This window comes from Apteryx mantelli, chromosome 1 (genome assembly GCF_036417845.1).
Source record: "Apteryx mantelli isolate bAptMan1 chromosome 1, bAptMan1.hap1, whole genome shotgun sequence".
Classification (NCBI taxonomy): Eukaryota; Metazoa; Chordata; class Aves; order Apterygiformes; family Apterygidae; genus Apteryx; species Apteryx mantelli.
In genome coordinates, this window is record NC_089978.1 from 172,875,736 (window position 1) to 173,019,914 (window position 144,179).

General features: G+C 37.3%; 3 protein-coding genes across 4 annotated transcripts; all 3 read left to right on the forward strand.

The window, feature by feature from the left end:
• Positions 1-29,450: 29,450 nt before the first annotated feature.
• On the forward strand, positions 29,451-70,198 carry DCN (decorin). The gene is made up of 8 exons (XM_013947576.2): positions 29,451-29,629; positions 33,672-33,904; positions 51,112-51,224; positions 61,102-61,315; positions 61,532-61,645; positions 62,887-62,980; positions 67,423-67,561; positions 68,679-70,198. The coding sequence occupies exons 2-8, from the start codon at positions 33,700-33,702 to the stop codon at positions 68,871-68,873; spliced, it is 1,074 nt and encodes a 357-aa protein (XP_013803030.1). The 5' UTR covers positions 29,451-29,629; positions 33,672-33,699; the 3' UTR covers positions 68,874-70,198.
• A 19,303-nt stretch (positions 70,199-89,501) lies between these two features.
• LUM (lumican) lies at positions 89,502-101,175 on the forward strand. Its single transcript, XM_013947442.2, has 3 exons — positions 89,502-89,771; positions 92,856-93,752; positions 100,120-101,175. The coding sequence occupies exons 2-3, from the start codon at positions 92,876-92,878 to the stop codon at positions 100,272-100,274; spliced, it is 1,032 nt and encodes a 343-aa protein (XP_013802896.1). The 5' UTR covers positions 89,502-89,771; positions 92,856-92,875; the 3' UTR covers positions 100,275-101,175.
• A 13,846-nt stretch (positions 101,176-115,021) lies between these two features.
• KERA (keratocan) lies at positions 115,022-125,139 on the forward strand. Of its 2 annotated transcripts, none has more exons than XM_013947265.2 (3): positions 115,022-115,056; positions 116,590-117,482; positions 123,111-125,139. In XM_013947265.2, exons 2-3 carry the CDS (start codon positions 116,597-116,599, stop codon positions 123,281-123,283), a joined length of 1,059 nt encoding a protein of 352 aa, XP_013802719.1. In that variant the 5' UTR covers positions 115,022-115,056; positions 116,590-116,596; the 3' UTR covers positions 123,284-125,139. The 2 variants fall into 2 exon arrangements, with proteins under 2 accessions (XP_013802719.1, XP_013802720.1); XM_013947266.2 differs by lacking the exon at positions 115,022-115,056 and adding an exon at positions 115,244-115,279.
• The last annotated feature ends 19,040 nt before the right edge of the window (positions 125,140-144,179 follow it).

Here is a 144,179-nt window from a genome sequence, read left to right on the forward strand (position 1 = left end):
TGACTGATTGGATTCCAGGATTACTGGGTATAGAACATGCAGAAACTGGCTTATTTTGCAGCAAGAAAGATAGATTTATATCAGACATTACCTGAGCATCGGTGCAGTTGCTTAGGGAAACCGTGGAATTCCTTTCATCATCCAACATCTATTCTTTCAAATGCACAGATATCTGTATGTCACGATCTAGATATGGAGCAAGGAGCTGGGCTGAATACCTGACCTCTTGGGGCTCCTTCCAGCCACACTTCTGTGATGTCTCTGCCCTAAGAAAAGGAGTAACTGTCTTTATTTAACATTCCGTTTTCTTTGTAGAGCTTACGGGGACAGTTTTTCTGGGTGCTGTAGAAAGCTGTCTGCCTTGATAACCCGGCAGAGGAGGGAAAGGTAGTGGGAGAGGAGGAAGCGAGAGAGAGAGGGGGAATCATTTATAAACCTGCCCCCCAGACAAATGTGGCTCACAAAATTGGGTTACCAGGACCATCCCTGAAACCTGCCAATGTTGAAAGATGGGTGTCTCTAAAACTGTCATTCTACCCATCCTGGCACCTTTCAGGCACGAAGACCTGATATTAATATGAGATTTGAGAGCAGAAGGAGTGAAGGGTTTGGAGATCATGATATCTGAAGCAAGCTAAGGTAAGGTAAGGAGCTAAGATGGTCATCAGAGGCACAGTAGCAGCAGCCCAGTTTTTCATGGTATGTGAAGGTGTTTTGGGTTAGCACTTTCCTTCTGACGTGCCACCCTCTGCTCCAGGCAGGCTCTGTTTTGATCATTTGACCATTTCTTCATGTTCTGAGATTCTGCAAGGCCTCTGAGGAAAAGCCGCAGGTATTTTCTTTTCTTAAAGGCTCTAGATCTAGTCAGGGTAGAAGTCCTCAAGATCCCCCTGTGGTGGACAGTGCTGTGGCTGTGCTGTCATGATAATGAGTTACAGGCTGGTATGGGTGATATGCACTGGCTAAAGACAAAGTGACTCAACCCAAACATTTTTGTGGTGCAGAAGTCCTGGTATAAGTTTCTGGAAACTCCTTTTTCCCCATGCTGATGGTGGCTCTGCATTTCCCAATCTTGCACAGAAATGGAAATTCCAAAATCCTCATGGAAAAGTTTTGCTTGTGGTCTATGACCAAGCCATAGACATAAAGTACTGGAAATATTGTGAGAGCATTTTACCCATCAGCTTGGCAAAGAGTAGCAATATTTATTTATTTATTTATTGCCAAGACTGGCTCAAGCATTTAAGTGGTAAGCACCAGGACTTCCCAGACATTTATTTATAGTATTTCTTCTATTTCATAAACAAGAAAGTTTATAATCATGCTTGCCAGTATATCCTTCTGCAGTGTGTGCTGGTTCTCTTGAGAGATGACTAAATAAATCATCTCCCAAAATTTATGAGCTAGTTTTGTTTCCTACTCTGTTGTAAATGAAAAGATTTAAATATTTTTTTGTAGGAGAGGCCCTGTCCTTTGGGGGATTTTTCTCGTCAGTGAAAATTGTTCATACTGTATTTAGTATGTGATTTCTTAGTTTGCATTGTTCCTGCATTCAGGAGGATTGAATCTGGACCTCATTGTTACACTGTTGTCCCAAACTACTTTTGGCTTACTTCAGACTTGTGAAACTTCTCTAGTTGTAAAAAAGGACCCAGTGCTTCAGATTTAGGGAGGAGTAAGAGATTTCTTAGTTTCTTTACTTTGCCAAGAGTGTCTAGGATTACTGATGCGCCCCCAAAATAAAAGTAATTTATATAAAATACTCTCCTGTGTTGAATTTAGGCCCAGCATATCTTATAGCTCAGCTTTGCATTCACTGTATTGCCAGGTAGGGAGGAAGAGTGGTAGCATAAGAAGAATGAAAAAGTTTGAGCCCATGTTTGTTTTTCAAAATGATGGCTTTGAAACTTAAGTCTGCAATTCCATTTCTTTGCTCTTGTGTGGTATCAGCCACCTTACGATCATATTCTTAAGAAAGGGCAATGATACTTTTTCCTTTAAAATTTAACAAGAAATTCAAATGTTATCAGTAGCACACCACAATGAAACACGTAGTTTCTACAAGACATTTATGGATGTGTTTGCTTTTTGGGTGGTCTTTCCAAATTAATTTTGACATATATTATGAATAAACATCAGTCTTTCATTTAAGGCTTGGACATCTAACCATCTGCAATACTCATAGGCACTATAGTTGCTAGTTAGATGCTCACATATAAAATTGTGACACATTTTAAACTTTCAAAATTGGCAGTGTTGGATTTCCTCTCACCCTTAATATCTATTGATTCATGAGTTCATCTATTAATTTCTTGTTTGCCTCTGTTTAGAAGTAGGTTTGGGTCTAAGCAGCTATGCATTTATTATTAAGGCCTCTCAATTAGCCTGGATTCTTGGCTCCACCCAGCTTTTATCACTGCCTCCTGTATTTATACAGTTACTATCTGTGTTCCCAAGGCATTGAATATACCAGGCACTCCAGTTAATGTTCTCTTCTCTGCCAATATCTGCAACAGGAAGGAAAGAAGGACTTGTCGGTAGTGAAATAGGTTTGACAACAGTTCTCAAATGTGTGAGGGATAAGAATAGTAACATGAACCTTTGAAGGAGAGTGGATTGACACCTGGAATATGCTACTTGTTTCCTTTCATGCCCTGCTCAGCTGCCAACAGACCTGGACCCTTTAGGATTATTATGAGACTCAACTTCTCATGTTATCATAAAAGAAATGGCCTCATAAAAGGTAGGCAACTTTCTGCCAGGTATTCAGTTGTCTCAGAGCTCAATCATTTCTGGTAGGACTTCCTTCTGGAATGACATTAGTGACTCTTTTCACTTTTAAACCCATGGTTACCATGGTTTAACTCTGAAGCTATCCTTGAAAGCAGAATGGTTCTGGAGTCTTCATCGTTGGAGATATTTGAAACCCAGCTGGACATAGTCATGAGCAGCCTGCTGTAGCTGACCCTGCTTTGAGCAGGGGGCTTGAACTAAACAATCTCCTGAGGTCCCTGCCAGCCTCAACCATTCTGTGATTCTGTGAAAACGTGGTCAATGATTTTCTTCCCCTCCTGACAAAGCTTTCTGTTCTTTCTTCTTCCTAGAATTTGGGGTGCTCAGTGGAACTTCTCTGGTGGTTATCCTCTAAATTTAACTTGACCTTTACTAGTCTATTTATTTCCCCATTCTAGCTGTGTAACAAATGTTATGCACAAATTTAGACATCACTGTTTTATTATTTTACTGCTTTCTCTAAAAACTTTTTTTATTCCATGAAGTCTGAGCAGTTAACCAATATTTTGGGGCTTTACATAGTTTTGGGGTGTTTTTTTTTTCCCCCCACAATAAGGTGAACATGATTTCACAAGACAGAATTTTTGTTAACACAATCTAGTTTATTTACAACATGTGAATACCAAGAACCATTTGCTTGGAAAAGAAGAGGTAGAAGGAGACTATTTCCATGCTAACAATTTCTGAGTGTTTGGTTTCTCTCTTTTAGCACCTTCTCAAGGCCACACTTGTTTCTCTTACTGCTTCCAGTCTCTAATTGCATTTTGCTTCTGACAAGGGAGCCAGTTTCAACCAAAGAATGCCCCATTCTGTACTCTCATCAGTTTACAGAGTCAACTCCACCCATGTTACTCAGCCTCTGCTGAGACATTGCCCACATGTGGAGCTCTGGCTTGGAGGGTGCCAGCTGTCTTATTCTCAATAGGTGCTTAACAGCTTCTTCCACCTGGCCAGAATGAGGAACAATTCTCATATTTATGGCTTACAAACATATTCGCTGGCAGCTCCCCTGACATCTTTGTGATTACTGTAAAAAAGACATAGATTAGGCTGACAGGTGTAAAGCTGACATAAATTTAGCTCCAAGAGAGATGTTCATAGTGCTTTACTTTCAAATGGAAAAAGCTAAACATTTTCAATTCATGCACAGCTGATGAATGAATATCACCTCTGACCCCCAAAAGCAAACACCACCACCACCAAGTCATGTAAAAAAAACACACAAAAAACATCTATGGCCTGATTTTTGTTTAGGCAATTTCATTGTGTGAATTAGAAGATTGCACACACATTTCACAGATGAAAGGAAAAAAAAAAGTGATAATTAAATATCGTAGTTTGGACATCAGGGTTCTTGAAGTCATGCTGAGTACCACCAGTTAGAAATTCTCTTGGACTGATATTCCCATCTTGCATCTGTGTGGAAACAGCTGTCATTATAGTTATTGTATTGTTACTATGGATCATGAAAGGAAGAAACAAACTCTGAAGAAAGATCGAGTCTCTCGCTGTTTGGAAAACTGCAGAGCTTTCCTTTTCTCCCAAATGTAATTAAACCAGCAAAACACCATTAGTTTGAAAAAGATCCCATTTTTTGGAAGTAAAATCTTGCATTTCACGTAACACCACACTGACACCTCACCATGAGGTCTAAAATGCCAGAAAAGAGCTCTGTTGACCTTTCCAAGCAGAAAGGAAACACACTTCCAGCTGACACATATACCCCCTTCCCACCACATGTAATTTGTGTTCTCCTCTCTGTTAAGAACATTCAAACAAACCTATTCTATTCATGGGAGACATTTATGCAGGCCCTGAACCACCAAGATCTTTACATTTAAAATTAGCCTGAACTATTTCCCGGAGTAGATGAGGCACAGTATTCTTCTTTCCCACATAAATCACCACATATGCTAAATATCACGGGAGGTTCCTTCCTTTCTTCAAGCTGACTTTCCCTGCCTCCCCACATCAGTTTGGCTATACCAGCTCTTCTAAAGAACTCCACATGTTGATGAATAAACTGCTATTTCCCACTTGTAATAAGATTACTCAGTCCTTGGGAACAGATTTATTAGCTACGGTTATTTCATGTCTAATCACAGCCTTGCTTTCCATAAAGAAAATGAACAGGGATGGATTGCATTTGAGAGCTTGGGGTACTAAATATTTGGATTAGAATTAGGTAGACTTTATTACTTGGAAGGAAAGCAAAAGGAAACGATAAAAAGACAGAGGGGGTGGGCTTTTTTGTAAACGTAGACTAATAAATATGAAGTCTTTCAATGGACTTTCTGCATGTCTCAGAGCTTTTACACAGGCCGAATACACCTTCACCATACTAGTCCAGCAAAGATGTCATCTGTTATGAATAAATGATGGGTGGAAACAGCAAAATGCAATGTAGGGAATAAACTACAACACCGGAATAAACAGGCCTGATAATAACTGTGTGGTGAGAGAGAAACTTTGTGTGAGGTAGAAACCACATTTATATCAGATGGCATGGGCAGCTGTTCTGGAGGAGAAGGGGTATGATGGGGTCCAGCTTTAACTGCTACTATCCCAAGCATCAACCATGCAGGAGATTATTTTGGGAAAAATAAAATCCAGGTGCTGCTTCTCATTCACCTTCCAGGGTGAAGCTTAGAGGGAGGATCCAGTCAGAGGCTCCAGCTGTAGGGGCAATTCCAGATGTAGGCAGACCAGGGAGAGTCCTTTGAGCATTTGGAAAACTTCCCACCTAGGGCAGGTTTGGACCTTTCATTACCATGCATTGACTCTTGCTCCAATCTCTTCTTCCTGGGCTTCCTTCCTGATACTCCCTTCACCTCAATCTAATCCCCAGCTGTCTCTCCTACTGCCTTCTCCCCTTTCCCTGTTTCATCAGCCCCTGTTCCTTTTAATGTTCCAACTCTCCTTACTTTTCCCTCTACTTGATATTCCCACCAAGGTACCCCCCGTCTCCCTGATCATAACATTGGCATGAGGTCTGCTGCCATTCCCACTGTTCATGTTTGCTGCATGTTAAACCCATCCTTGAGTCCATCTTGCCTAGAAATTTTTTGCAGCAAGCTGCAGCAATAATTCTTCCAGGGCTGTCTCCTAATTTGGTGCTGAGACATAGTCATTCTCCTTATGATTGCTAACACATAAGTAACAAAATCAATCTTTTTCCCAGTCCCAGAATTCTGTTGGGTGTCTTATTGTATGGCCAGTGCAATTAAGGGAGATGACATAATAGGAAGGGTAATTTTCCAATCATATTTCTCAATGTAGAAGTTTCACTGTTTCCCTTCTCTTAGTACAATTTCTTGTTGCAGTTTTGGGAAATTAGTCCTAGAAGATACCATCTAGTTCAGAAACTCCTACTGGACTGGAAGAAGTGGTATATTTGAATATAATCAAATGATCTGTACATATATTTTAACAGTGGAAACCTTGTTTTGGTGATGACTTCACTCCTGCAGGACAGGCTAGCAATCTTCTTTGTTTTCAAGGGAGGGATAGGCTAACCAAAAGATCCAGGCAACGCTTTTGGGATTTATAGGGCTCACTAGCCGAAACCTCTCTCACAGAATGCTTCTGTTGCCAAATTACATGTGGAAAGCAGTATAGTGCTGCACTGGTAACATCATAGGCTACTATTATAGTGCCTGGTATATTTGATACTATCACGTCAGTTCAATACAGTAGTATATTTAAGATTAGAACTAGAACTGAACTGGCAAAATGGACAGTTTTGGGCATTCTACCAGACCCCAACAAATAACATATTTTTATTGTCCAAATTAAGGCCAAGCCTCAACTCAGCAAAGCTGAAGAATGCTTGGAAGACAGGTGTTTTTATGCATCTTGGAAATGAGAGCTCAATCCTGCTCTATTGTGGGTGCCTGCAGTCATTCCTATCCATGGTTCAAACTGTGGTTTTCCACAGGCATTTTCCATGGACTTTTGGCACTTTATCTATCCAGAGCCATGCAAAGATGCAGAATATGGTATAAGTATTTCATTTCTGGAACGAGTATGAGATGTTTATTTATAGTTCAGTGCTCCTGCAATATAGATTCTGCAATACAGTACCTGTAAGTACCATGTGTTGCATACTTTTGTATGGGCACTTGACTTCGTAAAAGTTTCTAAGAATACAGCATGTGCAGTGAAGGCATCAAAATTGTGTCTGATTGTGGCAAGGCTTTAATTAACCTGCAGTTGTTAGCAACCAGGACACTAAATAACAATTATTCAAAGGTGTTTGATGTGAAAACAAAATTAGCCAAGTTCAACCAAAAGCACTACTGCCCTGCAGCAAGAGAACTGGAGGTGGTATGCATTTTGGTTTCACTCAGGGTTCCTTTCCACCTTTTTCTGCTCCATTAAAGCTTTGTTCACCAAAATCTCTGACAACCTTCTCTTAGTGAACCTCTGCTCAATCATGTCACGTTTGTTATTACTGCTTTCTTAATCCCCTTCTTTTATTGCTTCTCCTCACTTGCATAGTGTTTTCACTTCTCTTTAGCTGATGGCCCAGTTGGTATTCTTCAGAAGTATTTCCTTGTTTGCATTGGTTTGGTCTGTCAGTGACTCTTGTATGGCTCTGTCCTTTTATTCTTATCCTTAGTATTACTCAGCAATATGAAATTATCATATATTACTCCTCAGTAATATTATTATATTGATTATTTGTATTGTGGTAGTACTTGGGAGCCTTGATCACAGGTTATGACACATTAATGTAGTCCCTGTGCAAATTCACCACCGAAGGATGATTCCTACTCCAAAGAATTTAAAAGTGTAAGAGAAGAGACAACACAGGAAAGTAAGTCACAGATTTGAGAGGGAAGATGGAGAGAAGGAAGGAAGAAAGGAGGGAGGGAAAGAGGGAAGGAAGAAAGGAAAGCACCAGAGCTGTACTGCCCCAATTCTTTATCTGCATCTGCAGCTCTGGCCTACACCTCTTTTAATCAGTTTCATTAATCACTATTCCTTTATATTAAAGGGTTGCTATCATCTTAAATGATGAAACCTGAGTTCCTTAATTTTCCCACATATGTCCTTTTTAGAGTCTGCTAGGGCTCACATCAGCTCCTGAAAATCCTCAAATGCGATGATCATCCCTAACATATTACTCTCTTCCAAAAGCCAGACTGTGACCAATTTATCCATGTATAGTGTTTGTGGCCAAATCCTTCTTCCAGCATGCTTAAACCTAAGATAATGTAATCGATATAATCAAATTTTCCTTGTAGAAACACATTTACTTTTAGGGTGTGAACGGTTCCTAACACTTAAAACTAATGAGGCAACTACCGAAAATTATCCTGCAGCTATGGCAGAGAAAGTTGATTTTTGTACACGTGGACATGGCAGATGGGAATTCCAGAGATTCATGAAAACAAAATTCCAGGTTTGAATGACAGCCAGTTTGTGAATTAATGCAAAGAACATGGGCTAAATCTAGTGGCATGTATGCTTTTTTGATTAAACTGGAATATCAGAAGCATTCTTATTTTTCTTTAGGAAAATAGGGTTAAGTTTCTTCCTATTCATTTTTAATCAACAGTGACAGGATGTAGAGAGCATTAAAGAGATTTGTTCAGTGCCAAAAATCTTCATAGGGTGCTGAGGGTCTACACTTTGAGAAGTTTCAACAGAAATGGATAGCATTAAGGGCAAAGTTTACTGAGGGAACACGAGTATGGATTCATGAGATGCTGGCCACAGCTGCAAAACCAGCATGGGAAGTTCCCACTCCTCTTGTACAACCACTGGTCTTTAACTCCTGGTGACACGGTTTACTATCTCCTCAGCTGTAGAGTTACAACTGGTCGTAGTGTTAAACTGTCAAATGGCTCACTGAAATTATCATAAACAACTTTTCATAAAAGAGAAAGTGCTTTTATTCCTCATCCTGACTGCACCAGTAGTCTTTGGAGTGCAGAGGAGTGAATGCAGGATACATCCACATTTTTCAGCTGGTTTTCCTGCCATGGCCAATGCCTTACCTGACTATAGATATATATTAAGAGAGAGAGAGAGAGATGGTACACTATATTAACAAAGGAACTAAAGATGCTAGTAAATGCAAGAAGACTGAATATTGTTGAGCAAACCAACACCCTGCTCCTTCAAACAATTTAGCAAAGGTGGAATTTCTAGCTGACAGGAAGGAAAATTGTACTTGGTGGTATAATAAGATCTAAATTAATTAAAACACAAGGAGTAAATCAGTAATGAATGTCTGATTTTCTGCCTGCTTATAAATCTTTTCCTTTTTCCCTCCTCCATTTTTCCCAGTTCCTGCACACTCCCCAGCATCATTGTTTGGAAACATTTTAATGGGATTTTGAACACAGAATAGAGATCTCTGACACTGAAATGTAACATTCTTCATGTGACAAATGTTTTTGAAGCACATCTCTCGTAGTCATTTTGACAATCCTATGTGTGACAGAGGGCAGTATGTATGATTCCTGCTATGAACCTGGAGAAATGAGGCAAGAGAGGTAAATGGGACTGTATTTTCAAAGGGGTTACTAATTTTGGATGCTTTTGCTTAATTTGTTACTCTTTCTCGCTTAACAATGTAGAGCATCTTCAAGTCCTGTGAAGGCAGCTGGTAGTTATAAATGCTTAGCACCTTGGAAATTCTTGTCTTTAAGTATCTAACAACTACCCGCATTCAGTAAAGTACTTGAATATGAGGGCCCGAGGCTTAGCATGGTGCACTGGAGTACTTTCGTCCACTTTAGAGGACACACTTCACCGCTAAGAGCTCACAACACTTCTTCATGTCTTTCAAGAGTGGTGTGCTGCTGTCTCATCACCCCTGGACCTGCCAGTGGCAGCCTCCTCCTCTGCTTCAGGTCACAGCAACAAGCTCCTGCCTGGGTTGGCCTGGGGGGGGCAAAATCTGTTTTTGTGTCAGAGATCTACTCCCTTCTGCCACCTGCATCCCTTCTTCCTTGGGCCAAGTACTTCCATATTTTCCAAATTTATGCCTGAGAAAAATAAACTTTGCTAGTTAGAGACCAAGCAAATAGGAATTCCTCAGTTTCTGCTTTTTTTCCCCAAGGTTTTTTCCTTATTCTCTTGTGGTACTTTAGCCTTACCATTATTTCTCAATGTTTCTCCATCAGAAACCTCCTTTCATTCGAGAACTTGCAGTCCAGTAACAGAATATAAACAAACAGTAATAGAGAGGGAGTTCCTAAAAACAGTAACAGACACCTCCCTCTGTCTTCAGTATAAAAAAGCCTGCAAACCCAGCTGTCTTTGATGTTAGTACAGCATCTGAACCACAGTACTATTTAACTTTTTAAGAGTCAAAATGCTGTATAAGCAGCAAGGACACTGTCATCGGGCAATACAGGCGTTACAAAAAGCTTGTGCCACTGCTGCTCTCTTTCATGGACTTTCTGCCTTCACAATCTATGGACTGGCTTGAGATCTGACTATGAATATGCAGGAATCAGCTGAAATTTTCATTTGAAACAATCTTTGTGTCCAAAGATATCATGTTACTCCTTGGAAAGTGTTTTCCCATATGCTCTTCAAATTACAGCTGCTCAGACAATCCTCCTAGATCTAAGTCGTTCAAAACAATGAATATTGTACTCATGCTATTGAGGCACAAAATGTCTTCATACTTCATCAGGAAATATTTTAAACCAATAAACAGGCAGGCAGAACATTCACAATTAGGGTTGCCAATTTGTCCTCAGTTCACATATTTTTTAAACAAAATAATATGTTGTTTTTCTGAAAAGAAAAAAAAAAAAAAACATGTGAAGCCTGAGATCAGCTGCAAAGGAAACTGAAGATTGCTGTCCTGGAAGAGAGTAGGGGGGTTTATAGAGCTGTTGTCACTGCTGCTGGCATTTCCCTCCTCTTGCAGTCTCAGAAAATGCCCTCAGCCTTGTTAGGAAAGAAGCACTTTTGCTGTCAGAAAGATGTTTAATAAATTTGTTTCCACAGGAATGCAACTTTGGTCTCTGTTTAAGCAGCAAATTCAGTCTGTCAGGTTTGGGGAGTAGTGCTATTATCTTGGCTTCTTTTTTGGTAGAGAAGAAATTGAATCTCTGGCCATTACACTCACTTGGAGCAAAACATGAACCCAAGAATGGTTTCACTACATTAACTACTCTTAATGCTCCTCAGTTGCATAACGTAAGTATAAAATGTTGGCTTTAAAGAGACAATATTCATTTGAAATCTGTTCAGCCTTCAAGAAGTCAAAGTAAGTGTCAGTTCCCTAACAATTTTTGTAGCTTTTCAATTTTTAATTCTTTGTTTCTCGTTTACTATATTTGCAAAATAGAATTATTCCATTTCCCATAGCAGTATAGATCAAAGAAAAGCTGCTTGCATATGCACTGGAAAAGGTGAAATTACAACATTTTGAGTTTAGTGATACAGAGCTCTGACTCACTAATCAGTATCAAAGGTGTTTGGCATAAATTATGAAATAGATCACTTCCCATGGCACCAATCCTAAAAGTGACAAAATGGGGCAGACCACTACATCCATTGAGGGCCCGAGCTACACTGCTGGTATCTGCATGTGCACAACAACGACTCTTCATTTGAAAAGAGGACAATGGCACATCTCTATACATCTGTCTTTAATTTAAATTTCATGTTTCTTCTTGTTGTACAAATGGAGCTATAAGTTCCTGACTACAGTTATATTTATACTCTTTCTCACAAGAATTGTGTTATTTGCTAAATATTTAAGCAACTGTCATAGTACTAGTCATATTTTATGACCCTCAATACTAAAAAGGAGTAAAACTGTCTTTCAGTTACCTTCTGTTAATAGTTCTCAATTTTTAGCTTTACTCTTAGATTGTCAGCTATCTGTTCCCTATATAGTTTTAAAGGAGCATAAAGAAATTCTAACGTAATATATGTCTGTCTAGTAAACCCAAGCACTTCCCTTTTGTGACTGTTTGCAAATGATGCTCATATGGGTTCAGTAGGATTAATAGCAAAACATTTCCAAAGGAAGTTTTCAGAGACAGCAGTGCTATGTTATAGAGGCGTTAGCCCAAACATCTTACTATCCTGTAAGGTTTATCAACAAAACTTTTCTAGGCACATAATGTATTTTATGAAATCCATTTGAATGCTTTGTAGCCCTCCATTTGGCTTTCCTTATTGTTCAGATTTTTATTCATTGGATGGCCTATGGAAATAGACTATCACTCTAAAGTAGTTGTAAAAATAGTTGGCACCTAATAAACATGAATAAAGAAACTTCATAACTGCCTTGAAAATGGGAATTAGTCTCTAATCATTCAGGTGCACCTTGCACAGGTGAATAGACTTCAGAGAACGTGGGACTGCAACCCAGGCCTGGGATTGTGCCCTCTTTTGCAAGTGGCCACGACAGGAGTTGAGCCCCACGGGCTCCTTCTCCATCCTCTCTCCATCCTCCTTCTGCAGCCACAGTGGTCTCCCAGGCAGACCCCAGCCAGCCTGCCTCAAGGATATGTATGTGCTCCTCTTGTGTCCTGCCAAGCAGGTAGTAAAGTTGCTAGAAGAGCCCAGGCGTATGGTGTCAGCATTGCTTTTGGGAGCAGCCACCAGCTGAGCCTAGGGCTGGGCTTTTACATTCTCTGCTTGTCTAGCCAGGAAATCCAGTTTTTAGGAGACGTCAGGCTGCCCCTCAAAAAACTCAGTGTTTCCCTTTTGGAAACATTGCCACTTCGACTTTCACCATTTCTCAAAGACTTTGGAATAAACTGGGGAAAAAAAAATTGTGACTGGCCAAATTTTATCAAAATTAAAATGATGTGGTCACAGTAGTTGGAAGAACAATGTTTAATTTCTCAGGTAAAATAAAGGGAAACAATCCATTGAATGGTGTACTCAGCTTTTAGGAAATCATCAGTAAGCACCAGAAATATACCCTGAATATCAAATTTGAACAGGTTTGCATTGTTACTCAAACTCTAAGTCATATGTGAAATAGTCCAGACTAACTAACCAACAGCACAAACACAGAATAGGGAGCAAATGTCTAGGTAGCAATTTTGCAGAAAAGAATGTCAGCCATGTCATGCTATAGCAGAAAAAGAAAAAAATATATACTCTAGGATATATATACAGGAGTACTGCCTGTGAGATATATGAAAAAATTCTTATAATCTACAGATGTAGTCATCATTGGAACAGCATCAGCTGGAGCCCGGTTTTGGGCCCCGCGTTTTAATAAATGTGGACAAATAGAAAAAAGGTCAGAAGACAACACTGAGGAGGATCAGAGAACAAGAAATCATGGTCTGCGAGGGAACACTGGCAGAACCAGGGGCTAGAAAAGAAAGAACTGCACAGGTAAAGGTGTACAAACTATTGAGATTGCAAAATGAACCATCTCATCTCCTTTACTGTGGTGGCTAGAACAAGAGGTGAACGGCTTAACGGCAGCAAGAAAGTTCCAGGGTAGATAGTAGGAAAAATTGCTTTCCTGCGTGAGGAAAGGTCACCTCAGGACTACAGGAAGAGTGGCAGAACCTCCATCACGGACCATCTGTAGGAGCTGGCTGGGCAAATGTGTCGGGAGCAACACAAGGACAACTCACCCTGCCTGGAGCTTTTGGGCCAAAATGACTTCTTTTGCAATCTCTCCCAACTGTATATTTCTGTGCCTCTGTGGTGGTTAGTCTTAATCCAGGAATCATTGTACGGAAGTCATGGATGATTACTAAGGATATTTTTTTTTAATTTAAGAAATAACTTCAAAGCATAAGGTATAAAGAAAAATTTCCTATAATTGGAAGTCTGGGGATATGTTTTGCTGCCTGGAACGGAAAGGTTTTCTGAGTTTGCTACAGGTGCCATAACTTCTTGGCCTCTTCTCTGTTAGCTATTGAGCTTAAGAAAAAGATTTCAAGAGTTTGGTCCTGGGGGATTGTTTATTGAGAAAAAGAAGTATTCAGAATTAGAGTTCAGCAATATATCTGACAATTTTTTTATGTTTTAGATATTTCTTCTACTGGAGAAGAAAATCATTTCCTGTTAACAATTTCAATTCCATATTGCATCCATACTTCCTGAATGTATCTACAAGGTGTATCAAGAAATATGAATGTACATGTCGTGACCAGTAGGTTAGCTAATATTTATGATTTGTGTGTTGACTAATATTTATGGCTATCTTATAGAGTATAATTTTAACCCAGAATAATGGAAGCAATAATTTATCTATAGGACCTGGGAGATTGCTTGTCTTCATGAATCATATCTAAAATCCCAAACAGCTGTAAGAAAATTTGGTAAATGTAAGGTTGTTTCTAAGAAAAGAGCCAGCACTTGTCCGTGGAAATCTATTTATGAAAACACATGAGTGAGCTGGAAATTTCACACACCTGCTGTAAGTAAAAAGTTTAAACTGGAAGGAGGTCTGAGTTATCTCTACATTCATATACATATGAGGACGAAATATTTTCAAGCATTTGAGCAAGTTGTAAATCATGTTCCTTTTGATTTCTGTGTTTATTTTCAATGAATATATGTACATGTGAAAGCTCTTTCAAATGAATATTTGAATGTTTCCTCCAATAATTTCTCAGCTTTTTGCTCAGAGGAAATTACAACAAATATCAGTACATTTTTAAATCACTGTTTCTGAACAATTCAAAGACAGAAATTTTCCATTTTTGAAAGACAAATTGTTTGCTAAGAATAAGTCACTCAAGTTCAGTGATTTCTGTAGTTTTATAGTCACTGTTTTTATCAATATCACTGTACTTTCTTGAGTGCTGCTAATTCCAAACTAATGACATATTTCAGAAAGATTGTTTGGATGGAACATAAAAATCAGTCTTCTAAATGTTGCTTAAATACATGTCACTTTAATATTAATATTTGTATTACAGCACCTAGAGACCTGAACTGATGAAGAAGTCATATTTTCTGTTAGTAGACAAATACCTTGTAATAGAAACTGCAAGTCAAAGAGTCAAAGCTTTTACAATCTCAAATGTCCTATTGTTTCAACGTTTCAGATAACAGAAATATGTTTTCTGGCATATAAACCTATCCTTCTTGATATTTAGAAATACTCTAAGTACATTGGAAACTTATAAATGGTATTATTAGCAAAGAGGAATGTTGCCAAGAAACTGGTGTGTTCTATTTGGTGCTGAACATTAGTTCACCAGCAGTGCCTGATACTCTTCCTACTCTGATATCCTGCATGTCTATAGCAATAAAATAAAACTTGGCAGTAACAAATGCAAAGCAATATATTACATGATATTTCTCAAATATCCCTACATGAAGAATGTCAGGCCTATCCTATGCCAAGGAAAGATAAAGTATTAAATACAGGAATGAAATTAGAGAACTGTCTGGTTACTCTTCCTGTAATGTTTTATTCATACGTCATTTCACAGTAGCTTAAATTTTCTAACTCATGTCCCGACTTACATACTTGTATCCAGATATGTGGTCTCATTTCAGAAGCGCTGAATTCCCACATCTCCCACTGAGCAAACACAATTGAGCTGATATACAAAATTGACCTATTTACTTATGGTCAAATTCAACATCCACTGAAGTTAAAGAAAAAAAATCCCCCGTGTGAAGTAAGATGAAGGACTTTGCTTGATCCTTTAGCTTTAGGCACCCACTAAAATAAAATTTTGTCCAAAGAACCTTTAAAATGTTCAAAACGAATTTTGCAAAAAGTTTGGTTTTGAAGGAAAATGTTTATTTCTGAACGTTGACACTTATTCTGGAAAATATGTTTCTAAGTCTCTTCTACCTTAATAGTAGTTGATAAAGGACAGTGGCAAAAATATATATATTACAATATTTCTTATTCAGAATAGAACACAGAATTTTCCTTCCAAATTATCTGGGAGAAACATTTGTTATTTTGCAATGTTTTATCATGAGGCAAAAGAGGAATAGCTGGAAGATAATTAAAATGCCTTTTAATAAATGCACTATGATTGTACATTATTCTTATTCAAACTACTTTCATATCTCAGCCTATTAATTCAGGCAGTTTTCTCACGGCCCCCTTATATAATCTATTTATACTGTGACTGTCTGGATTGTGAATGATATTTATTTTACTTTCACATCATACTGGGAAGCGTTCATTGCCTTCTTTTAAACAAGCACTTAGACCTTGCTACTTTTTGTGAAAAAAAAAGGAGTTTTCTCTTAAATTATATGCAAAGCTGGCTGAATTTCTAGGAAAAAACCCTCACTTATTGAATAACCTGCCCCATAGAGCAGCACTAATTATTAAGTAAATCAATTTGTTAAATAATGCAATAAAATTTGAGCAACAAACCTTATTAAAAAAACAGAATCAAAACAAAATCTAGTACACAGATTTCCTCACTAATTAGTTACCTCTGGCAACTAATTTATAAGTACCCTTATGCCTTGTGCTTCCCTCTGGACGCATCCTAGGTAAACTAACCAAGCTTTCTGACTTCCTTGTGAAAAATCTTTACTCTTCTGCCCTTATCCTACTCCATATAATCTTAGAACTACACCAGGGCAGCCCAACTGCAATATGCAGCTTAAGCCCAGTCCTGCAGTGGCAGCTTAGCAGCCTGCTTTCTTGTGCCAGAACAAAATGCTTTCAGTGGCCTTTGTGCAATATATAAGCTTAAAAGGAGTTTAGCTGAGAATTATGTCATTCCAGTGTTCAATCCACCTATAACCTGGAAATAAAAGAGCCCACTTTTTTAAATTAAGAAGCTTTGAACATACAATTCGCCTTGCAACAATATAGGTTCCTTTCTCTAGAAGAGACTGAAGAAATTTCTCAGCATGAGAGAAAAACAAAAAAGAAATATAGCCCTGTGGGAGTGTTCAAGTGTACATATTTCTTAAGTCGGGTTGGTGAATAATAGGAAAAGATGCCAGAAAAATATATGTGCTAGGAGAAGAAATCTTTAAGAGATTCAGTCTGGCAAGCAATAGGTATAGCTTGAATTTTAATCTTTCTCCATCTAGCACTCCCATGCCCTCTTTTTCTTTCTTACTTTCTTTATTTTTCCCCTTTAATTTATTTAATGGTTCTAATTATTCACATTCAATCATATGTGAGTGGCATATTTTTTCACAGAAGATGCTCACTCACAGCTATCATCCATTATTTATAGTATTATGTACTAGAGCATAAACTTGTTAGGTATCCAAGGAATACACATTTTTGCGTACTAGAATGTCTTCCATTTAGTAGCCTTTAATACAGAAAACAATGAATTTAGCTACTTTGCCTTTTCCATATCCACCCTCCAAGAGTGGCTTTCAAAAGAAAATATCTGGACTGCAAATACTCTCTTCGGTGCCAGAAAAAAAGCCTAGTGTGTCTGTACAACTCTACAGTCCTGTTGAACTGCAATTTTAAAGTCATCTGGCTATTCTTTTGTGCCCACAAATCATATCACTGTGCATCCTGGTGTTAATATGTTCCCTCAGTAACTGGTTCACATGAAATGGGTGGCTATAAAATTTGCATCCACATTTTTATTGTACCAATAAAGAGGAAAGCCCAGGCTCAACTGCATTGAAAATTTACTCCATAATTTCTTACTTCAGAGGCACTGTGAAAAGAGGAATTTGGATCAAATAAGACAAGCCACAGGATTTCTCTGAAATAATATGCACTTCAAATTATCAAATATTTACAAATGATCTCTGCAAGGGTGCAAAAAAAACCCAAGGAAATTTAGATGACTGTTGTAAACCCAGTTACATTAGATTGAGCATAGGCTCATATTAAATTTTAATCACCAATATTTACACCAGAGAAACAAAAGAAATCCCAGTCTGCAATTCCTCAAGGGATACAGTATTTTTACTGAGTACAGCACTGCTCCCTTTTGCAGAAAATCAGAAAGATATGTTATTCCAGACATTTGAGATATATATTCATTTTCATTCATTCTCTGTTAAATGTAGAACAGTGTCCAGAAATAAACATCTGGGTTATACACATAGTTTTGCTGCTGACCTCTTTCTCTGCCCCCAAAGCGCAATGGAGTTTGGCTTCCATCTGTTCAGCACTGCTTTTGCTGGGTCCTATTTGCACAAACTGACGTGCCCACACTCTCACTACACAAAATAGATTAAAAAAAACTGAAATAAAATGTTACTATCCCTGGTTTTCAGAGTTTTCAGGGCTTTGGCACTGATATTCTCTGTCAAATCTGAAGAGGGTATTTAGACATTAGCCTTTCTGAAGTTGAACTTAAATCTGATGATTAAGGCAATCCTGAAGTCTACAGGAAAGTCAGAAATTCAACTCAGTCACTTTTTACAGTCTCTTAACCAAAAGATCATCTGTCCACTCTCCCTTCTTACTTCGGAAAGTGTAGTTACCTTTGCTTGTTTTCAGAAAGGCTTTTTGGAAAAGTTTCTTTTTGATTTGTGAACTATTTTGTTGGAGAATTATTCACTGGGCCTAGATCTTGTTTCAATGATGTAAGTCAGCTAGTTAAAGACTGTGAGAAAAGGCCAGGGGTCAAAAATAATCCACATCACAACTCTTTAAAATATGGTTATAATACCATCAAGATGTATAGATCCTCAGTAGATCTCAAGAATACTTTTCATAGAAAGTCAGTATCATCAAAAAGGGGAAACCAGGGAACAGGATATGATTAAGTCACCTGAGATAACTTGTAATTTTTATGTGGCAGCTAGTTTGGTGCCTTTATATTGGATACTCAAATGGAGGTTTGCTGTTTTTCATATATTTTGAAGATATGTGAGAGAACATAACACACTGAGAAAAGTTCATTCAAAAAAGGGCTCATCTTTTATCTCCAAAATCAGATTTTTCCCTTTGATTTTATTGGGCTAAAAAAAGAAGAAATTTAATCATTTTGGGGGAAAAGATAATTAGACCAAGACTGAATCCTCTGAAAATCCCTTAATGTCAATAAATACCTCTACATAATTAAAAGCATGTTATTGAAGTATAAGACTTTATAACATAACAGACGAGGCAGAGAAGATACTTTTTCCACTGTTCTGCCCTCCAGTGAAACTCACTTTAAGTTCTGGGTATCCCATTTTAAGATTAACTCAAGAGAATCTAGGGGAGAATAGATGAATCATAAGATTAGAAAAAAAAGCATAACATGAGAAATGGTTTAGAGAACCTGTATTTCTTTAAAGAGAAGCCTGAGGAAGGATGCAATGACAGTATCAATATGCAAAAGATTGATATGAAGAAGGCAGTGATCAACTGTCCCACTAGAAGTAGAAGAAAAATAATTGGCTTAATTTGAATCAAAGACTGGGAAAGCTTTAATAACCCCAAGGAGAGTTAAGTAACAGGACCCAGTGACAGGAAGCGGGGCACTGCTGGAGTGCCCTGGCTCGGAGAAGAGCAACAGCCACAGGGAGAGAGCAAACATCTCCCAGAGATGCTTTGCTGGACCCTGGATCCCACAGCAGGAAGGAGGACTAGATGATCTCTTATGGTCCCTCTCCCTCATTGCTATTATTCATGCGACTTGCATGCTGCACTTCGTCACGAGCCTGCAGTGGCATACCAATGTTGTTAAAATGGGTGCTGGAGCTTTACTTCATAGGCTATAAAGTGCCATTGGGTCATCAACTCAAAAGCAAATTAGTGTCAAAACAGTGTTTGTCACACTTGTGTCTACAGCTTTTGCAGACTACCAACTCATGACACTGGTGTGTCAAATTAATTGCTAGCTTTCCTTAGATAACAACCTTTTTTTTCTGGAAATTAATGAACACTGAAGGAGATCACTCCATTATGCTTGGCAGCCCCATAAACTCTATGTCATATTTATTGTAATATGTAGCTAGTTTATGAGTAATGTATATTTAAACAAAGGAGTTGTGGGACACGAGCTTACAGTCACTCTTACTGAAAAATCTTATTGAGTTAAATAGGAATAAAATAAATATGGCTTTAAAGAAATGATCCCAAACCCAAAAGAATAAGATAATTAATGAGATTCTTTCAGCAGATTTTTGTATAAATAGAACTCTATAGCAGTAAAATAACTTTTCATTTATTTTCCATTTGATTTTGTTGGCTGTTTTAGAAATAGTATACAAAAAAAATTTCTTCCATTAGAAAAAATTACATGTGTCTATAAAGCCATTGCTCATAGGCAATGTATCCAGTTAAATCCTATGTTAGGCACACCATTCTCCAAAAGCAAAGAGACTAAAAGAATCAAGAAATTTATGCAGAGTTTTCTGTGCCTTATGTAATCATGGGTTGATTGATCTTGGACTACCTCTTGGATTTTGGAAAAACTAATATAGAAATACAAAAATTTGGTAAGTAGTAGATCTGCACCAAAATCAAGCTTTTACTCTTAAGGTAAAAGGCCTGGGAGGTCTGGGCAAAGGGCACTCTGTAGGTCAGCAGTAGGTAGAGCTCTTGCATATGTCACGTCAGCCACTTGTGTTCACAAGCTTTACACAAACAGAGTGAAACTGGAAAAAGAAGGGGTAAAGTATCCAAGATGTCTAGAAATGTCATATTTAATTAAGTCACATTCCACACTAATTTGCTGTATAATTGCCGACTGCCCTGACTCAAAAGTTTATAGTCATAGGAATCATAAGGTTAACACAATATTTCATAGAGTCCTACTTAGCAGCCACCACATGGCTTATCTCTCCTCAGTATCAGATAGTGATTCCTACTTCTTTTAAAATACAAAAGGGCAAATCCCTTTGTGTACATCACTTTTTAACTGGGTAAGATAAAAATATATACTTACATATTTGTTTCAGTGAAAGACAAAATTCACAGCTTTTTTCAGAAGAGGCCAAGCAATTCTCAGATTGGTGTAGAAAATAAATTCAAGCTACAATAAATATTGTACAAACTTTCATTATAAAGCAGTAATTTGACACTGTTTTTCCTTGATGAAAGATATGTAAGATTATTTTTAAAAGGCTCAGACATGAAATACAAGAATGTGAATTTTCATCTTTTACAGACCCTGATCTTTAATTATAAACAGAAGGTCATATTGTGGTTTCACTTTTTTTAAATAAAATATCCTTAGATATAATCTCATAAGAGAAGCCATAAAAAAATAATATTCTCAGACAGACTGAACCTTCCTTCAAGGTTTAAAAGAATATTTTTAACAAGTACAAAAACATTTTGCTGTCTCCAGCATATTTGGCAATAACATTTCATACATTTTGTAGCCCTTTAGTGCCACTAATTTTGTTCTCTTTTAATCCAAAACATACCATAAGAAATTTTCCATTTTCTATAAAAAATGGAATTATATGAAGAAGCTGCTTGCTTTGGAAAATACCATCAACCTCACAAAACCTGACTCAATGAGCAGAAAATCTGAGAGGACTGAAAGGTCACAGAGAGACTTAGAGGGGGGAATTTCAATAGATGGTGGGAGCTCCATAACTCTGCACAAAATTTCACATAAAATGACTGGCACATAAAGTTTGTGAAGATGAGTCTTCAGAAAAGAAGTAGGAATGGCCCTAAGTAAAGTAGTGGCAAGGGATGAAACAGATATCCTACCAAAGTTACACTTTTCACAGTTGGGTACTTGAGCTCATCAGACTGACCTGGCCATTGAATCTCTCACCCTGGTAGTGCACTCCCCTAAGTGTCCTGGTGATGGAGTGGAGAACTAACCACAGTAAGCAGGATGGCCAGTCACCCTCTTAGGGGCAACACCACCTCCATGCGTGCAGAGGTGGCCCAGAGCCTGGCAATATCTGTGGGACTTTCTGCAGGGACGTCAGTGACAAAAGGCATGGAGCACGGCGCCCATTCAGTTTCCACTTAGGCATGTTCGTGAGTTTAAGGGTATAAAGCAGTCCCAGTTGACTTCAGGCCTTTAATGTTTAACACTTCAAGACCATGGAAGAAAATAAATATTTATTAAAGTAATCTTAATCCTAATGGAGAATTTACCCCCTGCATGTCTGTGGTGATCCAGTATCCAGAGGTTTATTCTGTTGGAGCTGAGAGAATGCAGTATCTTTGGGACCTGGAATGAGAGGTGAGTTAGCAAAATAGACCCTTTGTAAACCATATAGATTTTTATCCTGGAGGTGCATCTGATAAATAGATTATGAATATTAGGTAGACACTTCAGACTAAATTGTCCTTTAGGATAAAATAAAACCTAAACCATAGCCATACTTGAATACATGAAAAAATAATAAAGTCACAAACATGGTGCTTTTGTGAGATTTGAAAGATTCTACAGAACCTCTAAATTATTAGAATCTTCTTGGACATACTTTTAAGGACTGTTTCTTTTTCCCCTGTTCTCCTATCATTTTAAAAATAATTGTTTGTTTTTGTGACTCTATTCCATCTCCTCTTTTGCCAAATGTTTCTCATTTTAAATTGACATAAAAATGGCTGTAACTGTTTTGCAGGCTGTGAGCTGGTTACATACTGTGTTAACTACTTCTTGGAGAGCTGAATTTCCTAATTGTGACTAAAAGAAAGATACTTCCTCTTAAAGAGCTGACGCAAACAATTTGGAGAAGAGACAGACTTCAGGAACACAGTGGAAGAACTTCAACAATATGACAAATGACTGCTCCAAACTCTCCAAGTCTCAAGATCCAACTTGAAGTGGTTTTGGTTTTATAAATGAGGAACAGTTCTTGAATAGATTTTTGCTTGCAAGCATATATGTGGCTTCTTCAGATGCAAGCTTTCCATCTCATAAAAAATAGAAAAAAAACCTAAAAAGCTGATAAATTCATTTTAAAACATCCTATTTCATTTTTACATGTAAGGGAAAATAACTCCATACTTAAATTTAGTTGGTAAATTCAAAAAAGTTCAGTACACTGAGACCATCAAAAGTGATTAGGCATTAAGTGTCTGTTTTCTGGCGTATTCATTTTCCAGTGCCTTATGGAATACCTGATTTTCAAAAACTGTGCTTTGAAGTCTCTTAAAAAATCAGATATATTAGAGAGATTGTGGCTAAGTGTTTGTCACTTTTCCGAATGTTGACTTGGATCTCTAAGGAATGCTTGTTCCTGTTATAGTATGATAGATTAAGATGAGTCAAGAGATTCAGTGGCCAGATTTTGAAATGAAATGAAATCCCCAAATGCTGCAATTTCAATACAATGATGTGATTTATAGCCATGAGGGTGTGTCCCAACATGTTCATAAATCTATCACATATGCAGATCTACAAAAAATAACCAGCCACATAAATACAAATAAAGCATATTTATAGTCAAAGTAAAGTTTTATTTTTCTTCAATTGATATAGAATGTATGTGTGTGCCATCCTCTAAATTAAAATGTAGCTGATCTTGGCAGAGTAGGTTGCTCCAGGAATACAGTATGGAAAAAAGGAGTAACTGAAAAACATGCTGTAAAGAAGGAAATAAAGAATAATGTAGAAAAAAGTAGTCTTCTACTTTTATGATTACTAGTAGGAGAAATCTTCCACTGTAATTCAATAACACAAGGAAGTGCAATCACATTAAAAGTTCTTATAGGTAGAATTAAACTCTATTTTGTTTAGAAAAATCCTTTCTTCATTAGCTCAGTGTGGTCTTTGTTCAGGTTAACTATAGAAAATTGCTGTTGAGGAACATCAGTGCAATTACTAGGTCAGGGCAATCATTTGAAGGGCTTATTTATATGAGTAAAAGTAGAAGCTACTTAAAATAGAAAAACAGTCCAAAAAAAGTGTCTGGTCTGTTCATTCCTGTGTTCAAAGCATCAGTTAATGGCAAGGCGAAGTGAATGTCTCTCTGAATGCTTAATGAAATGCAAGGGACCTTTTGAAGCCTGGTACCTGGACTATATCTTTGTAATTCTCTGAGTTTACCTGGAAGTATTTTATGTTTGGTGACCCTAATTCCAAGTGATCTTGGAAAGAAATATGATTCTACATTGATAGAAAAAGATTTAAAAAGTCTTCACATTTCTTTTTCAATTCTGAGACATGCTAGTGTGAAAATGCATTTAAAGCCCTCCTACACTTTCCTGTTTTACCAGCTTTTATTTCACCTTTCTTGAAGAGACTTGTGTTCTAGTTTTCCATGTCTTAAAACAAGGTACAATTAGAATAACTTGTATGATGTTGTCATGATCACCTCTCTCCCCCGAATGCTAGATAACATTGGTGCTATCAGGATTCTGCTTCCACATCGTCTTTTTCTTTAGCATGTCTTTAAATTGTCTCAAATACAGCTAGGTACTTGAAAGGTTCAAGAGCTATTAAGAGATAATCGTTTTCATTTGAACCCTACAGGACACACACTGTTTGAGCAGAATTGGAGCTCGTGTACTCATCAGTATCCATTTAAAGATTCTCAACAGTTCTGCACTAAAGTGAGGTCAAACAATCCAAACAAAAGCAGTAAGTTTTATGATGCCATTGCTTATATCTTTAAAGTCACTGTATCATACGTTTCTTAGCAGAGCTGAAGTTAGAAATTTTTTATTTCCTCAGCAGATTGCCAACATACAAAAATGAGCATTTTAACATAGACACACAGACACAAATCCTATCATAAATGTCCTCTTTTTGGTCTTGCACTCTTTATTCAGGACTTTCCTCAGTAATGCAGTCATTTTTTCCCTCTGAAAAAGTTAGCTCTCCGTGATGACTAAATCGGAAATGAAGGATACGACCTGGCCATTCACATGTTTTTCATAATCTGGGAATAGGTTCCTAAACGGCACATGGCTGTACAGGATGTGTCTCATTTTGCATGTGGGTTCATAACCCCTGACTAACAGGACTTGCAAGGCATATAGTTCCAACAACTTCATGAACTACTGTGATCCTTTTCTAGGGCATTGTGTAATCCAGCTGGGATGGTGAGAGTTGTCCAGAGAATGATCTAAGGGCCATCAAAATGAGAGCTAAGGTTTGGATTTTTCATCTGAACATTGAAAATGGTTGGAGTCCAACACAAGATACTGGAAAATAAAAAGAAAGGTCAAAATTTCATGAAAACAGCTGCTTACTTGAAATTTCATCTCCTCTTACCTTAATCTTCTCTATTCTCCGGTCATCCCTCCTTTTTTTCTTTTTTTCTCTTGGCCCCCACTGCCAGAGTGGCTCTCTTTTCTGGGAGGGTGTTCTCAAGATTGTGTCTTCCATAGGGAGTTGTAGTCTTGGGTTCCCACAAGTCCTTCGGTGAGGGGAATCTGGCAGCATGTTATTTCTTTCATATGCAGAAATTTTCCTAAGGGCAGGAGACTGCTCAAAGTCACACAGTTTTTAGGCAGGAACAATGTGTAATGCCAACTGAAACACAGCAAACGGAGTACCTGAGTACCGATACAAAGGCATATCAGTGCATATAGAAGTAAATGCTTTGGCATATGTTTTCTTCACCATTTTTAGTCAAGATGAGGTTCTGGGGTCTTTGGTTCCACAATTACTGCTATTTATCTCTCACTCTGTACTTCTAGGATGGCTGTTAACTGAGAGGACTCCTAAGAGGTCTAGCTTTACCTATTCACTGTATTTTTGAGGCAGACAGATAATAGTGATCTCAATATGTGCTTCTGTAGTCTACACTGTGAAAGCGTGAGGAGTAGTTAGGACAGACTTCCTCCTCAGAGATGGAAGTTAAATTCAGAGCATTTGAAATCATAGTGAGTAGTAAGATTACATCGACATGTGGTTATCTCCTTCAGCTGCTTGATGCAACTGAACAAAACAATTTAATTCAGGAGAGAGTGCTAAGGGTGGTGGAAATGAATGCCAGCACTGAGTACAGCAACAGACTGCCCCTTCCAAAGAAAAGAGCCCCAGGTGAAGGACGTCATCACATGAGGGATACTTCAACTGGGGGCCTGAGGACAGGTTGAATTTGTTTCCTACAGTGACCTGCACATCCCACAGACTCTCTGCAGAAGATGGCAGGGAGATGATGCTGTGAGGGGTGACCTACAAAGTACATTGCCTTGTGGCATGGGGAAAAGAGGGAAGGGAAGACAGACAATAATGAGATAGACTATTCCCCCAAAGAGAGAGCTCTCTCACCTAATTTGAGAGAAGTTTGGTTCTGTTTTGTTTAAATTGTTATAGAAGAGATGCTTCCACACTTGCAGAAAAATAATGCTTTTGACAGCACACATCAAAAATCTGATATATTGGTCCTTTTGATCTGTAGAAATGTCAAGAAGTTCAGGACTATCATTTTTAAGGTCACAGAGCACTGAAGGAAACTTTGATACTGAAAATATCCTGTAACTAGATTTCTGTCTCTTTAGCTACCTTGTCAGGCTGTGCCTGGGTCAATATTTACCTGGGTCAATATTTACCAAGCTTGGATCAACATTTACCCACATTTCTAGCATAGGAATTCCATTGCTATGGTAAAGAACAGTTTCCTACAGGTGCCTGGAAGAAATCATTACACATAGTGAGGAAAGAGCAGGAGAGACAACCAGTGATATATTAGAGAGCATGGCGAATGTTGTTGTCCTTGGGAGCTTGTAAAGCCCAGGCATCAGATATAGTGACAGTGGCAGTGGAAAGGACCCCTGAGAGGCAGCTAAACATGGGATCTTCTTTCATTCCATCCTGCTGGAGAGGGGCACTTACCTAGCTGGTTAATGAGGACTTTGAGGCAGAACTGCCTGCCCCTCTTCCTTACCACAAACACTACAAAAACACTCTACGGGCTTTGCTTGTCAAAGTTGGGATCTGTGAGAACGCAGCCCAAGAAAACAGACATTTTCAGGAGAGGAGACTTTGAGCGAGAAAGAACCAAATTTCTGGGCCACGGTGTCCTTGCAGGAGAGATCTTTTCCTCCTGCCTTGGCATTATTCCAGTAACTTTCCAGATTGCAATGAATGCTGTACTTCTTTCCCAGGCACCCCAAAACCAGTGTTTTGTTCCACCCCCTTGAGAGTGGGTTATCTATCTGTTCCCAGTTTTTCTGAGGAACCTTGCATTCTGCGCCTGCGGCACCAGGGGCCTGCTGGCTGCGCCTCTTCCCCGACCCCCAACCCCACGTGCTAGAAGCCGTTCCCCCGAGCACATCCTGTTCCTCACTAGGCAGCTGCTTTTCTCCTTCCTGCAAAAACTGCCCCTGGACCTGGGCACAGCAGCCAACATGAGAGGAGCATGCAGGCTTCCTTTCTTCTCTCCTGCCACTGCCCTTTGGAAGGTCCACAAAATAAGCTATTAGCAAATGAAGCAGATGCTATCCACCAAAATATAATAAAAATACCGTCGTATAAATAACATTAACACGCAGTTGTCTGTAACTTTTGGGGAATCAGTAATTGGAGCAGCATGTAGTCCTACAGGTTTGTTAAGATGGACTAATGAAATCTTACAGAAATCAATTATTCTAATCATGATGTTTTTGTATTGACTAAGCTGTAGTTAAAGTAGATCAGATTGGGAAGGACATCAATCATCATCATTGACATTAAAATAACATAATGACTTTTCTTTTTTTGTAAAAGTGCTTATCTTCTAAGTTACATAGGAATGGGGGTGAGGGATTACTTGTACTGGAAAGGATCACACATTCCCATTTGAGCATACAAATGACCCAAAGAACAGTGTGCACACACACTTAGTAGGGTACTACACCACTATTCAATCTCCCAAGTCACCTTTCTGTTCCTTAGTCCTCCACATATTGCACTTTGCATTTCAGGAGAGGTTGGACATCTAATACATACCCATTCATCTCTGGGTTTTGACAGAGAGAGGAGGCCAGCATTAGTGTTTTCTTAAAGGGAGTAACATCTTTCCCCCTCTGACCTTCTTGGGATGGCTATTTTTAAGGAAAAAGGAAGAAAAGTCTCCTTCTGCCTGTACCAGTTCCTCTTCAGGAAGGCCTGCAGCCTCCCAATTCATCATCCACCTGTTTCCACCCTGATATTTATTTTCTGCAGTTATTTTGAGTCTCCATAATGGCAAAGACAGAAAAGAAGGAGATATAGCTGTCCATTCCCTCCCTTGTCTCCAAATAAAGAGATGATTAGGCTATGAAATTATAACACCTCTCGACCCCTTAATAGATATCGGAACAAATGCATTAGGATTTTACTGGGAAAGGATATGAATAGATTTTGTGAAGCAAACTGACAACAAGTTTACCCTGACCTGTTCCTCATCAAAATCTTGCTTTGAAATGTTTTTTAAACAGCAGATGCAGCTGGTGACCAAGGTTCAAATAACTGACATTACTAAGATGCAGCCAAGATTTCAGCAAGCCTCATGGCGACAGTTCTGGACAAAGATAAGGCTTTGTTGTAAGCATGAAAGCTTGGAAGACAACTAATCATATGTAGAAAAATGTCAAAACAAAAATCATTAGAAGTCTTGAATCTAGTGGAGAGGAAGAGGAAAGAAGTTAGCTCAAAGACTAGGGAGGAATAAATGATCCTTACTTTTACAGTGAAATACAAAGAAGCTGTAGTATAAAATCTCTGATTACATCTTTGTGCTACACTGACCAGAACTAGCAGTCAATTATTCCACCATGTTTGCTTCCACCAAAGAAAAGAAGCTATAATGGCTCTTCTTAAAATCAAATGAAGAGAATAGCTAAAATTTCAATAGTTTATTGTGTTTCTAAAAATTCAGACTTCTTTTCAACAACCTTTCACATTTTACAGGCTTTAATTTCAGATTTGCACCTGGTCCTAGCCTAGGGGCAGAAATAAAAGGGTACAAGTCAAAACACAGAGACACAAGCCTCCAGCATTTAGACAGGACATCTAACAGCACAGGGAAGCTACATATGTTCACACTGTGTTTGGGTTACTAAATAAATAGTAATTATTGTATTTGGTCTCTTTTGAGCTTGCTGGACTTTTAAAATTGTGCAGGAATAGAGAAACTGCATTTTAGCTTTATTGATATTTGCATCAAAACAGAGATTACTAAAATAAAATATAAATATAAACAATGAGCCAGATAAGTTATTCCATGTATGCTTTATAAAAGCCCCACTGTATCTAGAAAAAAATGAGTTAAAGCTAATTTCCCCTCTGTGTTGCTGCCCTGGTGAGAATGCAGTAAAAAAAGAAAAGTTTATATAAAACAGTCCTAACCACAAATGTTAGAGTCATTCTACTAATGAAAACATGATTTATATATATATCGAAAACATGCCGTAGTTTGAAGAAATACATAAAAAGTTTATTATTATACAGGATAAGAGTAGTATATTATAGGTTATACTACTTGGCTTAGACAATGATTATAGTATAAGCAAAGGCAGGTTGATATCTGTACAAATAGTTTTACCTAAATCCACCCCTTTTTTCTGATGTTAATCTCCGCTTTGACTAACTCTAAGATTAATTTTATATCATGTTCTTGAATTACAAATATTATAAACAAGAGAAACAGCAAAACATTTTTTTTTCTTGGTAATGAATCAGAAAAAAACCATAGTTAAGACCAAAAAAACTTTACTAAGTATATGTTTTGAGGACATAAATAAAATAAGTAAGATGAATTACATCTGAGCATCTGTCATATAGTGTACAAGTAGTTTGGGATCCTAAACAGATGAAAAAGAAATAAAGCAAATGAAAAAAAAAAAAGAGGAAAAGAAAGCAAAAGAGCTGATAAAGTTTCTGGCTACAATACAGGAGACATATCATTACCATATGATCTAATGTGGGTGTCAGCCTGGATTGTATTCATTGAGAGAAACCTTATTTTTTAACTGTGCTATGGAATAGAAGCAGGAGGGTTTTCCACCAAGTGACAGTCACTGAGCTGAACTTACCCCCTCCTCCTTTCCACACCTGCAAAGCCTTTTGCCTGGGTTGAATATTTAGTTTAATTACATCTCAGCTTTGAGAGCTCCTGTTGCAAATCCCTGGATTAAAAGGTATGGTTTTCAGTAATTCTCCTGAACTATGCTGCAGACTAATAAAACTTCAGGCAAGTCTACGGCAAGAACTAGTTGAATTTTAAGAGAAGCAAGAAAAATCCTACTAAATGTTTAGCAATGTTAAATGTTGTTATCCAGCATTTTTGCTTCTTGAGAACATGAGAATGCTTTCTCAAGGGCTGTGCACGTTTCCTACTGTTTGTTTGACTGTTCTGTCTTTTGTTTTGATTTGTATAAGCACTGCTATAGTCCTTTCTTTCTCCTTACTGTAAACTTTTGCAGCAGTATATTCTCTGTTTGCAATCCAGTGTTTAGAGTGTGTGATGTAGTGAATGTAAAAAATGTTTGAGTTCTTACATTTCTGGTCATAAAGTACACTCTGTGAAATGTTTCATTCAGACTTTTTTATATATATTCCAAATGTTTATGAGTATAATTACAATTTCAGAGAGAAAAATGTGCAGTCGATAGTTAAGCAGACTGAATGTATGCCTTTGTAATGTTAGAAAGTGATATGTTACAGTATACAAACAAGCAACTTGCATTTAAAGAAGGTGCCTGTGAATTAAATAGTAGAAAAGGAAATTTCTGGAGCTGAAACTTCTGTCAATAGAGTTTTAATCTCTTTAAAATCCTAGATCCTATGTTTCCGCAGCTAAACTTTATTACACAAAATGGGTAAAACATAATGTAGGGGTTTTTTGGAAACTGTACATATCGTTCAACTTGCCTTTTGTGGCATTATGAGAGATTTCTGACAGTGGATGAACCAATATTTAAAACTTAATATTAAGGCAAACTGACAAGAAGACCACCAATATAGTGGTGACGTGAACTGATGAAGCATATTTCCAGTGCTATTTTGAACTGAAATGTGGCCAAGTCTATCGTATAGTTTCCTCTGTTTGTGGAAAAGTCTTCCTCATTGTAAACACATAATTAAAGCAAATTTAAACAGTTATGTCCTGCAGACATAAATATTGTGTCACAGACATTTAAGAATTCAGATAATTTTTTCCCTCCCTATTTTTTTCTAAGCAAAATGCAAACATTTCTTACTAGTACAGTTCTGTACAAATTTTTAATCTCTGTTTACATTCATTTAGCAATACAAACAATAGGAAGAGATGTGTGTGCATGAAGTAGGAATATGTGTATTAATAAAGATAAGCACACACATATCTATTCCTATTCCTTGACTGATACGTAGTTTTTATCTGTTATATTCTCCACTATGTCCTCAGATTAGATCCTTGGTATCCTTTGTTGTCCTGTAGTTCTCTTTCATATACAACTTTTACTGAATTTATTATAGTTTTGGCAAAGCAATGGACGAAGTAAAAGGCCTACTGCAGTGTTTAACTGATAAGTGAAGTCATTAGTATTAATATGAACAAGAAGTGAAGTGTGAAGACACTTCCAAAGTGCCTTTGAATAGTTTTTCTGGGTAGTAATTTAACTCCAGGAAAGGATCCTGAATGTACACTCTCAGAGTGGATGGTGCTTCAGCAGTGACATTAACAGGAATACAAGCAGGTTTCAAAAAATATAACAATATGTAAAAAAGAGCTGGAGCAGCTCTTTAAAGAGTACTGCCTGCCACTACCAAGCCAGCTTTGGTGTGCGGCGTTCCCAGTGTTTATTGATGCTAATGGGCACTCTGAAATATGGTTTGTTCTCCGTTAGTATTTTATTGATCTTTTCCACAAAGCAGCTATTACAATGAATGGTGACAATTTAGCAAGTTTGTCTTCCTGTTTCAAAGTACTAATAAACTGCATTTTTATTTTACAACTGTGCACACAAAGTAATGATTATGCTAAGCTCTTGGATTAGATTAAACAGGAATAAGAACTCAGCACCGTGTACTAACCGCTTTGCTGTACCATCCTCGCTTTTCCGCATGTACGCCAGACGTGCAGCAGGGGTGTTGCTGGGGAAGGACGCAATCCTGATGCTGGCTGGGGGCCGGGGGCAGGAAGCAGTGCAGGAGGATGGTCCACACAGTGACACTCTGCTCTCTCCCCACTACATGACACGAGCTCTGCCAACAGTAGGGAACACGCTAAAACACTGTGACCCTCTTGTTGCCATCGGGGTCTGCAAAGCCCCTCGGTGCATGTCGTGGGTAATATGGCAGCACGTTCCCACAGCAGAAAATGCCTTCAGGTTTAACTGAGAAACAGGCTATGTTTCTCACAGAGGCAACTAAAATAATGTCTGACTGCATGTAAACTCACTTTGAAGTCACTAGGACATCTAAAGATGTTAAATACCTGTCTTCCTACTAGGTGAAAGACAGAAATGTTAGCTATGATTTTAAAACACTAGCATATTTTAGACGGTAACCTTATCATCCACTCAAGAGTGAGGCTCAAATGCTTAGCAGGGTTGCATTATTGGCATCTGTTTGTACAAATTTATAAAGGAAATTGAACTCAGGCACAATATAGACTGCAAGTTGTATTTATTTAGCTTTTTTATACTAACCAGTCCCTTTATAATACCTGGATGTGGTATTCTAGAAAGAGAGGCCCCAGTATATCATGCTCACTGAATACCAGTTGTCTAAGGCATCTAGTCCCACCTAGTAGGTTCCTTCTGTCAGTGGAGGGAGGGAGATGCTCATCCTCCTCTTCCTCTCCCCCAGGATGTTTTATCTCTCCATTAGTCAATATGGAGCTGAGAAATGTTATACCACAACCCTAACCTTTAGGTAACTTCTGCTAGGTAAGATAAACCCCAGCTTTAGTACCCTGATGGTGCATTTCAGAAGTGAATTTCAGTGACCCAGTTATTGACCTGAAGAAGCAAGTGAACATTTTTGCTTTCTTTACAAAGAGCAATACCTGTATTTAAGACTATGCTATCCATTTTAAGAAGAGGCTCCTAACCAAAGGACAAGTCTGTCTTTCTGTCAATAGGTGACTTGAAGGCAGGTTTTTTGGAGGGTGGTGGTAGTACTATTTTTTAGTCCCATGAAGTGCTGTAAAAGAAAAGCTTCCTCATATAATGCAAATAGTAAAAGAAAATAATTTTCAGAAAATTAGCTGATCTATATAGCCTTGATACAAAACCTGAAAACAGCTGTTGTGTAGTTTCTCTGCAGCACACAACAACATAGGTAGTACAATGTACAATGTATTGAAATGCATTTAGGCCTCAGTCCTGAAAACACATATTTAAACAGTTTTCCATGTTAATATTAGTGGCAATACACACTTATGTAAAGTTGCCTCTGAGCACAAAAGCTTGCAGGATGAGGCCCTGAAGTACCAATATAAAATACTCTGACAATACTACAAGCATGAGTTCAAATGCTTATGCAGTACAAAGCAGAGGATTTTCAGGGTACATTGTTATAAAATCAGATACCCTAGCCAAAAATCTGGAAAGAAAGCCAAGAACATCCCATATAACACAACATTGTATTCAATTTTATTGTGTTATTTAAACTGAGGAAGAAGTATAGCTCATTTAAACAGAGCTTCCTCTCTCTCTCCACCCCATCACCAGATCTTACTCTATTTCCCAATCAGTTTTACTAGGCTATAATTTAAAACACACAGCAAGCTGGAACTTTTAAAAAAGATTTCTCAAGACATGAAATAATGCGTTACAGTGAATTCAGGAACCTCAGGTTCATCCCCAGGGAACAAACTCATTGCTATGAAACAAATGCTAATGAAATCAAATAGACTGTTACGTTGGCAGAAAACATACAAATGGAAAATGTGGCTTATTGTGTTGACTGTTTTGCATAACAAAGTCGACAGTGCTGCCTGTTCCTAATAAATATTAGTCTAAATATGCAAACAGATGTGTTTACAATTGCCTTTTAACTGCTCTGTAAAAAAAGCTTATTGACAAGCAGTTACCAGACTCCTATCACATAACTGCCCTATTTTCAAAATTCAGTTTTCATTTACTGAAAGGAACAGTTATGCAATTGGTGGATATGCTGGACCTCCTTCAGCAGGAACTGTGCAGCTATGGAAAACTGCTACTTTTGGTTTAAATCTCCTGCTTTGATTCCTAGGTCCTGCTTGGCGTCAATGAACTAAGCCATGAGGCTGGCTCTCCTCTTCGTCCTACTGCTGCCAGCATGCTTGGCCAAGCCGTTCCACCAAAAGGGCTTGTTTGACTTTATGCTGGAGGATGAAGGGTCTGCCGATATGCCTCCAACAGAGGATCCTATCCTAACTGGATTTGGACCAGTATGCCCCTTCCGCTGCCAGTGTCACCTTCGTGTGGTGCAGTGCTCTGACCTAGGTAAGCCGCGAAAGTACCTTCATAGTATATATATTTACTTTCTAGCTAAGGGTTTGCAGCTAGGATGGCTGGGCTGCTAAGCACTGCCACGCTGTAACTAGGTTCTTGTCAAAGAAATATGTTAAGGTTACAGTTAGCTAGAATGAACTATATGAGTAGGCCATAAAGCCCTGACAAGCTGGACATTTGTTGTGACCACAAAATGTTAGATCTTTCATGTATATTTTATATAGATATATTTTATTCATTCTTTGAAAGACCACAGATTTCTCTTGCAGGGAAGATCACTTTTCAAGGCTGTTCCCCGAAATGCATATTAAATAAATTCAATGAGGTTAGATGTAGGGTTGGAAACATTTTAAAAAGTTCTAAATTGTATGGTCCAGATTCCAACACCCTCAATCATACTGACTAGTACCTCAACATAGAAATTGTCCTATTTCCATAGGATTACATGAGCATGGAATAACCAACCCTGAATCAAATACGCTGGGACTAGTTCTTTGGAGGAAACAGTCTGGAAACACTCCAAAGCAATGAAAACATTTTTGGAACTCTTTATAAAACATCTTTCTTAGACAGTGTTCAAGCTTAAACCATGAGAATCCTTCTCCCAAACTCCCCTTCCTCAGTCATGTATGATGGCTTGTCTATACAGTCAGACCGAGAATGTGAAGCCATGCCCACATTATTGTGTTCTGACTTTCTCATGCAGGAATCTCAAGTAATGAAGCTGACTTCAGTGAGACTGCTCTTGGTTTAAGCCAGTATTATTCAGTCTTCGTAAGTCTAGTGTAGTGCAGAAAATCAGTTAAAGATGGTTTTTACTCACAAGAAAATTAGTCAGTTTATTCACTGGACAGACAAAGAACTGCTCTTACAATTTTATACAGTATATTTTTTAAAAAAGTCTTCTCTCAGCTGTTTCAATATAGTGCTGGGTGTTTCTGTGTTCCTATGTTATAGCATTTCCTTTGGTAATTACTGTAAATCATGACTCAAGTCTGCCTATTAGGATTTAGGTCTCATTGCAGTGGGTATTGTATAATTACAGAAAGGAGGGGGAAAAGATATTTACATCCTTAGAAACTTCTGTGAACTTATTAAAGTAAGCCATATAATTACACAACAGATTTTGGCAAAAACCCAGTGAACAATGCAAGCCAAGTTGCACAAATGAGCATGGACTAACCTACCCATGAATTCATAAAGCTTTCACAATACTAGCCCAGTTCAAAGATAATTTCTTTTTTACCGTTTAGATACCAGATAGTAGCAATTACAGGCTGGCTGGGAAGTTGCCACATATGCCATGAAGACCTTAGGCTTTTATTTTTGTAACACTGGCTAACCTTCATGGAATTTAAATTATTTTGGGAATCTGTCCCCAGCCTGCTTCAATTCTGCAGAATGTAAGAAGTTTTCACTCAGTAAAAAAGTAGAGATATTCACACAAGGGCCCTTTGTTGCTATACTTGCTCCCATATTCATTGGGTTCTCCTTCACACACGTATGGTTTCCAAAGAATTGTTGAATCCACTACATACAATTGCTCCTGGGTTAATAAATTTCCATACTGTCAAGGAGACTCTGAAATAAAGTGATTAAAACCTCCATTCTGTGTTTCCCAGATAATTTCAAGAGGGGTGATAAGAAAGAAATACATTTTCAGCTTGGTTTAAGCCCACACAGTGCAGATATGGGAATGAGAAGACTGTGCTTTTGAAGTGGCTGGTCTGATAACATCCAGCCTCTGGGCACCAAGGAAGAGAGATCTTCCTGGGGTTAAAATATATAGACCTGAAAAATCAGTAATATTTCCCTGGCAGAGCTCAAGGAAGTAATAATTATTAATATTTCTCCAATCTTAGCATTAGTTTAATCCATCCTTGTCACATATGCCTATTACAGCCCCTTATGGGTTGTTACCCAAATGCGAGGATCATCAGGACCCAGAGCAGACGGTCACCCCCAGAGAGCAGAAGCAGGATAGCTGTGTGCGCCAGGGCAGATATCTGCGTGCTCACAGGGGAATCTGCCCTCAGCTCTCCGTTTCTCTGGCCTCTAATTCATTCTCTGTGACTCAGACTCTTTCAGTATCAAATTAACCCTCTGACTTGAGGAAAGCTGGAAGTCGGATCTAAGAGCTCCAAATTGTGTTTCAAACTGTGGAGGTCCCGCCAGGACAACGCAGCATGTTCTTTGGCTGTCAGATGAAGGGGCGCTCAAGGCGCAGAGATCAGAAATGCAATATGCACACAGAAGCCATGAAACCCCACAATGAGAATTCCACCTCCATGCAAACCATCACTTTTGGCTTGTGTTTCCCTTAAACTCTAGGCATTTTCTACCCAACCAAATTAGCTACCTCCCTCCCCCCAGATTATCAGATTTAATCATCTAGTCCCATGGGCACTCACTGAAGAAACACTTGCAAGCAATAACAGAACCCTCCCAGGGTTATATTAGGAACATACTGCATTAAATCCCTGCCACAAAGAAGGCTGAAATCTGGATCCTCTCTTCCACACCGTATCTGTCATGGAAGGAGGGCCCTCTGCAGCCACGCACCCTAGCGTACCATGGGCAGGTCAGAGCATGCTGGCTGTGGGGAGCATAGACCATGGGAGGCATGGGGCAGCCACAACCTCCGTTCACCCAGGAGACCCTGAGCTGGCAGAGCTTCAGAAAGCTGCTAAACCAAGTTTGCCATTGACAGGTCTCTGGGATAATACAAGGCTTCTCTCACCACCTGAACTTTTGGAACTTGGCTGAGGTGACCCCTAACACTGGTTACTTAGGGTGAGCTCTCCCCTTTACTGCATGCTTCATTTTGTGCCCAAAGAGGCATTTACTATTTGTTAACTATTGCTGCATAAGGAATGAGCCCACTATTGGACTCAGAGTTATATGAACAGGGCAACAGGAGAACTAGCAAATCCAGGGTCCAGAGATCATCTTTGCCCTTTTTATTGTTACCCTTCTTTTGTCCAGCTGCCACATCCCATAAACACTGAATGGAAATATTTTTTTTTAAGTCCAAATTCAATAAAAACAGTGAAAAGTGCCTGGTGGTCCAGTTACGCTCATGTCAGCTGAATTTCTGCATTCCTGTATTTTTAAGCTTCAGTCACATCTTCCTAAGCACATGCCTTTGAATTAATTTATTTTGCCTCCAAGCCAAAAGCTGAATTAGCAGGAAGGAAAAGGCTGTCCTCTCACACTCTGAAGAAGAATTCTCTTAGAGTTGTGGTTACTGACAGATCAAGAGCAGGATCCAATCTATCTACCTCATATAAGATTTATTACCTTTGTGCAACAGGCCCAAGGATCTCATCAAAGAAGGCCACTGTAATATAGAAGTGCTGCATTTTCTGAATCTGCCTCCTGTTGCCAAACGGGAGCCATTGGTTCATTTTTTAATCACGTCTTGGTATGTGGCATTACTATGGTATAGTCAGCCTTCCCTTAGAGATCACAAACATCTTCCTAATTAACATGCACTACAGATATAGGGGGTAGCCAATATAGCTGATCAGAGGCAGCTCTTCATGTATCAAAATGTATCAAAACAATAAATACAGAGAAGACATCCAGTCAGCTGGCCAGCCAAAGGTGCCTCATAAAAGAACGAGGAAGGATTAATTGTTCCACTTGAAGTCCTAGCCTCCCAAAGGGAGTTGCAAGAAGAGGTTCCTCCCAGAGGTCTCTGGTAGGCAGGAGGACATGTGTGCGATTATATAGCCTTTCAACAGATGCAGAATACTCCATAAGTGTATTCAGAGGTGTTGGCTAGCACTTTATATCACCTCACTTTTCTCCAATGAGTCTGTCAGCCCCCTACGAAGCAAGCAGACTTTGTATTCTGCAGAATGCAAGAAAAAGCCTGTGCTTAGAGACTGCACAGGACATGACGGGGGTCCCTCCAGCCCTCTTGTCATCAACACCATGGGGATTTTTTGGTCTCCAAAAGGTGCACAAGAGATGCATGTCAGTAATTAAAGTTCAAGCCATATTACAGCTCAAGCTGGAATTTTACTCACAGCTCAGAAATGCAGAGTTTCTCCAGCTGTAAAATAAAGAAGGGTGTATTAAAGCTCAGCATGGGTGCTGGAGTGTGTGTTTGAAAAGCACTTTGAGATCGGTGAGTGAAAAGCTCACAAATGTGTAAAGCATTATTCCAGGGATCCAGTAACACGAGACATTTTATCTGAAAACATATGGTGTCTAAACTGTATTAACTGAAGGCCCTTCAACACTTGAACCACGGTAATGTGACAACAGCTAATTTATTTCTTCATGAAACACAATTTATCTCCTTGCATAAAATCTTCCAGAAACATCTGAAAAATCATTTTCTGATCATGAATCTGTTTGGGAACCTCATCTTTCTATATAAAGGAAATTAAGTTCCTTTGGGACATAACTTGATTTGAACTTCCCTTGTCAACAAAAAATCTTTTTAAAGAAAAATAATATGTACCTCATTGGTGATTGATGCCAGTCATTTATGAGTTCAAGAAAACAGATGGGATTACTTACTATTGTGTACTTAGCTTTAAAATCTGTGTCACTGGTTGAATGTTTACCTTTCTTTCAAAAACATAATGTTTCAAGCTAAAAGTATTGCTCAAAATATGATGGGTTTCTAAACAGGTAATAAGAGAAAACATGAATACTTATATGACCAGACATTATCAAATACAATCTTAAAATTAAAAAGGTTTTGTTAATTTACATTCTACTTGCTGAGCTTGCAGGATAAGTTATTGCATGTTTTATGCATTTTTCCTTTTAACAATGAGGACTAGAGATTTATTATTATTTTGTTTAATAAAAGCTGAGAATGTCATGCAATCTGCTGACTTCAGGAATTGGGACATTTAATTAAATATTATCAATAAAACTGGAACCATAAAATCTGGGAAAGTATGTTGCCACTTAGACTGAGATAAGGCTTTGCATCTAATATCATGGCCTTCACATTGAGACTAAGTGCCTTCCTGGACAATATTCTCTAACCAAACATAACTTATGCTTTGGTCAAACACAAGTCATTGGCCTTACTACATGATAACTGCGTGAACTGTAATACTCTGATATCTTGGAGATTAGACTGGAATATCTATGTGAGTCTATGACTGTCTTTAAGAGAGCTGCCAGACAGGTCCATCCATGTTGGATGGCCTGTTTCTGTCCAAGCATTTCTGTGTGCTTTATGAGAAGTAGGAGGTGAATTATGAGGAATTTGTATTGGAAATAGAATGGATCTCAGGTAACATTATCTGTCTAAAAGTCATCTCAGCTCCTTCCACAGTCATGGGGAGGGTTAGGCAACCACCTCCTGGGTCAGTTCACCCTGCTGAAAGTGGGTGTCAGTGACAGATAGGATAAACCACGCTGTGGGGAATTCCACTGACTAGACAGGTCTCAATGACCACTTGAGACCACACAACTAACTTTTAGATGAATGAAGTTAGGTGAGATAAAGTTATAGCATGAAAAAGGCAACTCAAATGATTAGCATTATTTTACAGTAAATTTACCATAGATTGTTGAAATTTTAGTATGTATTCTGCTTAGATACAATTTTTGGAATGTCCTGGAAGTTAAACAAAGCATGAATTAAAGCCATACACTTAGTACATCCCAAAGAATTAAGTCAAGAACTCATCAAATCATAAAAAAAACTCTTGATAAGTTGTCCAAAAAAAAAATACTGGCCTGGAAGTAGACTGTTTTATATTTACACACTATCATTAACCTTCTCCGGTGTAACAGTAAAAGACAGGCCTTGTTGCATTGCCATCAGTTTTACAACCTGAATTGCTGATGTTCCAGTTCCAACTGACAGACATGAGTCTGGGCAAATATTAGTCCAATATAAATACTTTATTAGCTGCTTATGCTAAGGTAAGGTTACCACCTCTGTGTGTTTCCTGCTTTTTTTAGATTTGTTTGTTTGTTTCAGACTAAGAAATGGCATTTAAGAAAGTCTAGTGACAGAATGGAAATCCTGACTGCTAAGTGGCACAAGAAGTGACTGTTTTCTGGTTCATATGATAACAAGGGTTCATTTCTAAAATTTCCCACTGCATAAATAAATGACTAATAGATAGCTAATAAAAGGTGAGTCAACTGTTATAGGTCATTATAGTACATAACAGGTGATTAAAGTGTTTAAAATAAATTAAATAATTACTACTGACATCTTCTACTAACATTACAACCATTTATAATATGTGTATTATGCTCTTAACATCTTTTTAGAGTGTAATACTTAGTAACACCTATACACTATTTAGAAATTATTTATGTTTTCTCAACATGAAGTCTGTGGTGCTCATCTGCTAATGACTCCAGGTCAAGTCTTAGGAAGAGCTAAGGAGCCCAAAGGCTCCTTCCCAGGTTCACTGAGAATCCACTGCAAACTGGGATGAGAGCTAAGAATTTAAGTCTTGCTTGAAGCCATTGACGATTGCGGCAAGGAACTGCCAATGACAGCCTCCAGTCACTCGAGAATATTCTGCTCATACAGACCCCAGTTACTGTGGTATTTAGAAAATATCCTAGTTTTAAGCAGGTCTTCAAAACACCTCTCTCTAACCCAGGTTAGAGAGTGTCATTCTGACCTATCTTGCCTCTTCCTTTCAACTTTGGACTCACTGGTCTGTTTTTCACTTTATCCTGGATCCATTGTGTGATTAAAAGGAAGCAGGCAGAAAGAGGATAATCAGGTTACAGGGAAAAAAGGAGTATTTTTCTCAATATATTTTTGTCCTTTGTTTTTAAAGTTCCAGTTTAAGAATATATTCTTTACAATGCATTGTACTTTTTTTTTTTGAAAGTTATTTCTTCTGCTTTACATGCCTTGCCTCACAAACGGTATTATCAAATGCTAGAACTCTAGGTCTTGTATTTAAGGGTTCATTCTTTCAGAGCATTACTGTCCTTCACACTATGAAAGCAGAATAGATGGAGTAGACCTTACTCATTGGCTTCTCAGTGAGGAAAGAGATGGAAACGCTGAACTTGAACTCAAAGGGACATTAACACAAAGGACCATGCCTGCACCTTCTTTTTTTGAGTTGCAGTTTTTAACCCATGGGATTGACTGCTTCTAACAAGTCTGTATAAATTAAGATTATTGTCAGCAGGGTTACATTTGCTACACAGGCAACTCTACTGCAATCTTCATAGGGAGTATTTAAGAATGAAAAAGGAGAAAAACAACATTTAAGGACTCAGTGTGCATTCTGTGTACATGCTCTTAGGTAAAAGCATATCCATACCAACCTTGTGTTTGTTACCTGGGATTTATCTGGACTGCTTTGAGTTGCTAGAGAGGATGCTTTCAGTTTTCATTTCAATCTGAAAAATAATGGAATAAACATGAAATATTCTAAAAACAATAAAAACCAGAAACCTCTTCTGCCAACCTAACTACATGACAAATTTTGGGATTTCATTACAAAAACAACAATTGTATAGAGTACTAATGGAAATGCCACAGCATTTAAGACATGTGCAAGTATGACTGGGGTTACAGCCTGCTCTGTATCAGTCAGGATAGAAATGAACTAGGTCACCCCAGAAAGAGCTTTTGCTGCAGCACCTGTCCTAAAATGTGAAAGCCCAGCATGATCTCAATTTGTATGTCAAAGTGCCTGATCCTTTTCATTATGGACATAGCCACAAACATTTAAGGTAATCACTATGTCCAGAAGCTCGTTTTCCTGCAGGTGTTTTTTTTCCTCTACTGCTCCAGCACAGGCCCCAGAAACTAGACAGTCTCTCAATGAATTCAGATTTTAGTGTGACATGGAAAAACAGTGTTGGTATTGGTGTCATTACTGCTCTCTGAAAGAACAGATTCTTTGCTGAATATCTCTGCCCAAGAGGTGTAGGAGCAAAGATATAAGTGAGAGAGCCAAACAGGATGGAAAAAAAAAAGATGTTACCATTCAACTGGGATGCCATTTCTTTTCAGAAGTTCAATTATGCTTTCAGCTTTCATTTCTACAGCTTCAAAACAGGAGGATCATACCTACTTTTCACCCCTGGGAAGAAAGGATAGGAAAAGAAGGGTGATATTACTGTTTGTAGAGTCCAGAAAAACAACCAACAGCAGCGAGGTAGATAAGAGAATAACAGTGAAAGAGGAAAAAGCCAAAGAAGGAAGACCAGGGATACAGATATGATAGGAACACTTCAGAGAAATGAAAGAATGAGGTGAACATGAAAGGGAAAATCTTGTTTTTTCAAGGGAAACAGTAACACAATTTTTTTTTTTAAAAAAAAAGAAGATGGATAGAAAGGAAATAGGAAGAAAGAATTTAAGATGAGAAGTGTTAGAAAATCTTACTGTTTTCAGGGTTAGCTAAAAATAATTTTATTTGAGGATAATATTTATTTTCTCTTCTTTATTCTCTCACCCTATGGAAGACAGCTTACATCCTATGGACTTGAGGAGATGGCTGTTACAGTGATAGGTGACCTGCAGAAGGTCTATCACTAAATGGCTAACTAAAAGTAAATAAGTAACAAAGCCATAATATCTAGGATACCCAAGGTAATGTATAGCATCATACTAGCTGATGCTAGTAAAAAGGAAACTAGCAGCTCCACAGACCCCCTGATTCACTTAGGAAATTCTCTCTCAGCCTGTATTTAAATTTTATTAACTATATCCAGACACAGTTACAGTGGCTCTCTTCTGTTGTGCTCTGTTCTGCTTGCATGAATGCAGGCTGAGAGCAATCCTAAAACATCCTGTATGAAAAATGGTCATGATATGTTTAAAAACACCCCAAATAACCAGGAACATACCTCTGTGCCCCCCCCCACACCCCCCGATCATAAAATGACCATGGTATCAGGATCAGAAGGAATAAGTTTATTGGAAAGTAGAGAAGATCCCTTCAAACTACTCTTTATGGCTATTCTGCTATGCTAGTGCTAATTCTCCTAAATCTCAAAGTAAAGATTTCAAATGATATCCTTAGATTGGTATCCATTACCTGCTGCTTAAAAGCTAAGCAGACATCAGATTGTATTACCCCAAAGGATCATTCAAAATTTAATATGTTAGAAATGCTCACTTTCCCCTAGATGTTGAAATGCTCTCTTCTGACTACTGTAAATACTTGTAAGAAATAAATATTTCACTTTAATGCATGCATAGTCATAGATATGACATCTGTATTGCATTAACAGTGATTAAAGCCATAATGCACAGTGCTGGCAAATTGCATGAGTCACCCAGGACTGTTGCTCTTCTCTGACGGGATGCTTTATATGCCAGTAACAATGACAGTGGGAATATGTTGGCAATTTTAGCAGTTTTATCAGAAATCTCACAATATTTGAATTTTTACTTACTGCCTTAATCCCTGGAGACCATAACGCTTTCAGAATATTTTTCTCTCCTAAAATACCTTTGTGCTTCTTGATAAGGCACAAATCTTCCAGACCTTTGAAATTACGACTCAGTTAGAAGCAAGACAGAAATAGACATTGTTTGATTTTTAATTTAAAGAACATACCATTACTCTTTTGTATTAGCTTTTGGAGCTGTGAGGTTCAACTTATCCGTACCAGCAATGTGACTAATGCTGAAAAATAATTTGTAACATATGTAGTTTGCAATATCTGTTATACTTTGAAATATGTGTTCACTACACAGAGTGGGTGGAAATGGAAGAGAGCACTTAGAGCAAAGCATTCATTTTAAAACCTTAAAAAACTGTTAGAGCTATCATAATGGAGAATTGTGTGTTTGGGTATGATGTGTGGTTTTCTTTCTATTTTTCTGTTTCTTACTCTATTCAGGGAAGCAATGTTGTGAATGTTTGAACAAACACAATGTAGTAACACGTCAGTAGGTCTAACTTTGTAAGAGGCCATTTCAGCAGGGGTTGCAGTACATTTTCTCCTTCTTTCCTATGGCAAGGGTCAGAGATGTATAAAAAATAATAAATTGTGAAAAAACTCCCTCCAAAATGGATCTTAATGGACCACGAGTCTTATACATTGAAAAAAAGTCTGAAAAATGGTTGAGAGTCACCTTTAAGAAGATTTATGCTAAGGCTCTCATGAATTCCTATGGATGCTTCAGCTTTTTATCTCTCTCAGAAAAATCACCTGAGACAAATAATTCTCAAGTTTCTCAGTCTTTTTTTTTTTTTTTTAAGTTCATTAATACCAGTGATTTCATAGCAAGCAAGGACAAAGTAGAGAACAGACTTTTACTTTGAAAATGGGGGAGAGAAGGAGGCTGTGGATAGTTCTCAGTAAAGAAGGACAGTTGTTTCTTATTTTATGGGTGGTAGGATGCAAATAATGAAATTAGCACTATGTGCAAATTCCACACAACAGAGAAAAATTTCCAGTAAATACTGAAGTACATAGCCCGAGAAGGCTTCAGTGGACTCTTCCAAGTCAAAGCATACAAAGCTTTGTTACAGATCCCTGCTGTCCTTCCAAGAAAGCAGTCCTTGCATCGTGTTATTTTCCATGACTCAGTCTCATGACCCCATCATCTTGCTGTTCACTTTCCTGGTCCCAGATCCCCCTTATGGCATGACTACGGGCATTTGCCCCGCAGAGGGCTGCAGCCTGGCTCGCTGGACGAGGCTCCCCATACCTCACCACCACTGCCGGGTCCCAGCTCGGCGTTGAGCGGGGGGCGAGCACACCGCTGCGTGCACAGGAAATGCCAGCAGCTGCCGGAAAGGCCGCCTCCGTCAGGAGAGCAGTCGCTGCGGAGCGCAGTTGGGAATTGCGCGTAGCTCAGCCCAAATTCCTCAGCCGGCAGCAGCTGTTTGTGGAAACTGAAGGAGACTTGAGAAGAGCCCCATTTTACGGCCCCTGTGATAATAATCGTGAGTGTTGCCATGTAATGATACACATGTCTGAGCTACAGTGTTCAGGTCTCTTTCTGCTTTTTGGCCCCTTCTCTCAAGCTAGAGGAGGGAAGGTTTATTACCCTGAATACCCATCCCCGCTTGTTGTAAAATGGATAGGTGGAGAAAAACAAGCAAACAAACCACAAGCTCTGCTGTACTGTTAAAGTTGTTTATAACTGGCACTATTCATATATTTGTTACTTTGACTACGGGGCCTCAGTGTTGCAAGAACATGGTTCCCAGGGAAGTGTCCTCATCTCTGGGCTGCAGGCTCAGACTCCCATTTGCTTAGTTTCTCTCACTGGCCCCATAAATCTGGCATTCCTTTTCTGCACAGTCGTATGGCTTCAGCAGAGAAATGGCCCCATGCCAAGCTGCAGACTAACTTGAGGCTCTCACTTCTGAGAAACGGGAACCAGGAACTGAAGCCCCTGCATACTGAGGAGGGCTCAAAAGCCACACTTCTCACTTTGTGGGTCAAACTAGTCCATAACTGCTTGATTACAGCTTCTGTAGCTGAATAGGCGTTCCCTGAGTTGCAAAAGTAATGAATCCTGGCTTGTATACCAAAACCCCTAATCTTCCTTAGTCCTCACAATATTCCCAAATCCTTGCTACATCTCCTACGCCTGTTTGGCTGGGTAAATGGCAGCATGTGCTATTTGGGCTGGTGCAGCACTACACAGGAACTGGCTGGTTGCTGACTGCTGTTTTCTCATGCAAAGGATAAGGGCTGAATTATACGAGCCTTTGCCTCAAAGTGCCATTACTTTGGCTCTTTTCTGCCTAATTTCTGATCTCATAAAACCCACAGACCCATCAGGCTTCTGTCCTCTCCAGGTGGAAAGGCAATCACAGATAAACAGCCAGACAAAGTAATTGCATAAGTCTAATTCACTTAAGAAACCAGGAGATGAACCTATGTCCCACATAGGATCCCACAAAGGCAAGCTTGATTTCTGCAGGCCTACCTTCTTTTCCGTCCTCCCACAGAGGAGGGATTCCTGGGCCTGTTAGCCTTCCCACAGAGAAAATGTTCGAGATGAATTGAGACCGCAAATGGCACCATGCCCTTCACAGTGCCTCCAAAAGTGAGTGTGGATCCTAGTCGTCTGCGTGAAAGAAATCCACTGATAATACAGCTCTGCTGGACATCTCTCTTATACATTTGACTATCTTTGTTATTCCCAAAATTGGTGGTGTAATGAATAGTGTAAAAATAAGTTAGGAAAACTTGTCATGGATAGTATAAGTACAATTGATCCTAACAAGAGGGAGAATTTCAAGGTTACCTACACACTTTTTTCCTCTTGTAGTTCTGTGGTATTATCTGCTCTTTATGTATTCTCATATGCATGCGTATTTGCGCACATACATGTATGCTGGTGGGAACAGCTGAGTGCTACAGGCTGGTAATGCAGAACTTAAGACAATTCCTACTTGTAGAAAACTACACAGAATAATACTGATCCAACCTGTGCTGCAGGAATTAATGACAGTTTAGTTTATAGTAGGAAGTTATGATTTTTCCTGAAGACATGTCATAGTATAAATGGTAATAGCCTTTATGGCTATGGAAGTGCAGACTTGTTAAGTCCCTTATATTTCCAGAATCTTTAGGTTCTTAATTTCAATATAAGCAAGCTTTTTGGAAGGATGGGGCCATACCATTTTTGCTTATTATGTGAATAATTAAATTAAAAATATATATATTTACCAACTTAAATAATAACTGATCTAGTCTTATTCAATCAAAATAAATAAAACCATATGTATTTTTAATGTAACATACAGTCAGAAAGACAGAAGAATCTAAATCTTTAGTCAGTTATAAGTTAGTCTTCGGAACCAGAGACTTGAAACATTTCCAGGTAACTGAATACCAAACTGTATAACACTGGTAATTCGCATGAAAAATTAAACTGCTATGAGAGATTGTCATATGGCTTTTTAGGAAGCAAGCTTTAATACATAAACAGTGGGAATACTTGTGAAAACTGTTCTTAAAACTATTAAACAGTGACTTAATTGGTATTTTCCCACACTAGTTTTCCTTTCAGCTGTTATTACATAAATTTAGCTGGAAGGCATTTGCAGGTGGACATACAGTATGTACACGTGGCTTCAGAAGTATGTGGTCATCACCTGAGTTTCTATGAAACAGGTAGTAAGGACAGCCCACAGTTCCCCTCTAAAAACCTCAGTATCCAAGCTAGAGGAGTCAAAAAAATCCTCATGGCTACTGGTAATTCTAGTTCTGGAGTCAACAGCCATTTCAGTTTCTAGTGGGATTATGATTTGCTAGACTAGGTTTAAATTCGTTTATGCTGTCAAGATAGTACAAAATCCCCCATTCATCTACAGTGCCTGTGTACTACCCTACACTGATGGCAAAGATTCAAAGGTTTGCCCTCCAGGCAGGGAAATTCAAGCACAGGGCCGGGTTTGCACCACGCCACTGCTCCTGCATGCGGTCTAGATGCAACTGGCTCTCAAGACTGGGACCTGCAATCTCAAGCACAGCTCCTGGAGGCAATTGAGATGTGACAAGTGGTGAAACACTTGGATACAGTCCACACCTCAAACACAATTTACTTCTGAATTATTTAGCTGTTGATTTTAAAAGGCAGTGTCCAGATCCGCCCATTTGAAAACTTTTCCTCCAATGGAGAGGCCCTAGTTGACTTAGCTTTCAACTGGTGGATGTATGGCACTTATTAAACTGCTTAATGAAAATTGCACTCGCTCTTCAGCACCAGAGATTCATCTTTTCCTCTAAGCTATGCATGGTGGTTTGTTTTCCACATATTCAAAACTCATACAAGTCAAGAAAAAAAGTCAAATATCATTTCTATAGCCTTTTTTTAACAGGAAGATGTAATTATACATCCTTCTGTTTTTTGAGCTTTATTAAGCTTTTATAAATCATTTTTCACAAATGGATATCTGTTTATTATGTCTATGTCTTATATCTTTAGAATATGAAACACTTAGGAAAGTTAAATTTAGTTGCTCTGAGAAATTCTCAGTTCTACCTCATTTTCAGATAAAGCTTGAGCTTTTAGAAACTGACACGTGAAGCTTGAAATATACAATTTGAATTTGATTTGAAGTTCAGTGTCTATCAAATTATCCCTTCAGTGGCAATCCAAGTATTCTTACAAAGTGTGTTCCAAGGGCATCCAATAATATTACAGATGTATAGCTTTAATGTACCTCATTTTTGCCATAAGCGCTTAAATTACAGATACCAGTATATTTAGTATAAAATGTACTGCCAACCAGAACATAATAATATTACTTTGAATGCAAATAATTAAATCAATTTTTGTATTATATGTGAAAAATGCTATAAAAGTTGTTTGAAAACCACCTATAACAAAATTATGATTTTAAACACATAGGGCTTTTGAGAAAAGATGTATTGTTGATATCATTGCTGTCTGCTGAGAACAGACACTGTCCAAAAACAACCAACATGGAAATTATATGGTATCACATTTTTTTATATTTCGTGCTCTAATGCTCTGACCCTATACTTTTGAAAGTAATGAGAGTTTTCCCACTGCATTCAGTAAAAATGAAATCCCCATCTAAATGTGGAGTAGTTATTTTAGTAATATTAAGAACTTTAATCTGTGTATTCATGCACAGAATATCAGTAAGAAAAATAAGATTAGATGTAAACTTTGACTCTTGTCATTTTATATATAGTATATGCTGTTACTAACTCATCCCAGACAGGATGATTCTGTTTAAAACTTCTGGATATTGATGTGATTAAAAATCAGTCAAGTTCATCTACATTGTACTTAGTTTTGATAAATATCAGATCCATATATTTTAAAACTTGTTTTACTAACATTAGAGAACTTGCAGGTGGGAAAACAAATTTGAAAGAGTGTCTTCGATGCTTTAAAATTTGGCAACCAAATTTTGGTAATGCTAGCACAGCAAAATCTGTTTTATAGAGAGTAATAGTATCAGTTAGCAACCAAGATTAAAAGAAACAAATGCTTTCCAAGATTTTAGGCCTCTTGCACTCTCATTTAGATAACTAAAAAAGCAGTCTGTTAGGTGGGGTGAGCTTGTGTTCCCGGAGACACCCACGCCAACACACTAACCCAACCATATCAACAGATCGGCAGGATTTGCTAAGCATCCAACAACAGTGGTGGAAACCAGTGGGATATGCCAGATGCTCAAGACTTTGGAAGATTCAGACCAGGTTCCTAAATACAGATTGGACGCCTCATCTACATGCAGATAAATCCTGGCCAAATCTATAATGAATTCTCAGTGAGTTACTAATTGTAGCAAAAACTTCCTGCGCACGGCTCTGTGGCCTTGCCAGGATTTATGGCAGAATTTTGTAATAGTAACTGTAGAATAGTGTCCTTTATGCAAGTTAGAAGGAAAAGTTGGCTGCCAAAAATCATTAAGACTTTGAGGTCTATTGTTTTCAGATTTTGGGGGGATGAAATAAGACAGCTGTAATGATCACCATTTAAAAATTCAGTATTGACTCATGGCATCATGCAGTGGTATAGCCACAGTTATTTTTAAAGCCTGTATGGGGAAAGAACATAGGTAGCATTGTATGATACCTCTAGTTTTTGTAGTCTTGACCCTTCTCCTCCATGAGGTTTTAGCTCACATCTGATGAACACTGAATGAGGAATGCATCAGTCCCGAATTAGGATGCAAGCGGCTGCTCTGTGCCTCCTTCATTCAGAGTTTCGGGGAAGCAGTTAGAGAGCAGGAGGCCTCAGATTCACTCTGTCTGAATGACATCGCCTTGATGGATACATGAGTTTCCCAGCTTTTTCATTCCAGTATAGTCCCAAATTAATCAATGTTTGACATGTAGTACTTGAATTGTAAGCAATTAGTAAACCAAAATGTCTTGATCCGTCAATGACTATTACAAAATTGAATTCAATATGGTACCAAACAGATACTTCCTTTAATGATTTGGCATAATTCACCCAAATAAGAATCAACCTTTTTTTATTTGCAGATATGCATGTATATATATTCTAAAAATGATTAAAAAATACTTTTTTTTGCTTAATGTTGGATTTTTTTTTTCAGAGAAACCCACATTCCAGACTGCACTTAGATCTGTGATGAATCATAAACATATTTTAGTGTGTTTCCAGTGTTGACCTTTAATTTAAATTTTACAGATTTAAAAAGAAAAAAAATCATTTGAGAACAATATCATGCAGTCTGTCATCGTATTGGGGATACACTGAGAAACCAACCTTTCAGAGAGATCTTTCTGAAGAAAGCTCAAGTATATCTTCAGAAATATTTGTTAAAAGCTTTCTTGGTAGAAAGGCTATTATATTGAGATAGCTCCTCTTCTATTAGATGAATATATATCGACTTTAGTAGTATCTGTTAATTATTCCTACCAGCCATTCATCTAGTGTTTCACATTTCGTTTAAAAAAAAAAAAAAAGACTAGTTAGGAAAGAAGTGGGTCATTTTAATTTTGTGGTAAATCACAATGACTAAAAAGGATTTGCTCTATTCCAAGTCAAAGTATGAAAGGAAAGCTGGGGAAAGCGAGTGTTATTTAACACTAAATAATTTAATTTCCATGACTTCATCGGACTTACATATCAGCTATTCAGAAAATAGTCCCAAAGAGAGTGTTTAATTTAAACTGTCTGATGTTCTTTTGGCAGTTGCAGTGAAACCAAGAGATTTGTTCTCCAGAAAACTTGGACATTGTTTCAGTTGAAAGAAAAGTGGGGGGGTTGGTTTTTTTTAAGGTGGACTTTACTTCAAGTTATTCTGTTACTGTCAAACAAATAGTATCTTTTCTGGAAATGATTATAATTAAGCATCATCCTTCTTTTAAAAAGAGCCTAGTATCTTTTAAAGAGTAGGAAGTGCTTTCTGTTCACAAAAGCTAATACCCAGTGAAATGAATAAATACCATACCTCTTTCTGAAAGCAATTTTTATCCACACAGTTGAGTGGGATTAAATGCATTAGAAATAATTTTGCCAAACCGGATCCTTTGCTTCAAGCTATAACTTAGATATATTCCCAGAAAAGGGCATAATGGAAATGTGAATAAATTAATTTTGTTTTGACATAGCAAAATAAAACTCCCTTTGACTGTGTAGAGACGGAAATACTTTCAGATAAGTCTTTATAAGCTTCTTAGGAAATGAGTTCTAGAAATGGTGGTTTACTGAAAAGTAGAATGCTACTAAGAGAAGTACTGATCCCTATTCAAAGTTTCTTTCAAAGCCAATTGTTTGTTCTTTTCACTGTCCCTAGGTCTGGATAAAGTGCCAAAGGACCTTCCCCCTGACACAACTCTGCTGGACTTACAGAACAACAAAATCACTGAAATTAAGGAAGGGGATTTCAAGAACTTGAAGAATCTTCATGTAAGTGTAAAAGTGAACTGGCATTTGTTACAAAATTGGGGGGGAAAAGTGGTTTTGGCCTCATACACATTATTTTTGAGGAACACTGATAAAATACTCTGTGATCATCCTCCACCAGCCCAGCCTATTTACTTCCTTTTCTATTCCTCTCCTGCAAACACTCTTTTCCTTTTCTTGAATCGCAGAAGTTTCTCATCTGTTTTCATCCCCTTGCGCCAGTGGTTCCAACCTGTCTCCTGATCTCCATTGCAACTTCTTTCACCTATTTGCCTACCTATGTTCTCACTTTCTTTGGCACAGTGACTTGGCAATTTCTGTCTAAAAAGCAAACATTTTTCAACCCTGCCGCGTCACTCACTTACTATTATATCCCTCCCCCTTTCACCTCCCAGCTTATTGAGCACTGTATTTACCATATTTGTCAGCAGTTCTTCTTTACTAATTTTATCTTAAGCATCTTTTCAAACAGTCTGTCTGTCCTTGGCATTACAATGAAACTATTTTTGCCAACAACTGCCTCCTAGCAAAACTCCATCCTCATCCTCCTTTACCTGCTAGTGTCTTCCAACACTACTGTCTGTTTTCCTCTTTGCTGAGTATTTTCCTTCCCTGGTTTCTATGACTGTTTTGTTTTGTTTTGTTTTGTTTTTTTCTCCTGGTTCTTCCCTTATTTTCCAAGTTTCCATCAAAGAACTGCCTTCCTCTGCTTCCAAATTTTTGTTTCTCTGTCTGAGGTCCTCCTCCGTTATTTTTATACTTTTAATCAACATCTTAAAATTCATACCTCATAGACTTGCCTCCAGATCAAAAAAAAAGGGTATTACTTCTCTGCCTTTGAAAGTAATACCCCAGCTATGATGTATTTCAGAATGCTGCCATAAATATTATTTTTCTAGCCTTTCACCAACTCAATTTATTCTGCGTATTATTCCATCCAATCCTTTTTGATTATAACAAATATGAACTACTTGCCCTCACTTTCCTGGCATTTCACAGCTTCTTTCAATTCTATTATTTCCAGTCAATACCAAGAAGCCAGCTCCCACTCTTGATCTGTACATGATGCCAATGCCATCACCCAAACAAGCACATTTTCAAAGAGCAATCTGCATGGTACCTCCCATGCTGTCACTCGTACTTGGAAGAAATATCCCATAAACATTTGTCTCTTTAATATCTTTCAAATTCCTCCTTAAATCTCTGTCTTAATACAACACCAAGAAAAAAAGTTTAAAACCATTTCTAGGGTTCACAATGCCAGTATATCTATAGTGGAGGGAGCTGCATGAGCAAATCATGATGGGGTTCATGTCATCTTATTTTAGCTGAAGTAGGTGTCTACACCAGAACTAGTTACATAGATAACATTTACAATCAACAATTTGTACTAGAATGAGGTGATTTATGTCCCAGAGTTGTTTTTTCAATTCCTCTGCTTAGCTACTAAACCCAGATTCAACACCCTAATTCCTGCCCACCTTTTTTTGCTTTCTTCCACCTTTGAGAGAAATCCTGTGTTTTCAGTAAAGATCACATTCTGGGTGCGAAAAAGAGCAAGTCCTCGTCAGTGAAGTCAGCCTTTAGCAGTCCTTCATGACACCTCATGAAATGAGTCAGAGCATGGTACTACAGATGGAAAGCACTGGCCCCAGTGACCTCTGCCTACTTGGCATGCCATGCAGGTCTCTGCTATACCTCAGCCTGTGCCTTAAGCAGCTGTGAACTATGTCATCTCATGGAGGTTAATTCCATGGATTTTTTTATTTCTCCTGTTACAGAGGACATAATTTAATAGTACCTTAAACAGGTAACTTTTCAGGGAAAATATTATTTCTTCCTTTTAATCCCCAAAGTACTCAGTACACATTTAAGGACCAGTGGAAATCATACAGAAGAGTGACAGCTGTAACATAAGTATTAACAAATGACCTTTAAAACAATGCAGTTTTCCTGGATTTACTCAAGAGAGAGGAAGAAGCTTGTTATCTCCTTCCCAAAATAATAATTTACTCATACAGTGCACTTTATGTAACTATGCACCACCTTTACTCCCAGCAGGCATCATTCTTCTCCTTGTGTAATATCTGGGAATGATTCCCATTCCCCTTTCCAATGAAATATTATTCAGAGTTACAGTGAAAAGGGAATATTGCTTCTAGATGAGTATATCTCAAAAGCTTTATTGCTGATGGAGCACTATTGTCACTTCTGTTATAAAAATTTTCTATATATATGTTTATATATATCTATTTTTATATGTATATGTATGTGTGTGTATACACATATACGTACATATACACGCGTACATACATATACACACACACATACATACATACATATATATTTAAAACAGATACATCTTTTAATCATATTCCCTGATAAATATGGCTTGGATTAGCTTGGCAGAGTGATGTTCAAAAGTGTCTAGGCTTCTTAGACTTTACTAAAACAGAAGGATCTACAAAAATTATATCTATTATTGTTCCAAAGTCTAAGATCTTTAACACATGCAGTCCACTTCTTGTGTGAAGTGACCACTAAATACTGAAGTGAACATTTCCCTTAATCCCAGTTTCCACAGGTTTTGAAAAAAATGGAGATTAAATTCAGTTTATTCCTTCTGAGTCTAATCCTCACTGCTATAAGCATCATCTGCCACAGGTGTACTAGTTTTAGAGGAGACTTTCACAAACAAGTTGGGCTGAACTTAAAGTTCAACTTCTGCTGAAACCTAGGTAAAGTAAGGAGAAAAAAAAAGGCCTACCTATACCTTTGTCTATGGCTTTTCTTTCTGTACGAATATAACTGCTTAAGCTCCAAGTGTGCAATATTCGGAAATAGAAGAGAAAGAGGAATTAATATCTACAAAGATACTCTGTGTAAAGCAGAACATTTTCTTGAGGAGAAAAAAGACCAATTAAAATTTGCAGCTGTGGAAATATGACGAACAATTAGGAAAAAAAATGCAACTAAGAGAATATGTATTTGCAAACAACAGATGCCTGAAAAAGGAAGACACCAGAAAACTGTATATTCCAGAGCCAATGGTTCTGGTGCACTTGATATTTTAATAGTTTTCAATTAATCAAGGAAAAAGTAGCTAACCTATGAAAGTTTTACTGTAAAAGCTCAGTGAGACTTCACAGCATTTAAAAATGAAACATCAGTTATATCTTTTATCAGAGGACTCAGAAGAATAGGGAAAAAATTGGGGAGAGTCTTTTTTTAGGACTGAAGGCTGAGTTTTGCAGTTTCAGAAAATTGTCTGATGTTATGTAAAAGACATGGTCATGATTTAGATCTGTGTCAAAACAGTTAAAAAGATGCAGCTAGAAAAGACAGAAAAAAATCCTTTATAAAACTGTCAGAATTTTCTAGGCAAACTGAAACTTCTGGAGAGAGTACAGTACTTTGACCCCGTGGACATTATAAAGAATCCAAAATACTACATGAGTATGCCCTCATGCAGAGTGAAGTGGGAGTCTACAAAAACAACACATGGAGTTGCATGCTCTGTGGCAAAGCCAAAACAAACCAGCATAATGCCTGGCACTTGGAAAAAGAGGTAAAAGAAACTACTGTGTATTAGATCACTGTAAGAACAGCACAAACAACAGAATAGTAACAGCACCCTTTTCCAACAGGAATTTTTCAATGGCACAGTGTTAGTACTGCAAAAGAAGATGAATGCATTATTGGCCTAAAATCAAATGGAACATTGCTTAATTTAAGCTGGCAGAGGTATGCAAAGCCATGGTTCTGCATACATCAGTGCAAAAAACAGTTATATTTATGCTGAAAGAAAAGACTTGCACAAAAGAGATAAAATTTAAACTTGGGACTTAAAGTTATGATCATATTCCTACTAAGGGAATGTATGTATGACTAAATGTATGAGTAAATAAGTGAAAACACAAGTTGTAGTAATATCAGGGGGAAAAACAATGTATTTGGTTAAAAATATTTCATGCCCTCACTTTTTTAGCAAAAGAAGGCTCCCTGTGGAAGGACAAGAGCCCACAATAACTGAGGAGAAGTCTAAGAACAGCTTCCAGGGAGACAGAAAAACTCCTAACAGATTAAAAAAATATGAGTGAAAGTACACAGTCTTCTGATGACTCATTACAGCTTCAGTTCCCTTTTCCCAGGCAGAATCAACACAGAAGTTGAATAAACATGCTGCTCTGCAAATCGCAGAATGAAGGCTCAGTAGCTACTGGCCTGCTGTAAAAAAACAAAGACAAATCTTTGTCCTGTTTCTGCCCCTGAACCCTATTCCCATTTTCATCAATAGCAGATAGTCTTAACAGGTGAGAGATACTTTTTTTTTTCCTAGTTGGTGCATCTGTAGGTTTCTGACAGATGTTCTGAGCAAAAATGGGGTTAATCTTTTTGACATGCAGCACTCTGTTAGAGAGACACCATTGCCTCAGACTCTCCTTTGCATTGTGCTTAACAACTGAGATTTTCCACTGAAGCAAGTAATATGTAACATGGGACATGCATGCAAAACGTTTTTAATGTGTAGAGGGTACAAGATCTTTTAGTGTGAGGAAAACAGTAGAATAAAACATTAAGAGGCCCCCAAAATTTTGGCGTCAGAATACTAAACTAAAGATGAAGAAAAAAGGAAATTTTATAGAATGCAACAATAAAATAAAGTACACAAGTAAATTATGATAAAATAGATGACAAAAATGCTTGCCTCACTAGACAGCAACAGGGTTGAAAGGTTCTTTGGAATGCCAGAGCATTAGGATTATTTTTTATTAGATTAAGAAAATGTAGAAGACTGGGGATTCTCACAAGACCCAGCTGTTCCCTGGTCATCTGTGCAACTCATGTTACACAATATTATCAGTGAGAGCTCAAACTTTGTAAAAACTAGATCCACAGCAGGCTCTTTGGCTTAGAGAGATTATCCAAGAAGGCACTGAGGATGTGATCAAACCGCTTTCCATAGTCTCCTTTCCTCCATACTGACAAGCTGTTGTTTCAATGCTTTTCCATCTCCATCCACACAGTTTTGTCATTTTTCCCTTTTCTTTTTGTGCCATCCCTTTTTCCTCATCCTAGCTATGTCCGTGTCATTAAACCCCACCAAAGAATTTAAGGAGCAAACAAAAAAGAACCACATTACCACCATGTTTTTCATGGCCTTTTCTACCTTTTTCCTTTTCCTCCTTTAACTCTATAGATCATGAGCCCTTTAGGACACATAACATCTGGAATTCTGTTCAGAGACCTCCTTTTACTCAGGAGCTCTTGGTTCCTTCAGGTTTGCCAATGTTTATCATTTTCTAAATGAATTTTTAAATGAGTGCTTAGTTTGTAAAGCCCTATCTCCTTCTATAATACAATTAGACAAGAAAGTCAAGTTCTAATTTGTGTTTTTTGTTTTTTTTTTTCCTGCAAGTGTGTATCCAGTCCTAACAGTTTTGCAGAAAAACTTGACTGTAAGTCTGGAATATAAGTGTGATTTAATGACTAACACCATAAGGCAAACAAAAAGAACAAAATTTATTCTTTTTATTTTTATTTGGATGTCTGAGTCTTGAGCTTACAATTCTTAAGGCATTATGGTTCCTAACAGCACTATGATAAAATGACAGGTAATAATGTAATAAATAACCTAGGAAATTAAAGAAATTTCACCAGGTCAGTAGACTGACTTTTCAGTGTAAACCCCAAAGGTCGCACGCATCATTAGAGATTTGACGTCAGGTAAGAATACCATCTCCTGCTGGCAAATCAGATGTATTATGGCAGAGAACAATTTGCTGATCATTTTACAGTTCACCTCTAACTTTGACAAGACTGTCTCTTCAAACTGTTCTCCTAAACTAAGAAGGGCAGGCTTAAGGATAGCAACTCCACAGCACAATCTCCTGAGGTTCTTACACAATCATACTACTTCAGAAGACTGGGCTTTATTCCCCCCAGTCATGGCAAAAATCATAAGCTTTGGTACCCTCGAGAAAAACAGCCCTACACTGGTTCCTACCTGATTGCCACACACTCCCTGTGCAATTTGTCCATGTATATTTTGACAAGAGCATGCCAACAAGTGTTCCAAAATCTTCCTGAATTGTGAATCCTCCTTTTTGTTTCCGGGAGTAAATATTTGAGGCAGAAACCAGGCCAGAGGGAGGTAAATGGCCAAACTCCCACTGACTTCAACTGAGCCAGCATCTATTCCTGTCATATGGTGATTTTTGTTTTTCTTACTACACTAATATCAGAGGTGTTTCAGAAAGAGCTAAGCCAGCCTTGGAGCAAAGCTTGGCCTTTTTTTTCCTCTCTGAGCACCACTTAAACTACTGGTTATGACAGGATGGTCTGTAGGTATTACCACAGTGAACTATATAATAATAAACATAACAGGGTCAATGTTTACAGAGGAAACCTCGTGACACATATGAAGTCACGGGGACAAGGGAAAAGTCTTTATCCCAGGAAAATGAGGATGGAAGCTACTTTTTCTCTTATCCATGGAAAATTGCTATGAACCCTCTGGTCCTGATTAAATGGTGTCTTTGATATCAGATTTATTTGATCCTCTTTATTTTCTCCTTCTTTCTTGCCTTTTTTCCTGCCTCTCAGCACCCATACCAAGTCATCCTGAAAGCTGTGTATTGGTATACTCAGCATTTTTTACTGAGATTTGGTGACGTACTTCAACCTTTTTTTCTTGTTTTTGTAAATTTATTTTAAAAGAAGTATTCTTTTTCCACTCCAAAATTGAATGGAAACATGGAAGAAGGTGGATTTTTGAAAGAAGCATCGATTCCTGTGGCTCCATTCAAGTATTGCCCTAAGCTGTCACATTTCTTTCATCTGCCAAATAGCTCTGTACTAGCAGCACTGTAAGTGCCAGCTGTGGCCCAGGACTCAAGCACTTTCAGCACTTTAATGTTAACCCTAAATTTTCCCTCCTAGAATTTCTTGCTCTGCACAGAGTTTGTATACACAGTTATCCTCTAACAAGATGAATATAATGCCCTACAATGCCATTTGTGCTTTATTCAGGCTACTTAGTTCATGTGGCATGTTTTTGCCTAACATCCCTTTCTCAATAGCACTGCCTGCAGATGTTTTCCCTAGGTTTTTCTCCTCTAGTTCCTGTTTTCACTGACCTCTAAATTCCCCTGAGTTTTTTGGGTTTTTTTCTATTTTATTTTGATTTTAACTTTTGTTACAAGCAAACCATAAGGGGCACATTCAGAGGAAAGGAAACAAGAGAACTCCAAGGCTAGTAATTTCTTTCTCTAAGTCTTGCATATAATGGAGTTATTGTGAAGTGGAAAAGGAACACGTGGGTATGGCTTGCCAGGTGCTATGCTGCTATGTTATCCTCATCATTTGCTGTTGCTCTGGGAGACAGTAAAATTTCTCTGGCATATTAGGTGTTCTTTTTTTTCTTTACAGCTACACAACAGGGTGAAAAATAATGCAGGCTTAAAACAGCAAGAGCAGGGACTTACACAGCAGGTGTTTAAGTGGGAAATGATGTCTGGGTACAAAACCCATTGAAAACTACAGGCTTGTAATACATTCCCACCTTACACCACCATACATACATTGCCACCCCGAAATCATTATTTTTAAACATATCTTTGGTAGATACCATCATTTGTAAGTGAGAACACTTTTCTGAATGCTTGAATAAAGCAGCATTTTTATGTACTTCCCCGAGAAAACACAGACATAGTCAAGAGAAAACATAGCAAAGCAGAACAGATTAATCCTAGATAATTTCTGGTTCTGGTCAGGACCAGCAGTTCTGCTCTGAAGGAGTCTTAGCAATTCTGTTAACATCAACTAGTCACAGAATATTTACATTATAAATTCCAAAGAAATGTTGACTTAGGTATCTAAGAAAAAAAATCCATGATAAAATCATCAAAAAATAATGCAATTAGCAGTAATACATGCAGTTATTCTATTTATGAAAAAAACAATGAAAGACACTAATTTGCATGATTTAAGCTGTATCCTTCATCATAACTGTCCCAGTATTGTGCAGGTAGCTATATTATACTAAGGCTGGAAGATAGATCTACTTCCAAATTCATTCTTAGGAAACCACAACTGATGTGTCCTCGTGGCACATCTTATAATTCCGATTCAAATAAAAGAGAACTATAGCCCTAGCTTCCACTGGCAAATATACTTATTTTGGGAGAGGCTTATTGTGGGTGAAATATTCTGCTGAACTGTGAGTGACCTTTTCTACCTCCTTTCACAAATGTGGTGTTGCTAGCTAGCATGCAAAATTAAAACCAGATATGTACAGCTTTATGTATACTCTTGTGAAATGACCTACAGCCAAAATGCTGTTTGCTTCGCTCAGGATGAGCTGCAAAAGGAGTCCATTGGGGGAAAAAAAAAACATCAAATACAATTTTAAACTATCTTCTCACTTCTCTTTCAATTTTTATGACAGAGAGGTGCTGTCACAGACACTGACAAACTTCTCGACACTTTCTTAATGCTTCACTGATTCCTGAAAGTGTTAAATGCTCTTTTTTTCCTCCAGGAAACAGAAAAAAGTTTAATTACAAAAATATTAAGACTATATTAAAATACACTGAATGTTAACTGTATTATATGTAATATCAAAACTTGTGGTATAGCAGCAACTGCTTTCTTGTGTTTCTGTAAGCAATATGAAGAAGTTAGTGACCAAAGCTATTTATTAGTATTTATTAATATCTCTAGTAATAAAAATAAATAAGTAATGCTATCTATATCTGTACAGCCCCTTCTATCTCATTCATTGCACAAACATGTAACGCTGTAAATCTGATAGATAAGTAGATAGAAAGCAGCTGGAATGAAAAGACTCATTGTCATACTTGCCATATATGAAATCTCTTCCATTAGACACATGTCTATTTTGACATTAATGGGACTTTCTTCTCTCTTTTTATGTCATAGTTTGTTAAACGATAAGAGAGTTCGCAGTACTGCAAAATTTCCAAATCAGAGTACTATTAGAGGCATATGCAGACCACCTATTTCAGGTATCTAAGTGAGCTGTCATGGAAGCCTCTCTTCGCTGCCTGTTTAGAGGGTTACCTTGAATCTAGATATCATAATAGTTGACAGAACTAAATTAGGCTCCTACATATTAAGGACAATGAATATGGTCCATGATCCCTAACTTCAGGACTTGCAGTATGAGGCTTCAATTTTCAAATTGCTACTACAGTAAGAAACCCTTACTAAGTTACTTTAAGAAAAAAATAGGTTATATCTCTGCAAAAGCAAATATCAATAAGAAGACAGAAATCTAACAAGTGCAATCTGTAAGACTAACAGGATAGTGGTGATTATATATATATATATATTTATTAAGATAGGCGGTACCTTCACTGTATTCAGTCACAGAATTTTCTGCTTAGGAAAAACTAAATAGTATGTTTGTATGATGGTAGGTAAGGTATAAAAGTATCCTCAGAATAAAAAAAGCAATTACTTCTCTTCTTCTCCCCCTCAAAAACAAACATGCAAATAAAAGTGATAATGTTGTTAATTTTATGTGAATGACTTGTTTTTCACAGCTTTCAAGTGAAAGGATTGTACTTCGTCTTGGATACAGATTATGATTCTCATGGGTGTTAACAGAAGCTGCATGTATCTCAGCAACGAGATACCACCTGTAGTTGTTTTGCAGGTCTTGTTTATCTTTCACTGTTTCAAAAGCCCTCAATATGTTTATTTTAGTACTGTGTTGCGTTTTCTTCAGCTTACTTGGTTGACCATCAAAAAGATTTTATACGCTAGATAGATACACTATTTTTTTTTTAATGCTTCATTCTTAAAATAATTCCCCTAGTGGTCATCTGAGATCTTCTTCTTTATTACTCCACAGGCATTGATCCTTGTTAACAACAAAATCAGCAAAATAAGCCCAGCAGCTTTTGTTCCTCTGAAGAAACTGGAAAGACTTTATCTGTCCAAGAACAACCTGAAGGAACTTCCAGAAAACATGCCAAAGTCTCTTCAGGAGATACGTGCTCATGAGAACGAGATCTCCAAACTGAGGAAAACTGTCTTTAGTGGACTGAATCAAGTTATTGTTCTAGGTACGCGCATGAGAAATTATAAGTAAATCAACCCAGTGTACTGCAGAGTTTTCCAGATGTTGTTCTTAGTTCACATAGAGTGATTTTATGTGAAAAACCAAGAATTGCTCCAGTAAGTTATACCTCCAAATTAACTTTGACCTGGTAGGCACCTGAAGTCTAACAGATATAGATGCATATGCTGCAGCCCAGCTCACAAACATGTTTTGTTGGCAGAACTAGGCACCAATCCACTCAAGAGTTCAGGCATTGAAAATGGAGCTTTTCAGGGGATGAAGAGGCTCTCCTATATCCGTATTGCAGATACCAACATTACTAGCATCCCAAAAGGTAAGAACTTCAATGAATATTTGAGAGATTTGTGCAGGTAAAATATAGTCACTTCTAGTCAGCTGGAGTAACTTGAAAATAAAGAAGTAATTGAAGCCTTTTGCATCAGTCCCTAAAGTATTCATAATTTGACTTCTAGTAAAAGAGAGTGGTGGGTTTTTTTTCTGTTGGCTTTTACTGGTTTGGCAAATTTTATTTTTTCAGTATTAGAAGCTCCACAAGAGGTGCATTTTCAAAGGTAAACCTTTTAATGTCATTTTGCTTTTTTTGTCTCACAGCTGAAATATAAAGTCAAAGAATCTTTTTGCCCTCCAGCCCTACTTCACTAACCTGAACAACATTATACAGATATAAACACATGTAGTGGGTTTGAGCCAAAAGACCATTCCTGCACAAAACAAAAACATTTGTTTTTTTAAAAGTACTTCATTTTAAATTACTACAAAATAAAAACATCTTCAATATAACCTATTCAAAAGGAAAGAAATACAAAATGTTTCTGACCTAGAGGAAATTATAGTCAATTTATTCATACTTTAGCCAACAGATTGTTTTGAAATAGCACTACCTTTTTGAAAGCTAATATTAGCTGTTATTTCTTTCTTCCCACATTTCCTGTTTTGGCTGTTCTTTTGGGGGACCTCAGACAATGAAAATATTTTGTTCCATTTTTTTTCCTGATAAATTTTCAGACTAGTGAGTGCTCTACCTAAGATATGGTTAAAATTATTTTCCCTTATCTTTATAATCTCATCTGCTGCTAGTGTTATTTTTTGTATATTTATATAGGACTGAAATGTTTGTAGATTTACGCATGTGGATAACCTGGATAAAATGAAGACTCTTTCTCTTATGCTATTGTATATGTCCCATTTATATAATCATGAAGACTAAAATTAATATCTGTGAAGAATTTCATTTAGCTATTTTTTAAGAATTGTGTTGTATGATGACCTTAGAAACTAGGTTGTTTTTCAACAAATAAACAAATAAACAAGTAACAAATAAATTGTCACTTGAAAAATTGTTGTTTTCAGGTTTCCCTAATTGTGAAAGTTCTTTGTTTAAATGAAATAATTTTCAACATACAAATTAAAGAATTTCTATCTCTTTATTGATGATATTTCAGTCTTTAGTAATTCATGGCATTGAGTCTCAGTATAACACAAGTCAAGACCACTAAAAAAAACCCAAAAAATCCAGTTTTACCAAAAGTAATTTGATGATATTCTCTATTTCAGGGCTTCCTCCATCCCTTACTGAACTTCACCTTGATGGCAACAAAATCAACAAAATTGATGCTGACAGTCTGTCTGGACTCACCAACTTGGCTAAGTAAGGATTTGTTTCCTCTGATCACATACAAATATTAGTTGAAACCATAACTACTACACATACAATTAGAAAATATTCTAGGATTCACGATCATGATTATCTTTAAAGTAATACAAGTTAGCAGGAAAAGTTTCTGAGGACTTGCATGCTGACTTAGCAAAATGAAGTACATCTTATCTAACCACACTTTACAACTATGTTCAATTACGAATGATGTATGTCAACAACAAAGATGTCTTTGTTTTTTAAGAATATTTTATAAAGAAATTATAATTTGATCAAATATGTCGTATTTTTTCATTGTATTTCCATGGATTGTTTATGGAGTTTTTATGTGACATTGCATTGCTTATGGGGGAAAAAACACTAAGGGACCAGAACTGCTCTTAACAGTATTTCCTCTGTTTCTCAGAAAAGGCAAGTGTTCAATGAGTCCAATAATATGACAAAAAAGAATCATACAATATATGTGAAAAGGTGTGATTGCACCTCAAGGGTAATTGTAACTTGGTAATCTGTAAATATTGTGTTGAATAATTTTTTCTAACTGTAGGAAAATGTAAGAATTACTGAAAAGCAGCCATAGACATACAGTATTATTCATGAATTAGTTCATGTTAAATAGCATGCTAAAACAATAATATGGGACTGTAATAAATGGCATTTTAATACTATGATACTTTACAATATTTCTATGAAAATGGAATCTTCATTGATCTGAAAGATTGTCCTATTCAGATTCCTGGATCTTCATCTTAATCATTCTGATTGTCATGATGAAGGCAGAGAAGAGATATCAGTGAAAGATTATCAGCCAACAGGAGTTAAATTTACTGCTGTTTATAGTAGGTTGGACAAAAATTTAGCGCAATGAAGTATATTTATTCATTCAGTATAACATATGTATAATTTATACAAATCTGCATATTTTGAATGTAGCAGTTCCAAGTGATAAGCGTTAGAAAAGCTTTCTAGAGCTTGCAAAGTAAAGCATTTCAATACATGCCTGATGTTCAGATTTGATCGCAGATTCATCCTTGCTCAAAAAAAAAAAGGGTTTGCTCCTGGATTTTCATGAAAAAAGAAAAATCCTGTAATTGCAGATGAGGGACTATGAAGCAGTAATTGTTAACAATAGCAGCTTAGTATAAAATGTAACATTCTCCACAGACATGATAAAGAAACCTTCCAAAACTAAAACAAGATTGTAATTACTTAGATAGAGAATATCATTTCCTGGACTGTGGGTAGGTCAGTTGTCCTGGGGATAATCGAATTTTGCTGCTGTTTCACATTAATCCTTGGAAAACAATACAGACACCACCACATGGACAACATTGTTGGAATTCCTTCTTAAAACATAAAGTTGCATGTACCAAGTGCTGATGGGTTATTAAAAATATTTAAATGTGGGCTGCTCCTGTTGTGACTATATTAAACTGAGGAGCAAGATAGTGTTGATTGTGGTGTGATTGTGTGGAGCTGCTCAGAGAGGGCACCAACTTTTAAATAACCCATGCTCAATCAGGCAACCTAAATACAGTTGGAAATCCTCTTCTGAAAAGCTGAAAAATAAGGCAGAGTGCAGATTTGTTGAAAAAAGAGTGTGTTAGAAGTGACAGAACAGATAGATGAATAAAGGAAGGAGCAACGGGAGTCACTCTCCAGAACAGCATGTGGGATGAATTTACGGGTCAGTATGCTTTACCTTACTGCTTCACCAGTCCACAGAAACAAACTATCCAAAAAATAGTTTTTATTTATTCGTCTAAGACTTCAGGAACACCGGCATGGGATCAGAGCACTCTCCTCCTGGGTTGTGCCAGCACTGCCCAGCAGTGTAGTGGCTGCCCTAAAGCACAGTTAGCCTTTGGGGAACAGGTTAGTTTATTGACTGTCTGTGCTAGGATGTTTTGAACTGTAAACTGCTCCATACAAGAACTCAGTGTAGATCTGCAGTTTATTTATTCACTTTCGGATTCTTGACTTTTAGTAGACCAGCAATATTTGTCCCTTTTTTGGTTGTTTGTTTTCCTCATAAAATTACCTCTAAGCCCTTCAAAAGTCTTCGCGTAGTGCTGCAGTGGAAAAAAAAAAATCTCTTGAATGTAGACTGAACAAAGTCTCTACTGGTTTAATGCAGGAAGGAGGTCCCCAGGAGGATATACATATTACACAGCTGATGTTAATGAAGTCTAGAGTCTACCAAAGTTTATTAAAGTTTACTTAAAAGATCTAGCTACATACAGCGGAAGTTGCATCAAGTTCTGTATAATGATGATGTTCAGCTGCATGAAGTTTGTTAAAGTGCATATGATGAAATGCATATATATATAAAATATATACACTTTTTTATATATGCATAATAAATATATATATAATATGCAAGTGTCATTTTCCAGCTTCCTCCTTTTTTAATCCCATGAGGAAAAGAAAGAAGATGGAGACCATATTCTTTCCTAGCACTCTTAATCAACCTGTATTTTAAACACTAATATTTTCTTGTTTCATTTATAAACATAGCTGCGAGTAACTGAGAGTTCATTTGGGTTCTCTTGTAACACATTTAGATGAAATGCAATTATACATAATTTCACTGCTTGTGAGAGATCCATTTTTATTCGTACTCTTCCAGTTTTTACTCTTTCCCTAAAAGACTTTTTCCTTGCAAGAACTATTCCAGAGTTGGATCTTGTCCATCCTTATGATGAGCAAGGAGGTTACTTTTGTCTCAACAGACCAATATCAAAGCCAAACCTGTGTTTCTCATGCTCTGCTCTTCTCCTTAGGTGTGACACATCTGCTAATAGACCTGAATATCTAGTGAAATTATATTCTCATGTATGTCCACCAAGAATTTATACAATTGTCTGCCAAAATGTTTTTTCTTGATCCTTCTAAAAACACTCCGTATGAGTACACAAGTCCTTTGTAGGAGTTCTATATGTCTCCAGACCAAATTGCACATGTAGGATCAAATCCCCCAAGCTTTACTAAATCTTGATGGACTGTACTCAAAAGGATTTTGTTCTAATAACTTTTAAATGGGAGTCATGAAAATTATTCCATGACCAAATTTTTAGTAAGGATATGAGATAATGCGAACTGCATTTCTGAGTGAAGTAAATCCCTACTGATGTCAGTGGGAGATCTCATTAAGCTCTCATATGTCCTTTACTAGTTTAATAACATTTCAATGTTTAAATAAGTATGATTATGACTTTGTGTTATATAATACTAGTCATCAAGGATATTTCTTTGACTATTTATTTTTTAAAGGCAATATATAAAATGTGCTTCCATTCTTGGATGAAATTATTTCTGGAAACATCTATGCCATAAAGACCAAATAGGAGTTTTTAGCTCTGTGATTTTATACTAGGTCCAGATTATGGCTTCTGAAACCGGCACAAACCACAAAGAATTACAGGTGGTAGATTATTGTGAATCAGACTTTCTCGAAAAGGATTAATCCATAGCAAATTATGTTATCATCAAGATTCTGATTACTTTTATCAAATTCTTTATTAGATTCAGTAATTAATAAATCTCAGAGCATTTTTTTTCCTGGAAATTAAAAATGATTGCTTAAAGAAAAAAGATAAAGCAAGCTATATGAAGTAGGTTTAGCCTTTATAGAAATAGTTTCTCAAAGGACAACACTTCTGCTGACAGCTCCTGCAGTATAACTACTGAATTCCTCACTGCAGCACAGAATATTGTAACTTATGTTATGAGTTAGTCTTGAGAAGATTCAATAGCTTGGTGACTGCAGATTTGAATAGTATTAGCACAGAAATACACAGGTAGGACCAGGTTTTACAAGTTGGACATAAATTATTCCAATAAGCCCAGAATGTGCATGTATAAATCAGGAAGAATGATTTTCTGGTTAAAGCTCTGGAAACCAGGATAAATGTGTGCACATCCCATTCCTGTGTGCTGCTGAGCAGATCGTCATGTATGACTCAGTTCCAGCTTCCAGTCTGTAAAACGGCTATGTCAATATCTTAGGAAGTTGTGGGGAAGATTTAAAATTAACTGTTCTGGTGAGCCTGGGTCAAGTAGTTTAACAAAGAAAGTTACAGCCAGTATTCCTCCTGTCATGCAAGAAACGTATTCAGCTTTTAAAGAAAGACTGGTACCTACTGCGGTACACAGTGCATCTTACAGTGACATTAGTCACTGAAATATAAAAGTATGAAGTGAAGTGCCATGAACACAAATTGAATCATGTCATGGTAATTATGATAGTTCACATCAGATGTCAAATTTATTTAAATATACTTATCTAAACTAGTTCTCCATAGTAGCTCTGAATTTCATGAATAATTCTGCAAATTAGCCTAATCTATAGTACAGCAGTAGTGTTTAGAAGCAATTATGCTATGAAAGATGATTATCTGGTTTAACATCATTTTTGGTTTTTTGGCTTTTTTCAGACTGGGTCTTAGTTTCAACAGTATTTCTTCAGTTGAAAATGGCTCTCTTAACAATGTACCTCATCTGAGAGAGCTTCATTTGAATAACAATGAACTTCCCAGAGTACCTGGTGGGCTGGGTGAGCACAAATATATCCAGGTAAGGTTTGTCAAACTGCCTCATAGGGCAATGTTTGAAAGATTCTGAATGATATTTCTATGGCTATTTGATTTTGAACAAAATACACAGTATTTGTGCAAAAGGCAACCTGATGCAAGTTTTATAAACCACCGAATATGCATTGAAAAGTTGAAAAGAACAGGAGGACTCCTATTCTATGCTGATTTATGTGGGGGGGGGGCATAGAGGTATATAGATTTGTAGGTGTGCATTTGTATCTCTGTGTTGTCTGTGGGCATACAACAAATGTGAAATTATTTGTGCATTTTTCTTCCTTCTTTGCTCAGGAAACCTTCTTTCTACGAACATTTCTTCACTTGCAATTGTTTTAGCTCTACTTAGTGGCATTTTTCAAACTTTCCCAAGAACTTTCCCCTTGGTATCCCACAAAATTATGCGTTCTGCGGGGCAAAGAGAGGCAATATGTGTTTCACACCAGCAATGTTTTTAAAGTCTATGTGACTGAATAGCTGGAAATATGGTCCTCTTGGAATCAATTATAATCTGACCTCACTGGAAGTAAGATTTTATTGGAAAGAAAGCTCCCAAAGAATGAAGACTCCCAAATATAAATCACCACTTGCATGTAGCTTGGGAAAGTTCATCAGAACTGGTGACCTTGGAGCAAAGTAATATCCATCAGCTCATTTAAATCATCATTAGTGATTGTTTTGGCTCTGAGTCCTATACAGTTGCACTCATGAGAATGAAATTAGAGTTTGAGAGAAACCAATTAGCACCAAGTAGATCCTTTATATATTGCACATGCTTCTGAATCACAGCACTATATTAATATTTTCACATCTATGACTCTTGTTTCAATTACAGTATGATCAAATAGTATGATCAATAATATTACTGAATTCCCTTGCACAATTTCTACTTTTCTCTATAAATTTTTCTCTATACATTATTTCAAATTGGGTATAATCTTCATAGTTCACAAAATAAGCAGAATAAAGCATATGTTTGAGAAAACTGACATGTTACTCTACATGGTATTGTACAATACTTACCAACTATTTGATGTCAAATGATTTATGTTCTTTACACTGTTTAGCACTATTACTCACTTACATGCTTCTATACGTTCCAGGTAGTCTATCTTCATAATAACAAAATTGCTTCGATTGGTATCAACGACTTTTGCCCTCTTGGCTACAACACCAAAAAGGCTACCTACTCTGGTGTGAGTCTTTTTAGCAACCCTGTGCAATACTGGGAAATCCAGCCCTCTGCTTTCCGATGCATCCATGAACGCTCTGCGGTACAGATTGGAAATTACAAATAGATTTCTAAAGATGGGGTTCGGTTGTATTTCAGCTAAAGTACCTGTTGTAATAGGCCTGTTTAAAAATTGTTTCTAGAATTAAAGCCAAATACCAGAAACTTCACTATAAAGTGGAGATGATCCACTAATGTTAAAGAAATGAATCATTACAGATGTACAAGATCAAGCATACCACCAAAAAGAATTGCCAACTATGCTTTAATCTGATTTATTTCAGCCTTCTTTTCCAGCATGCTTTCTGTGGTATTTATCAGTTTGCTGAATGCTACAGGTTCTCAGATTCCACTATATATGAGATTCAGGGTAAATATTTGTCGAGCTATGATATATATATAAAAAAAAAAAAGATAGCAGTTGAGGGTATTTTTATAGCCACATAAGAAAAATGGTAGAGGAAAAAAGATGACTCTCAACCTATTCTTTATTCTTGGGGAGAGTTAGCCCCTTTAAACTTACTTCAAGCCCTGGAAGTTTAAAAATATCCACTATAACAGTAAGCTAATTCTGAATGTATCTATTTAGCAGAGGCCAATAAAGTTGTTGCTAATGTCATTATTTGGGGAAAAATAAAATAAAGTCATATTGTACACATACTTCTTTTAAGTTTGCCATTCTTCTTGAGCAATGATATTCAGAATTAGGCTAACATAATCCTATTGAACAAAATAAAGAATAGTTTGCAGTACAAAACATTTAACCTATGTCTGGATCTCACTAATTAAATTTCTCTAGAAAAAATCCCTCTCGCCTTAGTCACAAGAGCAGTTCCACTGGTTTCAGTGAGACTACATTGCAGAGTAAGGTATTAGGGTTTAGCCATCAGTACCAATCCATGTATATATCTAAACCAAAAATAACAGCAGTTCACTGTTCACTTGTTCTGCAATGTATATTGGTCTGCATTCCTTACTGTTCTCAGTATTTAAACTATGTTTCTAATTGCCAAGTAGAAATATGCAGGTTCCCCATCTGAAGAATTTGTGGGATTTAGATTATAAGCAAAATCATAGCTATAGTGAAATATGAGGTGAAATAACTACAAGGCCTGGCTGAAAGTTGCTGGGACATCATTCATAGAAGTGTCTTCTCAGAAGGATTTGAAAGCCCTCTGCAAATTGGGATTCTTCAACCCCTACCAGTGGGTAGTAAGCACATCAAAGGTAGGCTGCACATTTCTACTGTCAACCTACAAAGTTAAACATATGCTCAGTCCAAATGTCACACTAAAATAATCTTCTGCAGCCTCTTAATTCTCCAAAGTCAATCTCTCTAATTTGTAAAACTTGTATGTCATTTATATTAAAGAATACTGTAATACAGGCAAACTCCAGAGTGTTTGTCTTTATTTTCTGTTTTGATAGCATAACATAGTGTGTCAGAACTTTAATTATGATTAAGCCCAGAAAAATGAATATCTTTGGCATAGCAATGGTTAAAATAAGAACAAGTTATGTTAAAGTTCTCTTCCCATGCAAAACAGAAAAATAACATTTCCATGCTTAACACAGTTTTTTTTTTATTAAAAAAATATATTTTCTTCATAATTGTCATTTTTTTAGGCAGTAAATAGTTGGAAACGATAGTAAATCACTATAGTCATAAAATACACAGTGTCATTGCACCTTTATTTGATATCTTTTTTATATATGTCAAGAATGAGTTCTCCCTATTTACATCTGATTTTTCTTCTGGTTTTCTCATGTTGGGGGTGTTATTTTAAAATAAAACTAACAGTACATGACATCATTTTGTCACTGGAGGAAAAAAAAACAAAAACCAAAAGCAGCAGTTAGATCTTTTTGTTTCTTTCATTCTTGGTTGGATATCTGATATTATTCACAGGGAGAGGTCATGCAGAAAGCTATGCACTGCACTCAGTAGAGTACAGAGGCATTTTTTTAGCTAGAAAGACTCCACATAGTTTATATGTACATAGTTCAAATTAACAGATCCAACTTATATAAGAAGAGATTTATATAACAAATAATACTTATTACAGAAAACTCCGTATAAACATATGTACACACCCTCCATGGCTTTAGAATCTCTGCAGAATAAGGCTTTTCTTTCAAACCAGAATCAACAATAAGTCCAGAAGAAAATGTCCTAGCCTGGTCCTCCTCTGTCCATGTAATACCCATGGTATGTCCCCATACCAAACATGCCTGCCCTTTGTGTTAAAACACAACCTATTCCTCATAAAATACATTCCCTGCTAACAAGTAAGGGCTGCAAACATAATGAGACTTTCCTGATTCCCAGATCTATGCAATAAAATTGTATAAAGAAATCCTGTAATATGAGACCACAACAAGCTCATGACAAAAGTGTAAAAACACTCTTGGTTTTCTATAAATTGTGAAGCCATACCTACAATGTCTAACTGACTGGACCCTCTCCTAAGTGAGTCCAACCCACACATACAGTATTACAGACACAGCAACTACAAAGACTTCAAAGCAGTGGGAAGCCCAATACTTTTAAAACTGTTTTTCATATAAATACAGAACAGATGGTGCTTCCACTGGAAAAAAAAAAAAAAGAAAGAAAAAAAAAAGAAAGGAAAAGAAAAGAACAAATGCAAAAAAAATGTAAACAGTTGGGCAGAAAGGAATAAGAAAGAGGGTTAAAGTAGGAAGCCTTTAGGCCCAACAGTGCATCCCCAATCCCTCCATAAAGTATGAAAAGTGTAAAAAAACATAAAATAACCTGTAGGATTTGAATCAAACCCATAAAAGAATAAAATTCTGGTCTCCGTGATGCAACCTAAGGCATCTCTGCCCTTCCTGCAACCCTGGGCCACTGAAGAGTCACTACAGGCAAAGAGTGCGACCATCTCTTGGGAGCACTACGAAACTATGGATGTGGGAATAGGCATTCCTAGGGAGCCTATGATGAGGCATATCCATATAATTTGCAAATTTAAGCTGGTTGAAACAGGAGATATGAGAAGAAAAAGGCATAGCAACAGATCGTCAGCTGCTAGAACATCAGAAGAATTTAACTGACTTGCAGAAGCTTCTTATTTCTTCCGCTGAATATAGTTACCATAAAAAAAATCATACTAAAATAATAGCCATTGCTTGCCTTTGCTTTTGAAGACAGCTTTGCTCATAACAATTATTCTAATTCCATCCTTTCTGTGATAAAGAAGCCAGAGTAATAAAATTAGAGAGGAAAATGTCTTTTCTGCCATCTTTAGTTAACAATGCCTAAGATTCATCACCCTCCTTAGGAATATGCCCAAATGAAAGTTTGGACTTCACTTTCTCCCATTTAAAGAGCTTTTCAGAAGTAAGGCCAAAATTTTCTGCTATTTTGTGATATCTAAATGTGTCATTTTTCCTCCATTCATAAACTTTATTACAATGTCAATTAAAATCCCCGTGCGAAGTTTTTAACTGAAGAAAATAGTCCCTTTCTGTTTTCTCACTGAATTGACTAAATAAGTTCGGAAATGAAAATGATGTTTTGAATTAGTAATGCTTTTTAACCTTCATAATGCCTAGTTCAGTTTGGATGCAATACTGTAAACTTATTCTTTTGCTTTTGTAGTGTCCTTCACACTTCTTTTTTCATTAATGACACCTCTCAGATTTAGGCTTTTCCAAAAGTATGTACAGAATTTTTGTTAGCAAAGCCAAATATTCCTGAAGAATGCTATTTTTCAAGACCTGTCTACAAAAGCTCCAGATAAATTAGACCCTTCATATATTCTTGGCTTTTAAGGCCAGAAGGGGGTGGCTGGTTTCGCTTAAAGTGCACCAGGTCAGGTACAGAGATCATAAACTTGATTGCTGTTGCATAAACAACATCATTTCTGGTTTGATTCTAAGGAAATGATCATCCCTTAGTTAACTAGAGACAAATCCAGATACTACCCAGACTATTTTACTCTGATTTCCAGGCCTATAGATCCTCCTCAGTTGCCTCCTTAGACTGCTACTCAAATCTTCCAAACAGCATCTGGCAAGAGCTCTCTGGCCCATAATCTGACTTTTCTGACCTACTGGTGAACCATGATGTTATAATCTCTTTCCATCTATGTTTGTTACCTTTTTTTAAAATGTATAGTATTATCTAATTCAGATTAGTATATACAAATTAGCAGAAAGATGAAGAACTAAGTTTCTGTTTGAGAATAGCATTAATTTCATGCATCTATAATATCACACACAAAACTGGAAAAGATTACAAAAGACTTTCTGATCCCACCACTACACTGAAGTGCCATCTAGTGTCACTGAGGCATAGTAACAAAGTTACTGTTCATTAATTGTGAAACCAGAATGAAAAAAGAAGTTCTTGAGGCTTTATGGAAAGAGGCTACATGAATTCACATAGTTATTCTGCCGTGTTTTGCTTTTTTTTAATCAGAGTGATTTTTTAAATCAGAGGGAACTCAGTCATGTTTTTGTATATCCACAGTCAAGTATTCTTGCATTGCACATGGATGTTTTTTGCTCATTTTTCTGAATATACACACTGCACTGAAGTCAGTTTTACTGCAGGAATTGACTGAGATCTCTGTCATTTTGTTTAAAAAGTGGCCATATTTTCCACAGTCATCACCAAGCTATTTCTAGGTGTTGGGTTTTTTTTTTCTCACAACTTTTTAATGAGAACAAAGTGGTTTTGTTGGCTCTAATTTTCTCAGTAGTTCAATAACGAGAAAGAGAAATTAAGGAGCATGTTGGTGATGAGCTTGCACAAGAGCAAACCTGGACTGTGAGATGGCCAATATGAAGCAACTCTTCAAAAAGAAATTGTGGAAACAAAAATACCTGATAAATTTTAGCATAAAATATCACACTAATAGCACAGAAGCAGTGGATCCCTATCCTCCAGCAGTTCCAACTGTAATAGAATATGGAGACTTGTGCATTCCCGGAAAAGTGGCAAAAACTGATGAACACAAACATATGAACTCATCAAAGGATATATTTAAAGTGACACAAACCAGCCTGTTGTATCCTGTCCTGCCACGACTCCAGTAGTTCAGTGCTCTTCACATACCATAAGTGCCGGAGGATCAGGCTGGATGCAAGTGCCCTCGAGGGCTTCTTCCCCTCCTATTCAACTCCACACTTTCTTTTCTGAGAGGCAGCAAAGATGTGGTATGAGTTTCTTCAAAACTCTCTTTTGTCAAGCTGTCCTCTTCCTCACTGTGTACATCACGCTCCTTGAAGGCTTGGGAGATCACCTCTATGTTGGTGTCTTAATTCAGCATATCTAGAAGACAAATTTTAATGCCCTGTCAGCAGCTGCTTAAACTGGAATTAAATTAACATCCATGTGTTGAAGAAAGAATGGAATGGGACAAAACTATGAAAAGTGCCATTCTTTTACCACTTTTTTATGTTTATGTACACATCTTTTCAGATTTTAACACACTGTAAGAGAATAAAATTAAGAAATGAACTAATCCCAGAATCGGAGATTCTGCTGAGTGAACGAAAAGCAAACACATTCAGACCTCTGACTTGACACCCAGGGCTGCAGCAAGCAACACAGAATGGCAAGCGGTGAAATTTTAGCAAATAACAAACGTTGCAGGCCTTGAGTCTGCAGCCATTAAGGCACATGAATAATTCCAATGACTTGAGTTAGATGAGCTGAAAGCTACAGATGTGCATTCAAATTGGAAGGGAAAACAAACAATGGATGCCGTCCATTGTTTAAATATGAAAAGCAGCTTTTAAACAAGCAAACAAAGAAACCTCTGTCCAGAACAGTCTGATCCAAACATTGTCTCAGTTACTGTCTTTGGCTCAAGTCCTGAAGAAGAGAAGACTGCATACAGGCAAATTATTATTTCTGGTGATAAAAGGTATGGTATTTTGCTTAGTTCCACAAATACACTTTGGAATTGGTACTTTTCATTGTTCTTACTGTTTGGCAGAATGGACGGTAGAAGACGTACTTCTCTTTTCTGTATAAATGTTTAAAATTTAGTAAACTTTCTATTTTAATATGTAACATGAAATCAAGGAAAACTTTAGTACTTTTTCCATATTTCTGAGTTATTGATTCAACAGCATTAAGATATATCATTTATTATATATCATATTTACACCTTTTATTCATTTTCAACTAATACATTGAAATATATATTATATTTGAGGGAAAGTAAGGTTTTGCCACTATTTTTACAAAATTCAAGTTCGGTCAAGTTGGATTATTGCTTCCAAATGAATAATTGAGACAAAATAGGCTAGTGCCTCTCCACACACCAACATTTTGAAAGTGTTCAAATTCCATTAATAAAAGCACGGAAAATAGGGGCCATGTGTCTGCTACTAAATGCATGTTAGAAGAGCCCTTTCAACCGGAAAGCTCAGAACCAGTTAAGCTAGTCATATAGTATTCTGCTGATGAATCCTTTAATCTTTTAATTTCAAGGTGTTGAATCTTTACAGGAATCAAAAGTTTATAAGCCAAATTCAAGAGTGCAGAAAATGTAATTTAAAAATTCATAAAACAAGCCTATCTTGACATGAAAGACAGAATCTTTCTATATAATGCTTTGCTGTGTTAAGAACTTTAGACAACTGAATTATTCACTTCTGAGAATAATCCTTCAGAGGTTTGTCCATGCACATCTTCTAATGTGTAAGGAGAAAGTGAATATGTTGCAATGAAGTCTTGAAACAAAGCAGTGTCTTTGAAATTTTGGCTAATGGAGAGCACTTTAAAGATTCCAAACCTCAGGCATTTTACTATTTCATAATACCATCACCAAAATTAAACAAAAAGTATTAACCTTTTGGGTATTTTTTTCTCTTCTCTCCCTTACTGTTCATTTCCAGCACCAAGCTCTTTAAAGTTGTGCCAATCATTTTTAATATCTAGTAGGAGTAACCACATGTACAGGTTACAGGGAGATACTCAAGACTCTGAATTCGTGTTGAACAGAGATCGTCAATTGGATTAAGTTTGGAAGAAGTAGGTAGGTGGGCTCCTCGCTGCTGTCAAAGAAAAGAATTACAGGTAAGTGGTAACATTTCCTTTGAATTTCATTGTCAGAATTCTGACTCACGGGGTTGTTGTGTTCCCCACATTTTAATTAGCGGGATTGTGCTCGGGCTATGGAAAAATACAGTTGCACAATGACTTTAGATTACTCTGCCGAGCTAAAACAAGAAAAAGAGAGTAAGAATAGAAAAGAGAGAAGACATGTCCCATCTTACCAAAGACCTGCAGTGCAGTGGAGGAAGCTGAGGATGTCTACTTAGCCCTCTCTTCTCCCTCCAAGTTCAGGTGAGAGAGAAGAAAAAAATAACTAGAACTTTATTAGCTAAAAGAGCTACACCCCTTTCTATTGAAGATGAAACACAAAGATTAGGTGGGAAGAAGGTGTGACAAGGGGGCTTTGTCTACCACACTGAGTGCCTTTGGTAGCTGTAACCATAGCACACTGCATCTTGCCTGCTCTCTAGTCACTCTGCTATCTGACAGACAGCTCCTGGGCTGGTATGGGAGTCTCCTAGGAGAGCACACATGGTAGGACACAAACATACTCATATCAGGGCCATGAGTACACCAAAAGACTCTAATTGCCCTGACCAGCCTCATCCAGGGCCTCCATGTATCCAGACATCTTCCACCTTCTGGCTCAGGAGCTGCATTTAACTCAGACCTTTGCCCTTTGCCCAAGCTGGTTGTCAGGGAGCAGCAAGCGTGGGCTGCTGTTCAAGCACAGGTGAGCCAGGAGTCATGCAAAGCAGGGCAGCAACCTCATCAGCAAGGTGCACAGTCCTGCAACACCTGATCATGAAGAGCATGGCTGCTTTGGTGATTGCAGCCAGAGCTGGCCAACAGTTCGGTGACAGGTCCATATGGAGGAGGCAGGTTCAAGGACAAGCTCAGAAGTCAAGTCAACAAGATAATGCCAGGACTAACAAGATACAAAACCAGGCACAGCACACCCACAGCACAGCTCAGGCTGGGGGTTGAGTTTAAATATGGCTGCTGGGCCAATAGGGTGGGAGGCTGCATGTGTGAAGAGCCCAGATAAGGGGTGCTTTCCTGAGGACAAGCTTAGTGCCTACCTTAAGAGGCAGTTCAGACATAGACAAGGTGACCTTCACTTGGCTCAGAGGCACACAGTAAAATTTACAGCATCACCTGAGTGAATTAGGAACCTAAATCCTGTTTTCCAAGGCTCTGGAAACATGTACCTTTTCTGAAAATGTTTTGGGATGTGACTGTGGGACAAGACATTAGTGAGGGCTTTCAGGAGGAGAAGGATATTGCACCCATTGGTAAAGCAAGCACCTTCCTCCCTCCACCATGTCCTGAGTCAAAACGTCACTGGCCATCACCTGCCTGTTCCCCACTGGCCTGTAAAGAATCTAGAAAAGTCAGCAGTTTGAGAAACATACATCTTCTCTGACGTGTCTGGATGCAAGGGACATGAGGATTCAGGCTTACACGTGCTCGGTACTGACTTTGCTCATTCTTCATCATTTGTGTGCCTCAGAAAAACCCTCATAATATTCAATCACTCTTGTGCTGAAAGTTCCATGGTAAATGCAAAGATTTAACTGCTAACAAGTGGTTTAAAACCCTTTCATTCACCAGCAAAGCTATTATAAATGTATGAGACTCAGCTCAAAACACAAGAAGGTCTCGGTCTGCTTTCATTAGATAGGTACAGGAGCAGTGAATTTTGCTATACAGCAATTGATGAGCCATTTTGGTTTAGTGATATTATTATGGTTATCTGTGGGATATCAACATGACCTAAATTACAGTGTTACTCATTGGTACTGCTGTAGCTGAATTTGTGTCAGCATTTCTATGAGAAACCAGCTTTTCCATTTAAAAATTATTACTGTGCTGAAACTTGGAATCATATCTTATTCCTGGAACATTATTTTTTTCTCTTCTGCAAATTGAAAGTAATTTATGCATCTTCATCAAAACTTTTATTTAAAGCGAGAGTGACATACACATATACATACAAAAAAACATAGAGATTTGAGAGAATGATGAAAATAATGAAATTGTACTCTGGTAAAAATCAAGTTGTGGATCATCCAAGGTCAAGAGACCTAAGGAGCTGAATGCCTGTTTTTTTGATGACCCTGGTTATATTCCAGAGTCCAAAGCTGCATCTGCACTATTAAATGAAATAGTGCCGTTTTCCAGCACTAAACCAACTAGCATGGCCTGGTCACATCTCTACTATAAAACTATCCTTCTCCCCCTGCCCCCAACAACTGTATATGAAAATGATAAATCTCAGACCATGCCTAGGAATTGTTCAGTTTAATCTAGAATCATGCAAGAGCCATTCTAGCAAATTAAAGGTATCAACAACCAAGTTCCAGTGCCTGGGGCGCTGTCTGTCTGGTTTACTAGTGTACATAGAGCCAAAAGGGAGGCATGTCATCCATTTGCTTATATACAATCATTTTAAACTTGGTAGGGTCAATATTTTGTATGGATCTTTCCAAATATTGACAGTGTTGCTACCTTTCTGCTAATCTAAATGCTTTCCTGTTTTTTTTTTTCTTCAGACAGTTGTAATGCCTTATTATAGATTCAGCACTTCATGACAAAGTTGATGTCTGTCTTCTTCTAAGTTTGAACAACAGCTGACAATATGGAGTTCTGATCTGACGGAGAGTTTGGGGAGTTGCAATATTTGTTGTAATGTATTACTTTCCATACATAGATTACAAGGGAAGTTGCAACCCAGCATTTGAAGAGAGGAGGAAAGAAATTCTCTGTAGGTTAACTGCAGCAGGCATGCTGCTATTCCAAAAAGATGTAGCATCTTTGAAAATGCTATTCTGTTTTTCTCCTGTAATATATCCATATATACAAAAATAACACTGAAAAATTAGAAGGCTTGAAAAGATTATTGGGTGGTTAAAGGGATAGCTGTTGATTCCAGCTGTAGGGCAAAATCAGCTGATCAGTTAGCATGCAGACACACATGTATACAAACATAAATACACCTGGTTACCATGATATATCTGCCAAGTGTTTCCTGAAATCTGAAAAATACAGAGTTAAAGAGTCCCACTCAGTAGACAGAGCTCTAAAATCTATGGGAGATGAAGAAGAACAGTGAGAAAGTGGTGTATTCTCCTCCAACAACAGGGTGAGGGAAGTGTTGGTGCAGCTTGTCCCTTCTTGGGTTGGATGGAGAGCAAACTAGACCTCAAGCACTCTTGTGTAAATAAAAAAGAAGTCCATGAAAGATGGTGATTCAAACATTGAGAGTCTCTCTTAAATTGTTTCTATCCTTTCTAATGTCTATAACTTATACAAGTATATATGAAATCTATTTGAAAGCTTTACGTGACCAAAACCAAAGGGAACAACCCAGCGAGGACTCAGGTGATGAAACAATGGAAGCAGAAAATTGTCTTCTCAATTTTAATTGCCTATTTTGGCTTTTTTATTATATTTTTTCAAACACATTAAGTAAATGCAAAATACTTTTGGGGGAATGATCACGACTCTTTGTCTCCAGGCTTGTACATGTCATTTTGCTGTCTCTGTGATATTTCTTTGCAGACATAGGGCTGAATACTTAGCCAAAATAAGTTTGCAGAGATTTGCTGGAGCGAATACAGTTCAGACAGTTTACACAGAGTAAGGATATTACCCTGCCTGTTTATTGTCTTAGGTTATGACTTCAAGAAAGAAATTGAAAGGTTCACCTCTTATTTTACCACAAATTATGAGTAATCCCTTGTAACCAACATTATACATAATCACATATATCTAGGACCATTTCCTGTTATTTTTATTAAATTTACAATGATGTCCACTGAAGGGCTTACCAATCTCTTGAACGCTAATGTGAATTTTCTAATCTTCTTGAAAATATTACTTTATCCTTTCCTCTCTTCTTTAATCCTTCTCATGAGTGTTAAAGTAACAATCTGGTATTTTGGTGACATTTTGTGCATTTGCATTTAAAGAATTTAAGACATATCATAAATATTCTCTTTTAGTTGCTATTACTAATAAGATAATATATGAGAATGTAGACTAGGACAGGACCAATTCAATTAAATGGTGATATATTGATGGAGAGCCATATCTAAGCTCATCTGCACTGGCTTTCAAATTTCTCATATAAACTTTTAGAAATCCAGGCTAGTCAGGGATGTAATGTTTCACAGGCTAATAGTTAAAAGAAAAAGAAAAAGAAAAAGAAAGCTTATTTTTTTATAACATACTTGGCACAATGTGCTAATGTAATATAAATGATTGACCAATAAATACCCAATAGATAAAATTTCAGTAGATTAGCTTGGGACAAATGAGGCCCATCATGCATGACTGGAGGATCAGGCATGCATGACAGCAGGAGTAGGGCAAGAGGGGATTCAGTATTGCAAGGTTCAATAGCTGTATAATGATGTTTGATATAATGATAGACCATTGGTATTTCTGCTGAAGTGTCCATGACCAAAGAAATCAAATAATCTTTCAAAATATAGCTAATATATGTTTTATCTCAAACAAAGAAACGTTAAGAAATAATTTAGAAAGCAAACGCAAGTTCCAGATAGTATCTCACATCAGCATGCAACAGAGACAGATGTGTTGGGCAAACAAGCTACATATTTTTAGTGTCTTAGGGTTCGATTCAGCTGCTCACACATAGGCATCTAGCATCATTAGAGAGGTCCTTGGGTATCTGAGACCTCCTCAAGGACCTGGCATAAATAACAGGATTAAAAGAGATCTCTTTTTTTTCTACAGAGACAGCTGGGGGCCATGCTGGAGTATACACATACACTCCACACATACTGGCCACACTAGGGCACTTCTAACAACCATATGCCATAAAGAAACTTAAACAAGTCTTTAGTGTCACCATTAAATCCTCTCTCAAATGTGAAGTATTTGCCCTCTGCAAAATCTGAGTAGGAATAATCAGACGTCTAAACATCATGAATGGCAGGTCCTCAGAAATCCTTCAGAAAAATAGATTTTATATAACTTTAATCTCTCAGTACTTAGATCTTGAGTTATACTTACCTGCACCTGCTGGGAAAACATTAGCTGCTTAAAGGAATTTGGGAAGCAATGTTATTTGCTTGTTTTGTAATTTAATAGTCCTCAGTAACTCCAGATTGAGAATAGGATCTAAAGAGTTCAGGAAGAGACACAAAAAAAGAAACATAGGGTAGGATTACAGACCTGATTAGGACACAGATTTTTAGGTACCTATGTGTGAACTAGGTGTCTGACTTCCCACAAGAGTCAATCTAAGAAACTGTCCGTCTTGTAGATTGGAGATCCAAGGCATCAATTCAGGTGTCTAAATGTAGGTTTTGAGTGCCGTTCTAGACTGCTTAGATGCATCGTGCCCCTACTTCAGGACAGGACAGGTCTGCTTGAGGTCCTGTGTCATGCTGTCCAGCCCCATGTGACTGTGCCCCATGTGGACAGTCTAAGGCACCTCAGATGGCAGTAGATACCTTTGTATGACCAACTGACTGAAGCCCCAAGGTAACCAAATCCTGTCCTGGTGTCTGTGTTAAAGTGAGTTGAATCACTCCCTAGGCTCCACAACTCTATTTACTAGATCTCCATTGACCATAAGGAATGCTTGGACTCCTAGCATAAACATAGACATCTGTGTTTGCTGTCCCTCAGGAGCAAGAATATAAGATACAGCATTTGAGAACATTTATAAAAAGGATGGACTGCATCTCACAGGAAGGTGAAGGTAGTCTTAAAGAGGGACAAGACTGAGTAACTTATCATAAAAAATACCTTTTAATGGGAAATTTTATATTGTGAAACATTACTGGTAGTGCTATGCTGCCCATAAGAAAGCATTAATAGAGTTTCTCAACACTGCACAATTCCTAACACAAAAGGTATTGCATTCAGCATGAGGTAAATCCATTCTGGACCTCATTACGATGAGTAAAGACAAGTTAATCACTGGATTGGAATCTGGTGGTTGCCAAAGCTGACCATTTAATATGAGCAAAAACATATTTCCAGCCAGCATTTCAGAAGAACTGAATATCCCCAAACAGGAAAACAGTGAGCAAATTTTTCTGGGAGGAAAAAAATAGAAAAAAAAATAAGAATACCTATACTTAAAAAGAATTTATGAGATTGCCCTCAAATACCTGTCCTCCCCTGATTTTACTACCAAAAAAGACCAATTTTAGCCATAATCTTATTTATTTCAGTAGAAAAGTGAAATGCAATTAGAAATGAAAGAAAATAGAAACATATGAGACAAATGGAGAATGGGGGAATATGCAACATATAAAATAGTGTCTCTATGCATATTAGCAATGAGGCCAAAATGAAACTGAGTTGCACTGAAGATATAGACATAGATCCATAAACAGAGCAGCTGAAGATAGTCTGAGGAAGCTGAAGTTTATTATGAGCAAAATAAATCCTAGTAATATTATAGAACCACAATTAAGTAGACACAACACAATGGGTAGAATTAAAAACATAAAGAAAATCAATCATTATTGTTCTCTACATTGGAGAGCAGCAGATTGATGTACTTTTATCAGATGAGGATAGTGATGTTCTTTTTGTTAAGAAGTGGAAAAATTAAATAACATTTATAGTGGTAAATACTCTTCTATTGGGCTGTTAAAATAATTTGGACCTAAATGTCCTTAAGAAGCCACCAAAGAGATCTTTGGTTCATTTACAGTCCATTTTCATGAATTTGGGAATACCAGAACATCAGCACAGTGTTAGTATTCAAGCACTACAAATAGTTAGATGCTATAGCTACAAGCCTGTTAACCTGCTATCAATCCCAGGAAAAATAATATAAAAATCTGATACAGCATTCAGTTATTAATGAATTAAGTGACAACTAACTAAGGATAGCGGTAGTCAACTTTCTGGAAAGGAGATATTATCCAGCAAACCTTTACTTGTTAATGAAATTGTAGAGCTGGTGGATAATGGTGTGTATTGTCACAGAAGTAGATTTTTGCAAGGTGTTAGATTTTAAAAATAATACTGTGCAATACTGTTAAACGTGCATGTTAAGTGGCTCCCGAACTGTCAAAATTTAATGGCAAAGATAATATATCATCAAGTGGACATGTTCCAGCTGAGATTCTCATCAACAGGCAGAAGGTCAAACACTATGCACTGGTCATCTAGAAACACGTTCAAAGGCAAGGGACGCGTGGCAGCACACTAGTCAGCTACTTTCTATGTATAGCACCATACTACTATATTATTTTAGGCAAACAGTTGCAGATTGTAAGAACTTACTGGGAAACAGTGTCTGGTGGAGAAGCATGATACAACAAACTACCAGTTGCTTTGCAAAGGGTGAGCAGTTCTCACTCCTGGTGAGGTCTTGCAGAGCAGACTGTTCCAGGAGCTGCTGCCTGCCACAGTGGGCTAGCTACTTGAGAAGGGAAGCAGAGAGTTCCCCAGTACCTCCCAGTACTCACTGGGAGCTGTACAAGGTAGCAACTCCATTAAGTTTGTAGACCTAAAGATGCCTGGAGTTTGTGCTTCAAGGAGAAAAAGGATACCACTAGTGTACTGAGTGGCTGTTCCCTGGGTCTCTGTGAGGCAAGCAGGCCCTCCTTCCCATGAGATGTGCAACTGTCCCTCTACTTCTGGGTGCTGTCTGCAAGCACACATGGGAAGACATGAAGATTAAAACAGTGCTAAGTAAGCCTGACTGAACTGGCTGCCTTAAGGTCAGTCGCTACCGCATGATGCAACCCACTGCCTGCAGATGAGGTGTTGAATGCCCCGTCATAACCTGCCAGCCCATAAAATCAGCTTGGGCTGTTGCTGCTGCCCCTGTGAAGGTGGAATCACGGATGGCAGGTGGGACGGCTGCTGGGGAAGGGCGGGAGGAAGGTGAAGGGAGGCAAGGGAAAAGCACTGTGGCAGCAGCCATGGAGCCGCCCTCTCCAACCTCTTGTGACAGTGGCATGGATCTGTGGGTGGGACAGAGCAGCACCGTGATTCCCTGGGGCAGGCAAAGCAAGAGGAGTTCAGCAGCTTGTGCCTCCAGGGGAAGAGCAGAGTTCAGAAGTTTGCACAAGGAGAGAAAGGGGGTTTCTGGGTGGGAGCTGCACAGTTCCCAGAACCCAGGGCTCAGCCTTACAAATGATGGTCCTGGACCACCCCGGGCAGATAATTCTGAGGACAGAGTAGACATACTTGGATTCTTTGGTAACCTTTTCAAATTAAACACATTTTTAACAGAGCTAAATGCAAAGTTTATATTTGGAAAAAAAGAATGCAGATTACTCCTACTAAACAGATTTGAAAGCCATAACTCTGAAAGAGGTAAGAAAACCTTAAATGAAAGAGACTCAGAAATGAGGTCTTAAGACAATCTTGTCACAAAAAGCACTTGCGTGAATCTTGGCTGAATAGCAAAGAATGGAAGGTGTTTTCATTCTGTATAAAATAATGATGCATATAGCCATAGCAAAAGGAAAAATCTTCATGGACCAGATGGTAGCTAAGTTGCATAGCAGGAGATTTGGAGACCTTAGTCTGATCTTTTTCTTTTGTTTTATTTTATTTTCATTTTGCTTGATGAACTACTGGAAGTTTGAGAGGTGATTCAGCTGAAGAGTGCAAGTGTGTTTTAATGGAGGCACCCCTAATGGCTTCTTTCATCTATTAGGAAAAAGGGTAACAAGAACCAAAAGTTGCCACTTAAATTCAGACTTTTCTACAAGTAATAGACCTTTGCAAGCACACTCCCAAACTTGTAATGTCTTAGATCATGCAACATTCTTTTGGCCTTAAACTGTAGTGACCTGAAAGAAAAGACATTGCTAATGCTTAGATTAGAAGATGTTCAGCAGTCAATGATTTACAAGGAGGGTCTAAAGTGTTAGGTTATACAACCATAGGCAGTGAGCTAGTTCACTTTACCTCGTCCATCTCTCTTTCCCTATACATTATCTGTGCTGTTTAAGATACATAGCTGCTGTTACAACTTTTACTTGTAACCATGGCTTTCCCACAAATTCAACAATACCTTGAGGTCCTCTTACATTCTTTGCATTAGGTATCTTCTGAATAGGTTCGTATTCCAAAGCCACTTAAAGTTCTTTTATATATAGACCTGAATAACATAAATATTATAATACATAGTATAGTATAAGCACAAAGGAAACTGTTTAAAAACAGCAGCTTGCCTTCATCTGTGTAGTTCTTAACATGCAAGGGCTTTGATCAAGCTCTGAACTCCAAGGAATTTTGCCATCGACTCTTAAGCAATTTGAATCAATTTAAATGCCATCCACTACAAAAACAATCTGACAAGCAAAGAAGAGGAGGCTAACAGTACTGGAACATAGAAACTGTCAAGTTTGAATCAAAATAGTGAGTAATATTTCAGAACCTCAAAAACAAAGAGCCATCCTCAACTAAAATATCCCTTGCGGTCTGCTAATAGGTTGTACCACTGTTACCATTTTTGTAAATTTCCAAAGCTGTTATTTCCTTTTTAGGAGAAAGGAAAAAAGATTTGGATCACCACAAATTTTGTAATGCTTATAGTATGTGCTCTAACAATTTCCATTTAACACGTAAGTGCAGTGTAGAGGTTGAACAAATAAAATTTCGATTTAGAGGAATGGAAGTTTGCAGTTGAAATAATAAGCACCTACAGCACTCAGAATCTGGAACTGGGTTGTTTTTAGTGGAACTAATTTGATATGAGTCAGCCTTAAGTAATATTTCCAAAATGCTGCAGGGCTTCATGAGAACATTTAGCTAATTATTACTGGAGTTTTGAGCCAAAATCATATTTTTGTGTATTCACCATATGTAGGCTAAAAGGCTATATATCTGCTATAGGTATGGAAAACATCATACATTTGCAATAATTTATAATAAACACCACACCACCTATTTATAGGCAAAAGGCTTGCGGTAGGGTGCCCATGGCATAACCGTTCCCTTCAATGGAGATTTCTTCACCTTCTGTTGCAGTAAAAGTAGCATACCAGTTAAAATGAACTAGCCTTTGTTTCATCCTGAGAGTAATAAAAGTTAGACACACCTACCAGAGCGGAGAAACTGGCCTGCTCTATTTAATTTAAATTATGCATGAACAGTGGAAAAACTCACAACTCGTTTTATGTGACAATGTGAAAGGTCTTTTTCTAGGGCTTTATGCTTCTATGACCAGATATCCTATTGTTAATTTTGGGAACTCAAATCCCTTGGCTTTTAGGGAAATGACACTAGCTTCTGAAAAACTACTTATAAAAAATAATCATAATTAAGTACTGATATGGTACTTTGCTTTGTACCAGATGGGTTCACAAGTTTAAGGCTAAAAGGAAGCAGTTGGCTTGGGTAATGATTATTAAGTTTTAGCAACTTCAATCTTTTGAGAAATAAAGGATTAAAAGCAGATTGGGAAGGGTTTCTATTCATTCAGAAATTTGTAGAATTTATATAAAAGATAGTTTTACAGAAGAAAAAAGGCAGAAGAGATATTACTGATGAATGGACAGAGAAAACGGTGGCATTGTAACTCTGTGTTTGAAAGCTAGATCTCACTTACAGTGAAGTGATATACTTGCAGTGACCTCTGCTTTCAGATTCTTTCACTAAGACCCATCCAACTACTTGGCCATCTCCAGTAATGAAAATACAGCGTAACAGGAAAAGAGCCTTGAAGAATAAGAGGAACGTTTCTTTTCACACATCACAAGCTAAAGAGAACTAGAAGAGAAATAGTCCTTTGATCACATTTCCCCTTAATGAAAAATTAATAAATAGGAAACTATATAGGAAGAACAAACTGAGATGGCTTAATTAGAACACAGTTGCTGTAAAGGTGAAATTTCTATAATAACACATTAAGTAAAGATGTCCTGACTTTATCAAGTATGAAACATTCATAATTGATTTTGAATTTAGATGTCCTAGGGGAATTTACACAATATTTTATATATTCTGTGAAATTAGCTAGACTATGTTCTCATGCACCTTCATGGCTTTTAAGGATAGTCAAGGAAAATAGGGCCAGAAAAGACTTTTCTGCAGATGAAACTATTCCTGTATTAACTGGACTTTAGACCCTACTTGCTCCCCCAAACATAGGTTTATAATGCAAGTGTTTCATGGGTCAGAACAGAAGGATAAGGAAAGCATATAAAATGATGCTGAAAGGACAGTATTTAAAAACGAAGAGCAGAGAGAAGACAAAAAAATTATTAAGAAAAAGGGAAAATCTACTATGCTATATCTTATTCACAGAAGGCAGGTAATTCTTCCTCTTGACTGTGCAATTTATATAGCTAATTTAAAACAGCCAGCAAGAAGGAAACTATATGAATGAAAAAGTCTCAGCTGAACTTTATGTGACCAATTTTTTTACCATGTGATAATTGCAGAATATCATCACATTTATTTAATAATGTTTTTCTACCAGTTATGGAAGATATGCATGCTCTGTATTTCTGTTAATGGAATGAGAAAAAGGTTGTTGACCGGACTTACAGAAATCAGCGTAATAAACAATTAATACGTAAATATAGCTATGCCAAAAATAAACATGTTGGGCCTGGACTATCCTGCATTTGCATTCAATGTACAGTTCTATTTGCACTGCAAATGTAAAACCACAACTATTACTGAAAGATCATAATCTGCATTAATTTATTGTGATATTGATCTTGTCCTTCAAGACAAACTTTTAATCAGAGAAAATAAAACTAGTGTTTTTCCTGTGAAATTTTAAATTCGTTTTACAGACATCATGCTCCATTGCTCACCTTGCTGCACCCTTCTGCCCCAGAGAAAACTTCTGTATTGACTTAAAGGGCATTCAGATGGATCCCTTCCAGTATTCAAAATCTTTCCTTTTTTGCAGCTGGACCATTCACTGAATGCTCCTGCCTGCTGTCTCCTTTGCAGTTAAGGTTACAGTTTAAATTTTCCTTGGTCAGCTGAAACTAATGATGCAATTTTCAGATAAATATCATACTGCACATGAGAAACTTCATCTGGTCTCTGTTTATCCATATACTGAACAACAACAGCTTTGTCCACTTTCATATTTCTACTCCCTGATCCCATGCACACTTCTGCATCTCCTTATCTTAATTCACTGTGGTAAACTCACTGCTTTAAATGGGAGAAGTTTTCACATTCACCTAACCATTTAGCTGATTTGCATCATTCAAATGGTAATTATGGTCTGACATCAGCTGTTTCCCAACATGTAACTGGTTGTCCCACACCAGGGTGACAGGCATGACGTCAGAACACCAAAGGAATAAAAATCACTCCCTTAGGGCTGCAATGGCACGTGGCGCTCTTTCTTGAGCAAATTTGTTTGCATAACTGTGTTACTGCAGAAACGTAGGAACTGTGGCGCAGAGATCCGTAATCCTGCTGCCTCTTTCCCATTCTTGGTGAAGGGCAGAGAATCAAGGTGAAGGGCAGGGAATCAAGCCAGGCCCTTCCCTGTTCCTAGGGCCCCCCACTGGCCTGCAGGCTTGGAGGCATCAGCTGGCGGATTTGGGGTGAAGACAACATCCAGGCTCCTCTTTTGCAGGAACTTGCTTGACTCCACTCCTACCTCCAGCCAGCCTGCTCCTGTACCATGACTTTTCATACAGGTAGACAATTTAGTTCCTTGCATGGACATGCGAGTTAAGCCAAGACTAAATTTAGCGAAGAAATGGGTAATGAAAAGTCATGAAAAAAGTCATTTACTCCAATAAAGTGATATCAGACAAAAACAATCTGGGCTAAAATATGAGAGTATTTACACCCTTGTACCAACAATGATTACAGTTAAATACACAAGGCACTTTAAAATGTCTTGTGTATGCTTTCCATATGCGTATTTCACACTTGTCCCCACCCAAAGTTGGAAGAGAGAGCTTGTGTCCCATAAAAAAAGGAGGCATCCACCATCAGAGATAAGGAAAGGTTCTCATGGAAATATAAAGACCCATTTTAAACATTTAAACTCTTTTAGTGCATTAGTTTTTCCCAGCTAAAATAGCATTCTCATCCAAGCTGTAAGATGCATTCTTGAACGACATCCATGGAATAAGAAACAGACAACGTAAAGCTGAGTAGTTCCAGATTCTGAAAAGTAAGAGAGAGCTCTAAGAGCAAAAATGAACAAATGTTTAAAGTGAGCTCACAGTAACTGCTGAAAAATTGTTTCTAGGATGTGTTTTTATTAAACATGAATGCATTCAATCACCAAAGAAAATCTCCAGACCAAGCAAATTCCTATGCATTGTGGAAGAAACTTTGAACCCAGTATTTTATGTTGGGGAAAAGGTTATAATTCAAAGGTAATCCTGCATCTTTGGTTATGATTATTAAGCTAAAATTTTTATTAACGATATTTTATGTGGACATAAGGTAGTTAAAAAAAAGAAAAAACGAATGAGTCACTTGGCTTAAAAAGCACAGCAGCATTGAGGTCTGAGTGTTATTTGTTAGCTCATGTCTAGCAGTGTAAAATAAGTTGGGAAACAAAAGTCTGTTTGTAATTTGTTTTATAATATAACATCTTCCCTCTGAAATACAAAAATTCCTCGTGTAAGGCTATGGCTAGTGGTCTGAACTTTCTCAGGTCTGTGAAACACTGATCATTTTTCTCATCCCAAAGGAACAGTAGATGGGTTGTCCTTGTACAAAATATGGTATCCACCTGCACCTCATTACAGAGCTGCATTTTTGTACATGCCACACCACAAGATCACCATGATGACATAGCAGCTTCAGAGCACAGCGTGACTAGGGCTTTTTTTTTTTTTTTTCTCTCTCTCTCTTGTAATACAGAGGATCTGGCAGACGTTTACCTCCTGACACTGTTTACAGCATATATTGGTTGATACAGTCCCTTATTGCATCTGCTCTGGGAATTAAGGAAAGCAGCTTCAAGGCGGTAAGGTAAGTGCTGCTGCATGTTTTAACTGTAATGTTCAGCTATTTGAACGTAGCTGTAATGAGAACATGAAAACATGTCAGGACGAGTTTGCCAATTCGAAAATTGAACACAAATCAACAGTTGTTTAGTGCATTTGCCTTCTCAGTTTCCTTAAAACAACCTCACATGTTTTGTGCACCAGCGTTGCTCTTTTTTACATTCTGTGCTGTTCTGCTTCAAAGGAAGAAGTGGATGTATGGTGCAAAGAAATTTTTAAAAGGCTACTCATTCTTTACTTACTCATTCACAAATCTATTAGTAATAGCTCCATACCAATCCTCTTCATTTTTTAAGTCATTTGGGCTTCATTTTACAAAAAGACGAGGTATAGAGATATTTAAATAGTTAATCAAGTAAACAGTGAAAGGAAAGTTAGAGGTAGTTTGAAATTTTTAGTTAATCGTTTTAAGACACATTTTAAATACACTCTTGAAACTTTTTAATATTAGCTCTTATGCATACTGTATACTGCAGAATTAGGATATATTTAGTTTAAGGCTAGTTGAATGATATTTATTTATTTATTTATTTATTTATTTTATTTCATGACAACTTTAGAAACAGAGTAGTATAGACCAGTTCCAAAATAGCTTGAATAGTTTGTCTATTCTACTGCAGTAAGTATTTTCCTAAATTTGTGGATTTGCCATTTAGCATGTTCTGGCAGGTTGCCTAAGTAACTTCACAAATGTTTTCACAGATATTTCACAAAAAATCTGAAAAGAACAAACGTAGGTAATTAGTTCAAACATGCTTATGTTATAAGATAAGCATGCAAGAATGTAGCTGATGTTATCTTTTGGATTCATATAATTCACTGTAACATCCAAGCATGTGTGCACAATTTACTTACCTTTTACTCTTTTGACAGAGAAACACAGCTGCACTACATGTTCACTTTACTGTGCTATTTTGTCACACACACGCTCATAGGCACTTACATTACAGAACAGTCATCTACATTTTAAAAAGTTGACAAAATCATTCAAAAAACTGTATTCTAACTCATTAAATTACTTCCAGGGTCTTGCAGAGTATTTTAAATGTTGCAAACTCTTTAAAAGAACTGCCAGCCTATGAAATCTGTAATAAAATTAAGCATTACAAATATAATTTGAGACCACAAAAGCACTGGAATTTGAATCTAAAATAGGACATTTATGCTACTGTATCCATAGGACTCTAAAATGATGCAGATGTGTAAAAATATCACTGTAAGGCCAGAGAGTGAAGTCCAAGAGGTTGGTTTCACTGTGTTTTATACCTGGGAGTACAGAAGCAGTAAGTCCTCCATCCCTAATGTTTAGCACCTAAATAGGGTCAGATTTTGAGCTGAATTGTATCAGTGCAGCTTCCTTGACTTCAAAGTACAGTAAATAAGCTGTACTTATTTATACCAGTAGGGGACTGAAGGTTGATTTAGTGTGTTTGCATACAGTAATGAACAACAGACAAAGAAAACCACACTGATAACGCACATTTCAAAACTTCCCAATGATTCCTCTATCCTATAATTTCTAATTAGGCAAATAGGACAGGAATAACACCGTAGGAAAGGTATGCAATTGTCCTCTCTAGTCCAAGGTCAGCAGTTTAATATCCAGCAGGGGGACTTTGTGGTTGACTGGCTGGAGATAAGATAAGATGATTTTTTAAAAATCTATGTGCTGCACTGCATGAGATCAATAGTCCCTGCTTAGAGGTGCTTCAGTTGAAGATTATTAGCTGGCTAGAATATGATGTGGCTTTTACCAAGTCAATAAAAGCAAGGAAATTTAGAACAGGGGAAAACTCTAGCTGTTGCTCTGCATTTTAACACTGTGTCCTCTGCGTAACACTAAATAATAACCTATAACAAGACTAACTTATTCTGCTGGAGGATTGCCTGGATCTGAGATGAACATCTGGTGATCTGTTTACAAGCTGTGCATAGATACTTTCTGAAATTATTCAAGAACAAGGGGGATTGTAAGAATTTTCCTAGCCATCTTACTCTTTGAACTGAGCTCAAGTATACTGAGCTTTGCCTTTCACCGGTGTAAATCAAAGTAAGCTCATTGACTTCAGTGACACTAGAGTGAGTTATACTGTCCAACACAGCATCCATCTAGGTTGTAAGAAATAGCAGCAAGACACTAATCTTCACAGAAAAATGGAATGTGTTCCCTTAAAAAGGAGAGACCACTTATATTGGACCTCAGCATAGGGGCACTGAACATCCTTTTGCCATATGTGAATTAGAAGGCCAAATATGTGAACCAAGTGCTTTATTGACCTACTGCTTTAGAATGGTCGCATAATACAATCAGCACATTTATTCTTACATGGATACAAAAAAAAGAGAATCTGTGAGGCCATTCACATTACCTGAAGTCCAGTCATTTCAGATCCACAGTAGATCCATATTAGATAGAGTATAATCAGGCACACTTATGCAGTGCTGGGTGTTTGGCAAGTCCAGGAGGATACACTGTATATTTATATTAGCTTCTTCTTCAGCTGAACACAAAACTTAATGGGTAACCATAGCATGGTCCAGGAGAAGTAGACACTTCAAGCTCCTGGTGTCTTGTAACTTTCCTGGCTTTTCTGAACTTATGCCAAATCACCACATGTTATTCAAACGTGAGGCATTTCAATATATTAGGAATAGCAATGAACAGCTGATAGAATTTGAATGGCAAAACTGCCTCTGAACATGACCTTGAGCAAAAATGAAAACTCCTCTGTGCCAGGGTTAAAAAACTTGGATTGTTTTCCTTCTTGTAACTTAATGAATGGCTGCATAATGATGTTAAAAATGTGTTACTTACTGCATCAGAATGACCTGCAATTTCACATTACAAAGGCAGATTAAAATAAGACAAGGACTGTAAATTTACAGTAGTAACAATGCAGTACTAACAGACTAATACTTTTTTCTTAATTAGTAACTTTAAATGGGAAGCCTGAATTAATTAGATTTGAGTCATAATTTTTATATGGGAAATATTGCAAAAAAGAGAAAGATTCAAAATTATAACTTTTTTTCCCCTTCCACCATACAGGGACGAGACACATTGCAAAGATGATTCTAAACTCCCTACCTGTCTGTCTGGTACTGATTAGCGGCATTTTTTGCCAATATGACTATGGTCCTGGAGATGATTATGGTTATGATCCTTTCGGGCCATCTGCAGCAGTCTGTGCCCCAGAATGCAACTGTCCTTTGAGCTATCCTTCTGCAATGTATTGTGACAATCTTAAACTGAAAACCATTCCAATTGTACCAAGTGGAATAAAATACCTTTATCTCCGAAACAACATGATTGAGGGTATTGAAGAGAATACGTTTGATAATGTAACAGACCTGCAGTGGCTGATCCTAGATCACAACCATTTGGAAAATTCAAAAATTAAGGGAAAAGTTTTCTCTAAACTAAAACATCTGAAGAAACTTCATATTAACTATAACAATTTGACTGAAGCTGTTGGACCACTCCCCAAAATGCTGGATGACCTGCAATTAAGTCACAACAAGATCACAAAAGTCAATCCCAGTGCACTTGAGGGGCTGGTGAATCTGACTGTCATTCACCTCCAGAACAACCAGCTGAAAGCAGAATCTGTTTCTGGGGCTTTTAAAGGCCTGAATTCACTTCTGTATCTTGACTTAAGCTTCAATCAACTTACAAAGCTACCAACAGGACTGCCTCACTCCTTGCTCATGCTGTATTTTGACAATAACCAGATCTCCAATGTTCCTGATGAGTACTTCCAAGGTTTTAAAGCCCTGCAATATTTACGTTTATCCCACAATAAATTAACAGATTCTGGAATACCAGGCAATGTCTTCAATATCACATCACTAGTTGAGCTGGATCTCTCCTTTAATGAGCTGAAGAGCATCCCAACCGTCAGTGAGAACCTTGAAAACTTCTACCTCCAAGTCAACAAAATAAACAGTGAGTTAAACTTGCATATTTTTATTGACAGTTATCATAGTCAAGATGCTAATGGTGGATGTAAGTATCTAAAAGGGCAGTTCAACCAGTCTGAAGAAAAGGTCAGACTGTTAGCACATTGACATTTCTTTGATTATTATTCAAATTATTGTTAAAGACAGTCATTTCTCTGATAGTTACCCAACTTAACGTTACAGATGGGCATTTCTAGCTTTTATAATACATAAGCAGGATGACTTGTGGGTACTATTGGTCAGATCCTCATCTCATGTAAATTGGAATAACTCCATAGAAGACAACTGAGTTGTTTTATGCAGTTGAGGAAAAAGAAAATGTTTAATCAGTGCTGTAGATGTTCAGAATTTTTAAGCCAACCAAAGGAGACTGATATCCACTGCAGATCAAACTACTATCTGTAGCCATTCAAAAAGCTGGTAGTGAAAGTGCTGGAGGGGAGGAGAAAAAAATCATAAGGGACCAGGCACATGGCAGAGTGAAAAAGACACCACAAAGCAGCTGCTTTATTCTCTTTCCTCTCTTTCCTCTCCTTCCTTCTCACATGCAGAATCCCTCCAAACCCATCCTGAAATCCTGAAGAGCTGCCCCTACTGTTTCCTCTTTTCATTCCCATTTCCCACATCGCATGACCAGGTGGCAAGCTTGTCTCCATTCAATCGTGATTTGAAAAAAGTTCCTTCTAAAGTCAATTGATATCACACCTTGCATGAGATCATGGAAGTCCACAAGGCAGAGAAATTTCTAGTGAGACAGGGCTTTTCCTAGGCTGTTTTAATCCTGAGGTGGGAGCATCTGTCCAGCATCTACTCTCACTTCAGAGCCGTTCTGGCTATTCCTCAGTCAGCTGTGGCCCCGAACAGAAAGGCAGTACGCATCAAACGTCATATTTTTTCTGCAGGAGGTCTTACATCATTGTTATGACTGAAATAAACTAAACCTCCCAAAATTCTGTTTGCCTACTGGTATCCATCAGGGGACTTTCCTAGGATATCAGTGTTAGATAACAGACTTAATTTTTCCATACTCCATGCGGACATAGCCATTGCAGCAAAACATTTTAGTGCAGGTCTTGCTAGAGAAATGGAAAGACCTTTTAAAATGTTTTTTATTTACTATGCTTCACATTTTCCTCAATGTTATGTTTTTTTTCATATTACATATCAGTTTCTCATTTTGATCAGGGAAAACAACAGGCTACTACTACCCACATGAAGCAGCAAATATAGCAAGTTGTGGAACCCCATCACTCTCCCGCTCCTCCTAAAGAGTTAACAATAACGATGTTTAAATTCTTTTCACTTGATAACAGAACTACCACTTTATGAGATAAATGAGGCAATTCTTAATGCTTACAGTGGTTGTGTTGAGCCTTCTTTAAGATATCTAGGCACCAAGTTTGCTTTTCATTCATATTTCCAAGGACTTCTGAGCAACCGTGACAACAAATGACTTTTTCAATGACACCTGTAATTCCAGAATACTGATCATCATCAGCAGGTGATGGTGTGGGGAATAGGTGTCCACTGGTTACTTCTGCACTATCTTTGCTTCTATATCAAATGACGTCAGAGAATTCTGATTTACTGTTTTTGCTTATCCAGAAAATGTGGCAGATTTTCATAATAAATTTTCTTAAGTCTTTAATTTCACAGGCATAGTATTGTGTTCCCTAATATGTTAATAAACAATGAGTGACCAGATTTTGTTAGCAATAAGCATTTCAGTTTAAGGAGGAATCAGATACAAGGAGAGCAAAGCCTTTGCAGTTCTTGAATTATTATACCTGACCTGGAGTTCTGAGTTGACTGCATTGACCTTTGAGCCTCAAAAAACAACTTTTTTTTTAAATAAAATATTCTCAGTTGCCAGAGATTTGGCTAAGAATGACAAGGCCAACTTTCCTTCTTTACCTTCACCCATGTTATATGTGTACTGTGAAGGAGAAACTTCTGTATTAGGGCTAATGATAACTTGTTCAATGGTTAAAAAGGATATTGATCCTTCAGATAATGCTTACATAGCCTGAAGTTTTCAGTTATACTGAAACCCCATATAAATATACTTCTGCAGAGTTCTTTATTTGTTGTTGTTTGCCTTTTTCTCAGATACCTTTAAGTATCTTCTTATTCATCTCAGAGCCTATCTGTTTACTGAGGAGGAGCCACCTGAGTCCAACCTTTTCAATATTACAGGAAAGAAAAGGAAATATTTCTCCAAATTATTGTCCATGGATTTCATCCTGGGCTTGCTACAGTCATTATGCATTGCCATACCTCAAAAAATACCTATCTGAGAAATGTTCTTATTTGAGTGGCTTTGAGCTTGTTGAACAAGGGGTGATGAATATATGCATCAAGAGCTTCATAACACAGTCAGCTTCATTTCAGTGTGTTCTGCTCTCATTGCACTGTGATGTGAGGAGCAGTGGGCACGGAGGATAGCAAAGTAGGATGCAGACAAATTCAGAATAACTCCTCTGATCTCTAGCTAATAAATCAAAGCACAACTACCATATTGCATGTAGCTGGGTATCAACAGCATAGTTCATCAACTGTACTAGATAGCAGCTGGATATATAAGCTAACATAGGATCATGGAAGGCGAAATACCTTTGCTCTCTCCAAACTTCAAGTTCAGAATGTCTAAAATTGAGCCTTTTTTTTTTTTTATGTCCTATTCATAGCAAGTTTAATTTGGGAATCAAATTCCCTGCTTAATACTAAACAATGGTTTGTTCCCATGCTTTACCATGCCATTAGGATTAAAAGTGTATATATATATGTATGTATGTATTATGTATTATGTATTATGTATTATGTATGTGTATGTATTTTGTTATAGATTTGCCTAGTCCAAAAGACACTCTGCAGGATGGAAAAAAAGTATAGAAATCCAAAAGGGTCAGTGATACAAAAACAGGCTCCACAGCCTGACTTCTTCCTATTTCATTTGCACTTGCAAAGGATTAATAAAAGATTTATTGTTTTCATATGAACCCCTAGCAATAGAGATACTACATGAATGAAATATAACAAGAAGGAAGGTGAAAACATCCTGGAGGACAGTTAAGGGGTCACATATTCTGTTACAGCCCACTGGCTGGATCAATAACTGTAGCATAACTGTATTTATTCTAAATGGAGCAAACTGTGGGGGTGCATTACAGCCTTTTATCTGGCTCGCTCCACCAATCCCAAGGTAAATTTTTACCATGGTCTGTGCAGAAATGACACAGATATAATCACTATGGCAGATGTGAGCACAGACCAAGGATGACTATGGGGTTGTAGATCCTGTTTGGATTGCCCAGGATAGTGCATACCTAAACTAGGAATGCTGGCATGGTTAATCACTCAGCTTAAGGCTGCTTACGCTCCTGATATACAAGGGATATAGTCTTGCCTAGCATATAGTCAAAAATTGATTCTGCCCCCAAAATGAGGATTTTTGTGCTCCCATTCTGTTCTATGGCCATGTGAGAGCAATGTGTTCCTGTTCATAGTGCGTCACAGGGCATATGAAAGATTGGGAGCATATGAGAGGTGAACTACAATTTCAGTGGAGTACCAGGCCATGATTTTAAACCTACATGTGTTGTCTTTTCACAGATTATTGTAGATTTTCAGATATTTGGCATTTTGCTAATATATCAGAATTTCTTATAGTGACAGACACTTTTAGTGATAAAAAAACCTGTTTAGATGAAAATCTTTTATCCAGTCTGTGTTACTATCCCTGTTTTTGGCTTATGCAGGAGTTCTGTGCTGGCATAGTATAAATGTCACACTAGTGGCAAAATTCCAGGTTAATCACCTCTGAACTTGAATCTTCTTAACTCACAGTGACATTTTAGGAGGAACATCTGTAACGCCAATCACTGTGATAAAGGAGGAAGTAAGATAGTAATGTATATTATGCAACAATACTCTAATAGTCTCACTGATTGCAATTCCTGTACAGAACATACAAGTTCTGCACGTACAGCACTCTAAGTGTATTCACAAAACCCACTTACCTTATGCTTTGCTAGTGGAGACTGCAATTATAAAACAAACATTTTTAGTATGCTTCTAACAACTGGCAATTATATGCACTGTATAATAAATTAATATCCAAATGCAAACACTATGAACCAAGTATTGGAGCTTGGACACTGAAGTCCTTGGCTGACTTCACTTGACTTCTGTAAAGACTAGACCAGATTCTGCTTCCAAAGTGGTGCTTCCAATCTGATAAACACTGTCTGCACAACTTGTTATTTTAGTAGCACAGATAAACAGCATCGTTTGCATGCATGAAGTTTACATAGTTTAAAAAGTTAAGCATCTACCCAATTTGTATATAAATATCTTATTTTGCCACCAAATGCTATGTGGTAACAAATAGAATAATAGTAACAATAACAAATTGGTAACAATAAAGAGAAATGAGTAAGTAAATTTAGAAACAGCTTTTTTTGAAAGCATGGCCTTCAACAAAAATGCTTAATATGATCATTTTTTTCACCTGAATGAGGAAAAAGGAAAAAAAATCTATATTTGAATTCATGTTTGTTTGAATGCTGATAAATTACACCCAAACTATTTGCAGAAAAGTAGACCTAAATAATTAATTGTATAATCTGTAGGCCAAGCAAATGAGTTCAAAGTCTTGGGAATTTGTTTTCAGTGGTTAAAAGGGAAGACATTTGAAATACATTTGAATACATTTCTCTAATGCACATTCAAAACACCTTATTTTGTGAAAGCCATGCAAATCTTTACCCATTCTTCAACGTCATAAGTCTGTCTCCACCAAATTACCTAAGCTTTCATGCTTTAAAGAGCTGCCTATAGAGATGGGTGTACATTTGTACTTGGTTCACACAGGCCATATTTTGTCATTGACAGCAGATGATTCTAGTGCCAATGTTGGAAGAATCCCATTGAAGTTAAAGTGGTAATATGAAAGATAATTCCTCTACTTCCTTTTGTATTACAGCAGAAAGTAGTTCATGACAAGTTTTCTTAGATGAGTTAATTAGTCACACAGAAAATATAGATACCATGGTGTTTGCAAAAGTCCATAAATTAGGACTGACTTAGGAGGGGGTATGACTGGGATTCACTAGGACATGTGCTTCTGATTTTGAGAACCCTACCCTGATTTCTCAGAAGACAGTCAATCCTCTGCAACATAAAAGCAACTGAAGGTGTGAAATTTGTCAGCATACCGGTGAATAGGTTCCCCGGCAGGAGTCCCTTTAAAATATTTTGAATTTGATCAATATCAATGGGCCTAAGAAGAGTGAGACTCTCACACTACTTCTCTAGCACTGACGGTGCTTTTCAATAGACCAGTTCTCTGTCTTAATCAAAGGAAACAGAGATAAGAATGAAGGACCATCTTGCAGAACCACACAACCTGGTATGCAGGGAATATTAGATTTATTCGCATATTTTATCTCTTTTCCGCATGACAGAGGTGTATGATATATATGTATGTCTGCTCATGTATATTAAACACAGAGTTTGTCTACCTCATTTAATTTCTTGCTGACAGTTAATATTTCAGCTCATAAGATGCAAGACATCATAGTTTTCCATTCCAGATCTGCCTGGTGTTACGGAAACCAAAAAGTACTTCAGTGAATAGAGGGGGTATACAGCATGATATACAAAGTACAATAACTATTTCTAAAAATATTCTTTACATTTGCGCTTACCTTCTAACCCTGCTGTTCTGGAAAAGTGCAGTTATACAATTTTAAATGCACAACTCCCTCCCCGTCCTCAGCCCCAAATTTCATTTGGAAACTAATAAATCAAAACAACATATACAGAAAATACTTGACACAGACACCCACTGGATTGATTCTTCATAAGAGTAATGCCCTATGCTGTTTTCAAATTTTCCTGAGTCATTTCATCTCCTTCAATTTCTTACATAGCACTAATTTTCCTCTTCCACCATAATATACTCAGCACAATCTCTTCCTCCCTCTGCAGCCCCAGTTCCACTGCTTATTCATCTTTTCTTTTTTTCTAAATGACAGATTAGACCTCTAAATAAGAGCTGAAGTCTTAAAAATCAGGTGGGTACTGGGAGCATGGAGCACTTGAAAAATCCAGTCTTGAAATTCTGAACATCTCGTAATTAACGATAAGACCATCTCCTCACACAAACCTCTCAAATTCCAGAAAACTCATGAAATTACATCAGTGGACACCCAAAATATTGAAAAATAATAGAATAAATTCAAGGTCACAGTCACAATTTCAAAACAAAAAAGAAAGAAAAATAATTTTTTTTCCTGATTTGTTAAAAATTACTCATGCTTTCGCTTATTCATGTTTCCTTTGTGTTTCAGAGTTTCCACTGAGAAGCTTCTGTAAGGTTGTTGGACCATTGACCTATTCCAGAATCACACATTTGCGCCTGGATGGAAACAATCTCACTCGGGCTGATCTGCCTCAGGAGATGTACAACTGCCTTCGGGTAGCGGCTGAGATCTCATTGGAGTGAGGCACCTCGGAGTTTCCGTTTGCCTTCTAGGGGTCGTAACTATACGAATTACATCACAATAGCTCTTTAAAATTAGGATGTGCCTTAAAAAAGTGTCAATCTGCATATTATCCATTCTGTTTGTTAATATTTAGCATGCACTTGGCAACCTTAAGGAAATATCTTTGTGCATATTTTTACAAATGATTGTATTTAGGAAGTACAAGAATGGCTTGACTCAGCACAAGATAAGCCCTCATCTGGCCAGTAAGTTGAGGAAAAACATTCAATCTTGTAGAAATCTATGTCCATGCATGCAGTACATGCCAGCCAGTGACAGACTTATGTGGAAGTCAGATGGGTTTCAGTACAGTGCTGAGCAGGATGGGCTAGACTGTGTAAATACAAGATTCTCCTGCAAGCAAACAAATATTCTTAATTAATTATTCATGCCTTTCTCACATTTTTATCATTTAAAAAGGAAATAAAATGATTTAACAACATAAAAGCAATTTAAAATGTATGAAAAGAAATTTTAAGAGCCTGTGAGAATTAGGAATTAGTGGAGTAAGTGAAATATAATAGGGAACAAGAACCTTTTTCAGGTTAAAAAAATTGTTTATTCTTCTTTTTGTCATACTTTCATTTAAACTTTCATGGCAAGATTTTTATCCATTACTGGTAGAACTGTTATTTCAAAATAAATCATGTATACAAGTATTTTTATTCAATTACTTGCATGCTACTTTTAACCAGACTGTAGAAGATAAAACATAGCAAATAGTATTGTTGTATCCATATCATTGTCAACTATGTTTCAGTCTTTTATAAATTGAAAAAAAAAAGTTCAGGTTAAAATAAAACAATCTAAGCTATTATATTTTGCAAAGTCATTGCAAGGTTAAATAAACTGTTTTCTCTACTTTCTAGTTTCAATAAGTTTGTAAACATGATTTTATATACTCCACTGCATTTGTGTTTGCCATTGAGTCCATGCCTTATGAAGTTTGCATTATGGGAGTCATAGCACTGTGAAATTGTCCGAATTAATTTGCCAGCGTTGTCAAAAGAACAATGAAATTGCTCAGAAGCCCCAGGCAATGAGTAAAATGCAGCCCTAACCACTCAGGACAGAAAAATACTAGTACATACTATCTGGGAATGAGTTGTCCAAATATTGTCTGCGTCCTGGAACTCACACTAAAATAAATGTGCCAGTAACTGAGAGCCATAAATGGCTTCCTTGCAGACACACACTATCCCATGGGTACTGCTTTCCCTTCAACTACTAGACTATTAAACACTCAAACAGAAACTCTTCTAGTTTTCATAGCAAAACCAGAAACTATCACCTCTAAAAAAAAAAAAAAAAAAAGCCCTGTAGTCAGCACATTGACAGCTCCAGATGCTCAGAATCAATATGCAATTCAGAAAAAAATCTGAGATTAGAACAAAAGGAGAGATACAGGAGAGAATGGAAATATTTTCCTCCTCATTTTTGTTTGACATTTTTTTACTTCTAGAATTCATAAGTATTACTATTTTTTTTCCAAATACAGTAAATTAGAAAATAACCTTTGTTAAAAATAAGCTAGAATTTTCATATAAGAATAAAGTCTAAAAGCTAGGGCTTTCTAAAAATGTCTAGTAGAGTGGGAATCACTATGGAATGGTTAGAACTAGTGAAGTAGTCGCTTTATACAGGTTTTTGAATCAAGATTCATGTCTGATTACTGAGGTAGCCCTCATCATTTTAGTGGTAGATTATACTTCTTCTGTATTTCTTTGTCTGCCACTATTGTTTTATTTAATACTGGGACTGTCTAGCATAAGTATAGATCATTAATGAGAAAACTGAGAATTTAATGCACTTTCTTGGTTTCATTTTTTTCCATCAAAGACCTTGAAAATATTAACTAGACTCAAGTAAAGATAATGTTTTCACATTCTTCTTTGCTAAAATAACAATTTAAGAAATCTCATCCCAAAATATTTAATTTAATCTAGAATAGAGCCTAGGTCACTGTAACACAGGAGAAGTAAGGAGTGCGTGCAAAAAATCTCAGAAAAGAAAAAGACATGGGAAACAGCATTCAAGTCTTTCCAAAGAGATTTTAATCCAGCCATTTCCTTCACAGGCAGATACACTAATCCCTAACCTTTGGAGCACAAACCGATACTGAAATGCATCACCACCTAGCTGTGATCTAGCAACCAGGACAGAAAGTTTTATATGTTTTCATTTGGCTTGAGTAAGTACTTTGCTCTCTTTATGCAACATAAAACAGTGTGAACAGTGAGACTGAGAACAACCCAGCCCAGAATAGCTTAAAACTTGTTGGTGAGGATACTGTTCTTCAGATGGATAATGAAGTTTCAAATCCCATTTAAGCAGAGCAGCAAGTTGGACTTGGGCCTCGACACCTCTGAGAAACATATGCTAGGACTGGATAAAATAAGGAACCACTTATTCCTCCCTGGCTTTGTGAATCTAGCCCTCATTTTCTATTTTTCTAGCTGAAACTTCTCATCACATTCAGATAACATATCCATGTAGTCTACACAATGACGGAATCTGCTTATGCTACAAATAACTCATCCAGAGATGTTCATGAGGCATTTAAAGTGCTGTTCAAGGGGCAGAGTAGAAAGAAGCCCTCTGTCAAAACAGCAAACAATACTAACGACCTCCCTCAAAAACTGGGGAACCTTCACCTTGCTATAAACACTTGGACAATTAAGAGAAAATGGCATTTGGCAGTAGGTTTTTATCTTAAACACCTCTCTCTTGTGTTTCAGGGGGAGTCCCAGGGAGTTAGGGGAGAGAAGACAATGCACGGTTTGCTCTCACTGTGTTAGAAAAATCTGATGCAGTGAGGTCCTGCTAAAGGAGAAAAGGGACACTATACTTCTTTGGTTTCATGTAAGACACAAACACATAGGTTTCTGCTTCTGCATTAATTAATTGGTTTAACTCTCTTCAAAGACTATGTAAGTTTCCAATCTTCACATATCCTGCAGAAACAGATATGCAACAGTAGACATTGATTTTTTGTTCTCAGTTTATGAAAATTACATAAAATGTTTTCGAGACACGGGAAGAAATGTAGGCGTTCGGGAGCACTTAACATTGCTAGAATCTTGTAAATTGAGTCACTGTAACTTGCAACTTTCTGCTTTTTCTGGAAGAGAAGTTGATGGATCTTGATTATACAAGCTTCAGTATTCTGAATACTGAAATGCACGCTATATACGTCCCTGTTCCCACTTAACCTGATTATATTATAAAATACTTTTATGCACAGGTGTGAACATGTAACTTCAAAGTAGGCAGACATGAATTGATAATAAGACAGTCTCAATAGTGTGGAGACAAAGGGATAGGTAAATTATTCTGAACTAAAGTCTGTTTAGGGCTACATAATATGCTGCCTATGGAGTAGTTACACCATTTACTTACAATACATGCCCCTCCTTCTTTCCACAGGTTGAAATGGGTAATATTTACCATGACATTTTCATGTGAAATTTCATATGCAAGAACTGACAACAATCAAGATGGTTTGAAAGAACAGGAATTTGAAAGCAGATGTAAAAAAGAAGGATGTATGCTCCTAATTTCAAAAAAAACCCCAGTATTATGGAGACAATATACAAAAATCAATAGACAAAAAGCTCACCAACAAAAACTCAGAAATTGGTCTGTATGTATTCCATGCAATCTTTCACAAAGATTGAGTCACCTTTCAGATAAATGCATTGCCTGATTTAAGAGACCTTTTTTTATATTAGACTAAATTATAGAAACTCCCCAGAAAGAACAAGTAAAGAGTCACGTCAATTCCTGGAAATATTCTGGAAGCATAAAACCTTCATGCCTTCTACTGCTTTAGAGACTATTTAATATTCCCCTAATCAATCAGCATAGTCACATGGATCAAAACAGTTAGTCTGTGAGCAATGGTTTACTATGGGTGTCCTTCGTGTGCAACGAATGCAGCAGGGTCCTGTCTCCACCCTGACAGCAGCGTTTGCCAGCGCTTTCTGCCTCCTTTGTAACCTGGTGTCTCAGCCGCTGTGGTGGAGGGCAGTTATTGCAGTTGCAGTACTTGCACGCTCAGGAGCAATGCCATTGCCCCTCATCCAAAGAAATCGCCCACTGAATACAAAATGAATGAAAACAGCTGGATACAATAAACTTGACAGAACAGTTCAAAGTGACAAAGGAAACCATTATGGCCAGAGCTTTGTGTTCTAGGCTATGTTGTTCACAAGGGGATTTATTTACTTGGAGTCTTCTGCACAGATTGGAAAACTGGAACTAAAAGAGAGTGAGAACTGGGCTTTGTTCAAGTTTTGTGTCTCATAGACAAAATGAAGCTGGAAACATAGCAGACTAATTTAAAACAATTTTCACAGAAATGTTAAGATTTAAAAAGTTATATTTATATAGATGAGCCTGCATTTTACATGGGCTCAATCTGGCTCTTAAGTGGTCTTCAGTAAGAGACAGGGGTTTAATACTGACTTGTGAATCCTGGCATTTATTGTTAGCATAAAACTGCATAGGAGATATGTGACATGACATACGTTTCTAAAGCACATACATTGTCTTATATCTTTGCAAACAGTTTACAGTTAACCAGTAAGTTGTTTCCTTACCTCTCCCATCCTTAACAGATTTATAAGACAAAACAAGCACTATGCAATTCATCTCTGCATAAAACTAAGTTCTGTCTGGATCTTCTTAATTAAATATTTGATTTTAAATGATGACATCATCAAAACCAGTGCAGACCCCCAGTTCTCTTGGATGCAGGAAGAAACTGAGAGATCAGGTTATCATACAGGCTTTCTATATGAAGATTCCCCAGAAGAGCCTATTGCGCCTCCTGAAAACAATTGGCTTAACACTCTTGGTGTGCATGAACTTCTTTAGCAATCCAGATACTTCTAGATTTGAAAGAACTGATAACAGTTATTTTAAAGAAAAAAAGAAATGATATTATTTACAATACCAATAATGACAATGATTGAGACTGAGAAAATGTTTCCGTTACAAATTTGTACTTTCACCATTGTGTAGTTACAACATAAAATTTTGCAATCAAATTTTCAAGTTTAGTGACAGAGAAAATCATAAAAAGTACACTAAAATTTTCTTTTTTTTTTTCTATAAAAGGCCAGCCTATAAAGAAGAGTTGCATGTCAAACAATTCAGACATCCTACTGCAAAAGTTTTTTCATGTCTAGGTGATGATTTCGGCTCACATGCTGAATACTGGACAGGGGAGAGTTGTCTTTTTCACAAGGAGGTAGAGTGAAGACACAGATTTCAGTCTGGGAAAGGAAATGTTAGCAAGAGTCTCTCAATTAGAGACCTTATTCTAGATAGCATTGTAGCTTGACAATACAAGTAATTTTTGCAGGAAATATCCCTGCCTCTTCCAATACATTTGTATGAAGGAATTAAATCTATCCAGCTAGATGTGAATATTGGGACTACTTCAAATTATCTCAAGTCAATCTAACTTTGTGTACATTTTTGCAGGTACATGGTCTACTAGCATACCCCCAGTTTTGCCTGAAAGGGAATAAATATGTTGTTGCTTAGCATAACATAAATCCTTCTGAAAAACAGGAACAGGAAATTCATCACCACTCATTTCTATAGAAGCAAAAAATCTTTAAGAAAGGCAGTCAGAACTGTTATTCCTCCAGTTGCAACAAACAGACTGAAGAGGGTATGGACTGTGAGGTTATAAAGCAAGAATAAAGTCCAGCAGAGAGCCACTAAGGCGGATGGCTGCAATCAGAACATCCCTTAGTCTTCCCCCTTCGAGGCTATGCAAGTTCAGTTCCCCTAGACAGTCCTAATATACCATATGCTTCAGCCTCATAATTGCAGCCTTCCACTGTCTAAAAGAGCTTTGTAGAAAAAATTAGCCAGACACTTCTCAGGGGTGCACAACGAAAGGACAAGAAGACAAAGGGCAAGTTTCAAAAGAGGAATTCAAGCTGGACTTAAGAAAAGTATTCTTCACAATGAGAGTGTTAAACATTGGCACAGGCTGCCCAGCAAGGCTCTGGACTTTCCATCCTTGGAGATTTTCAGAACTTCACTGGACAATGCCCTGAGGAACCTGATCTAGCTTTGAAGTTAGCCTTACTTCAAGCAGGAGTTTGAACTAAACAACCTCCAAAGATTCTTTCCAACTTATTTTTTTCTATCAATCTACTATTCTATGAATAATGGTAAACAATGGGCAAAAAAAAAAATTAGTCTTAACAACCAGCTCAACAGCTGAAGAGTTTTGCATTAAATTTACGTGCAAAATTTAATGTTTCAGGTCCCAACCCATAATTCAGACTTCTTTGATATTCACAAAAATCATAATTCAGCTAATGTTTAATCCTACATGGACATAGATTGCATAGGTAAATTCTGTGGAAGCTTTCCTTTGATGCCTAGATGTCTACAGCAGGCTTGTGCAGATCTGTTTCCATTTTTGACAGTGTTGAGTTACTGAGTGCCAGGATGTCAGGGTGGAATCAAACATCCATCCCATCTAACTCTCTCATGTGGGATGGCACCAGCAAATGTGCTAAGATGCCTACACAAAATAAGAGAAGAAGTCTTATCAGCTAGCATCTCAATGGGCAGAGTGCTAATGGAGGACATTTTAGTTCAGATCTTTTTTTCAGATTTAGATATTGAAGAAAAGACTCTCTTTTTGTAAGAACATAACTTAATCTGTAGGCTATATTTATGGATGAATCTCTCTTAAAGCTTTTCTACTTAGTATGAATAATTCAATAGTATTTGGCACAGAGAAAGAAAAGGAATGCTAAACCTGTACTCCACTTCAGGGCACTCATCTTGAATGTCAGGTTCAGGTGCCTAAGTGAATTCTCATTTCATTATGCAAAGGAAAATAGCCTTAAAGGAAGAGGCTGAGTGCTTTCAATCACGCTATATTCTGCAACTTCAGAGATAAAGTATGCTTCAAGGAGGAGTTACGGCTTAGACAGGAAATAATTGCACTCATATGACCACATGCTCTAACTGCAAAAAGGATACCACCAATTCTTTCTGAGTGAAAATGACCTGCATAAAGTGCTTGAGTCAAACGAGTTCAGAGGTGAGACTGAATCACTAAAAGCCTCTGGTTACTGAACACATAGATATCTTTGCTCTGAAGATTTCAGTTTGCAAATCTTAAATTGTCCTCAGTTTGCTGTTCTTAAGGTTCGCTTTTTTTTTTTTTTTTCCGGTGTCTGCCTCCTCCATGCAATGTATAGGAAGATATAGTTACATAATTGAGAGCTAAGGATTTCAGTAGGCATCAGCATAATTGAAGAATTATGTGCTGCTACTCTTTTGTGTTATGAAGCCTGATTCTTTGTGGGTGTAATCCTATCTAAATCTTTTTTCTTAATCTTTCTTTTCAGAACTCTTGAAATTTTTATTTGTAGATCAGAAAATACAGCATTTAAAACAACTCTTGATTACCAAAGGAGTCAGCATAAGAACTGCAGCATATTTCTCTGCCAGAAAACATAACCAGCTGCTTAACAATATAGAATTTGCTAACATTAGGCTTCAACCCTTCATCAGACATGCAAAGACTCATTCATTTGCTGATATCCCTGGCTACTTGCCAGTTCCACATCTGGGCATAGTTGCACCTCTTGCAAGGCAGGAATACGTATTTACTTAGCAGATCAATGGATGTTTCCCAGGGTCTCCTTGCAGGGGTTGATGCAGGAGCACTGTTGAAAAAGCTACTACTGTATCACTGACCCAGAGGACTTCCATACCGGGAGACACTAATATGGAGGTTGCAGCTCCTATCATCTTTCCTACTGCAATTAAATCAGTTCCTGTATTACTCAGTTAGCTTATAGCATAGTTACAGAAGTGAATGAGTTAACATACAGGTTTTGGATGTGCACAGATAATGGGCTGTTAGATTTAACTACGTGGACTGCTAAACTGGGTGGAAGAACATTTCTGGTGACCCCTAGCATAGAGTAAAGTATGCAAGACAGCAGCTTTTTTCATCAGCTTGACTAGAACACATTTCCAAAATTACAAAGGGATTTTGGAATATATTGAATAATATCCGGAATATATTGAATAATATCTGTAAAAGTATATTTCTATTGATGATAATGCTTTTATTGAAACAAGCATCAGATTGCAGACAGAAGTTCTGGAAGTCTTTAAAAGTTTCACACCTTATAAACCAATTTAGTATTAAACTGTCCTCAGGATAATCAAGGCCAAGTGCAATCTTTCAGATCCTCTGTTTTCTCGAACTTTCTAGTATCTCATCCTGTGCATCTGCCATCCATCTCACTCTACAGACTGGTTTCCAAACTAGATAAACAAATATTTCCTGAACTTCATATTTAGACTTCAACACCAGGGTTGTTTTACTGCCAGAGAAATCAACACAAAGACTAATAATTTCTCCAAAGGATGCCAAAAATTATGTGCAATGCCACATTGATTTCAAGAAGAATTTCTGATTCCATGTATAAATATAGGATGTTTTTATTCATTTCCTAAGTTTGGGTAAGAAAAGTCATCGCCTGAAGGATTTTCAATTTCACCCTATTTTTAGAAGGGTGACAGGTATGCTGTCCCTTGTTAAATTCAGAGTCCTGAGATGAGATGTGTATTATCTATATATCGCACAAGCGGATCTAGGCATTTAGCTCTGAGAGTCACAGCAGCCGAAGTGATGAGTGGGGAATCATCTAGGATAACTGTAAACAGCACTGGAGCACAAGCCTCCTCTGTTAGGGAATCTGGACTGCTGCAGGGAGCCTCAATATGAAAGCAAGGATTCTCTCCTGGAGTTGGGCTCCACAACTCTTTCTTCAGAGAAAAAGGTGGTGTCAGTGGGCACCAAAGTGCTTGGTGATGAGAATGTCTGTAAAGACTTAGTGTCAAAATGTTCTGTCTGAAAGGATACTTAGTGGCTGGAGTATTCACAGCGAATCAGATTCAGGACTTCAAGTCAGGACTCTGGAAGAAAACCTGAGTGCTTTTGGAAATGACAAAGCTTGCAAGTTATGACCAGCATGATAGTTTAAAAAAGAAATCATGTATTACAATGTGTAATTTCTATATTTCCCCAAAAGCATATGTATTAAAAAATAGATGAAAAGTATGTTATAATTAATGGGAAATAAAATAAGGACTGGATTTTCATATAGCTTATGTCATTGGTATTTTTTTTTAATATTCAAAAATGACCTGTTTCTTGAATTTCTTATCTTGCAGAACAGAGCTATATTATAAGCTTTTTTTATAAGCTTTTTTTTTTTATTATTATTAACCTGTGTGATCATTCTTTTTTGTAACCCTTGCCATTCATTTTAGGGGAAAGATCTGCTTATAAGTTTCAGATTCTTGAAATTCATCACCGTATTTTGAGAAGGTAATATGAAAAAGAATTCAAACATCTTTGCATTTCTTTAACAACCAAACAAAATAAGAGAACAAAATAAACGCTAACACTGTGCAGCCTGTTTTCTCTATCTTTTTGCTATCTTAGAATATTTAGTCCATGATAGCCTGCTTTTCAAAACAACAGATAAAAAGAATATGCATTCGATGTTTTATGCATTTTGATTCATGTTTTAATTTACCAACCATTAGTTGCCTATTAATCATATAAATAGCCATATGCAGGTCCAAGAACTCAATAAATATGTAAAACTGATTAATGCAAAAGTTAGATATTTAATTTAAGATACATTTGCGTATATATCTGTACATCAAGCATTTTAAGAATCAGGTCCCTGGTATTTTTACGGGATAGATTTGTTTCAACATTGAAATTGTCAAAAGCATGAGAACAAATTAAGGTAGGAGATTAACAGCCACATTTACATAGTAGGTAAGCTAAACCTAGCTAGCCGAGATAAATAGCAGATCTTGGCATTATGTCATGGAACCTTTTCGGTGTCACTGTGGTAAAGAGCTCAAAATAGAGAAAGAGAACAGTGAGCCAAATAATTCCTTAATGAACCATATTCAGGAAAGCTCTATATTTCTCATAAAAGCTGAGCCCTCTTTCCATAGTTATTCTGTTCTGAAATTTCCTGCTCTGCAAGAATATCTTTAAGCTGAATTACTTAGTTCTCCTTTCGGGTTTAACACAGCCATGAGGGTATGCAGAAAGTAAACTGTCAGAATTTCGTGTCAGGACTTTTAGGGTAGGGTCTGATCTTTCTAAATCCTCTATAAATTAGGACTCAGGTGACATTCACATTCCACAAAATAAGACAGTCCAACTGTTCCAGAGCTCCTTTAACAGATGCCTCCTAATCTAATGTGAAAGCTCCCTGGGTGCTTTAGCTGCCTGCATATGCACTGAAATGCCTAATTAAATAAGAGAGGCCATTCCTCCCACTGAGAGCAGGCAATTCTAGGCTGTATTTGAACCTATGTTTGAGGTTTGATCTTACTCCTTCTCTCTAGGCATAGTTGGTCAAGCCTGATGGAGAATGTCTCCTCTTGATGCTGAACCTCTGTTCAACCAGGAAAGCAACTGTTATAGACAAGGAAAGCAAGACCTTAATTTTACTGAAAGAGAAGGAAAGGGTCACAGTCCCTGCTCCTAAGACCATTTTATTTTTCTTCAAGAATGATTTAGAGTAAAATGAGTTCATAGAAGCTGCGTCTGGAGCATTTCTGCTGCCTGTCCAAGCTAATTGCATTATCCATTGAGTGAGGCTGAGGGTCTCCACTGAGTGAGGCTGAAGTTTTGTCTTTCTAAGTAGGCCCTGAAATCCACAGCTTCCTACTCTCAATATTTCAAGCAACAAATGACAGTGCCCGAAAGAGAGACATATCACCACTGTACGTCAGCCTTCAGAAGTGGAAGAGGCAGACTGAACCATGAGCAAACGTAAACACTTGACCTAAGAAGGCTGCACAGCTTTCTGGAGCTACAGACAGAGTAAACGGAGAGAGGCAAAGGGTGCCTAAATTGCATGGACCTAGTCTCTTTCTGCAGATTTTGAATGATTGCCTTTTCTCCATTAATTGTGAAGAAAATTTAAGAGCATGTTTTAGGCAAACTGATTGTTTTATAGGGCAAGACACCTTACATTTTAGTAAAGCAGTGCCCAAATTAGGCACACTGGATTCCAGACTTTGGTAAATGGAGCAATTCACAGGGCTGGTGAATTAGCTCTGCTTGCATTATACTCCTGGGCTTGCTGGTAATGAACTATACACACGCTTGGTGTTTAACAGACCTTGCCTCGTACTAAATCTGAGACAAATGGCAGCCGTTATTGAAAGCAAGCAATGCATTTTTTTCCCTGTCAGCGACTTGCAACACTAAAACAGAGCAACAGTTCTTACAGCACTCTCAGTTGTCCATATCATCTGGAAGTGGGTCTTTCTAGGCTTTTTCTTTCTAGCCCTTCTTGTCTTCCTCAAGCATGTGGGCTATTCTAGTCTGACAAATGTACACCAGTTTGCTCAGGAAGATGTTACTACCCTCCACGGTCATTGGTCTTCCTCACTTTTTGATTTTATTATAAGGGATTCTCATTTTACGCTGATTAACAATGTGGATCTCCAGAAGAAACATGGAGCAAAAATCCTGTATCAGCTTGAGACATCATCTTTAAGTTAGGATGCCCACAACATTAGCTTTCCAAAAGACCTTCAAAATCCATGGAATGGGCATCCGCAGTATTTGTACTGTAATAATTTTTGCCTGTCTTTTTATTGTCATGCATCTAGCATACTGTTACCTTTGAAAGACTATTCATGATCTCAGGAGCAGTTTGTTTGACTAATTGTTTGACTTTGATTGCTCAGATTCCACAACTTAAAAAGAGCCTGATTTTGCACAAAAATCTTAGCACTCACTTACTGAAAACAAGGCCCTGGAAAGTGTCTCAGTTTGGATACTCAAAAAGAAAAGCCTCCCAAACTGTTAGTCATTTTTGAAAACCTTGGCCATGGTCTTTTATTAGTCTGTAAAACTTTATCACCATATATTGCACCCTTTAAATACTAAATAGTAACACCAGATGATGCAGAAGTGCACAAAACATATGCATGAAAAAGAATTTGTGGATGATCTTGATGGTTTCACAGAAAGTAGGCCTTTCTGCAAAGAAGTCTGCTGGGGCACCCAAACAAACACATGCTCCTGCAGAGCTCTTTCCAAAACTTTTGGATGCATGTAAGAATACATATTATAGCCATCACACCCTTTTCTTCCTGATTTTGGGGACCTTTCTCTCCAATTTTTCTGCCCTCTGTTTCTATCAGAAGAAAGGAAAATACATGCTATTACAAAAATCTTAGCAAATGCTTTGCTATTTTCTTCTAATGAAGAACTGTATCTTTAAGTGGGATGGCAGCATCTGTGTTTGATCACAATCAAATACCTGGCCCCCAAATCCACAAAGGGCAGGTTATGACCTGCTTCTCCCTTTGGCAAACAGTAATTCACGCAAATAGTCCCACTGCCAGTCACAAGCTAGCCTGTGTGTCCCTCTGATAGTGACTTTTGTGAAAACAACATAATGAACATCTGTAAATGATTACCAGGTTAAAGAGTAAATTCAGACCCCCATGAAGCATAACATAAGTCAACTTTTCTTTTCTTGTTAAATGTGCAACATCTGGCAACTAGTGGTTACGTGTATCACAACAGACATCTGTCACTAGTACTCACTGTTTTAAGCCTTTCAGTAGAGCGATCATGAATGTCCCAGCTCATTCTTTAACGGTGAACAGATCTCAATAACTCCATATCCTCTCCACACACTCTGGGAAGATTTAGCACAAATGCAAACCAGATTTACGTTGCGTTGGCTGGCTTTTTCAAGAATCATGGATACACTTTTCATGGTGAAGCCTCTTAAATCATTTGTAACTGCATGCACAGTTGTATTTTAAAGTTCATACAAGGGAGTTTTTAGCTTCGCCCCACTCCTCTTCTGTGGACTCTGCTGACAAGCTTTCTCTTCGTTAATATGCAGTACCGTGTCTGCTCCTGGAGGTCAAAGGAAACATTTTACGGCCTAGGTGTTTAAAGAGATACTCATAATGAAAAGGTTAAAGTAGTATATTTAATTATTGTGCTTAGAATTAGCCCATCTGCTTAAAGCTAAAACCTTTATTTTTAGATCTAGAAGTAAATTACTCTGAATGAACTTAAAAATTTTAAATATTCAAATATATTAAAATAAGACATATATCAAAATATATTAAAATTTAAAATATTCAGCATTTCCTGTGCAACGTGCTCTAGGTGACCCTGCTTGAACAGGGGGGTTGGACTAGATGATCTCCAGAGGTCCCTTCCAACCTCAACCATTCTGTGATTCTGTGATTCTGTGACAGTATGTATGAAGGGATCAGTTTTATACATGACTTTATAAGTCACGTATAAAGAAAGTGCTAATAGACTACGAGTGATGTTGAAGAGTCTGGAGTTCGAAATGGAGTGAAACACTTATGCACTTGTTTCATTTTTAAGCACATACTTAAGCCATGTAAAAATAACAGGTAATAAGCACGTATTTTTTTGCTAAACAAAAAACAAGGTAGTGCAAACATTACCTATGAACAAAATTTTTTCATATTTAACATTAACCTTTCTGAAGTCAGTGGAAGCTACAGATGTACTTGAGGGTTGCTTTCCTTTTTTACAGGATAACATGAAAGAGTGAGGATTAAAATGAAGACTAGGTTACTTGTCTTTTCGTCTACTCTATTTCTAAAGTTCTTTTGAGACGTTCTTATTTTAGGCAGCAAAGTATTAAACATTATGAAATAGGTAATTAAAGGTTTTATTATGAAAATAAAACAGATTAAATTGAATTAAAATATTATTATATAAGTAAGATAACTAGTCATAAAAGGTATCAGGATATATTCCATGTTTGAAGTATTTCACATTAGATTTTTTCTTAAAATACTTGTGCCGTTGTTCTGGCTTTGAACGTGGCTAGTTTTCCTGATATTAAGCTATTACTTTAAGTTTGGACTAAAAACAAAAACAAAACCCTAGAAAATACTTAATGTGAGAAATATGTGCATATGACTTGGATAGCAAGTTGAATGGAAAGAGTTTACTTTAAACCAATGATAAAAGAGGATAATTAATTGGTGCTTTAATAATTAAAAACAGAGCTTACTGCAGGAGGCACTGCAGAATATGATTTTTTTTGTAGAAGAATATGCAAATTTCTCACTGAATAGAAAAGGCATGTTTTAATGCTTGAAGAAAGGAAGATGTTTTTAAAAAAATCCTTATCAAATACTTTTGCTATCTTCTTCCCCTAATCAAGAATTATATCTTTAAATGGCACGGCAGCATCTGCATTTGATCAAAATCAAATAAAAGATTTCCACAGGAACAGATGGCACTGTTTTTAATTCTCTGTGGCCAATACAGGTATTATGAGACTGAATTATGATGTATGCAAGCTTTGTGTTTAAAGCATCATTTCATAAAAATTTTGAATAAGGGCACATTTTCTTTGACTTGTTTCATCTAGACCAGTTCTTCTCATCTGCTAAAGTCTAACAATCAAATGCCTTTTGTGGCTGCTTGATATTAAAGTCAGGATTTCCTGTCTTTTCCTGCCTAGGTGCTGAGGTGCCTTAGTTATTTTAGGGGTTAAAAGTTGCAGTCACTGATGCGTATATATTAGGCTGTATTCAAAGAACACGGCTTGTAGCCTGACTCAAACTATTAGTCTAACAACAGTGACCAATAGAAAGAGAAGAAGATCCAAGAAAGCTGAGGTAAGCCCAAACTCTGAAGCAATGTCAAATTAGAAACAATAGATAATAAGGTGTGTATGGTAGTACATCTGGGAATACCAACATGTACTTCAAGTTTTATATGCTATTAATTCTTAGGAGGACAGGAAGCAAACACAGTGGTTAGCAGCCAAGGGCTATTTAAACTGCTATTTAAAGGGATTTCTAACAGGCTTCAGATAGCTCCAGGAGCTTGACTAACAAGGTAAATTACTTTATATTAATTTTTAAAAATATTATTAAGATTATGAATATTTACATAGTGAGAAGGTGCAATTTCACTGTGTAAATTAGTTATGTTATTCTTTATAAATATTTTGTTTGTCCTTTTTTGGAATATTTCCAGGTAGTTAGCAGTTTCTGAGGTGGGGAGATCTGTGGGATACTGCACTTGCTGCCGCTAATAACGATTATGAAAAGTATCAAATGATTCTGTATCATATACAGTAATTAACTGAGACGTTAACCTTACTGGTGCATTAACCCTATGAGAGAATCATCTTTTTATTTCAATTCTATTTTTGCCAAAACTAACATCCTAATTTTCACCAGAAATCTCGGCTGTTGGTCTCTTGCCTCTGTATTGCAAAATGCTTGCTAATCTTTATCAAAAAGCAGACAAGACAACACAGCTTGTGAAACGCTGCTACTGTGCAACCCAAATGTCTGTTGGAGCAAATTATCAATAATGGTGTTCACTGTTTAATGATGGAAGAGGCTAAACAAAATTAATAGATAAGTAAAATAGATACAAGATGCATAAGTGTATATGGTATAACTTGATATAGGACTTATTCATTATGCAATTTACATTGAGCATTTGTTTTGGCTCTTTGCTTTGGAGAAGAAAATTCATAACTTTGGATATGAGAGAGTGAATGAGGGAGGGGAAAGGATTACTCAAACAGTTTCCCTCCAAGCTTTATAAGAACATGCCCAACAAACAGCTGTTAAAACACTCTTTGATCTTTTACTTTTCTGTGATGAGAAAAGACCCAGGAAAATGTGATCCAGATGCCATAATAATTTAGGAGAGAGGAAAAACAGAAAAGAGAGTATGATTAATTTAAAAGGAGAACACCGACTACAATGGAATTAATATCATCATGATATTGATAGCTTTATTGAAGATGATACATTACATTAACTAGTTTATGCAAAATAGTTCCTTATAGGAAAACTTAATGGAAACAGATTTATAAGAAGCATTGACTTTCAGTCAGAAAATTATCAATATTTTTAGATTCTTTGAAATGACACCTGCATGATTACCAGTACTAATTGCTAGTCAATGAGAAATCTAAGTTGAAATAGGAAAATGTCATCCAAAACAAAGCACTGCATTGTTTATGCCTCTTATATTACTGTTCAATTTTTCCTTAACATGCCATAGAGTACAGAATTTGGCTGTTTTTATAGGAAATATTATACTGAATGTAGTACTGCTTTATTAATCTAGTATGCTTTCAGAGCGTTCTTCTGAGAGACAGTTAATTGTTTTTCTTCCTTTCCAAGGAAAATAATGACTCTAAAAGTCTATCCAAACCTTTTGCTCTTATTCTTGTTCAATTCTGTGTGGACTCAAACTGTAAGACAAGTTTATGATGAGCTGGATCCAGAGCATTGGTCTCACTACGCTTTTGAGTGTCCGAAAGAGTGCTTTTGTCCTCCCAGTTTCCCAAATGCATTATACTGTGATAACAAAGGACTTAAAGAAATACCTACAATCCCAGCAAGAATTTGGCACCTCTATCTTCAAAACAACCTCATTGAAACAATTTCAGAGAAGTCTTTTGTGAATGCCACTCACCTGAGATGGATAAATCTGAACAAGAATAAGATCACCAACAAAGGAATTGAAAGTGGTGTGCTGAACAAGCTGAAAAAGCTGCTTTACTTATTTCTTGAAGATAATGAGTTAGAAGAGGTGCCTGCGCCATTACCAGGGAGCTTGGAACAGCTAAGACTGGCTAGAAACAAGATCTCCAGAATCCCAGAAGGAGTCTTCAGCAACTTGGAAAACCTTACCATGCTAGATCTGCACCAGAACAGTTTGTTGGACAGCGCTCTTCAAAGTTACACCTTCCAAGGACTCAGCAATCTTATGCAACTCAACATAGCAAAAAATTCACTCAAAAAAATGCCTGTAAGCATTCCAGCTAATACACTGCAGCTGTTTTTAGACAACAACTCCATTGAAGTGATACCAGAGAACTATTTCAGTACAATACCCAAAGTGACTTTCCTTAGGCTGAACTACAATAAATTATCTGATGATGGTATTCCTCCAAATGGGTTTAATGTTTCATCTATTCTAGACCTACAGCTGTCTCACAACCAGCTCACTAAAATTCCACCTATCAATGCTCATCTTGAGCACCTTCACCTTGACCACAACAGAATCAAAAGTAAGTGTGTACTGCCAGTGCGGGATCCCACCAAGATGTAATTCTTTTAAAATGTCTATTTAACTAAAGAAAAGACACGTCATTGCTGGTTATGCAGAAGAACATCTAATTTTAAAACAAAACAAAACAAAACAGAAAATTCTCTGAATCAACTCATTCCTTTATTTTCCTAAGGAATCCAAAATATTTTGGACCAGCCACATATATTTATATATTAGAATGAAATTCAAATGAATTGAGAGAAAAATACTTTTTGAACGTAAAGAGATTGAAAATGTGCTAGAGATGATAGGGAGATAAGCAAGAGGACATCCGACAGGCCAGTTTTCAAGTCAAGATCTAAAATATGACTACAAGATATATGCATGGAAGTAATACCACATGTGAAAAATGTGCATTTGTATATAGAAGAGACGCTTAGCAAGCAGATCAGAAATATGAGTGGATTTAGGAGAATTTGTCAATTCGCATTCCCATATAAACACACCAGTAACCATTTTGTGGAAACAACAATTGAAAAATGGGGGTAGTAAGTCAGGATATTCAATCCACATCTGTATGCCTTAGATTTCCAAAATTGCTGAGCACCTTAGAGATTTCACTAAACAGAATTGCAGTGTTCTCAGCTCTTCTGAGTATCTCTTTGTCCATGTAAATTATCTAATAGGAAACTAAGGTGAGGCACTCTTAATATTAAATGTTGACTGTAATCAACACAATCTATTTTGAATATGACTAATTAGAATGCAAATATCAAATATCTCAGGCTTCAATATCTTCCCCATCTTTTGTTTTCTGTGCACAGCATGCTGCCATTTGCAGTTGGTCTTTCCTAATGAAAAATCCTTTTGCTGACTTTACAGAAGTTTTGTGCTACTAAGGTTTTTCTTCTCAAATGTCTTTTATGATTTTCCACTTTGTGTAAGTGAGAAGAATTTTTGTCCCCAAGGCAACAGAAGGATGTTGTCATGCCATGGTTCTGCATTCATTCAGGCATGGCTGGGTTGTGGTGGTCAGGGATGCTGTGTACAACTGCTTGCTCAGCAAGTCCTGCAGACCTCAGATCTTTCAGTTTACTAATCTGCAACTGACTTTTGCTAGCCAGTAGTTTCATGTCAAAAGCCAAAATCAAAATGATCACTTTCTAATTACCACTGCACAGAAGATACCCAAGTCTCCACAAATTAATTCTTAATATCATGACCTAGAACAAATAGTGCTGCATATTCATCTTCCTATCATGGTAAATTAACTGAATACACCTTATTTCTTATTCCTTATTTCTGTGTAGTGCTATTGTAGTTCACAAATACAGTAAAAATAAGTTTGGCTTCTGCATGAAAAAATACACATGGAAGGAAGATACCTATTAATAATTCAAGTTAATTCAGTCTGCACTTAGCAAATCAAATGTATAACACCTAATAAAAATTCAATTGTGTACAACAGGCTGCTATTTAAATGATCTGCCAGAAGTCTAACAGTTAATTAGAGTAAGGGCTCAAGACATACACCTCTACTTAACAAATTTCATTGTCCACTCGTTACAAAAGGATTTATTTTAATCTCTTCACGTCAGGGCCTCAGGTGCACACTTTATCTGCTGTCACTTTAAATGGACGCTAAATTGAAATCAATGGAATGTAACCTTTCCAGTTAAGATGTGCTTTTTATCTAGGTAGCAAACAAGTATTTAAACAGTTGCCAAATTATCTTCTTTTTCTAAATGTGTTTAAAAAGTTAACAAACTGTGAAAAGCAACCTATGTAGCACCTGTAAACTCAAGTCCAATTTTCCACTGATGCACCAGGACTCATGAGCCCAAGTTACAATAATTTTCAATAAGAATTATGTTCTTAAATGATTTCACTACTTTTCAAAACGGGACAAGCCTCACTCACTTAAGCACTTCAAAATGTTGCAATTAATCTAAAAAAAATGAAGTTTTTATTCAGTATTAAAAATAATGGCTATATTTAGTAACTACATATAAAGTTGTCAAGTGCATGTGTTGTGTAAACCCAATTTTATCACAGGAGCATATTTTTTTTTGTTCAAGAGGTAAGTGATAATGACATATTCTCCACTAGACACTGCCCTAACATATAATATCTCAAGGGATCTTTAAGATCAAAGACAAAGAATATAATTCTGTCAGGCAAGAGTAATAAGATGTGGCACTGATTTGCAGATTGTTTTTTTGTTCTTTAACCAGGAAGATGATGATTAGTCATTACTTTAAGGTAACCAGTGTAAAGAATTTTAAAGAAAAAAATAACTGCAAAAAGCCTGAATCTGGTTTCTCCACAAAAGAGTCCACCTGAAAGTTTACTTTTATATGTGCAGTATGAACCCTCTTTACAGTACTAATCCTAAGATATCCCTGCACATCTGCCAGTTGCTATTTTACTTTCTCTTTGTGGTTCATAGTTACAGTATTGGCATTGCAAGTGCTCAGACATCAATATTTATTTATAAATGCCATTTGCCTACTTTTTTTATTGTATGTTACTGTATGACATCGGTCCCCCATGTAAGTCCATGACCTTTTTCTGCCAGAGACCATTTAGGAATATATAAGGCAATATCCTGAAGCCCAGTGAAGTCAATGAGAGCCTCATTACTGGCCTCAGTGAAACCAGGGTTTCACCTGTGGTCCCTTCACCAAGGATCTCTCATCATCTCGTCTGATGATGTGGAGAGTGAGCAAAGCTGAGCAGATGGTATTACAGTGCTATCAACCGAGTGATGAAAGGGAATGAAAATAACAGCATATTTCCCCTGGGGAATGTCAGGAGACTGGGATAACTCCTCCGAGCTAATATTGTTCCATGCAGAGAGAAAGGATGAAGTCCTGAAGCTTGGTAGCAACACTGGTCTATCAGAGTCCATTACAGGATCCTTACTTACTGTCAGAACCCTGAGCTATTACTGGTACTGGCTTCTTTGCTGAAAGAGCCCTGAAAGGTGTGCATTTCCAGGCTGATCCATGGCTGCTGCAGTTAATTGATACCTGAAATGGAGAAAAGGAGTCTAACTATTCTAGTTAGACCCCAGTGGGTGCAGCTAGAGGTTACAAGCACAGAACAGAAGTACTTTCTCCTTCATCTTCCCTGGGTACTGTCAGAATATATTTATCTTCTAGATCAACTTGCTAAGTGTTGAGAAGTCACTTAGGAGTTTTACTGGAAAAGAAACAGGATCTTCTGTGGCTGTTTAGCAGACACAGAGTATTAGCCATTAATTAGGACCTCTTCTGTAGTTTCCCTCTACAGCAGCTTCTGAGCCTGCCATTTAAATATTACCCCACCAATACTGTTGACCATAGGTGGGATTCATCTTATTTGAACTAACCATGCCAGTTTAGTATCGAGTTTGAGTTTGTCATATAGACTCCCTACAAAGTTAATACAAAGAGACATACAATGTCAGAGGGAAATTCATCCCATCTTAAAATAGGTAGCTAAGACTGTGGACATGGATAACCTTTTAGACATGTCTGTCTCTCTCCAGTGTTTATAAACAGAGTCTAAAAGAGATTTATTTTGACCAATGCTCTACATGGATCAGTTTAGGTGAGAGGAATTGTACCCATATAGGTGGATTGCCTTTTTCAGGATTTAGGAGAAAGTGATTCCTGTCACTAGGGAAGGACTATTCTTAGTTGCCTTTGAGAATCCTTAATGCTTAAGGAGGTCAATTAATCCAAAGAGATCAGTTCTCAGAGTAGTGGTTTCTTCTGGGCTGAAAGCTCCAGCTCAGAGCTCTGCCAAAAGGGGAGATGGAGCACTTTGGCGTGCCTGTCTCCCTGCCTCATCTCTTGGCAAAAATCAGTGGCATTGTATGCGTGAACAGGAGGGCAAGAGGAAAAAGACATGCTTTTAATCCTCTGACAGTCTGGGTGGGATTTACTGTTCACGGAAAAAGAGTAGTAAAAGTCAAACTGCTTCATACCATTCATATCATCAGGAAATCACTTCTTCATAGGTGGCCTGTGGTTAGATAACTGCTTCCTCACATTAAGGCTGGAGCAATTAACCTTGAAAAGACTAGTATGGTGGATAGTCTCTAGATCAGAGAACACAGAAACCACCATCTTTTAAGGACAGCAGTGCTCTTTGAAATCAGACAGATATTTTCTGCTAGACAGTGTTAATTCACTATCACATCTTTCAATACCTGCTTTCATAATGAAACCTCTCTCTCAAGCCTCCTGTTTCACATCTTCACACATAAAAATAAATTGTAGCTTTTTTCTTCTGAAAATATCAACTGCTTTATAAACATTCATCAAATTACACAACATAGGCAAAGAAGTTTTGAAGATGATAATTATGACAGATGGTTTAGGCCTTGGCCCACTGGACATATTTATCTAGTTTCCATGACAAAGACAAAGTCCACTTCCAAGATGCTACAAAGTTTTGGACAGTGCTATTCATAATAATTTTTCTCTTTGGGGAAAAAAGAAAAGAAAAAGATAAAATTAACATCTTTTGTTTCCATCATAATTTTTAATCAGTTTTTTTGGACTGTAATCCAAAGACATGTTACATGTTTCTATTGCTAAATATAAGGGAGAAAAACTGTGGTGAGGAAGCTTTGAACAGCATTCTCTCTTCTTTTGGTAGTCTGGGCCGCTCAAAGAACTTTTGTTCCATTTTTCCTCCAAGCAGTTTTTGTAGGTGGTCTGGGGCCAACAAGATCCAACAGTCAGACCAGTCACTAAATACTATAAATTAGTCCAATGAATTTGACATCTTTGATAAATAAACACCACTTTAGTGATTTCTGGAATAAGGCCATTTTGAGGCTGAAATAGGGCGTGGTCTTTATTCAACAGCTGAAGACAAGAAGCGAAGAGTATTTTAGTCAAGTAAAACTGCAGAGATAGTTTATAAGGGACAACAATAAGAAGTTAACATCTTCAACTCTTATGAAAATGGGTAATGTTTTAAGCCATAGTTTCAAATTTTATCTAAACTAAAACAAACTATGCATGATTTACAAACAGTTTTAAGTACTTGTTGACTTTCAGATTAGGAGGAAGAATATCCCACAAGTTATATTCATGCAATTAAAACCAACTGTATTGTTGAAATTGAGAGAACAGGAAATCATATCTATTAAAAGTTGTAGTCAGTCTACATTATACAAAAAGTTCTTCCAATTCAACTGCTACGTTTTGAATGTCAGATTCTCACTGGAGAATATTATCTGCTAATATTAATGTGCTGTCATTGAAGTAAGATGTTCAAAATCACTCAGCATTAAATTTTTTCTGCTCTCTCTGAGGTCAGAGTTATGTCTTAATGAATACTTACCCTTATAGTTATCTAAGACAGTTTTCTCTCTGTCCAAGGTAAAATTATTCATCTAGTGACTCTTTAGTCATAGTTACAACACATCAAATATGTGATTAACTGATACAGATTACATTATCTTAATATACATTTTTGAAGAAAAAAGTAGTTAATTGTTAATTAAGCATTTCTCAACTCTGAAAAGAACAAATATCTCCCATGCATCAAATATCAGTGTGAGGCTGTGTTATCATTTCAAAATGCATTTTATTTGCATGTGCCTTTCCCCTGAAAATTAACTAACATGTTTGATCAACATTTGCAGGCGTCAATGGTACTCAGATATGCCCTGTCTCAATTGACATAGCAGAAGACTATGGTTTTTATGGTAACACCCCCCGCCTCCGCTATCTTCGCCTGGACGGAAATGAAATTCAGCCTCCAATCCCACTGGACATCATGATATGTTTCCGACTGCTTCAAGCTGTTGTCATATAAAGATATCACAGTGTCACTGTTGTGCTGTAAGAGTGCTAAGATACAAGTTTTGCTGGAATGAAGCTTGTTCTAACTCATAAATCAAGAAGTAACAGGTTTCTTTTGACTAATTCTTTCTTTCTTTACATATTTTTTTACAGCTGCAAAGATTGTTCTTCTTTTAGAATAGATTTCAGACATGAAAGGTCTCCCAACATGAAACGTGGTTAATCTTTTGTTTAAGAATTCCTAATGCAAATATATTGAAAATCATCTGATATAAGTTCCCAAATATTCCAAAGCAAGTTCGTACCTACTCTCTCTCTCGACAAATCCTACAATGTCTATCCCCATTGACAGCATTGTTATAGACAAATTATATTTCTTTATATTTGTTACACAGTAACTAACATAAAGAATGAGTGCACTTGAGTGCACTTGGCTAAATATATATGCTAGAAAAATCATGTATTACATGACCATGAGTTAACAGAACTGACACTCTTTTTTTAATATAGTCATTGCCTAACAGTGAATAGCCACTTAACAAGAAAATAGCTCATACATCGTTGTTATCCTTTGAGAATGGGAAGACTTATATTGATGCTTTTAAGACACGAAGTGTATGAGACTCAGGGTCTGAGGCAAAGTACTGGACATATATTGCTGAATGGATTAATTCAATGTATTATTTCAAAATTGAAGTACACTGATCTAATTCAACCCCCTTGACAAAAGAATACCAGATGAAATCTTGCTTTGTCAAAGTCAATGCCATTTTTTTCCTGATTTGTTCTTCAGTATTCTACTTCTAATTTTGACATCATTTCTTTCTGTAGCTTTGGGATAGTCATTGAACCAATACATTTTGGTTTCCATAGAGATAAAAATGAGAATAATACTGATTACCTATTTCACCGACTAGACACTTCTCAGAAAGTAGAATGGTTAATTACTATAACTGTGATAAATAGACAATTAACAAATTAAAAAATACAACTCTCCCCACAGACACATTAAACAGAAATTATTTACCAAAATAGGCAAATATTTGCATAGGAAATATATCAGTTCAACAAAATACAATCTACTCAGTGCAGTATTTAGCTATCTGCTAGCTCATATACACACACGTAACACCGGATTTTAGAGAAGTCCAGTTATTTAGACTATACCACATTCACAATTTAGAAATAACAGAGATATCAGCAGGTATTCTTTTTTACAAAATCAGTTTTCTTTCTTTTTTCATAAGACAAAGTTTTCAATACACAACTTGAATATTTGAGTCAACTATTCACTTGGAAAGTATGACACTTGATATCTCTGACAGCCAGCATAACAGACTATCCATCAGTCATTTTAGTCTCCTTGTATTTGTAGATAGAAGCAAATAAGTGCTTTTGATGGCTTGCATCTATTTCTAACATTTTAAGACTGGCCTCAGTAACAAGCGTTTGCATGTGGTACACTTTTTCTTTGAAGATGAAACATTTTCTTAAAAGTGCTGAAAAGTGCAATTTCTAGCATTCAGACTCTGTTTATTTGAAAAATTGACCTTATTCTGCTCCACTGCACTTGTGGAAATAACCCATTATAGAAACCCAATATAGAAATAAAACATTCAGAAATCCTATCACCAAAACATTTATTTTTGCAGTTCTTTTTATGTAATTGCTGAGAAACTTGCCCTCCTAGCAAAATATTTTCCGTACCTCGGCAGTCATCCTATATGAACAAACACAGAAGATTAAAAAAAAGTTTCTACAGTACCTATGCATGTTTACCTATGTTCTTTACTTTAGCAATAGTACAGTAATTTATTTTTTGAACAATTTTATTTGACAATACTAACAATTAAATTAATACAATGATTATTTGATTATACTTGGAAATGAATTCTACTTATCACAACAAGCAAACAATGATACACCAATGTGAATGTTCACAGGCATATATACAAATTATTAACAGTTATAAATTATGATATTGCAGAAAGATCTTGAAGCTTCAGCCAAAATTTTTGATTCTTTAGGCACTATATACTTATTGAAACAAAAAAGACTAACCCTTCCCCAAAGAGATATCCAGCTTCTATATGAAAAGAGATGATAAGTAAAAACACACAGGGACACTGGAGCATCAAGGTACTCAATTTTCTTTACAGTGGCATTATGTGTTCTCTGATGGAATCACTCGTAACAGTTTCCAACAGCTTTTGCTGGTATCAGCGCATTTTTCCAGTCCAGAACACTCGACTGTAGGGTGAAAAGCCTTATACATCAGTTCTTCAGCGTTTGGTATTATCTTATGCTACCGTCTTTGGACGCATGCAGATACTGATCCTAAGGACTTGTCCCTTTCAAATCCCAGTTAATCTCAGTGAAGATAAAAGTTCATGATACATCCTTGAAAAAACTTGTACTGGACTGAAGAGAAGCTGCTGGCAGCCACTCTATGTCCTATACCTTTAATGCAACCAGATGACTGCACATCTGGAAGCTGTTTATATAAAAGAAAATTCCAAGAATCCTCTTTTAGGTTAATTTGTCCCATCTTGATTCTATCTCCCAGAACTAGCAGTGTGATGTAAAATGAAAATTATGTTTTTATGTTTCTGCAGTGACCTTTACAAGCTAGATCAATCCTGGTTGGGCAGTGAGCAGTTTTACTGCCTGTATGTCTCTACTTACAACATTCTCAATGTTCTCAAATATTCTGGGAAAACCAGTGGAATTTCCCCTCAGATTATGATAGCAGGCCTAAATCACATTGTTTTTCAGTCACAGGATGAAATTCACCCTCAAACTTTCTGCAATCACAGATCAATTGCACAGTAAAAAGAAACAACATGCAGAACTCAGCATTGTAGGCTTTCAGCCACACCTCATCCAATCCATTTGTTATGCCAGAAGACTACAAAGGAAAAAGTAAAACATGATGTCATCTCTAAAACAATGTGAAAAGTATTACTGTGCTTGAAATTCTGGCGTTCATTCTTCCTAATTATTGATTTGCCTAAGACTCCCCACTGATGTTTTCTGGTTCAAGAAAAAATTGCAGTCTCCTCCACTGCAAGTAGAGAAACAGGCTTTTCAGAGTTTGTCCTTAGGAAAGCTGACATTTGTTTCACTTGTTTATCAATGCACATCACAAGCTGCTTTGAGTGGAATAGCATGTACACAAACAAATTTACAAAAAGAATAAGAAGTTCAGTGCAAAGTGGGCATCAGGAGCTGTGAGAGAGCATGGTGATTGTCGATCACTAACCAAACTTCACAAATACTAGTGCTTTGTCAGAAATGCATATTAGGTATGAGTTAATTTTAAAATTATGGCAACTAACACAGATGTGCTATCACCTTGGCCCAGGATAGAGAGTGTGGCTTTGTAAGGAGAGGCATTAAATCAAAGTTAGAGGCTTAAGAATTGAGAAGTACCCAGCCATTTCCAATAGAAGGTACATCTGCCAGCTCAGTCAGAGGCTGAGTACAGTATCTAACAAAAGACTGTATGTTTTTATAATTCAGCTGGTTCTGCAGGAAGAAAAATCCTTTATAGAAGCTGCCAGTATAGTTAAAAAATTATCCACATGCATGAATCACCCTGCTCTGTATTCTCCTCTGGTATTTTGTGTTCCTTTCTCAATATCCCAAGCAGTTTGCTACAACTTCCTTCTTCAACATTTTTAATAAAAAATATCACCACAACAATCATTTGATGTGATCCCAGTGACCACAGCAGTTTGTATGATGCTTGAAGGAAGAAACATAAACTCTAAGAGGTAAAAAATTGGAAGATGGACTAGTAAGCCAATTTGTATGTTTATGATTGCTAACTCCAAGACATCCCCTGTCTCACTGAAGAAGTTTATTCAATCTTGAAAATGGTTGCAAATGTTTGCCATAGACACTCAGTGTCATTTTTCCAGCCTACGAAGAATACTTTTTAGCATTGCTGATATTATATTGCAGCTAGTATCATTATCCATCTGGAGTCAGACTAGTTGCTACAATACCAAAATTGCAATATTGGTCATTGAACAGCTAATATCCCACTTCTGCAATGTGTAGCAAAGATTCTCTGGCATTGTTAAATCAGCTAGTAAACATCCTCCTGTTGACTGAAAGTCTGCTCCATAATTGCATTTATTTTCCAGAATTGCTTACCCTATGAGAAAAAAAGGGTAGGTCTACATGGCACCACACTGTCTGTATAATGATACTCAAAGTAGTACTAACCGCCTCAGGTCAAGCATCTGAAGCAATATAACCCCATTTGCATCATGCTCTGCTTTAGCTAATTTACCTTCTTCCTCATTAATGTAGTTAATATTGCTCCTGGGTCCTATGCTTGCTCTGTCAGAGCTAGTTCAAACATCTCTATACTGTAATGAACGTATCTCTATATTGTAATGAACGTGAAGCCTTTCCCAAAACAGTTTTGTTTCTCATATCCCTTGCGCTGTTGGCAATAGCCTGGGTATTCTTCTTACTGTTTTTGTCTTGCTTTCTCTAGTATATGCATTTGACCATCCTATCTGCCTCTTGCTCAGCTTGATTTGGCTTTGTTCCTTCAGTTCTTTTTAGCTTAAGCAAGTTTATTCATGCTACATTAATAGCTGTTCTGATTTCATCTGTTTCCTGGCAGTTCAGCTGCATCTGCTTTTCTCTAGGGGAAGCACTTTACTGTCTGCAGTACACGTACCACAGCAGAACAGCATGCCCTGCTGCTCAGGCAGCACTCACACCTCCTCCTATGCATGTGCGCAGACCCAGGCTGATGCTGTCATGCAAATACGGTATATTTGGAAATCTCTTTTCTAAGGCTTCCCCCTCCCCCCCACCCCCAGGCTTTTTTATAGGAGAAGGAGTGAAGAAACTGGAATCGCACGTTCCACAAACAAAAGCTGTTCCTAATCAGGGACTGGTGCATTGAAAGTTACATGTCGATAGCAGCAGTGCTCAGCAAAGCCAGGATTTTCAATAAACCTTTTATTCATGAAAATACTCTATCACACTTGTCCTGCATTATTAGTGAATTCAGATGAAATTAAGCAAACAGTTTCATCCATGGAAAAAGAATTAAAAACTAGGGCTCATGCTTCTTATTTAATAATCCTGTTGCTAGGACTTTCATGCAGCATGATATGCCCTTCTCCAGGTAATGAAACCATGAAATTTGTCTGAATTTCTACTCCTACCACTAGGAAACCTATTCTCAAGGAGGGTAATCTCCTTGTGATGTTGCTCTGCTTTGTTTCAGGACTTGAAATAATCCACAGATTCTATATGCTGGTAGTGAAGATATTCTTAAAATCCATCTTCTGAATCAAAGGCAGAGTGAATTGGAGTGCAGATTTTTCTACTCTAAGGAGACTCTTTTAACAACCAGGCTAGATGTTCACTCCGTTTTGTGAATCTTATGAGCTGTTTTTTTTAACTGGAACTGCAGCAACACAAGATGGATAGCAACCCTTACTGATGCTACTCAACAGTGGAATAGGCAGGGCCTACTCTGCTTATGATAAGAGACTTAAAATTCCGTGTATGAGAAATTTTCCATGCACAGACCTCCCACATCCTCTGAATTACTTTTCAAAAGGGGAAGTAGATGCTGTGAGTGACAGTGTCTTGGATCTTTGAAAAAGCTAGTCCTTTATGTGTTTGTTTTGGTTTGATGTAAGTTCCTAAGCATTCCATTTCCGTAAAACATAAAAACATGGTTTGAGTTTTATTTTCCATTTCAACAGAAAATAGATTAAAATATTCAGTTCTTTGTCAAATCAGCGTACATATCTTTATATTGGTCCGGTCATCAAACAAACAGACAGAAAAGCCAATTTTCTCTACTCTAGCCCATATTTCCCTTTTTCTCCTTTTTGTTTTTTTTTTTTTTTTTTTACATTTTCATCTTTCTAGGATCACATAACAGATTTTCTCAGGCATTGAAGAACATTGAGCATGATTTCTAGTAGCAATATTATGCATACTTCTTATTATTCCCTCTTGAATTATTAACAATACTTGTGCCTATGTTTTCCTACTTTTACTTTCACAACTCTTCATATAGACCCCTTTTTGTATGTTGTTCCAACTGTCATTGTTGTCAATGTTTGTTTAAGTTGTTTCTTCGAGAAATGGAGCACTCGAGACCATCTGTAGTGCCTGTTTTTCCAAAGTTTAGGCATTGTCTCACGTTTCTGTTAAACACTGTCTTCCTTGCTGCGGACTGCCCATTGCAACTATCTTCAATAATAATATGAAACACTTCTTATTCCTAACACTAAACTACCTAATTCTTATTGGAGCTGTTGTACTTGTAATTAGTGTTCCAGCTTTTTGGGTGTACAAACTGTTTTCCTGCTACCTTCTCCAAAGAGGTTTCCCTTGCAACTCATGTTCTAGTAGTAGGTCATGGAGATGAACAGTAATTACATTTGGCCCTGCTCTGCCCTGTTTTTGCAGTTTGACCTGAGTCTGGGCTGTGACATACAATCCCTTTGTAACTCCATCTCAGCAATTCTCTTCCCTTTCTTTCTCCCTACTCGGAGCCTTGGGTACCTCTTCTGCTTTTGCATGCCTGCTGGGGCAGGGCAGAGGCACAAAGTATGTGAGGCCAATGAATCCAAAGACAGAGTGGATGAAGGAGGTTATTTTTCTGGGGTACTGTATCACTGATCTAACCTCAGCCTTGGGTGTGATGGAGAGAGAAAGAACTGGTCCTAATGCTCTTCCTGACAATTGGCACAACAGTCTCCACTCTGGGGCAGAGCATCCAGAAGAGAATCAACTGAGCAACAAGAGGGAGAGACGGGTCATGACAAAGGTGACAACAGAAACCCTCTGTCTATTCCCTGAAGCTCTGGTAACCCTTTATCCTACTGGTTTAATACTATTTTTAGTATTACTATTATAATACTATTTAATACTATTAATACTCTCAGGGTGAGTGCTGTGAAAGGATGAAACAGAATAAGCCTGTTGCTGCTGGACTCCTCCTCCCACCAGCCAGCTGGCGTGATGGAGGAATGACACCCTGTGGGCCTTGCGTCCAAGGAACCCAAGGAGGTGACTGGCAGCTCAGGGCTGCAAAGAAGATCAACTGGCTGGTAGGAATCAAGGCAAGAAACAGGTTCAGCAGCCAAAGGAAGCCTGTTTTATCACAATCAAACAGAGCAGAAAATTATCCAGCACAAGACATAAGAGACAAAGATAATTGGGGCAAACTGTCAGACTTACAAGTACATGCAATTACTTGTATAGGTGAGAAACAGAAAGACAGAGGCAGCAATTAGCTTTGTCTGGCAGAGGTCCAACAATGCTGAAAAAAGAACAATTTTTGAATTTATTTCAAGTTCTAGTAGCTTGGAGGATCCTAATAGTGGTTGAAGTCCAAAAGCCCATCTGATACATTGTTTGGCATACTAGACTTCTGCAATAATTCTACCAAATTTAGAAAAACTAAATGCTTGTTATATCATCTGTGCTTTCCACCAGCAATTATACAGGACCACTCCCCGAAATACATTTACTTTTACAACAGAAATTAACTTTAAATGGGTCAAGAAGAGGAAATTATGAGACGACTCCACTGCCTCTTCCATATCAATGTCAGGAAAAAGTCCCCTTTGGCAATGCTGCACGCACCCTGAAGGGCAAATATACTTCCAAGGTAACTGCTTTCCTCCTTTTCATGTTCCTTTCAAGGAGCTAGCCACCCAAACGGAACTGTCTGAATGCCTATGAACTATATGGAAAAAAAGACATTGAAGTTCTTGCATTCTCACAAAGGTGTCTGGAGAGTGATCGAGGGACGAAGGAAGGGAGGATACTGTTTTGGCTTGCACAGGCAATGCCTGGCAGCCCTTAGCAATCAAAGATCATCAGCCAGGCCTTTTAGAGCAGGATGTTTAAACAAAAGGAAAAAAAATCAACCTAAAAATAGAAGATTCTTCTTACTTACCTTTTGGGTTTCAAGCACTCATAGGATTTTTAAAATTATGTTTTCTCCATGTGCAACAGGACTAAAAATTTGTTTGTTTTTTATCCAAAGCCAAAATTCTTGATCATCAGTGGACTTGAGGAGCTGAAGCTTTAAGAGATATGTGAGACAAAGAACTAGTAACACTGGTCCATGTTTTGAGACTAACTCATGACGTGATGGCTACCTCAGTCTCACAGCTGTTCAGTGTTACTTCTCCACTCAATCCATGTAAAGATCAGGCAGCTGCCTCTTGAGTCATGCTAACTCAACTTATTGGTGCAGATGGGAGAGAGGTCTATGGAGGCCTATGCATCAAGTTTAGGCAGTTAGCTGGTATGGAGAAATAAGGCAGTGTTCAGACTTGGGAGAGGAGAAACAGGAGAGAGGTGGGAACACAGAAATGGAAGCCCCCCACCCCAAACTAGCTTTTTTGACTGGGCTGACTGACTTTCGACTGACTTTGCAGGGTTTTCTGATAGTGTGGAATGATTTGTTTACCTTCTCAGAGGTAAATAGTAGATTGGTGACAGGGCTTTTTTTGTGTGTGGTGGTTTTTTTTTTCCTCCCCCCCACAAACTCACCATAGTGATCAGGTGTTACTGATCATCAGTCAGTTCTTCCAAGGTTCTGGTAACTGTTTAGACACATTACTGCTGGGCTGTGCCTGAACTATTAAGTCCTACTGAAAGATCATGTAAACATATCTTTCGTTAAAAAAAAAAAAAAAAGCCAAAATGCCTCTCCTTTGAAAGCTGTTATTGTTTTCAGGGAAAATATGTCAAATGCTCTTACAGTTTTCATTAATTTTTTCATCATTTCAGAAACCATTTCCATAATAGTTTTTTTGAAGTTCATCATCTGCCTTATTTAGAAAAGGCAAACACTGAACAAACATATCTTAACATTAATAACCAATTCAAAATATTTTAGATAAATCTTTTCACATTGATCAGCTAGAAGCAACAATTCACATTTAATATTTGGGTCCCATGGAAATGAAACTACAGTTTCTAAACTGACCATGCTCTGTGCATGTAGAGATACATATTTTAATTTTCAGACTGGTTCCAAATTCACCAAAATACTCGAAGAACTGGGAATTACCTGAGTTGGTGACCTCAGTCTATTTGCTTGCTGGGAAGGGAAAACCCTATTCTCTTAAGACAATAAGCCTTCTGATCAAATAAAAAAAGGCGCTCTCTGTCCCCTTGGGGTAGTGAACAGAGGAAAGAACTGCCGCAGAATTGTTGTATAAGTAGAAACATTTTCAGAAGGCTTCAGTTGAAGTGAAAGTCCAAAGGTGAGAGATATCACCTTCTCTGTATGTTCATAAACTGACAGTGCAGGTTTATATGATGTTGGAAGATGAAGAACTTCCAAATGAACTGCAATTGCATAAACTTGCTATACAGAATTCCTTCAGTGATTCTTGGAAAACTCATCAAAAAGAAAGGAAAAGAAACTCTGAATTCAGTGTATTACAGAAATAAATAAAGATACAGGAAGCCTTCCTCCAAAATAAGAACTACAACCAAGAATTTTAAGTTATTGAGTTATTTTTTGAGGGCTTTATGAGAAGAGATGATAAAAAGATCATCCTTCAGTAGAAGAAGAAAAAAATATCTTATAAGATGTGGTTTCTTGACAAAATCATAGAAACAGGCATAGAAGGGATATGTGATATATTGATATATATACATATATATGTATATGTATATACGTGACATAGTCTAGGAAGAAACAAGCTCTGTTTAGCAGCACAGAGCCAGAAAACTCAAAGCCTAAGAACAACCTTCTCAAAAGCTGTATGACTACAACTGAGTGGCTGAGCCCACATTGTCTCTCTTCATTTTACCAAACTTATTAGCCTGAACTTGACATTGAAATGATTCTGTCACACATCATGTAGAATAACCAAAAGTGAGTGAGATATGCTAAGGCCTCCATGTTCTGCTGCTGAATAAAGCTGAAATGACTGCAAACTAATTAGTGTTACCGATTACCAGCCTTTGACTAGGACTAGGTAGTGCTTTCCCCACTGCATTACAGGATTGTGGAATTATGTTGTCAGTTGTTGCTGAACTGTGAGCAGATACAAATAGTGTGGAAAGAGAAGTGATATGACAAAGCTCATTTACATGTTGTATGGTCATATGAACAATGGGATGCCGGTTAATAATAGATTACAGCTAAAGTGGCTGTGGATAGTATGTTTCATTTAGAAAGTTACCTTAGGCTTCCCAAACTGACACTCCATTCCGCTTTAAAATATGTCCTTTTAAGGTATTGTAACTGGGGAAAAACTGCCTGTCAATGACATTTTGGGAAAACTTGTAGAGATCTCAAAAATTCTGTGCAGGACCTTCAACCATCATTAGTATCAGTTTTACAAAGGACTCCCAGCTTTATGAACAGGCTTTTATTACTGCCAGTATTTGGCCAAGTAACAAAATGACTGTCTCTGACACGTGTCCACTGATATAACAATAAGGCTGAGAAGGAAGGAGACAAAGGAGGTCAAATATTAGAAGAGAAAGAATAAGAGAAGTGAAAAAAGGGGGAAAAAGAAGAGAAGGTATTTGGGAGAGGAGGGATATGGGAGAGAGAAGGAAAGTAAGATTAATTTAGAAAAGAAAGAAGCTTGAGAAACCAGGATCAGAAGGATACTCTTTTTCAGCACCCTGCCTGAATGAGAGAAAAGGTGGGGAAAGGAGGCACAAAAAGCTCAGATGCTTTTGGGAAGAACTGGAAGCTTGGAAACTTCTGCTCCACAATGCCTCCTGTAGTAGTGCTGAGGTCTTTTCTAAAATCTGAGAGTTATAATGCCTCAGGCTAGTCTAACTTTACTTTTCTGAGGAGCTGGCAGGACAGCAACAGCATTCAGTAACACTGTCTAGTGTTTGGAATACTGTCTAAAGTACCATGATTAATATGTAATCCAATATTTGAGCCCTGTCCAAACACAGAGAATCTGTGCCGATGTGCAAATAACACCGATGAGCTTTCTTCAGATCATGCATTACTATATTCTGTGCACTAGTTCATGCTGATGTGGAATTGCCTTTTACAATGAATTCCAGAAGGAATATGGTAATATGCCACAGCCATGAATTTCGTTAAAGATTTGTTGGAAACCACATGAAGAAGCAATGTCAGCTGGCAAATCAACTCTGCAATGTTCTCAGACTTAACCCTTAATCTGTAAACCATATGCTTCTCCATGTGCTTAATTTTATCAGCTAATATTTCAGACACTGATTGATATAAGATCCATGGTCTGCTAATTTTTAGTGGCCCTGTAACTTGTTGGGGTTTTCATGGAGCGCTGTGGCCCCTCAAATACTTTCACGTGCTGAATCATGGCTCAGATGTAGCACAAGCTCAGAAGCAAAAACGTTTTGCTTCTTGCTGGCTTCCACTTAACATCATGAAATGAAGAAGTCCTATTTTTTTTTTCTAGAAATACCAAAAAAGGACCGTCAATGTTGAATGCAAAAAGCCTACATCAGATGATTATGGAAACAATGTATATAGAAGTTCTAAGTACAGTCACCTAGGGTACAGTCTGAACAGTAGTTAATCATAAACCTTTGACATCTCTATTGTTGTAAATGGGATAACTTTGTAAATTCACCTCATTCATAAAAGGTAAACAGATGGATACTAAAGCTTGATTAATACAATTCAAATTCAGATTTCAATATCTTGTAGAATATCAGAAATCCCACTGTCAGAAATTTTTTATCAATGGAGAACTGGTTAGCTTTCCAGATAAACATTTTTCAGGCATTTTTTTTTTCGTGTCAGAATAAGCATCTGGTCTTACTTCTTTTGGGGTTTCAGGATTCTAAGATGCATTGCTTATTACATGGATCATTTGGGTTGCTTTAGTCCTAAAATGACTCCAGTCAACAAATCTGCAGTGAAAACAGCAGCATTATTTTGAAGCAGCCATAATGACAGCAATAGCAACAAAATTCAGCTGTTCCCTCATTCTGGGCTATGAAGTCAGTGAAGGAGTCATTTCCAACCAGTGAGGGTGGCCTTTTGGGCCTCCATTAAAAAATAAAGGGAAAAGAAATGGGTAAAAGGAAAATTATGTGAATTTCCCTAATTCCTTCTCTAGTTTAACAATAACTACAATAGTGCAAAACGAGATTAACTTTGAGGTCTGAATTTCAGTGACAAATAGGATTGAAAAGCTGAGAAGGGAGGCAATAGTCTCATATCAAACCCGTCTACCTGCAGTATTACTTTTTGGCTTAATCTTAGCACAACAGCATTTTTATTTCAATGCATAATTTAGTTAAGGAAAAAATTGTTGTACTGGACTGTGCATTCCCTCTCCACATCCACACATGTTCTTGCCACAATCCCACAGTGGTAGGGTTGTTCTTTGTGTCAATAACACAAGATTTAGTGGTATAAATGCTTATTTCAGTATATTGTTATCCAATTAAATATATGCCTGGTACACAGAAGAAACATACTGAATACACATAAGACACAGGGTAGGGGACAGGATAATAGTGAAAAAAATATATTATGAAACAAAGACTTTCCCCAAACTGTTTTTACTTAGAGAAAAATGAAGCTTTTAACCATAATCAATGCTTCAAGCTATTCCGGAAATAATCCAAGAGAAATGAAATGAGAATGAGGTACATGAAAGCTTCAGGGTTTGCAATAGTACCAGCCGTGTCTAGAGAACCTGGGGATGGGAGTTTGATATTCAGATATGTCTGCTTTAAATATCATTTTAAATTCAAGCATACATGGTTGTCCTTTAAAACAAAGAAAAATTCCAGGGTTAAGCATACAGTACAAACACCATATGATCTTCAAGAGTCAGCCTTACAATCAAACACCATGTAATTAGTGCAAGAATTGAATGCCAAAAATACATTGTGATTCTATTAAATGTACCCTTAAGGATTTGTAAAAAAAAGAATAAATATTCTAGGACTCATGCCCATTTATCCTGTTCTGTTCCACATGAAAGAAATTATATTAAATCAACTGAATATCTGGAAAAAATTAAATCATCATCTCTCATTGGCAAGCCTAAAGGAAAAATTCACAAGAAAGCACAGTTTTATATAATAAAAGCTCTCATGCTTCATGGAGTAAAAGGCGAGGGGGGGGAAAGACTGCCAAAGTGAAAGTTTTTGTTGCCTTTGGTTAGTCTTCATTTCAGATAACGTATTATGGAGCTCTTCTCTGCTCCTTTTTCTTATCTTTATTCAATGGTCCAAAGCTGCACACTTAGTACACAAAGTTATTTAGATGAAATCAGTTCAAACTCACAGCAATCCTATAGGAATGAACCTTTCTCTGTAGTTGCTGATATCGTGACAGTCACTGGCACTGTACAGTAGCAATCAAAACAGACTGGCCCCCTCAGCAGGATACTTTTTTAATGATAGAAATGTCTGGCTTTTTTACTACCCTTGAGGTCTGTTTAAAGTAGACTGTGGCCCAAACCCTGCCTTTGTTCAGTAGTGTTTCAGAGGTGTAAATGAAAGCAAGGACTTTCTCCAGCAGACCAAACTCACCACTGGCTCTAAATGATGGCTTTAGTTCAGTACTGGAGTGTTACAAGTCATATGGCTCTGTGCTTTAATTTATATCCTTACTAACAAAAGATCATAAGTTAAACAGGTAGTTTCAGCATATCATGCTTGTGTATTGGCTACTCTCATTAAACCACCAACTCAGGGCCAGAGTCTCATTTAATCAGTGCTCTTAAATACAAATCCGCTGTCTTACATCAGCTGAGGATATGTGCCTCAGACTTTACTAAGAAGTCATAAACTACAAATACTAGACATTACAACTAAGATTTAGTTACAGATTTAGGGAAAGTTTGTTTTTTCATGCTTAAAATTCAAGCATCAGAGGAGAAATGCTTTAATATTGCTGTAGAATATTAAAGATTTTAGCATATTTAAATGTATGCATAACAGAAAGAAACTGAAATTTCTTTTTTTCTTCATGAAAATAATCATGTGAGCAACTGGCTGTTCAACATCTCAGCTCTGGACTTTATCAACTCCATCCATTCATGGGTCTCCTTTTTCATCTCAGGTCATTTCTCAGCAGGTCTTACTCCTTCTCCTGCTCTCTTCTATGACCTGATGGTCTATTTTTCCTTAGATAAGCTACTAAGTTCACCCTATTTAATTGTTAAAATCTGTGGTGAGGACTACCCAGTCTTCTGCTGGAGGCCACATTAGAAATTTCAATTTGAAATGGGAAAATATGGAACTTCTGCTTTTCCCTCAGTAATTCTCCATAAACCCATCTATGTGTGCTCCTTCCTGCTGTCCACTTCTCCCCTGCTCTTCTTTTGGATTCTTCCCTCCTCCTGCTGTGGTCTGAATTTTGTCACTACATGCCATACTGTTTCCTACGCCTAAACAATTTTTCCTATGCATGATTTTTGTCAGTATTTTTATAAAGCTCAGTCTTTATTGTTAGAATCTCTTCTTTCTGGCCTCTCTGCAAGGAATTCCTGTTTCTGTTTTATTTATTTTTTCTCCTTCTATCTCTTGACACGCATGCTCACACACACCTCATACATTAAAAATTCAGATTTTCAAATCATCTTCCTTGCCTATCACTTTGACTACATTGTTCCACATTTGGATTTTTCCACTCATCCCTTTCTCCAGCTGGTGAAATTCAAGCTTATGATCTTCACATAGGACTTGTTCACTTGAGCCAAAAACCTCTGTTAATTGCTATCACATAATCCGATTCATATATTTCTATAATTCAACACTAAACTAGCAAAGGTTTCATCTTGTGTTTCACTGGGACAGTAGCTCCAAAATCTATTGCTTTTACAATTTTAAAATTTTAAGTTCTCACCTGATTTTGTATGTGGCTGATGTAGGCCCTTTTGCTGTGGTGCCAGCAGATCTGTTTTCAGTCATTTACAGTGAATCAACTGACTACCAAAAGGAATCAGCAAAATAACTGTGGACATCTGGGCAAACAACACTATAACCACCAATTGCTCATCAAAGGACAGAAACAAAAAGAAAGCATCATTTATACAAGAAGAATTTTCACCTCCACCAGAGCTAGAGTAATTTCCTCAGTCTAAAGCTGAATGAATCTGGATTAATTTGGGGTTTCTGAATTCAGAAAGCTTGCACAAACTGAAACTTGCCCATGAATGATCCCCTCGCATGTTCATTGACAGAGCCATTAGTAAGCTTAGAAGTATCACTGAGAGATTCATTGCTACTCTCACTCACAACCTAAGAGTCATTTGCACATGCTCCTTCATTCATTGCTTTGTTCTCTGAATCTGCAGTTACTTTGAACCCTAAAACTCCCCTTTCCATTTGCATGTCTGATCCAGTGCTAGTGTATTTTCCAAATACTCAGCACACTTGCTCAGATCTGGTGCCTAAAGTCTGGATTTGCCTCTTTTTTGTGTTATAAAGCAGTAAAATTCCACCCAAAAGAGAATTTTACCTATATTTTAGCTATATTAGCTGTGCTAGATAAAGGTAAAGACCATCAACTAATTCAAATCCTGTTTGTGTTAATAGTAAGACAGAGATAACAGAGCTCATGGGACAGAGACCACACGGTAACTTGTTGCAGATGATGACCTGAGCAAATGCTGATTGCAGTTTAAGTAGTGAAAGTCAATGACACATTGTGCAAGCAGTGAAGCAAAACATACAGACAAAAGCCCCTAAAATACAATTCTGTAATCAGACCTTTTAAAGCCATTTGATTATGCTGACTTGAGGTTCTGTCAGGCTACCAGGGTCCCATATGTGAGTGTCTGAGTCTGTGTGTCTGTGTCTGTGTCTCTGCTTGTATAAATTAAATAAGCACTTTTGGAAAACAGCACATAATTCCAAATAGAAACTCAAAAGCGATGTTGTAACACTTCGTTTCAACCAAAAATAATCATACAGCATTAATTTAGGTATTTTTCTTGGATATTGTCTTTTAAAAATGTTGCTAATGTCTGATCTTTAAAATGATAGAGAAATTCATATTTTGCTCTTGAACCAATGTTAGTTTTCTCTGTTGCTATGCTAATAGAAATCTGCACTTTTGCTGAACTGCTATCTGGGATGACCTTTTCTGCAAGCTAATATGTTTTTAAAGAAAATTTCCAAATATTTCATTGATATAAATGGAGGGCTGGCTAACATAATATTTCATTCTTGTTTAGAGGTACATTATATTGCAGATAACTAACAAATCACCATGGTAATTCTAACAGATGAAGAAAATTATTATTTTCTATATTTTCTAAAGTCTATGAGAAAAGTTTTCTATGATACGCTGAATTCTCACATGCATGCTTCATTAGTCTCATGGGATATGTTCCCAAGTCTGCTCAGAAAAGAAACAATTTAAAGCAGAAATTCAAAACAAATAAACAGAAATACTGGCTGAAGGGTGGTGTCTCTCTTATTTACTGTGCCAGAGGTCCTGGAGTCAAACTGTGGTTTAGCAGTGGCACAGACCGGCTATTTCGGTCTCACTCTGCGCAAGATTGGCAAAGTTGCCTTCTGATGTGCATTCCCCAACTGCAGCATCCGCGTCCCACACAATCCCAGTCGAGCACTGCGGTTCCTCTTGTGCTTTTCAGCTGTGCCTGCTGAAGCTGACTGGCCAGTGTCGACTCGGACCAGGTGTCCAAAAGCTGGGGAGGGCCTGAAATGCTGTGCTGTAGTTCAGAGTGGGTTACCTAACAGGACTCCATGCTCTTTCAGAAGCCCCACTAGGAGATATATCTTTGGTTACAGCTCAGATCCATGGTCGCTCCCCCATCACATGACCTAAAGTTGGTATGTCCTCTATATCACTCAACCCACATGCATGCATCTGTCAAGCATTGTAGTCTGGCCCATCACATGAACTGACCTGTCGGAGTGGGAGGCGGGCCCAGAGTAACGACGGAGTCTCAATATGAGTACGATCGTTCTCCCTTTATTCAAGCTTTTACAGAGTATATATAGACAGGCAATAAGCACGTGCTAGCGATAGCTATATGATTGGCTTACAGTTTCTGTCCACGCGCATAAAGCGGATATATGATTGGTGCAAGGTTGCTGTCCACGCGGAGGTGTCTGTCGACATTTATGGAACCTAGTTCCGTCTAGACTTGTTTACCAGTTTTGTGAATACCTTCTTTTGTAGTGCTCAAGGCCGCTTCAAGGATCGCTTGCCTTGGCCTCGATTCCCTCCCTTACCATGAAGACGGGATTGCTCATCCCAATCAGATCATGCCCTCTCTCGCTTAACCATTCCTCCACACTGACCTCTTCATGTTCCCTCTAGCTGTCATTTGCTAGAGGGAGCAGTAAGGGGGAACTTAGAGGGTGACTAAAGCAGGTATAATCCCTTACCTCCTCCCATTTCCAGTGGCTGGTGCCACGAGTCATTCCATGGGCCATCGTGATGAAGCTGCTCTTCTCCGCATAGCCTTCCTAAAACTCTTGGTGCTACACCTCCCATTGAGGAGCAAACCTGGACCATGGTCTTTTCTTTTATCAAATTATTTCAAAGTCAGAAAATGCTAATTCGCTAGCTTGACTACTAGACTTCTAGAAGAAGCAATCAAAAGGAGATAGAATGCATAAATGTCACTGAAGTATGCAACTGATATTATGATAACATGAATGCTATCCTCATGGCTGACATGCTGGCATCTGAGCAAAGTGTAAGCATGACCAGTTTGTACACTGTACTAATAAAGCACAGATTATGTTCTGCTGGTTGGAATATTTATATCTTCTTTTGCATTACAGTAGAGATGGGACTTACTAGTGAGTTATACTAATGCTGCAAAATTTCAGATAATACAAGTAATTAATATTCATATAGTTTGTAATGAATTCAGTGAAAGCAAAGATTGTTTTTATGTTACAAGCACAGGATTAGGTGAAGGCCTACAAGTGAAAACAATCATGCTATCCTCTTTGTAAGCATTTTTTGAACACTTTAGAAGTATATTTAGAGGATATAAAAGACTGCAATATATGCAGTACGCAATTTCAACTTAAAAACACATATACAATTTCATCTTCAAACTTCATAGGAAACAGGGTAAAATTTATGCTAATGATAACATAAGAAAAACCACTTTATGTCTTCCATTCCAAATTTGCTCAGGATTTTGAGAACATTATGACCGTCCTTATGCTACATAAAATCATTTACAGGCTGTATCCATGAATTAAGTATAGTATAATACGTTTCACCATTTCTTTTGATTAAATGGGTATATCAATATACAATATACAGTACAAAGCATGTGCTCTAGTAAATTCCAAATCCTTGTGCTATTGAATCTTGTTTCTGGTTTATTTTTCTATCCCAGGCAAAACATCATAGATCTTTTAGCGATAAATATGATAACCCAGCTCTGAACTGTACATGTTTAGCTAAGCAAAAGCACCCTAAAGTTTTCCATCTTTGGGGCTAGGAATGGAATTTTCCTGAAAGGGTCTAACACCACCAATCCACAAGCTAGGCTAGAACAGCAGACAATAGCTCTGGATGTTAATAAAAAACATTTTGACCCACCACATGTTTGCACACTCAGCAGTGCTATCTTGTGTTTAACTATGATTAAAGAAAGAACAGAGATTCCTTTCCCAGCTTCTCAAAACTGATGCAAATTATACCTCTTAAACTGCAAACTGTAAATTTTAAAAGAATGGCAGTCTGTCTAATGTGAATGGAATATAACCCAAATATGTAAGTTTGAAGCTCTGACTCAAGCCTTTGGGCTCAGTGGGAATTCCAAAGACTGCATTCATTAATGAACTACAGTATAACCTGTATACATACTCTGTCTGCATGTGTATACATAACTGATATAGCAACAAAGCACAAAATGCACATTTGTTGTAGCATAATTAATTTTGAAAGCATGAAAGGATTAGTAACAAGGTTGAAAAAACCCTGACCCAATATTTCTTCAGCAGATTCTTCAGTCTCTCCATCTCTCTTCTCCAAGTTTATATGGAACCCAGAAAAATGTTATGATAAGCATCAACCTCAAATTAGATTACATTTCACGATTGCATGCTGGTTGTGTCCAGACGTAAATTACTAAGTATCTTGAGAAAAATATATTCTCTTGAAAATTTTGAATCAGATAAAAGGAAGAAGTGCAAGAAATGTAAGTTACTATAAAGGCTATGGAGAGATTTTCAGAACTGTATTTGCAAACATTAGAAATTTCTATAGTTTGGTTTCTCTGATTTTCTAAGTGCTATTCTAAGTTAAACATATGGCTTACTCATTTCTAATATAGAGTAATAAGCTGACAAGCCTTTCATCTGCTTGGAAATATATAACATAAAGAAGAAAGGAATAACACACTGTGATGGATTTAACTTATGGGCTGTTTAAACAAGCAAATGTTAGAAAGGTAAAATTGGAAATGGATTTAAGGAGGATCTCTGCATTTTATAGGTCAGTCAAGACAGAAAACCTGACTAAAGATGACTAAAACTAATAGTTTTTGGATCACAATCATGGTTTGCAACAAATTTAATGTTTTCAGAAGCAGGTATTGCAGGAAAACACCTAAACAGTGTTTTCCAAAAGAAAAGTGGGAAACATCCATTCCTTCCATTATAACTACCGTTTTGCTGTTTGATTTTACTTTAAATTTGCACAGTCCCTGTTAAACCTAATGCTTTATTCTTAATAAACTAAGAAATTCCAGGTCTATTGAATTCAATGACGAATTAGAGTTTAATTAGCCATGGGTTTTACTTATGGAAAAAAAAAACCAAACAATATTCTGAGTGGTCATTCAGAAAAACATCATACTTTGGTAGATTAGACTGCATGAAAATATTCTGAGATCTCACCATTAATAATCAATATTAACCAGATCTAGTATGCATCTGAAAAATTTGTAAATAGGCTTGTTGATTTTTTTTTTCTGGAAGATAAAAAACAGCTGGACAGGCTGTACAAAAGAGTAGCAATTAATATCTGGATGACAGAAAAAAGTTATATACTGAAAGATGTGTCACTTTAATCTCCCTACTCATCAACCATGGAAGTGAGAGGTGACAGTAAAAGCAATTTTGAAGGGAGCGAATAACAGGTTTTAAGGGGCATGTGAATTTAAAGGAAATTAGCCACCAAGAACCAAAGAACAGACAAACTGAGGTCAAAAATAAGGCATTTAAGTTGATCCATACAGAGTGGGGTTTTAGTTATATCTATGACTCGTTAAAAAGCTATGTGTTTCCCTGCATTCACTGTTTATGCTGAAATAATCGCTCCTAAACAGGACTTTTCTAGTAAAAACAATTGTAGTTATCTTACATTTTCTTTTTAACTCTTTTTTCCTTCTTTTTATGGTGGTTTGCACAAGGGATGGAACAGTTGGAGCACTCTTAATCCTTCTTTTGTGCTCTGTTTAACTTTGATGAGCGAAATGGAAATGCTAATCCCTCTGCAGACACATGATTTCCTTCCTTTCTCCTTCCCTCTGAGACATTTGTTTGCTCTGTGCTCCAGCCTTTGTTCCCTAGTCCCAGCAAGGTTCATATGACGCACATTTTTTCCCAGGGTCTCAGGGTGAACTAGGTTACACAGTCCAGCAATTCATAAAATACAAGTGATACTGAGACAGGCAAGGGATAGGTAAACACAACTTCCTACCTCACCATCCTCTCCCTATGCCTTTAAAACAAACAAACAAACAAAAGGACAATGAGGATATTCAGTATCTCAGAAGCAAACACTAAAATACTGGGCTGCTTTAGCCCTGCCTTTGATTGCGGCTGACTTCAATGATTCCAGGATTTCACATTGTGGTTTCTCTTTGTTCTACATAGCACTGACCAGATATTTAAAGTTGAAAAAAATGAATAATAAATAATAATTCAGTAAATAGTAATGTCACATACTGAGAACA

Excerpts from the sequence above, each read along its gene's own strand:
- DCN (XM_013947576.2), top strand. The coding sequence starts at position 33,700 with ATGAGGCTGGCTCTCCTCTTCGTCCTACTGCTGCCAGCATGCTTGGCC. Across the intron at positions 51,225-61,101 it reads AGAACTTGAAGAATCTTCAT|GCATTGATCCTTGTTAACAA; the intron begins GTAAGTGTAAAA and ends ATTACTCCACAG. Across the intron at positions 62,981-67,422 it reads GGACTCACCAACTTGGCTAA|ACTGGGTCTTAGTTTCAACA; the intron begins GTAAGGATTTGT and ends GGCTTTTTTCAG.
- LUM (XM_013947442.2), top strand. The coding sequence starts at position 92,876 with ATGATTCTAAACTCCCTACCTGTCTGTCTGGTACTGATTAGCGGCATT. Across the intron at positions 93,753-100,119 it reads CCAAGTCAACAAAATAAACA|AGTTTCCACTGAGAAGCTTC; the intron begins GTGAGTTAAACT and ends TTTGTGTTTCAG.
- KERA (XM_013947265.2), top strand. The coding sequence starts at position 116,597 with ATGACTCTAAAAGTCTATCCAAACCTTTTGCTCTTATTCTTGTTCAAT. Across the intron at positions 117,483-123,110 it reads TGACCACAACAGAATCAAAA|GCGTCAATGGTACTCAGATA; the intron begins GTAAGTGTGTAC and ends CAACATTTGCAG.